The 122,681-nt window shown below is 35.5% G+C and overlaps 2 protein-coding genes, 1 long non-coding RNA gene and 4 pseudogenes across 3 annotated transcripts; 5 read left to right on the plus strand and 2 right to left on the minus strand.

The window, feature by feature from the left end:
• Positions 1-8,557: 8,557 nt before the first annotated feature.
• LOC125864861 (F-box/kelch-repeat protein At3g23880-like) lies at positions 8,558-9,744 on the plus strand (annotated as a pseudogene).
• A 9,827-nt stretch (positions 9,745-19,571) lies between these two features.
• On the plus strand, positions 19,572-20,700 carry LOC125863999 (F-box/kelch-repeat protein At3g23880-like; annotated as a pseudogene).
• A 9,372-nt stretch (positions 20,701-30,072) lies between these two features.
• Positions 30,073-31,014, plus strand: LOC125864000 (F-box/kelch-repeat protein At3g23880-like; annotated as a pseudogene).
• Positions 31,015-56,313: 25,299 nt separating this feature from the next.
• On the plus strand, positions 56,314-56,679 carry LOC125864001 (uncharacterized mitochondrial protein AtMg00810-like). Its single transcript, XM_049543955.1, has one exon. It carries the CDS (start codon positions 56,314-56,316, stop codon positions 56,677-56,679), a length of 366 nt encoding a protein of 121 aa, XP_049399912.1.
• A 1,076-nt stretch (positions 56,680-57,755) lies between these two features.
• LOC125864865 (pectinesterase-like) lies at positions 57,756-59,022 on the minus strand. Its single transcript, XM_049544960.1, has 3 exons — positions 58,998-59,022; positions 58,525-58,845; positions 57,756-58,450 (listed from the first exon to the last, which is right to left on the minus strand). Exons 1-3 carry the CDS (start codon positions 59,020-59,022, stop codon positions 57,756-57,758), a joined length of 1,041 nt encoding a protein of 346 aa, XP_049400917.1.
• An 8,499-nt stretch (positions 59,023-67,521) lies between these two features.
• On the minus strand, positions 67,522-115,897 carry LOC125864886 (uncharacterized). Its single transcript, XR_007446296.1, has 3 exons — positions 115,812-115,897; positions 68,412-68,448; positions 67,522-67,632 (listed from the first exon to the last, which is right to left on the minus strand). It is a non-coding gene; the product is annotated as an uncharacterized LOC125864886 (long non-coding RNA).
• Positions 112,051-114,195, plus strand: LOC125864863 (probable indole-3-pyruvate monooxygenase YUCCA10; annotated as a pseudogene).
• Positions 115,898-122,681: the final 6,784 nt, after the last annotated feature.

Consider the following 122,681-nt stretch of genomic DNA (forward strand, 5'->3'; position numbering starts at 1 on the left):
GCCTATCCACGAAAAAAACAACCGACCTCCAAGATTTTTTGTAAGTATGTCATAATCACTGCCAGATGATTGAACACAAACATGTGAATATGAGCCAAACGAAAAGGGATCACTTCCCCATTTTGCACATATAGATTGTATAGGATCAGACACACTTATTCTCGTTGGCTCATATATGCAATTTCATGCTAGTGGAGATTTGAAGGTGTTCGGGGAAGCAAAGAATACACGGTGGAAAGGTTTACTCCGAAAGGGCTTTAGCTGGATTTGAACCCTGGTTTCGGGGTGGTTTCCATTAGCAACCTAGTGTTCCACTCAGAAAGTATAGGAGATAGTAAAGGGGAGTTCACGGGTTGAGAAAGGGAGATCACCATCATCTGGGTGGGAAAATATGGTTTCCCACAGTCTTCTGCATTGATGCTTACAAGAAAAAAAGTGTAATACTATATATTCTGCTCTACTCATGACATGATGTATATAAAATGGATGAACAAGAGTTGATCGTGTGGATCGGAGTTGGTTGATTGTGCAAGTTCTCTTACTTAGGGTCCCCTCTCAATTTTCCAAGATTATTTCACAACAATTCCAAGTAAAAAATTTCTTGTGAAGGGGTTAGAGTAAGAAATTATACAACAGCTTCCTCCGTGCTCAAAGATCCTGACAATTTAGCTACTCTTAAGAAAACTATGCTTGATATTCTTCCCATTAATGAAGTTACATGGCCTGAAATTGCTCTGAGGTACATGCTAATTAGCATTGTTACGTTATCCATGGAATTTAGCCTTACGTCTGCAGAAATTGCTTACAAAGAAATTGGTAGAGTTTTCATTGATTACAATGTGATGGTGGGCCAATTTGTGGTTCTCTTAATATAACTAGTTTAAGTGTATGTGCTTTGCACATGCATATCAGGTCTAAATAAAATAAATGGCCCTTTATATATAGTTGGATTGTTGACTTTGAAAAATGTCCATCATAGGTACCAGGTCCCTTCAATAGGTTTGTGAATCATCAAAATTATCATTACAACATTACAACACCGACATTGTTTCATAATGATATCAGGCACAGAGCTAGAACTATTCACCTTGGTTGGTCATGATGCATTTTCCTTCTAAATTTATTCCTTACTAATGGAGTGCACTGATATTTTCCTTGCCCATTCAGGTGGATCTATTCCAGCTCTAGAGACAATGTAAAAGAGGAGAGTCTTTAGAAAATAACCTTGAGAGGTCTCTTTAAGAGTGTTCCCATATGTAATAAAGAATTCAAAATATGAAAAGGCGGCACATCCAAAATAAATATCTCAAATAAAGTTTATTTATTATACTAAGGGGTCATTTTGTGGTTGGTTAAGAAGTAGATTATTCATATATTAGATTAATATTGTGTTTGGTAACAATTTGTTCTTATATATATATATATATATATATATATATATATATATATATTAGTACTATTAATTAATGTGATAAGCAATGTAAAACACGTACACTTAACTAGTTATATCAAGCGAGCCACAAATTGGCCCACATGCCATAATCATCTTGTAATCAATGAAACATTCAGCTACCGCTTTCTTTGCAAGCAATTTCTGCAGAATCAAGGTTAAATTCCATGAATAACGTAACAATGCTAATTAGCATGTACCTCAGAGAAATTTCAGGCCATGTAAATTCATTAATGGGAAGCACTGGAGCAACGAGCAATAGCTTCCCTTGTTACAAGCAATATAGATCATTGGATGACCACAAATTTGTACAAAAAAATTCTGCAAAGATATATATACTGTGGAGACTAATATCAGAATGAAAGTAAGAAGTTCTCATTCCGTCGATGCGTTTATAGTGTCAACCCTGTTAACAATTTTTTGTGGACAACATACAATTTTCTTTGGATTGTTTTGCCTCGCTTTCATGGATTGGGAAATGTGAGAAACTTCTCTTAAGCCACTCAAATAGGCTCCATCATGGTGGCTGCATATTGTCGAATCGTTGCCTCTCCAGCAAAAAACAACTGACCTCCAAAATTTTCTGAGAGAGTGTCATAATCGCTGCCAGATGACTGAACATGAACATGTGAATATGAGCCAAAAAAAAGGGATCACTTCCCCATTTTGTACATATGGATTGTATAGGATCTGACACGCTTATTCCCTTTGGCTCACATATGCAATTTCATGCCAGTGGAGATCTGAAGGTGTTCGGGGAAGCAAAGAATATACGGTGGAAAGGTTTACCTCGAAAGGGCTTTAGCTGGATTTGAACCCTGGTTTCGGGGGTGGTTTCCATTAGCAACCTAGTGTTCTACTCAGGAAGATTTTACATAGCACAATCATAGATAGAGATATTTAGGGATTTTCTGATTTTGTTTTCCTTAGATAGATTATATGTTTTCCTTAGATAGATTATATGTACACCTACAAATAGATCTCCTTTTGGATTAATAGATGAAGTAAGATTGCTCCATTCTCTTTGTATTTTACATGGTATCAGAGCGGAGTTTCTTTCTGTTTCTTTTTTTTGGTCTTTTCGAATCACTGGAGTCGGCCAGTTCAGAAAATTATCCGTAAGTGACTTGGTTGGTCACGTTGCTACTGGGAGGTACTTGGAACTTGATATTCCAATCTCACAGCCAACCTAGGGAGGACCACCTCACCCGATCTGTAAGAACCAGAATCCGGTGGCTGGCAGGGAAGAGTGTGAAGCTCAAGCTCCGGCGAACTATTCAGGCAACTTTTGCATACGAGGCACGTGGGGCGTGTGTAAAATCTGAATCAGATCAGATTTTTTATTTCCAGTATCATCACAATATTTCCGGTCAGATTTTGTGGTCTTTTGTTCAACAGACCTAAGTTGGGTTGATTTCCTAGCATTCCAGGTTCCTTTAACTTTGTTTTCCTTGGGTAAAATCGATTGACGTGTATTTGCTGACTTTGGTGTTAAATTACTGCTAAAATTTTGGTCGAATCTTCCTCTCTCTGGCTTGATTGATTGTTTACTCTAAGTGAAGAATTAGTTTGATTGGATCAACCAAGCTCTATTGACTCTTGAACATCTGGAAATCTGTTGGGATATTTCTCCTTCGTAGCATTTTGTTGGTTTCATCTCTCAATTTATTTTTGTTATATTGAGTATTTAATTGGACCAATGACTGATCATAATTTGGTAACTCAAAGGTCTGAAGTTCTTGGTGCTTCTAGTCCATCATCTGACAAAATGAATTTGGTTTCGGTTGAGGAGTTTGCTAATTTCTCTCGAAATCAAAAATCCACTTCAGTTACTGCTTTTGCTAAGTCCGATAAAGTATGTCTTGTTACCGCTTCAAATAAATGGGTTATTGATTCAGGTGCTACAAATCACATGACAGGTAATCCTAATATCTTTTCAAGCTTTCAACCACACAAAACACCATCTCCCGTTACTGTAGCCGACGGTTCAACTTGTAACAGTGTTGGGTCTGGAGCTGTTAAACCAACCTTCTCTATTACCTTGTCATCTGTGTTAAGTCTACCAAAATTGGCTTTCAATTTGATATCTGTCAGTAAACTTACCAGAGACCTTAATTGTTATATCTCGTTCTTTCCCGATCACTGTCTATTTCGTGATCTTACAACGAATCAGGTAATTGGAAAAGGACATTTATATGATGATCTCTACATCCTCGATGAATGGGAGTCTCGATCTATTGCCTGCTCTAGTGTTGTATCTCCATTTGAAGCACATTGTCGATTAGGACATCCTTCTCTACCTCTATTGAAGAAGCTTTGTCCACAATTTCAGAATATTTCTTCCTTGGACTGTGAGTCATGTCGATTTTCAAAACACCATCGTATCTCGTTAGGTCCAAGGATTAATAATCGAGTTACATCAGCTTTTGAGTTAGTTCATTCTGATGTATGGGGACCATGTCCAGTTGTTTCTAAAACAGGGCATAAATATTTTGTCACTTTTGTAGATGATTTTTCTCGAATGACTTGGATTTACTTTATGAAGAGTCGATCTGAAGTGTTTACTCATTTTTTTGCCTTTTGTGCTGAAATCAAAACTCAATTCAATGCCTCAATTCGTATTCTAAGGAGCGATAATGCTAAAGAATATATGTCAGAAGTATTTAGATCATACATGAGACAACACGGTATTCTCCATCAGTCCTCGTGTTGATACACCCTCTCAAAATGGAGTTGCTGAGAGGAAGAATAGTCATCTACTAGAGACAGGTCAAGTGCTTTTGTTCCAAATGAAGGTTCTTAAACAATTTTGGGCTGATGCGGTCTCTACTGCTTGTTTTTTGATAAATCGCATGCCATCAACTGTGCTTGCTGGTAATGTGCCTTATAATGTTCTTTTTCCAAATAAATCACTATTTCCAGTGGAACCTAAGGTATTTGGAAGCACATGTTATGTTCGAGACGTTCGACCATCTGTTACAAAGTTGGACCCCAAGACATTGAAGTGTGTTTTCTTGGGTTATTCTCGCCTTCAAAAGGGATATCGGTGTTATTCTACTGCGCTTGGTAGATATTTGGTGTCAATTGATGTGGTATTTTCTGAGACTACACCATTCTTCTATGCACCTCCCAATTCTACAAGTCAGGGGGAGGAAGAAGAGTGGTTAGTCTACCAGGTTACTCGTGTTGTGATAGAAAAGTCAGAAGATGTTGTTCCCTATCCTAGTCCTTATGTTGAGCACCGATCCACTATTGTGCCATCAACCCCTATTGTATCTGCGCCAGCAAGACAGCCAATTGTTCAAGTTTACTCGAGGAGGCGGGAAATCGTTGATACAATTCCTTTATCATCAGATGTTACTCCACTTGATCCTCCAGAAAATCTTGCCTCTCTAGACTCTATCTCTATTCCCAAAACAGTGAAGGATGCCTTGAACCATCCTGGATGGCATGATGCAATGCTTGAGGAGATACATGCTTTAGATGAAAATCACACTTGGGATTTGGTAGATTTACCCAAAGGAAAGAAAGCAGTTGGATGCAAATGGATCTTCGCGGTCAAAGTTAATCCTGATGGCTCTGTTGCAAGACTTAAGGCCAGACTTGTGGCTAAAGGCTATGCCCAGACTTATGGTGTAGATTATTCTGACACCTTCTCCCCGGTAGCCAAGCTCACCTCTGTTCGCTTGTTTATTTCCTTGGCTGCTTCTAAGCATTGGCCCTTACATCAGTTGGATATCAAAAATGCATTTCTTCATGGTGATCTCAATGAAGAAGTGTATATGGAGCAACCACCTGGATTTGTTGCTCAGGGGGAGTATGGGAAAGTTTGTCATCTGAGAAAATCTCTATATGGTCTAAAGCAAAGTCCTCGTGCTTGGTTTGGAAAATTTAGCGATGTAGTTCAGGAATTTGGATTGAAGAAGAGCAAGTGCGATCACTCAGTTTTCTATAGACAGTCAACAGTTGGTATTATTCTTTTAGTTGTTTATGTTGTCGATATTGTTATTACAGGAGATGATTGTGCAGGAATTTCTTCTCTGAAAGAGTTTTTACATGCCAAATTTCATACCAAAGATTTGGGGCAACTGAAATACTTCTTGGGTGTCGAAATAGCAAGAAGCAAGAAAGGAATTTTCTTGTCCCAAAGAAAGTATGTACTTGATCTACTTGCAGAAACTGGAAAATTGGGAGCCAAACCATGTTGCACACCAATGGTTCCTAATGTTCATCTTACTAAGGATGATGGTGATCCTCTTGATGATCTAGAAAGATATAGGAAATTGGTTGGGAAATTGAACTACCTCACAGTGACCCGTCCAGATATTGCATATGCAGTCAGTAGTGTTAGTCAATTTATGTCTGCACCGACAATCAAACATTGGGCAGCCTTGGAACAAATCTTGTGCTACTTGAAAGGAGCACCTGGCCTTGGCATTTTGTATAGCGACCACAGACATACTCGTATTGAGTGTTTTGCAGATGCTGATTGGGCTGGATCAAGAATTGATAGAAGATCTACTACTGGCTATTGCGTTTTTATTGGTGGAAATTTGGTATCTTGGAGGAGTAAGAAACAAACTGTTGTATCTCTATCTAGTGCAGAATCTGAGTATAGAGCTATGGCTCAATCCACATGTGAAATACTATGGATTCATCACCTTTTAGTTGAGATCGGTTTGAACCCTTTGTCTCCAGCAAAACTTTGGTGTGATAATCAGGCAGCTCTACACATTGCCTCAAATCCAGTGTACCATGAATGGACGAAACACATTGAGGTTGACTGTCACTTTGTTCGTGAAAAGATTCAAGAGAACATGATTTCTACTGGATATGTAAAGACAGGAGAGCAATTGGGTGATATGGTGATAAATTTACGAAGGCTTTAATTGGAACTCGGGTGGGATATCTTTGTAACAAGTTGGGCATGATTAATATCTATGCTCCAACTTGAGGGGGAGTGTTAGAATGTACATAGACATATTTTCCTATAGAATACATAGCACAATCATAGATAGAGATATTTAGGGATTTTCTGATTTTGTTTTCCTTAGATAGATTATCTGTTTTCCTTAGATAGATTATATGTACACCTACAAATAGATCTCCTTTTGGATTAATAGATGAAGTAAGATTGCTCCATTCTCTTTGTATTTTACAATTCTGTTGAGGTGTGACCATCTCATCTAAAAGTTTGGGTCACTTATGACTCTATGGGCATCGTGTGTTATGACTAAGGGTAGTCTCGAATCATGACTTGTTCTAATAAACTTCGTAACTATGAAAATGCTCCAGATCTAATTATTGATCTACAACAGCTTCTAATACTATTGATATTCAACATGGGAACTGGCTGTCTTCTTTAATGCCAAGATTACTTTCTTTAATCTTACAGTAAACTTACCATAGTCGGGAAATTCATAAAGGGAAAACCATATATGGAAGAGTTAAGAAATCTATTTATTAGCTAATTTCAGCTATTGGGATCGGTTAAAATAGCTTAATTGATTATAGAACTGTGTACATTGATTTCTCTGATGAATAGCATATGGTATAACCAGCCACATTGTCCATGTCTCGCTGCTTTCTTACTCAACTCTGTAGCTCTCAATTTCAGAATCATCACTATTGTGTTCCATAGCTAACATTATCAATAGTCTAGGAGTGATATAGTAAATGATTTGTTAGGAGTCGACAAATAAATATGCACAGGGAGAGTTAGTAATTAAATTAAACAGTAAAATAGAGATGAAGATCCAATTGAAATAATAAAATATATATAATTGAAAGTAATTAACTAAAATACTAGAGCCCGCTGTTGATGTTGAGGGATGCAATCCTGTAGAAACCTACACAGAAAGCATTGTTATCTGGCAAGAATTCTGCTTAGTTTAGCTGGTATGCTCTTTTTGCACTTCTTTTTCTGTCAAATATTGGACGAGACATTGAATAAGTATTTCTCCTTATATTATACTAGTTTCTGGACACGTGCATTGCGCGTAATCCTCTATTATAGTGTTTATGTTCTAAAGCAATAAATCTTTAACAATATACATGTGGACTCATTTTTGGTTAGTTGAATGTAAAGCATTAAAGTACTACTGCTGAACTTCTAATTCACCCTATATGTAATTAAATTATTACCGTTTAATTTGATTTTCTTTTACTACTGAGAGATGCAACGTTTAACTTGTTTTGTACTATTGTATTTCAGGAAGTGGAAACTAATGCTGAACACTGAATACATGGATTGAAGCTAATATCTATTTTGTATAATTAGATATTTGAAGCAAATTTATATCACAGATTCATACCACTGATTCCGACTTGTGGATTGTTCCCTGCTTTTCATTTCAGGGTGAAAGAGTATTATTAGATGTATCAATTAAACTTAGCAATTATGGAAATGCTCCAGATCTAATTATTGATATTTGGAAGTTTATTTTTTGGTAAATAAAGAATTTAGGCAATACTTCTCAATCCCATTGTACTACAAATATCTACTTCTATACAAATTAGGATTTATGTTTATGTACAAACGCCAAAAACAATTTATTTAAATAAAATAAAATAATTAAAATATTTAACATAAAATCATATTTATTCTAGAAGTAGGAAGCCCCATATTTGGTGGCCAAGTTAAATGACATATTTATGTATTATGTCAATTTGGATTGATGCATAAATAGTAAATTAATAAAATCTCCTTTATTATTTATGATTTTTTAAGGAAAAACAATTAATATTCTCCCTCTATTTCATACATTCAAATTAACTAGAGATAAGATATAGAAATACATTAAAGTTATTTATGAAATTATCCATTACACATCTAAATATACGCGGATCAAGGGCGGACCCAAAGAGGGATGAACCCCTTTAATAGAAAAATACTAACACTATTTCTACATGATTAAAATTATTCTAAATATATACATAATAGATAGTGGATCATATTGAATCTCTTTAAATTCTTTCTTATCTTATTTTGTTGAAGGAATATAAATATATGAGCCAGACAAAGTCATTTTAAGAGAACACAATTTTAGACTCAAATCCTACTTCACTGTTCTGCTACTTCCTTACTTCAGAGAAAAATATTCTACCATGTTTCCGTTTCTTGCTTTTCGGGATTGGATTCATCAGACCATTCTATTCAAATTCCTTCTCTCATGGTATCATTTCATTTTCACTAAAAATCATGATTCGATACTCCCAAATGAAATCATAACAGACATTCTCTTAAGGCTGCCCACAAAGTCTCTCTTGAAATGTATGTGTGTGTCGAAATCATGGCATCAACTCATATCTAGCCCCGATTTTGTGAATACCCATCTCAAATTAAAATAACATCATAGAGTTCTATTTCCAGGCATCTTTGAAAATATAAGATTTTGTTCACTCCCTCCTCTATTTAGCAAACAACAACTCACTCACGAGCTATTTCACATGGATCCTCCCTGTTCACCACCTTTCTTTGTGGGTTCTGTCAATGGGCTGATTTGTCTTTTCAATCACAGAAGGGATACATATATATGGAACCTTACCATTAGGAAGTCTAAGAAATTGCTTAAGTCGTCGTGGGGTACCTCTCGCTATACCAAATATGGTTTTGGATAAGATGACTCACGTAACGATTATAAAGCCCTATTTATTGATCATTGTCGTAATTTTTACAATGGTGAGTTTTCCAACACGAGGGTTGTTGTCAATATTTACAATTCGAGAACTGATTCTTGGACAACACTCCATGACCAGCTTCAAGGAATCTTTCTATTAAATTATTTGAGTAAATTTATCAATGGGAAGATGTGTTGGGCTGCATCCACGGGTATTCATGATTACAATGTGTGCAACATCATTTATTTTGATGTAGTAGACGAGACATGGGAATCTTGGAGCTTCCCATTTGTGGAGAAGAAGTTTTTAATATCAAACTGGGAGTTGTGGAAAGTGGCCTTTCTGTGCTCTATACTTGTAATCCAGGTACTTCTGATGTCTTGATTTTGAAAGATTGCAGAGTTAATGTATCATGGATGAAACGGTTCACCATAGAATATCCTCAATATGTTGTGTTGTATGGGTTTGATTCACCCATTTTCATATTTTCTATATACCTTCGCCACTCAGATAAGGGTGACATTTTACACTTGATTCCCGAAAAAATCATGATATTTGATGGTTCAACTAAAAAATTCAAGCACATTGCTATTGTTAAGGAATGCAATACTGCAAAAATCTATGAAGAAAGCATTGTTGATCCCCTAACAATATCCTATAAGAGTTCTGCTTAGTTTAAAATATATATGAATTCATACATCATATTTTCTTGTATAGCTTGTAGTTCTTGTAAGCATTTGTTTGAATTATTAAGTTTTTATGGGAAATAGATTTTGATTTTGTAATAAGTTGATGTGGTCTGTTACACCTTTCACCAATTTCGTGTGAGTGTGTGTATACAACATTCTTCCATGTATGTAGCATCATTGAAGACTAAATTACTCAGACTTACTCTTACCTCGTGGAGATAGAAAGACTGTTTTTATAACTTACAAATCCACATGACAAGTTTTAGTGTAAAATAAATGTGGTATCTCCAATAGGGAAGTCTTCGACTTCGAAGCAAACTTCTCAAGGGAATGCCTGCTGATGAAACTCAGTTCTTCTATCCATTAACCGTGTATCTATGATCGCAAAGGAGCTAGATGCGAATTCACATGACTTTGTCACTCTATTATTTTCTACGCAAAATATTATTATGATTACTTTGATATTATCTGCTCATTGAGGCTTAGACGAGAAGAGATTTGACTCTTGATCTCCCATATTTTTCACTATTACCCTTTGTGAAGTCATAAATTTAGCTTTGCAAATTGTGCAATTTATCTCTTAGAAAATACAAAACTTCATTCAAGGAAAAGGGAAAAGTGGAAAAAATTTCAAACATTCATCTTGAACTTTGAATTATAAAATTATTCTAAATATATATAATAGTTATTATATCACATTTAAAATTGATCTATATATATAATAAATACTAGATCACATTTAAAATTATTCTAAATATATATAATACATATTAGATCACATTTAAAATTATTCTAAATCTATCTATATCTATATCTATCTATACTACCTTAAAAGCATGAACTCCCAAACATGAATGTTGAATTACTATAATACCCTCAATTAAAAATACTCAATTTATTTTATTTATTTAATTATATTATATTATATTAAAAGTAGATACCATTTTTACACTTAAAGATTGTGACTTTTCCCATGAATTATTACTTTTTCAAAAGGTTGTGATTTTACAAAAGAGTTGTGTCTTATCCGATGAGTTGTGACTATTTCAAAGGGTTATGACTTTTTCAATGAGCAGTGACTATTTTTGAAGGGTTGTGACTTTTCTAAGAAGACACAATAAGTACCTATTCATAGTACTATTTGTTAGCTATAAAAAGAGGGGTCTCCTCTCACTTTTAAACTTCGATTTTTTATGATTTTCTACTTTTCTACTTCTTAAAATATCCAAGTGTTATTTGCAACAGTTGATTAAGTTCAAAATTCAATGAAGATGGAGATACCACATAAGAAAGAGTTGGTGAACAAATTATAACAAATCATTCATCGATTTACAATTATATTATCCTCTTACGATTTTCATCACACACATACTTCAATATTATTTATATCATTTTAGAAACTTAATAGCCTTTTAATTAACCTACATATTTTATTTATTAAAAAAATACTAATTTCCTACAAATAGTGTCAACAATTTCTACCTTAATGTTTCTTTGGTCATAAATCACAACCATTCACTCCTTATTAATTTTTTGTGATCACTTTTCTGTGATAATTTGAGATCATTTACAGTTTTCATACATGATTCATTCACAATCCATTGATATGTTTCACCAAAGTTCTTAGTATTGAAATTTAGGTATTGTGTTTCTATTAAAGAAGAAAAGAAGAGAACAAAGAAATGTGCAATTATCTATGAACTTTGTTTCAGACAGAAAACTTCTAGATATAGTGCGCGAAATTTTTTTTTTTTTTTTTTTTTTTTTTAATTAATTTCTTTTGTATTTTCATTTGAGATAGAAGTTAATAATTAGTGTTCACATAATGAGTGAACAATGACAAATACACACATTGTAGATTATTTTTTCTAATAAAATAAATAGATCAGTTGTGGGAGAGACAATAATAATAAACAAATACGAAAAAAGGCACATGACTGGGGTAAAATATTTCTTCTTTGTTTTTTCTTTTTTTATTCTTTTAACCTCAAACAAATGAATTTCTTCCTAATTTTGGAACACTAAGGTTAATATAGCATGAACATATATTTTTGTCTTCCTTCTTCATTGACTATGAATTTTTCAATATACTTTTTGGAGAAAGTAAAGTGTTGGTGGCAAGAGATTTCAATCAAATTGAACACTAGAGTGAATATAGCATGAACATATATTTTTGTCGTCCTTCTATATTGGCTATGAATTGTTCCATATATATATTTTTTAATATTTATATTTTGTTGAGTTTTTTTATGTATGAATTTTCTGTTATTTGTGTTCATTTTGATCTAAGTAAATGTTATGTCTCAAGATACACTCCTTGTAAGCTATATAAAAATAGATAAGAAAATAGTGCTTGATCACAAAATGATCTTAAATCAAATTAAAGTTTCTATAAATAAATAAATTAAATTGTATTCATCAATTAATTTTTTTTATTGAAAAAGTTTAATATTTTATATCATAATACAACTTCTATAAGATACTAGATACTCTCATCAGACAATAACTACATGAAATGTATGTTGCATAAAAAAAGATAAGACTACAATTCCACAAAGATATGGTAGAAACTTAAAGAAATAAAATATTTTTCAACATAGGTGATGTAGTTCATATATTAATATTAAATTATGCTACTGAAAAATTGGTCAAGATAAATATTTGACATACACTCAATTCTCTATTTAACCATCATTTGATATAATAACATTTCACTCTAGCAGCCTAAAAAATTTTAGAACTAATTTTTGATGTTATAATTCCCCCCCCCNCCCCCCCCATAAATCTACTTATAACAGTGTTGAAATTTTCTATAGAAGTACACTTTAGGTAAAATTACATCTCTAAGATAGCCTTACTCAAATATTAATTGAGTACTAATATTTTGTAAAAGATATATTACGTATAAAGATAAAATATTGCACTATTTATGATAATAGTTATTATTGTCATGCACATATCAAATTTGAAGTATTAATATTTAAGAGAAAACTTGTACTTAAATGGTGTCTATCATTTATAGTCATAACCTCAAGAGGAAAGGCTATTGGTGACTTTTTTTTTATATTGATATGATTTTTCTTTTTTGCTGGTTAAGTTTGTTTCCAAAATTGAGTAAAGTAAAAAAATTGTACTAAAGAAATGTCACTTTCTCACAATATTTAAATTTTGAATGTATTTTGAAATGTTTCAATGAAATCTGGTCATTTTGGTCTTAAAAAATAATTAACTTTATGGCAATCTGTATTAATCATTCAAAAGCACTTGACCACTATTCTTTCAATTTATAATTATTTACTAAAAAACTTTAATGTAGTCATATTAATTCTATTTTACAACATCGTATACTATATAATATGATACCACTACAAGAAAAAAGGCATTTCCCAACAATTAATTTTGTTGCTATATATAGGATGTTGTTGCAAAAAGTACTTTTGGCAACAATATAAAAGTTGTTGCAATAAACGCTGATGCGAAAAGTTTTTGCAACAACAAAATATATTGATGCCAAAAACTAACTTATTGCAACCAAAATAATTGTTGCCTTACATTTATATAGTTGTGGCTAATAAAAATTTTCGCAACAAAATTTTGTGTTGCCACAAATTAACTTTTTTACCAACAATATTAGTTGTTGTTAAAAATTGACAAAAAGTTAGTTAGGAATGCTTTTAGCAACAATAATTTTTATTGCAATAAAGCTCACATATTTATTATATACCTTTAGCAACAATTTGTGAGTTGTGGCTACATACATAATACACATTTTCTTTTTAGAAATTTTATACAAATATTTTCTGCACTTTAGCAACAATTTGTGAATTGCTGCTATATACACAATACACTTTTCTTTTAGAAATTTTATACAAATATTTGCTTGTATAGCTTGTAGTTTTGTAAGCATTATTTCTCTAAATTTCGACACACTGGAAGTTCGAAAGGGACCCTGTATCTTTGCTCCTTTGTCTTTTTGGAATAGAGACCGTCAATAGACTTATAGAAGATGGTGGGATGAGAAGGGGCTTTGATATTGTCCCTGAAAGAAGAGAGTTATGGTCACATTCTATCTATTGTTCACTAATGATACTACCATTGGTTAGACAATTTCTATACCAATTACCATATTGAATAATTGTAATGGCTTAAAACTCTGTCAAGGTGGTGTTGGCCTAATTTGGTACTGACAGTAGCCAAGCCTTAAAACCAACTATGCATACTCTTGACAATGTCAGTTAAGGACTTCAGCTGAATGTATTATTCATGTAGTACTTTTCACTTATGTGTATGTATGGAAGTTGTGGTGAGTTAGATGTCAGTTAAGGACTTCAGAATGTGTCTGTTCATTTTCATTGCTAAACAGTTGACCGAACATCCGTTTACATGGAGAAATGATTCGCTCGCATTTATGCTGCCCTTTATTATTAGTCATGTGTTCAAATTTTGTCAGATGCAACCATAACTTGTTTTCTGCTATTGAATTTCAGGAAGTGGAAGCTAATGTTGGACACTCATCGATCTGTACTTGGCTGACTGCATGGATTGAAGCAATTGAAGTGTTTATGTATGTTGTTATTTGTATGAGCAGGTTTTAGCAGGGTTACTATATGGATATCGGAATGATATACTTCTTTTTTATCAAGTAATCTGTTTTGACTAGAGTTGGCGTGACTTACTGTGGAAGTACTCCAAATGTCATAACTACCAATGTTCGGTTTGTTTTTGGCTTCTTCCCTTGCTTTTCCAATAATCGCGGACACCCTCTCTCACATCCAAAACCAACGACTAGTTCTCTTCAAACCACCGGTAACACCTATGTTTCACCGGACCCCTAAAACCAAAAATCTGAACCCTCTCCTTCTGATACCATTAACAACAATATCCACAAAAAGGACTACAATCAGAATGTGCAGCAAAAAAAAAAAAAACAATGTCCCTGGTGGCATATCAAACACCATTGTTCCATCAAAGCCCACATTTGCTGCTACTGTCCAAATAACTCCGGTAGCTACGACAGCTTCTACTACTTTTAATATTCCAACCTGGGAGTTGGCTGTCTTTTTTAGTGCCGAAGATTACTTTCTTTAATCTTGCCAGTAAGCTTGCCATAGTCGGGAAATTCATAAAGGGTAAACCAACTATGGAAGAGTTAAAAAAGCTACTAATTAGCCAATTTCAACTGCAAAGATTGGTTAAAATAGCTTAATTGATTATAGAACAGTGTACATTCATTTCTCTGATGAATAACATAGGGTAATATCATTAAAAGCTTGAATAAGACCTTTTTTTGTCGGACATAGAGGTACAGCCAGCCTCATTGTCATGTATATCCAAATCATCAGCCAAAATTAAAAAAAAAAAAACAAGCCAAATAAGAGCCCAGGTGCTCAAATAAAATCTCATTCACATCGTCTTTTCCAATGTTTTTACAACTGCATAGGCTTCAAAATCTGTAGAAATCAATCGCTATCTTTTACTAGACTTTCCACAAATCTCTGCCATCTTTTTAGAGACTAATTTCTGGGAATGTGCATTGCTTGTGCGTCCAATGTACCTTCTATGTTTTTTGATAATTTACTTATTTTGATCAACCTTGTGAATAGTATGAGTCCTATACACATTTCTGTTTTTGATGTTTATCATGATACATTACTAATCTTTTTTGCTTGCCAAGTTGAACAATGATCTGTTTTGCCTTCTCTATTGTATTCAGTACCAGAATTGTAATACTATCTTGTTACCAGATTTACAATCGTGTTAAAAACTTGGTTTGGTATAAGTCTTTTGTTGTATAATTAGATATTTGAATGTCTCTAGAATGTGAAGATAACTCAGTATTGTTGAGTAACAGAATGAAACAGGTCCGCAATATATGGATATCGGAATGAACCCAACTCCTGTGTTTATGTATGTTGTAATTTGTATGAGCAGGTTTTAGCAGGGTTACTATATGGATATTGGAATGAACCCAACTGCTGTGTTTATGTATTTTTTAATTTCGTTAAAGTATGAAGAGTTCTGTTTTCATTTTCCTTTTCTGATCTGGAAGTGTTTCGTTCTTTTATAACATTGGTGTAAAAGAAGAATTTTTTTTTTATGTATGTTGTATCCCCAATTCCCTTTTTGTGCTTCTCCCCTATCGTAAAGAATTGTTTGTTCAATTCTAAAATTTTAAGGACATCCGCCCTGCGAAACAGAACAGACAGCAAAAATCTGAAGCCCCTCCTACTGATACCACTATTAACATAAGGGGAAGTAGAGGTTTGGAGGTTCAAAATGAATGTAGAAATGTTGGGAGGGAAAGAATAACAAGCTTAGACAATAATAAAACAATGTTTGTGAGATTGGCAAGATCAAGCTTGAAAACATGTGTTGCACAGGGCTAAAAAACAACATATATTTTTCAATGTTTCACAACAACAAGGGTGTTTTCTATTGTTTGGTCAGTCGCAAATATTACTCTTTCGATTACTTGGGCATCAAAGCTTATTCAAGTCCAAATATTTTCAACTTGGTTCAACCAACATCCTGCATTTGGATCGAATCAGAGAATGATTAATTGTATTGTTCCCTTTTAGTTGGTGTTTATTTTTTTCCATTAGTTAGCAATGTTGTCCTAATAAGAGCCTAATTATTTTGCCAAAAGAAAAAAAAGATACCGATAACAATAATATCTCAGAGAGGACTATAATCAGAATGGCAAATTGAAGCCCACATTTGCTGCTACTGTCCAAGCAACTCTGGCAGCTACAACAGCTTCTACTACTATTGATATTCAACATGGGACTCATCTCGGTAAGCCAGCTGTCTGCTTTAATGCCGAAGATTACTTTTTTTTTTTTCGTAAAAAAAGGTCCAACATGCCTCATGTATATCTAAATCATCAGCCAAATAAGTCAAGAAGTCCATATCTCGCTGCTTTCTTACTCAACGCTATAGTTATGATATTGACTCATATATACTCTTACCATTATACAAATGACTCACATATACCCTTACCGTTATACAAATGACTCACATATACCTTTACCGTTATTAAAAGAGCTCACATATACCCTTTATCTAACGGAAGTGAAAAAATTAGTTTCAAATTTATATTTTTTACTTTAATTTTAAAAAAAAATCATTTAAAACTATTTTTTTGCGGCTATATTGTAATTTAGTTTTTGTATTTATAAAAATAAAACAAAAAATGGGTCATCTATATTAATTTTACAAGAAAATTAATGAAAAATAAATAAATTTGACCATCAAAATAATAAATTTAAATTAGTTGTTGAAACAAAAAAGTAAAAAAAAATATGTGTGAGGAGAATCAAATATACCACATATGGATTATATTTTTTTCAAAAAAAAAAATTAAAAAATTAAATTAAAATTAATTTTTCCCTTCCGTTAGAGGAAAATGGTATATATGTGCGTCATTGTATAATAGTAGGACATATATGAGCCAATATCAGCTCTAAATGACAGAGTTGAGGGGTATATCAGACCTTTTCGCTTAGTAATTTATTCGCGCAAAAAAAAATGTTTAAAGAAGTTTCGTAAGGGATAATTAGAGAAATTATTCTTTTTATGTATGACTAGGTAATTTAGCCGCGCGAATTTTGCTAAGCTTTTGGACAATTTTTTTCAATAATCGACTGTTATAAGAAAAAAAAAGTAAATTTAGTAGGTTTTAAGAACATTTCAACAGAAATTAAATGATTTGACATTATCACATATCTCAAGAATTTTAAATATATAATGAATGATTTATGAAAAATATAGAACTAATAATTTTATGGTTAGAATAACTCCTTGTTAAAAACAAATTATATAAAAGTTTTTGATAATCAATATTAGTTATAAATAAGTTAAGACCGTTAAAAATGTACACCACAACAACATACATATTTTTTTAGAGACAATCTACTTGTCTGAGGTCAAACGTTCACCACATTTCGTTATTGTTACTTTGTTACTCTAACAAAATTTATAGAAGGAGAAAAATAAATTTGAAACAACAACAAAATAATAATGTCGATCCTTTTAGAAATTCATTCTTCATTAAACTGTTGCTTTGAAGGCCCTTCTAGATGCTTCATCAATGCAACTTTAAGACTTTTTCAGAAATATGTATGTATAATTGTTGCATTATGAAAGTACAAGTAGATCAAAATGTTGGATTCCAGACTCATGTTAAAGAAATATTCTTGAACATTAAAAAATTAAAAATGAGTCTAACCTAGATAACTCAAATGCTCAACAATGACTTGGGACATAAAGGACAACAAATCTATGTTAATAGACAAATCTTTTGTAGCTTAAGATATTACTTTTATTTAGAGCAGGTTTTGTTTCATATTCTTCAAAATTAAGCTTGCTGAAAATAGTCATAACTCACACCAAAAATATTTAGTAGAGCTGAATGAGAAGGAAAAAACGAAAAACATTAAAAGGACGAAAGCTTTGTCCAAGTGAGATCATATACATACCAAACAAAAAATAATCAATACACTTTTAAGGAGACAACAAAACAGCGAGAAAAACATACATTAAAGGGAGTAAAATATGAGATATCCAATGATGATAATAAATCATTCTAACCAGAAAAGTTCTCATGTTTTAAAATAATATACCCTAGAAAATTGACTAACACTTCAATCAACTTTCAATCCTTAAAGTACTTATAATATCCAGTGATAAAATAGATAACAACAACATAAAAACAAAAAAATATGGGCATGCAAAGTTATTCACTCTAAGAGGAATCTCTAAAGAACACAAAATCTCATCCTTGTATGTGAAGAAATGACGTTGTTGATGATCAAATTATAGATTTGTAAGGGTTTTTTTTATTGTACCTTCAACAATTCCAATAGACAAAACTTGCTTGAATACTCAATTAACGTTTGTTATTTAATATGTACTAACAAATACTTATAACAATAATATTGCAAAAACATAAACAACAAAATTTAAAGCATGTACTAAAAAATAACAATTAATAATATAAGTATAAATTAATGACTGTAGAAACATACCAGGATCTGTAACAATAGAATGAAACAAAATGGAAAAAAATCGAGCCCACTGAATGTACAGTGTCCCCTTAAGAATATTATTTCCCCCTAGTACACGAGATTTAAAGGAATAGATCCTCTTAGGAAAGAACGATTTTATTCACTAGTGTATTGATACCAAAAAATTGTGTCAGTGAGTCATTCAACATGAGCAAAGTACACATTTATTTAATTGTCTAGAAGAAGAAGAAGAAAAAGTTCAAAATTTTCTTTGTTTTAAAATGAGAGGAAATTCCTCTATTTATAGACAACAAAAGGTGGTGTGAACAAATGATTATTGTGTCTTATCGGAAAGGTCACAACCTTTCATAAAAATCACAACTTTTCATAAACGTCGCAACTTTTCATAAAAGCTGCAACTCTTCATAAAAGTCGCAACTCTTCATAAAAATCACAACTTTTCATGAAAGGGAAATGCTAGTTTTGGAAATAAAATAAATTAAAAGGAATTCCTGATTTGTGGTGGCGCCACGTAGGCGGGTCTAGGGTTTTCTTATATATATATATATATATATATATATATATATATAAAAGGTGCGTAAATGAAAAGATGAATGACTAATATGAATGGAGGGGTATAATTTTTTGCGTAGGCGTAGGTCTAAATATCACTCAGTATTAGGAAATTGTGCTACTTCACTGCCTGCTCTGCTTCTGCTGCTACTACCTCACTTCACAGAAAAACCCTTCTGGCAATTCACTTTCTGCTTTGCTCTTCTTCACTTGACTGAAAATCATCCGGCGGCGATGTTTCCGTTTGTTTCTTTTTGGGATTGGATTTATCAGGCAATTCACATCATTCTTCTCAAATTCTTCTCATGGTATGATTTCATCTTCACTCCAACTTGTACAACAACAGATTCCGAAATTCCAAATGAAATCAATACAGACATACTCTTAAGGCTCCCCCCCCCAAATCTTTCTTGATATGTATGTCCATTTCGATATCATGGCATCAACTCATATCTAGCCCTGATTTCGTGAATACACATCTCAAATTAAACAAATCATAGAGTTCTGTTTCCAGGCATCAACGGGAATTTCAACTTTAGTTCTCTCCTCCCTTACCTGTTTGACAAACAACAAGCCACTGTTCACATGGATTCTCCGGCTTTATCATCTTCCATTGTGGGTACTGCCAATGGGCTAATTTGTCTGTACGATTACAAAGGGGAGATATATATATGGAACCCCACCATTAGCAAGTCAAAGAAACTACTTAATTTGCCGTGGGATTCCTCTTTCTATATGAAATATGGTTTTGGATTTGATGAATCACGTGATGATTACAAAGCTCTGTTTATTGATAATTGTGTTGATGAATCCGACCTGAGTTATGTAGTCAACATTTATAGTTTGAGGACAGATTCTTGGAAAACACTCTATGACCAGCTTAAGGGCATCTTTCTAATAAATCTTCCGGCTAAATTTGTCAACGGGAAGATTTATTGGACTGCATCTACGAGTTTTTGTGATTTCAATGTGTGCAAGATCATTTCGTTTGATGTAGCAGACGAGACATGGGGTAGCTTGGAGCTTCCCATTTGTGGAGAAGACAATTTTAATATCAAATTGGGAGCTGTGGAAGTGAGCTTTCTCTGATTTACACTGCTAATTTAGTTGATACTACTTCAGATGTCTGGATTTTGAAGACTAGTGGCTTACATGTTTCGTGGACGAAACGGTTCACAATTGAATATCCTCAAAATGTGGGATACATATGGGTTCTCCAACCACTTACCCATTCTCTACACATCTTCACCACTCAACCAATGGCAACATTTTACTTTCCCTTCCCGGAGTTGTACTGATATTTGGGAGTTTAACAAGAAAGCTAGAGCACACTGTTGATGTTGTGGGATGCGACCCGACATAAATCTATGCAGAAAGCATTGTTAATCCCTTACGATTTCTGGTAAGAATTATGCTTAGTTTAGCTTGTATGCTCTTTTTGCACTTCTTTTTCTATTAAATATACGACGAGGCATTGAATATGTTTTTCCCCTGATAACGAGATAACATTGAATATATATGAATCCATACATCATATTTGCTTCTATAGATCGTAGTCTTGTAACCATTTCTCCTTTTTACTTTACTACTTTATGGACACGTGCAATGCACTTTGTCCTCTATTGTCAATTATGATAATGTTTGTATTTTTAAAGCAATAAATCATTTGAAATATACATGTTTCAAAAAATAAGTTGATGTGGTCTACTACACCTTTCACCAATTTTGTATGAGTGTCTGTACATAGCATCCTTAATAATAGAGGACGTATCAAATAATAGAGAAAGCATAACGTAGCATTCACAATTTTATTGATAGTTTGGCTTAAAACTATGTCTATGTGATGTACAAATAAATTCGCAACTTAGAGCCTATTTGAAGTATGAAAAGTTCTGTTTAAATTTTCTTTTTCTGTTCCGAAAGAGTACTATTCTTTTCTTTAGACAATTGGTCTAAATTGGTATTAACAGTGTTGAGTAAGAGTTTCAATATAGTGTTGCTTACAGTTTCATTGTTGACGTCCTTTTATACTAGGTGACTATTTTTGCAGTACTATGTTATTTTTAGTTTTGATGATTTGACAAACAATGGGATCTAACAAGGGGACCTGATCCCATAAAGGAATGATGTTCCTATGCGAGAAAGGGACAACTGGAAAAAGTACACTGCAACCTCTGTCACCTGTAGGGATCTGCAGGAGAAGGTGCGCATCTCTCGTTCAACGTGGCAGGGCTGTTGGCCAATAGCGTGGCTTCTGAGGTTGTGTCTATCATACATAAGGTTCTTCTCAATAGACAGAACCTCAGTTTTTGCATTCCTGAAAAGTTCAAGAACACAACAAAAACCATCCTTTCCAAAAGTATTTTCCTCAAGAACAACAGGACCTGATAGAGATGTTAGCGTCTTTAGTTGTCTTAGGGTTTATACTTCAGTGCTTATCTTTGTAGATCTATTCATAAGCTATAAATGAATTAGATCAGTGTTTCATTTCAATGTTAATATTGAGTCATTGGTAGAGTTAGCTATGGCTAGTGGATGAAGTCTAAGTCAACTAGAGTTAGTTAGGTTAGTGGGCAACAGAGTCATTGCTTAGTTTGAAAAGAAGTTTGAATCAATTAGAGTTAGTTGATTCAGTGGGCAACAAAGTTGTTGCTTAGAGGTGGAAAAGATTTAGAGACTGAATCATTGCTCCTTTTGAGATAAATGGAGTTTGGGTTGAAATCTGTGAGTACGGGTCGTGGTTTTCACCGCTCTTGAGCAAGAGGGTTTCCACATAAACTGCTTGTGTTGTTTACTTTATTGCATTTACTTATTATTGGTGTTCTTGTTGTGTCAAGGGACCTGGTCCATTGATTGATAGTGGAAGCTTACATCCTAACATACTATACACTTTTTTTACGAAATTTTTCAGAGATGCAACCTTAACTTGTTTTAGACTATTGAATTTCAGGAAGTGGAAGTTGATTCCGTACTTGTTGCTGAGTGCATGGATCAAAATGATGAAGCCTTGTCATGATCTATTTTCTTTCTCCATCTTGTCTGCTGCATTTAGGATTAGAATTGTAGTTGTATCGTGTATAATGAGGATTTATATAACTTGATTCTGCCTTGTACACCGAGAATGTTAGAGGAAACCTTGTGGATGGTTCCCCTGCTTTTCAGGGTGAAAGATTATTATTAGTCGTTCTAGTAAACTTAGCAATTATGAAAATGCTCCACATCTAATTATTGATCTACAACAGCTTTTACTATAGTTGATATTCATGAGAGTTGGCAGTCTTCTTTAGTGTCGAAGATTACTTTCTTTAATCTTGCCAGTAAGCTTACTATAGTTAGGAAATTCATAAAGGGAAAACCAAATATGGAAGAGTTAAGAAAGCTATTATTAGCCAATTTCAGCTTTTGGGATCGGTTAAAATAGATTAATTGATTATAGAACTGTATACATTGATTTCTCTGATGAATAACATATGGCAGTATCATTAAAAACATCAACATGGAAGAAACGCCCCAAGAAGTCCTCCTCAAAACAAGCCCAACTCGCAGGTGGTGCTCCCTCAACTCGGTTCTTCTTCCATTGGTCGAACCATATCCTAGCAACACCCCTTCATCTGGTATGCTGCTAGTTCCACCCTCTCAGTATCAGCAACATGCATGATTTCGAAAACCTTCTGAAGCTCTTCAACAAACTTCTCTGGATCCTCCGTAACACTTGAGCCCATGAAGTCTGGAGGATTCATCCTTAAGAACTCGCGGATCTTCGAAGTATCAGCCACTTCCTAATGATTCCCTCTCTGTTGCCCAGCTTGATTGGTCACAACTTGGCTCAACATCCATATAGCCTCACGAAACTCAGCATTGGTGACCTCTTCTTGGGGTTGCAGGTCCGGTGCATTAGGTACCCCTTGTTCTTGTGGTTCAACATTTCTCCTAGCCGGAGACCTCAGACAACTCTTTGTGGAGGCATGATCTGAAAGACATGCGCAGGCACGAGTTAGAAGAAACTTTTTAGAGATCAAACTCTAACGCACGAAATGAGTATGAAAGAAGTGAAAGAATTTCCTAAATGTTGCAGCCTCCTAATTATAGATGTGGTGCGCTTCACACCGATAACTAGGACTCTACAGACACGGCTTCATAGACTCCCTAGGACTCTAGAACCAAGTTTGTCACGCCCCGAGCCTAAACCCTGGGCGGGACTGACACTCGAGAACCATTGTTGGCCCCAAGCGAACCCTTTGCCTAGCTTACTTACTCTGCGGAAGACTTAAACATAAGAAATATAACTCATGCAATAAATTAACTGAGATGGATGTTAGGACAAGACCCACGACATCCTAATGAACTAAAGATACTAAAAGCAATAAAAGGGGTCCTCCAGAAGCAAGAAGGCTCACCAACAACTCTGGAGCGCAACGAGAATCAACAATGCACTGGATGCTGATCCTGGTTACCTGTCTTTGCATCATAAGAAGATGCAGGCCAAATGACATCAATACATTGAATGTATGAGTATGCGAGGGGAATTCTAAAACAAGACATAAGCTTGAAAGGAACTGAAGAACTTACCTGGCTCAACTCAACTCAGTTTAACTGAACTCATTTCAATATAAAGTAGTATAGAACAAGTGCAATATAATGAAAAGCTTATAAAACATGGATGTCAATTCTATGTGTATGCAAAGATACATTATAACTCTAAAATTTATGTAAAAATACAAATAAACTGTGTATATAAGAATATAATTACTTCTGTGGGAGTTTCTCTAACCGACAACCATCACGTAAGAGCTATTGTGATGATACATCGTTTTGCCTCACGCTGCCAGGACAGTCCTATACGTTGCCGAGGGTATAACACCTGAACTACTAAGTGGATCCACTAGTCTATGCTTAAAAGCACTAAGGAATCATCTAAAAAGTATGACCCTTTTCTACACATGATGGCTACTTGGTTTATGGGGGCAGGGAGTTGTCTGAACTCTCCCCTATATCGGTGCTCAATACTACTCCCAAAATATAACACTAGCTCTTATATTTAAAACATACATCTTTCGGTGATTTGAGATAATTGCTCAAAAACTTAGCTCAAAGGCTATCTTGGAAATCACAGTTCCCTCTCTTGCTTAATTGTGAAAGCGTTTACTCTTTTCTGAAAACTAACTCAAAGGCTCTTTGGAAATCAAGGTTTCCTTTTCTTGTTTGAATGTGAAAACATTTTAACTCTTTGGAAATACATAGTCCCCATATAATTTTGAAGAAATGAACTTCAATCTTCACTCTTTACTCTTTACTCAACTTGAACTTTAAGTCTTAAAACAAAGTTAAAACAGTTGGAAAGCTCTAAGAACTTTTTTTGACGTGACTCTTACTTCTCTTGACTTTGATCTTAACTTCCCTTGAATTGGATTATGGATTCAAGGTTCATGATCTCATGTTTATGGATGATTTCATTATATTTAGATGTACCTTAGAGTGTTGGAATCAACTAGAAAACATATGTACGTTGCTAAGGAACTAGTACAGAAAGATGGGGAAAAAATGGGAAGAGCTGGCGTCCCTGGAGCTCTGAGAGGGGTGGGGCGCCAGCCCTTGAAATTCAGAGAGTGACTTAGGGCACTCTGGATGGCGCGGCGCCCTAGAGGTCAAAGTTCAGAGACCCTTTCTTGGGGCTCTGAGAGGGGCGGCTCCCCAGGACCCTACCCAGGTGCTCCCTGACTTTTCTTCTTCATTTTTCATCTCTAAACCCTCTAATTTCACTTGGTTCTTTCCCCAAACACTTAAAATCGATTATATGTTCAAAGTATGAAAGATTCAACTTGAAATCACACCTAATTACATGAATTCGGATCAAACAACTCCTCAACAATTTCAACGAATCAAGAACTCAAAGGAACTTCAACAAACCTATCAAGAATTCAATTTCTAAACTTTCAAAGACTTAAATTCGCTGTAATAAATCATGATGGGCACGTGGGTGAGCTAACCCAATGCTATGTGATCTCACATACCTCGTAGGATTGAATCCTTGGCGAAATCCACAATCAAACTTGAACATTCTTGATGAATCTTGCCTTTTCTCCTCCTTTCTCCTCTTTTCTCCTTTCTCCAATCCCTAGCGTATATTTCAAATTGACTAAACTGATCTAATTCTGATTAGGCCCCAAATAAAATCCTAAAAAGGATTAAAATAATTGGGAAAGGAAAAGACTAAAATACCCTTCCAAAATTCGGTTTAGACTTTCCTTATTTGAACAACCCAACTTCGAAGGGGCATATCTCACTCATACAAACTCGGAATTGAGCAAACTTGGCGGCGTTGGAAATATTATTCCAAGATATTTCCTACGATATCTGAAATCACACCTAACATATCCTGATCTAGGAATTATGGTCGTTTGAAGTTGACCAAAAACTCAACTTAACATAACAAATTTTTCAGATTTTTATATTCTTTCCAAAAATAACTACTTCCAATTTTTAACTTCTTTCTAGTTACGGGGTGTTACAATTTCACGGTCCATACCTCATTTGAGCTTATAAATACCAATAATTATCCATTCGAACTAACACACAAAATTTATCAAATTATCACAAATACCCATAAAACAGTTTGGTCAAAAAACTGCATGCAATCAATGTGTGCCTCTCTTGAAGGCAGACAATGTATACTAACATATCTTTTAGTACGTAATTAATTAGGTGTGCCATGACATATGAAATTGTAGGTCAATGAGTTTTCTTTCAAATGCCATAAATTTTGTATCATTTAATGTTTAAAGTAAAGCAATATGACCATTTTACCAGAGACTAGTGTAGTTGTAAATAAGAGAAACTTCGAACGTTCATAATTTTTAGTTTAGATATTAATTTCGGGTATTAAAAAATTCTATTTCATGGTCCATACCTTATTTGAACTTATAAATACCTATAATTACCCATTCGAACTAACACACATGATTTATTAAATCATCACAAACACCCACTAAAAAGTTTGGTTAAAAAACTAAATGCAATCAATGTGTGCCTCTCTTGAAGGTCAATGTATACTACCATATCTTTTAGTACGTAATGAATTAGGTGAGCCATGACGCATAAAAATTGTAGGTCAATGAGTTCTCTTTTAAAAGCCACCAATTTTGTATCATTTAATGTTGAAAGTAAAGCATAATGACCATTTTACCAGAGACTAGTGTAATTGTAAATGAGAGAAACTTTGAACGTTCAAAATTTTGGCTTTTGATGTTAGTTTGGGTTATAGCAAAACTCTATTTCATGGTCCATACCTAATTTGAACTTATAAATACTTATAATTACCCATTCGAACTATAATTTATTAAATCATCACAAACACCCATAATTTATTTTTGTGAAAAAACTACATGCAATCAATGTGTGCCTCTCTTGAAGGCAAACAATGTATACAACCATATCTTTTAGTACGTAATGAATTAGGTGATCCATGACATATAAAAATTGTAGGTCAATAATTTTTCTTTCAAATTCCACCAATTGTGTATGATTTAATGTTTAAAGTAAAGCATTATGACCATTTTACCTTAGACTAGTGTAGTTATAAATAAGAGAAACTTCGAACGTTCATAATTTGGTTTTAGATATTAGTTTCGGGTGTAGAAAAATACTATTTCACAGTCCATACCTCATTTGAACTTATAAATACCTATAATTACCCATTCGAACTAACACACATAATTTATTAAATCATCACAAACACCCACAAAAAAGTCTGGTAAAAAAACTACATGCAATCAACTCTCTTGAAGGAAAACAATGTATACTACCATATCTTTTAGTACGTAATGAATTAGGTGAGCCATGACATATGAAAATTTTAGGTCAATGAGTTTTCTTTCAAATGTCACCAATATTCTACTCTGTTCGACAAAGATTAGATTTGAACCTTGATCTCCCATAGTTTTAGTTTAACGGCTAAATTGTTGGTAATTTGTAATTTCCTCTCTTCATGAGGATTCATTCGCATCTATGTTGTTGATTTTGCTTATACTAGGTGACTATTTTTGTAGTACTATACACTTTTTTTGGCGAAAATTTTTCAGAGTTGCAACATTAACTTGTTTTGGACTATTGAATTTCAGGAAGTGGCAGCTGATTCCGTACTTGCTTCTGAGTGTATGGATCGAAATGATGAAGCCTTGTCATGATCTGTTCTCTTCCTCCATCTTGTCTGCTGCATTTAATATCAGAATTGTAGTTGTATCTTGTATAATGAGGATTTTGTTGGGGTTTATTTGCCCTGATTTCTTACCATAAATAGGTTTTCCTTTTAGGAAAAAGTTTTAATATTTTACTAGTCCTTTTCTTGTAGGAAAGGTTTAGAACTCTATAAATATAGGTTTGTTCCTTCTAACTTAATTAACATTCACAATGTAGTCATAGGGCTTTGAGAGTTTTGGTTAGGGGGAAAATTTGTGGGTCATAAGCTTGATACGTTATCACTTGTGTGAACCTCCCATGTATTCCAAAGGAATTGGTTGAGGTTGTTTCTCTCTATATTTTGTACTCTCATATTTATAGTGGATTGCTCGTCTCCTTTGTGGACATAGGTCGATTGACCGAACCACGTTAAATCTTTGTGTCTTTGTGTATTTCTCATTTTTCTTCTTACTCATGGTCTTTCGAGGTTTGCTTTGCTAGCTTCCGCATTACATCTGCTTATTTTCAATCTTAACAAGTGGTATCAGAGCCATGGTTCAATGATGGAACTATGTTAGAGATGGGTGTTCATCTTGGTGGGTGTAGTTCTAGCCGCAACCTTTTTGATAGTAATGAAGATTTTGTTGGAGAAACTGTTTCAGAGAGGTTCTTTGTGTCGAGACGTAGATTTGATGGAGGAGATTATGGAGAAGAGATGCAAGATCCTAAAGATTATGTGAAGAAGGTGGACAAATTTATTTTGTCAGAAATTCAGGCCAAGGGGGAGATTTGTTGGGGTTATTTGCCCTGATTTCTTACCATAAATAAGTTTTCCTTTTAGGAAAAGGTTTTAATATTTTGACTAGTCCTTTACTTGTTGGAAAGGTTTTAGAACTCTATAAATATAGGCTTGTTCCTTCTAACTTAATCATCATTCACAATGTAGTCATAGGGCTTTGAGAGTTTTGGTTAGGGGGAGAATTTGTGGGTCACAAGCTTGATACGTTATCACTTGTGTGAACCCCCCATGTATTTCGAAGGAATTGGTTGAGGTTGTTTCTCTCTATATTTTGTACTCTCATATTTATAGTGGATTGCTCATTTCCTTTGTGGACGTAGGTCGATTGACCAAACCACGTTAAATCTTTGTGTCTTTGTATATTTCTCGTTTGTCTTCTTACTCATGGTCTTTCGAGGTTTGCTTTGCTAACTTCCGCGTTACACCTGTTTATTTCGATCCTAACAAGTGGTATCAGAGCCAGATTCAATAATGGAGTCAGGTTCAGTGGTTCGATAATCGATGATTGAACCAAGTTAGAAAGATGGGTGTTCATCTTGGCGGGCATAGTTCTAGCTGCAACCTTTTTGACAGTAATGAAGATTTTTGTTGGAGAAATTGTTTCACAGAAGTTGTCTGTGTTGATACATATATTTGATGGAGGAGATTATGGAGAAGAAATGCAAGATCCTAAAGATTATGTGAAGAAGGTGGACAAATTTATTTTGTCAGAAATTCAGGCCAAGGGGGAGATTTGTTGGGGTTATTTGCCTTAATGTCTTACCATAAATAGGTTTTCCTTTTAGGAAAAGGTTTTAATATTTTGACTAGTCCTTTTCTTGTAGGACAGGTTTTAGAACTCTATAAATATAGGCTTGTTCCTCTAACTTAATTAGCATTCACAATGTAGTCATAGGGCTTTGAGAGTTTTGGTTTGGGGGAGAATTTGTGGGTCACAAGCTTGATACGTTATCACTTGTGTGAACCTCCCATGTATTCCTAGGGAATTGGTTGAGGTTGTTTCTCTCTATATTTTGTACTCTCATATTTATAGTGGATTTCTCATCTCCTTTGTGGACGTAGGTCGATTGACCGAACCACGTTAAATCTTTGTGTCTTTGTATATTTCTCGTTTGTCTTCTTACTCATGGTCTTTCGAGGTTTGCTTTGCTAACTTCCGTGTTACACTTGCTTATTTTGGTCCTAACAGATTTATATAACTTGATTCCGCCTTGTACACCGAGAATTTTAGAGGAAATCTTGTGGATGGTTCCCTTGCTTTTTAGGGTGAAAGATTATTGATTCAGATCTAATTATTGATCTAGTAAACTTAGCAATTATAAAAATGCTCCAGATCCAATTATTGATCTACCACACCTTCTACTACTGTTGATATTCATGAGAGCTGGCTGTCTTCTTTAGTGCCGAAGATTACTTTATTTAATCTTGCTCGTAAGCTTACCTATTCGGGAAATTCATAAAGGAAACCCAAAATGGAAGAGCTAAGAAAGCTATTTATTAGACAATTTCAGCTATTGGGATCGATGAATAAAATTGTGTACATTGATTTCTCTAATGAATAACATATGGTAATATTATTAAAAGGCTTCAATAAGACCTTTTTTCTGATGATGACGATGACATGCTTAAGAAGAAAGAATGAGTAATTAATCAGCTAAGATGAAAGAGGAACAAATATATATAGCCAAAGCATTTTAACCGATACTTCTCAATATCTTTATACTTAGAATATCAAAGGGCACAAACTGAGATCCTTCTGCTATGGCAAGTGATTCCATAATCCCTTTTCTTCTTCCTGATGAACTCATAAATGAGTTCTCTTAAAGCTTCCTATCAAATCTCTGTCGAAATTCATGTGCCTTCTAAATAATGGCTTCAACTAATCTCCAGCCCTTCTTTTGTGAAGAACCATATCAAGTTAACTCCTGATGACAAAGGATGCATCTATCACAGGCTTATATTTCGAAACGCCAATGATAATTTCAAGTTTTGTTCTTTCCCTCCCTTGTTTACCAAACAACAGCACACTGAGGAGCTATTCCACATCGATTCCCCCATTGAAAGATACACTTTATCAACTCACATTGTTGGATCTGTTAATGGGTTGATTTGTGTTGTCATGGCCAAAGAGAGGCATATATATGGAACCCCACTATTACCAAGTCAAAGGAATTACCCAAGTTCACAAGTTAGATGTGCTCTGGCTCTATCAAATATGGTTTCGAATATGATGAGTCATGTGATGATTATAAAGTTGTAAATCATTCTAGTAGTTCCATTATGATGCTTGTGGTAAACATATATAGTTTGAGGACTAATTCTTGGACAACACTCCATAATCAGCTTAAGGGCATCTTTCTAGTAAATCATTAAGGTAGATTTGTCAATGGGAAGCTTTATTGGACTTCATCGACTTATATTAATAAATACAAGGTGTGCAACATCACTTCTTTTGATTTAGCAGACGGGACATGGGAAAGCTTGGAGCTTCCCAGTTGTGGCAAAGACAATTCTGATATCAATTTGGGAGTTGTGGGAAGTGATCTTTCTTTGCTTTATACTTGTCAACGAGGTGCTGCTACTTCTGATGTATTGATTATGAAGCATTCTGGAGTTAATGTATCTTGGATAAAATTATTCACCATCAAATATCCTCAACATAATATTAAGACACATAGGTGTTTTGCACCTCCTTTCACATAAGGAGCTTTTAAATAATCAAAGGGGGAACAAACTCAAGGACGACGCCCTACCCCAATCATACCGCTCCAGTCCCAAACTAAGCACAACTTGTGCCAACCTATGGCTACAATGAGCCACAAAGGTCTCAAGCACCAACAAGAGAAGAGCAATCCAAAAGAAGCCCTACCAGAGGCGAATCATAACTACATGGCCCATAAAACCCAACCTAAAGCATCTAAGGTCCAACCTAGTCTGATGCAACAATGTATCAATCCTATAACAAGTATAAGCAAGATTATCTACACTATAAGCGAAGCTACAAGCGTAAACTAAGGATCCCTACACCCATAATAAGCCCAAGGCTCCGACAGTTTCAATAAAAAATGGAATGACCAAAAGGATCTAATACTCGACAAATACAATTAAAATTACATGTAATGTATACTACGCATTATCTAAGAAGCCAAATAAAGAAAGTAGACTGAAGCCTATCTCTAAGCCAATCACGAGAGCTTCAAATCCATTGCACAAGAGCTATCCACTTTTGAAATGTCTCTGAACACCTCTACACTATTATATTATTATTCACAACTTCATTCCTAATGCTTAGACACTAAAATCGCAATAATTGTAAACGGACCAAAAATTGAGTCAAAATAAGAATGTGGGACCCATACTGGGAATTCCTAAATTGACTCGGTTAAAAGGTCCTAATTGACTAACCGAGCTTGTGTCCCAAAATGGGGCTCAATTTCATGCCCGGAACAGCTCAAACACACATGCAAAAAAATCACCATTTAAAGAGATCAAAAAGAGTTGGGCATTCCCTTCGGTGAATAAATTACCTCAACCAGAGAGTCCTCGACACTTCCCGATCACTCCAATATGTAGCCACACCAATTTCAGATGAAATGCAACTTGAATCATCCAAAATGGAGCTTGCTAGCTCGAGATATAGAAGTTTGATAATGAGTGTTGAAGCTAATTTTCAACATTTAAATGCCAAAAATTTGGTTGCTAAAAGCCATTTTTGGTCGTTAGAAGCCCCAATTCTAGTCTCTTAAGGTCCGCACCAGCAACCCCAAATTTTGCTATTTTTCAAAGTCTCCTAGCAGACCCTTGGAAATCATTAGGGACTCGATAGAAATAAACAAAATATGTTACCCCACTAAATCCGAGGTCGTATTGATGAAAATTGGGTCTTACACCCAAGTTTCATTTTTAGCCAAATTCCAAAAAAGGCTCAAAATGATACTAGAAGCCATGGAAACCACACGAAAAGTCATTCAAGACCAAACTCGACATTTTAAAGCTAACCGTGCTGACAAAATTCCCATCTAAGCATGTTTACCAAGAATATTGACCAAAGTCAAATTTTAGCTTAAGCTTCAAAGTTAAAACGCCTAACAACACAAAACTCGCATCAGGAGCCTTGGGGCCCAAACTAACCATGCCCTTATCCATAAATGACCCTCTCGATGAAACCGTCAAAATTGAATTCCAAGGCCATCTTTCTGAACTTTTGGCCGAAGTCAATCGTCCAAGTTTCAAAGGCTCCAAAACACGGGAACTTGTACAAAACTCAAACAAATGACCTGGCAACCAAATTGTCAGTCCCAACTAGTCATAAATAACTTAGGGTCACTATACAAAAAGCTCTAAATGCTAAAAGAATTGAAAATGAAGAAAATAACTTGGAGGGTCATTACAATGGACTTATGTTTTACTTTTCCTTCAAATCATATTTATGTACGTTATACTGATATTTGACATAAAAGTTGTCACGACCCAAAAACTGATGTCATGATGGAAAACACCCTCAGATCCTAATAAAATGGTGTTTAAGTCAAAAGAAAATATATACTCCCGAAGGGAAGTTAGGCCACAAATGATAGAAAACAACAAATAATTTTCCAAAACCTGGTAGCATAAGTATAAAGAGCATCTAATACATTTATAGAATCTAAAATACATCTCAAGTCTTTGTAAAGGAATTTAAAGACTTTAAATGATAAATGTAGACCAATGACGATCGGGAAAGCAGTATCTCACTACACCTCTGAAAGAGACAAATCTGTTGTATCCAATCAATCGCTACGAGGATCACCCTAACTAGGATCTGCATCAAAGGGGTAACATAAGCAGGGGTGAGTACAATCCACATTTACTTTTTAAGTTAGACCAACAGAGTATAAGCAACTAAACATACTTAAAAATAAACTATGAATGCCTATACCTGCACGCAGAAAAGTCCCATTCTGGCATCAGTGAAATAAATTCATATAGAAAGGCGTGAATAAAGTAAATACATAAATGTACAAGTAATATTTAAATCAACACATAAACATGTTAAATGACACAACAAATATGGTCAATACGATGCAATGAGATGATGATGTGATGTAATGATGTAATCGTACCAAGGTTGTCGCAAAACCTGTCGTATACACATTGCCAAGCATTTAGATTCTAGGCAAGGAACCATGGGGGATGTGGAGTCTATATACCAATCTCATAATCTCAATATCTCATCAACATGCCACCTAGCTCGTGGTCAACGATATAAGTAAGGTGTAATATTTTCTTTCTAAAAAGATAGTATTTATCCACTTTCTCATATTTTCTTGAACAATGATATGATGTCAGAGAATGAATGAATCACAATCCATATAATATAAGGTATAATCAGTCAATCAAGGGTTTTTGGATTATGGAATGCACACTAGGTACCAAATAAGGAAACTTGTGGCATTTTTAGCCTTCACATCCGCCATTGAACCCAAGAATGTGCAGGAAGCTCTAAAGAATGTTGATTGGGTGAACTCCATGAAGGAGGAATTACATCAGTTCGAAAGAAGCCAAGTATGACACATGGGCCCTAGACCAAAATACCATAATAGGGACCATGTGGGTGTTCAGAAACAAGTTAAACGAGCATGTAGTTATTACAAGAAACAAGTCAAGATTGGTTGTGCAAGGGTATAATCAACAAGAAAGGGTTTAACTATGATGAAACATTTCCTCCTATGTCCAGGTTGGAAGCCATACGAATCTTAATTGTCTTTGCTTCCTATGTGGGATTTAAACTATTTCAAGTGGATGTAAAGAGTGCCTTCTTGAACAAATACTTGATGGAAGAAGTGTATGTGAATAAACCTCTAGGTTTGAAGAACATTTATATAGCAAATCATCTATTGAAATTGGACAAGGCACTATATGGATTGAAGCAAGCTCCAAGAGTGTGGTATAAGAGATTGTCAAAATTTCTTCTTGATAATGGGTTCAAGAGAGGGGTAATTGATAATACCTTGTTTTTGAAATCAAGAGGAAAGAAGCTTCTCATTGTCCAAGTATACGCTGATGATATTATTTTTGGAGCCACTTCAGACTATGTAAGGAATTTGCTAATCTGATGGAAAGTGAGTTTGAAATGAGCATGATGGGGGAACTTAACTTTTTTTGGGCATCAAATTAAGCAGTCTACACATGGTACCTCAATCTGTCAAGAGAAATATATCAAGGAGCTTCTAAACAAATTTCATATGCTTGAAGTTAAGACAATTGATATACCTATGGAACTAATTCAAAGTGTGATATTGATGAAGCAGGTCTAGAAGTAAATGTGACCATGTATAGGGGAATAATTGGGTCTCTTCTATATCATTGCAAGCATACTAGATATTGTGTTTAGTGTGGGGATGTGTGCAAGGTTTCAGGCTTGTCCCATGGAATCTCATTTGAAGACAATAAACATATCCTAATATATCTAGAGGGAACCCTAGACGTGGTCCTATACTCCCCTTCAGGAGATTCTTTAGATCTAGTTGGATATGCTAATGCAGAATATACAGGGCACCTGGTCAACTAGAAAAACACCTCTAGAATAGCTCACTTTCTAGGATCATCATTTATCTCTTGGGGAACAGAGAAGCAAAATTCAGTGGCTCTATCCATAGTTAAAGTTGAGTATGCTGATATTGCATCATGTTGTACTTAGCTTTTATGGATAAATCAACAACCTGAAGATTTTGGTGTACTCATGATACAATTCCACTTCTTTGTGACAACACAAGTGCTCTCAATATGGTCAAACCTCGGTTCAACATAAGAGAACCAAGCATATGGATGTGAGGCACCACTTCTTAACAGAAAATGTTGAAAAAGGGAATATAATCATGAAGTTTTGCAAGACAGAGGATAAAAATTCTGACATTTTTACCAATGCCTTGAGCAGATAAATGTTCAGCAAGAATAGGTCGAAGCTGGGGATAATCAAGTTGAATTGACCTCTCAACCGTGATGCATTCAACCGTCTTATTGGCTATGATTAGGGAGCATGTATTGTTTTACTCGAAAAAGATAAAAATAAAAATGGATCTGTTTTTGAAAAATCGACTTAACTTATGATTGAAGAGAAATAAAATTTCCAAAAGAACAGGGTTGCCACTTAATTTTTTAGTAAAGATCAAGAAAAAACTTAAGATTTTCAAAAGACTTAAACAGATAAAAATCGATTGAAATAAAAAGGGTTCGAGTTCAATGTACATTCCGAGAAGGTGTTAGGCCCTCAGAATGTCCTCTAACTTGCGGTTGACCGGCGATTTGACTAAAATGACTTTATCTAATTTTTAAATTTTTTTTAACTAAGTCAAAAGAAATTATGTTTTTTTTTATAGGGGAACACTTAAAGGGAAATCTTCTAAGAGGAATAATTCAAGTGTTGACAAAACTAGTAATGAAAATAAAGATAAGTAATAAATATATATATTTTTGAACATAAAAAAAAAAAGAAAAAATGACTATCTTTTGGGGATTAATTTAGTTAAAACCAATTCACATAAAGAGTTAATCACTACAATAACAAATAAATATAAGAGGAGAAGGGAGAAAATTTGAACTTGGGCTTTCTGCCCAAATTCAGGGAAAAATGGACATTTGGGCCCAATTCTTTTTGCCTGTCCTACTTCTAAAAGGGTGTTGTGATTGAGCTTAGCCCAATTTTCCCAAAATCCCGCAGTGCCAAATTTCTGGGCTTTGGCCCATTTCAATCCAAGATTGTTTTTCCTTGGGCTTTGGCCCATTTTTTTTGCAATATGGACCTGCTGTGTTTCACATTTTTACCATGTATTTCTGCGTTTTCCGACCGTATACGGTAGGTATATCAACCTATTTTCAGCTTTTTGGAAACTGAAAATTTAATTTCCAGCCCATATTTATCGTTTTCTGCCCTGTAAACCCATAGTCTGGCTAACTCAAAGACGAAAAGAGATTTGTGCCTCTATGGCTCGATTCGGGAATGCAATGGAAAGAAATCCATTATGGACTCGGAGGTGGTTCATACAACAAAACAAAAAAAGGAAGAATTAGCATTTGAAATAAGGATATAATCAAGACATGATTTTAATTTATGAGGAGGCAAGCTAGACAATTCAAAACAACATAAAAGGTTAATGCCAATGAACTTAATAGATTTTCCAAATAAACCAAAATTCAAAAAGAAGAAGAAAGCACACACTTGACAAGAACAAACCACATTTTTTACTTAAGCGAAACAACAAAGTAGCACCACTGCCTATCATACTAGAAAGACACCTCATATCTAAACATTCTAAAGGGAATATTAGACAAATATCAACAAGGTATATCAAATAACACCCCACAATTTGGCATGTTTGAAATATAATAAAAATGTTGTTGTGCCGTAATTGTCCTATTTTTAGAAAAATCACTTTTTTGAAATATTCTAAGTATAAAACAATTGGAGAAGAATACTTAGAAAAGAGTCGCCACTTAATTTTTTAAAGAAATTAAGAAAACTTATAATTTTCAAAGATTTAAACAGAAAAAAAAATCATTTGAAAATACCAAAGAGGGTTAGGGGTTCAATTTACACTTCGAGAAGGGTTTAAGCATTCGAAGTGTCCGCTAACATGCGGTTGACTTGTGACTTGACTAAAATATATTTGACTATTTTTAGAAAAATAATGATTTAACATAAAAATAATAACTTACAATATATTCGATTAACTTTGAAAAAATAATTAAGTAAATGACGCATTATTTATTTATTTATTTATTTATATTTATTAGAGAAAAGGATCCAAAATGAAACATATGACTCGAAATACAAGTGATTGGGATATTAATAAAACTAGATTAATTAGAATTTATTTAATTCATTTTAAAGTAATAGTTTAAACCAATTTAATAACTTAAAGCATGAAAATCATTTTAAATTAATTGACTAACTTTTTTTTTTTTTGAGAAAATGACTTAAATAAGTATTTATTATTATTATTATTATTATTATTATTAATCAATTGAAAAGGTTTTGACTAACATTTTTTAAAGTTTATTAAAAAAAAAATACTTTAACTTAGAACAATTTTGAAATGAGTGAAAAAAAGTGACTTAAATGAAGAAAACCCTTAAAGAACATATCTTTAAAAAAAAATAGGAAAATGATTTAACATAAAATATATAACATTTTATGATATTCGATTAACTTTGATAAAATAGTTAAATAAAGAATATTTTTTTATTTTTTTAGAAATAAGGATCTTAATTGAAACAACTTGGTCAATTAGGATTTTAACAAAATTAGATTAATTAAAATTTATTTATGTCATTTTTTAGAAATAATAATTCGAACCAACTTGGTAGATAAATCAAGAAATTATTTTAATCTAATTAAAGATAAGTGAAAGTTTTGACTAAAAATATTTGAACAAGTATAAGGGTTGATAAGAATGAATTATTTTTAAAGAAAACTAACATAAAGAATATGGTTCATCTTTTGGGGAATTTAATTAAATTAAGTTGCAATTTAAAAATAAATATATAAATAATCACACAATTCAATAAGTTAGGTAAAGGAAAAATTGATTTTGGACCCTTCTTGGGCCTGCTGCAATTGGGTTTGGGCTTTGACCCTACTTTTGCCCCTTGAAATCTTGTATATACACCAAATGTATACAGTTGTATACGGGTCGCGTTATGGCCCATTTTCCTGTATATTGAACCGTACACCAATCGTATACGATCCACTTCAACCTGTATTTTCATTTTTAAACCTGTATATGGTATTTTAGTACGTATGCTAGTGTATACAACATGTACATCAATGTATACATGTTGTATCTCAGCCCACTTTCAGCTCTCCAGAACCTGTTAATCCAATTTCAGGCCTTATTTGATGCTTTCAACCTGTACACCTGCTCTCGACAGCCTGGCCGACTCAAATGACAAGGAAAAGAGCCTTTATGGCTCGACTCGGAGATGCAAAGAAGAGAAGTCCATCATGGACTCATGAGGGATATTTCACATGAAAAGAACACATGGATAAAAGTTAGCATCTACTCACAAGGATAAGACGAGCAAAAATAACCACACGAGATTCGATTGATCTGAACTTAACCTTAAACGAAGTTCAATTAACAATAACTAATAAGAACAATTTTTATAACACTCAAAGGTAATGAAAGTCATGTAAATTCAGATTTAACAAAGTCAAATTTCAAAGCAAAAAGAAAACCCATTTACTAGTAATTTGTGAACAAATACAACTTTTCCGGGAAAACCCATTTACTGCCTCAAAACATGTAATAATACTAAAGGATGAGCCACCACAAGTATTGAAATAATTGTTCATTCAAATTAAAATAATCAAGTGAAGGTACAGTAGTAACTTAGTTAAGGTGAAGAGCAAACAATGCCACATAGTTAGCCAATAAAACATCACGTACTTTAGTCTAATCAACTTTATTTAATGAAATCTAACAATGCAAATTTACCATGTCAAAAGGCCGAATGTTGGAGGATAAGCAAATCCAATCTTTTTAAACAAAGGAGGTGAAAACTAGTAGGGACTTTGCTGAATCATTTTAAAGGGAAATGAAATATAATTGTAAGTAAATAAAGCCAAGCTAGCCTATTTCTCAAGCCAACATGTTGCACACAAGCACAAGTATACATGAACAAATATATAATGCAAAGATAGGGGCATGGATGGGCAGAGACACCACGTAAATGACTGAAATAGGCGACAAATTAATATCGGTATAGTCATCTCCAGGTTTAGACAAAGATAAGAGAGCTACTACTATTTTAACTAGCAACAACATGCTGGAAAATCAATTACCGAACCTCGGAAGATCAAACAATTAACATATACTTTTAAGACCCGAACCAAGTTGCGATTTCTATTCTAAGGACCACAACCGACGTTTGAATGCTTTTAATTAATCACTTAAGCTGGCCGAACGTGTTCGTTGGACAGACTAAATAGAGATACGCAAAAAGGGAGACAAATATCCATTCCGAATACATTTCACATTTTTTACAAGGAGCCGATCGCAAATGACAAAATAATTTTTTAAGCAGGATCTGAACAAAACATAGACGAACCCGACTCATACAAAATTAGAACATATTCAAATAAAACAAGACCCGCGAAACTCATGCTAAATCGACCCCTAAGACTTACAATGGTCTAAGAAACAAAGAGGAGAAAACAATGCATATATGTATCAACTTACGAAAAATTGAGATCACCTATAAAAGGTGATTCTGAATTTCGAGACTGAACTACAACTCTCATAACTCATCAATCGAGATAATAGCGAAATAAGAAGACTCTAACAAGGAGAACATTAACTCGGGAAAGGGGAAAAACACCAAACTTTCAGCGAAACAGAGGAAGACAATAGCCCTGGACTCTTAAGAGAGTTTCATTGCTGATTCACAGCCAACAGGGGATCCAAAAGCATTTCGGAATAAAATGTTAACATATATATTGCTCACAAAGCTGAGAGTCAAACGAGCAACACATTGCGAGTGAAATAGGTTCAAAGCGAAATGAGTATTACCTTAAAAGGGGCAGCAAACTAGGGTCGAGACGAGCTGGAACGAAGGGGCTTCCACCACCACACGAGGTTCCGACGAGCCTTGCTAGAAGTGAGTAGAAAAAAGAATGTATTGCTTATGTTTTATAGCTAGTAACTCTTCCTGTATATATATTTTTTGCCTGAGTACATATGTTTCTCAAACTCTATTCTCTCCTAGTTTTCCTAACACATTAAGCAGAGATAAACAATTCAGCAATTAATAACAATTAGTCAAATAATCAAATATTATGCTTAGAACTTAATTAACTCCCTATCAGATTCGTCATTTCTATTTTACTTTAAAAAGATAAAAATAAAAATGGACTTGTTTTTGAAAAATCGACTTAACTTATGATTGAAGAGAAATTGGATTTCCAAAAGAACAGAGTCGCCACTTAATTTTTTAGAAAAAATCAAGAAAAAACGTAAGGCTTTCAAAAGACTTAAATAGATTAAAGTCGATTGAAATAAAAAGGGTTCAAGTTCAATGTACATTCCGAGAAGGTGTTAGGCCCTCGGAATGTCCGCTAAGTTGCGGTTGACCGGCGATTTGACTAAAATGACTTTATCTAATTTTTTAATTTTTCTTTAACTAAGTCAAAAGAAATTTAATTTTTATTTTTTGGTTTTTTATAGGGGAACACTTAAAGGGAAATCTTCTAAGGGGAATAATTCAAGTGTTGACAAGTCTAGTAATGAAAATAAAGATAAGTAATAAATATATATATTTTTGAACATAAAAAAAAAGAGATATGACTATCTTTTGGGGATTAATTTAGTTAAAAACAATTCACATAAAGAGTTAGTCAGTACAATAACAAATAAATGTAAGAGGAGAAGGGAGAAAATTTGAACTTGGGCGTTTTGCCCAAATTCAGGGAAAATGGACTTTTGGGCCCAATTCTTTTTTCCTGTCCTATTTCTAAAAGGGTGTTGTGATTGAGCTTGGCCCAATTTTCCCAAAATCCCGCAGTGCCAAATTTCTGGGCTTTGGCCCATTTCTATGCAAATGCTGCTGATTGTTTTTCCTTGGGCTTTGGCCCATTTTTTCTGCCATATGGACCTGCTGTATTTCACATTTTTACCATGTATTTCTGTATTTTCCGACCGTATACCCATGTATACAGTAGGTATATCAGCCTATTTTCAGCTTCTCGGAAAATGAAGATTTAATTTCCAGCCCATATTTATCGTCTTCTGCCTTATCAACCCACAGTCTAGCTGACTTAAAGACGAAAAGAGATTTGAGCCTCTATGGCTCGATTCGGGAATACAATGGAAAGAAATCCATTATGGACTCGGGGAGGGTTCATACCACAAAATGAAAAAAGGAAGAATTAGCATTCAAAATAAGGAAATAATCAAGACATGATTTTAATTTATGAGCAGGCAAGCTAGACAATTCAAAACAACATAAAAGGTTACTGCCAATGAACTTAATAGATTTCCAAATAAACACAAAATTCAGAAAGAAGAAGAAAGCACACACTTGACAAGAAGAAACCACATTTTTTACTTAAGCGAAACAACAAAGTAATACCACTGCCTATCATACTAGAAAGACACCTCATATCTAAACATTCTAAAGGCAATATTAGACAAATATCAACAAGGTATATCAAATAACACCTCACTATCTGGCATGTTTGAAATATAATAAAAATGTATGAAATTCAAAACCAATATGAGCTATTTGCTACCATTAATCAAATACTTAACAACCTATAGTTAGGCAGTAAGCCACTTAGACAAGATCCATATTCAAGTAGAAGGGACAATAACACTTAATAACAACACAATCTTACACAATGGTTTACGAAGTCTCACTTTTTACACATTACTAGAAAAACAATCAAACATAAAAGGGCCTTGTCTGTTTCAAAACGGAAGCCATAAATACAACACATCAAAGCCACAGGGAACACATAGGGGGCTGAATATTCAGCAAGCCATATAATGAGAAGTTAACACCAAAGAAATCACACTTCAAATGATTTTGAACACTAAACTCCAACAAAACTAAGATTTGGAAAATAAAACAAGAAACTCAGAATTTATACCAACTCGACTTGCAAATATGAGCATTTTCGACTGAGATTCGAATAGCATGAAGACAAAACTGGATTTACACAAGTCACATTAGGCAGTGAGACCACAAAGACATTTAAGGAAAAAAGATAAAACTAAGCTATTAGAATAAGAATGCTACTGCACTACTGTGTTTAGCCAAATCAATTACTCTCAAAATTTAGACAAGTCATAAATCCAAATTCATACATATAGCTAAGACCAATAGCAAATAGAAATGATCAACATGAAAACTTAAGTAGATGAGGAAATGAGTCTAAAGACTCACATTCACTAACTAGACTATCAACCCAAAGCAATAAGATTGAAATAAAGAAGAAATGAGGATGAAACAAACGAAACCCCTTATAAACAGTTTCAACACATAACATTTAGGATCCGAAATAAATGCAAGTGAAAGGGAAGTATTACCTTTTTCTGGGCAGCGACGAGACGAGACGAGCTGAAGGCGACGATCTTTCACCACCAAAGCATGAGCTTGAGTATGAATAGCAAAACAAGGAACTTAGGCAGAAATCCAAGTAGTTCCCTCGAGTTCAACGAGTTAATTTTCTCTCTTTCGGAGTATTATTAAACTACTTTCACTTAAGTTGCTCTGTGTATCTCCGCTAAAAAATTCCAACTAAAAATCTCCAACCCTTTACAATGAATAAGAGGAGAATATATATAGGGGATTATTAGGGTTCCAAACTTGAGGAGGAAACAGACGAAATCTGGATAGGAATTAGGCCCATTTGAAATTCAAACTCGAAAAATCTTTCACCATTAAAGGGAAACACCTTTTTTCCTGCAATTTCAACCCCATTCCGGAAGATAAAAGGGAGAACAAACGGCTTTGATCGATTCATTGTCCTCGGGACATGACATGGCATCATCTCATGCTGGTGAGGACGACACAACAACTGGAATCGCTGAAAAGTTGTGCAAGATCGTACTAGCCTGAGGGAGAAGATGCGTCCTCTGTCTTAAGAGACGTTGGGACTTGCTTTCCGTCTATTGACGATGCTTTCGTGTAGATGTCACTTGGCTTTTGTGAACTCGCCCTCACATGAGGGAGATGAAGCGCATACTGGGGTCGGGGTGTCGTTCACGCGTCTGCTGTTGACATCGTTGGAGTAGACGAAGATGACGTGTGCTGCTCTATTTAGTCGTTGTTTCCTTTGTGAGTTGCTGCTGAACGTCTGGGCTGGGTTTCTTTTGGAAATACAGAAGGTGGGTCGGGTCATGGAGTTGAAGATTGGGCTGGGAAATTATTTGTATTGTTAGTATATGATGTAGTTGGAAAATGGAGGAGAAAATGGGCCCAGATAATTGATCTCTTCTCTTAAAATCATCAGGCTAGAATTGAATTTGAGCTTGGGCCATAGGAATTTATGTTATAGCCAAATGGAAATTAAAAATGTGGCCAAGCTTAGTTGATTAGGATAAGCTCAGCTAGTAATTTAAATAAGACGAACTCACGGATGGCCTACCCAAGGAAGAAATCACAACCATGATGTGATTAACTAAGGAGCTTCTTAATCTTAACGAAACAAAATATTAGTTTAATAAAACTAAAACCTCAAAAATATAAACTACCAATTTAGACAAAATTAGGTTAAATAGATATTTAAGTAAAAATAAAATCTTTTTGAGACGATTTTCTGGATATTCTTAAAGTGACATAATTAATGCACACTTGTAAAAATATACATATTTAGTATTCAAAAAATTATCAAAATTATTAAAAATGACAATTAATTTTTGAAGTAACTTAAAAAATATTTGAATTCTATAAACTAATTATTCCGAATCGATTGAAATTTAAGAAGCTTGGAAATTAATTATTGTTGGGGAGGGTCAAAATTGGGTGTCAACATGTATCGTTGCTTTTTGTCTTGTAGTAATGTATGAATTCAACTAAGTAGCTTTTGTAGGTATAAACTCATGGTGATTTAGCTAGAGGGAAGAGGAAAGCAGTACTGATCAGGGCAATTGATGTTCACAATGAAATATTGAGGAAACACTCAATTCTACCACATGTCACTCTCTCTCACTCTGAATCTATATCACTTTATTTCAAATAAAATGTCAAAGGTCACCTCTGTTAAGGGACCAGACACATGTTCTGGAAAGTTATATCTAACTTCTCTTCCTCCAAACTATTCAAAAAAATCCAAAATCTACTCATCTCCTCAAAAAAATTCACTCTCAATCTTCTCCTTCTTCTTAGTTGTTCATAAAAATGTCAAAATCTCCATCCCTTCCAAAAGACTCTTACCACACGGAAGATGAGTCTCTTATTCACTTCTAGTTCATCCCTCTACTCCAACCTGAAAATCCCTCTCCATCTACCCCCATCTGTGTAGGTGGAGAAACTGGTGAATCAACTCCGACTATAGAAGTCCTAACTACTTCGGTTGATGAACTCAACCCAAACTCACTCCTTCAAAATTAAAATCTCCCCTACTCTCCCACACTCATTATCTCTCCCTTTCAGAATAATTCTCAAGATACCTCTACTTGTTTAGAGGCTCAATCAGTTGTCAAACCTCCTGCAGTTGAAAACCCTTCTGATCCAGATGTTACTTCCCAGCCAGAACCCGTATCCTCTATTATGTATAAAAGGGAACGGAATCAGCCGTCCTAGTTGTTGGTGATGAATGGGTAGTAAAGATTCTCACAAATATGAAAGGGTACATTCAACCTCCTTCTCTGAGATGGAGTCAAAATCTCCAGATGCAGTGGAATACAAGTCGGGACCTTGTTTGATCAGACACCAGTACTGATTTACCTAAGAATTTTGTTCAAAAAGAGGTGGATGAAGAATCAGACATTGCTTCTCTGGTTTGGAAAATGAAAGGAAGGAGAGGAACAAATGAACTAGATGAATCAAGAAGGGTGGAAAGTGAAATCATCGAAAAGCAAAAGAAAGAATCTGAGAAATCGAAATCGGAGCAAGAAAAATCATTGAGAAAGGGAAAGGTAAGGTTCATAAAGGGAAAGGGAAAGCTGATGAACATCCTCCTGTTAAAGTTGTAAAAAATTATCCCACTCGTGGCTCACAGAAGAAATTAATGGGTGATGCTATAATTGATAAGAAAGAATAAAAAACTCACAACTGACGAAATAGGAACACTTTTAATGAAGAAAAAGACTTCTCTCTTGAGGAACCGATCGATGTTTCAAAGTTAATGGATGAGAGTGAAACTAAGTCAAAAGATATTCTGAAGATTTTCAGCAAAATAATGAAAACAGTCAATGGGAAGCGAGTTAAATATAATGACTTGAAACCTAAAGGAGATACGAAGAAAAGGAGAAACAGTAAACATGAATCGGTGGTGGAGAGACTTGAACCAGGGTCGCAACAACTTAAGAGACCAGGTTCACCTGTTAAACGAGGAAAGGCTGAAAAAGTACTATCCAGAGAGGAAAGAATTGTCATTCTTAAAACTCAAAAGGTTTTAAATTGAAGAGTGTTTGACCCAGAGATTCTTGATAAGCCAGGAATGAGATACCTAGTTGACTATGTGACCTTTCAAGAATGGGAACACTTGTTTGAGTGGCATGTTCCTTCCTTACATCAGGCTGAAGTTCGCAAATTCTCATATAACATGGAGATTCGTGAGGATGGGAGCAATGATACAAAATTTCATGATGTGGAGATCAATTTGAGTGAGGACATTTTGGGAGTTATTTTGGAAGTACCATGCCTGGGGATCAGGTCGATGGATGAGGGATTGCCTTTAAAGACCTTCATCAGTGCGGAAGGCAAGATAGATGGACTTAAGTGTGTGGGAATCCCTAAGAAATATCTAAAAGGTGAGCAGCAATTATACTTTGAATTTGTTAATTAAGTCCTTCTGCCCCACATAGAGAAAAGAACGGTAGCTTCCTCTGCTTTCATATTCCTAATGGAAGCTCTGGAAAAGTATGATACCATAAATATTCCAGGAACTATGCTGGAGCATATGTGTAAAGTGATGACTACTAAGGATGGGCGTCATGGATTGGCCTATGTGTACCTGCTAAATTGAGTCTTCAGATACTTCAACGTACGCCTTGGGAAAAGAGTTGCAGGTACTATAAAACAAGTCATCTCACTGTCCACTCATTGAATATGAGTGCATTCAGGGGAAAATTAATTCCAAGTCCCAAGTGTCAGATTTCCTTGAGCAGCAAGACCTGCTTAAAAGAGAAATAGAGGATCTGAGAGGATCCTTGGTAGCAAAAGACCTAGAGATAACCCGACTCAAGGCCTTGCTCCAAAAGGAAAAATCGTAGGGATCAGGTCCAGTGCAGATGTGCAAGCTGAGTTGGCAGAGCTGAAAGTAAAGAATTAAAACCTGCTTGAGTCTAATGCCAAATTGAACAAAGAGGTCAAGGTCCTGACCAAGCAATTGCTTTAGGCTCATACCGATAAAAACACTTGCATGACCTTGCTCTTGCAATCTTTTGCCTTACAACCCCTTCCGTCCTAAAATCCTCTTTGTTTTCCATTGTTTCCCTTATTAGTGGCGAAGTGCTTGTGTTATGTAATAGTTCTTACTTGTATTTTGGTTGATGCTTCCTCTATCGAATGAAAATATTGCTCTGTTTTCTTGTTTTATCTCTTCTCTAATTGCTTAGCTATTCATGTTATGTGCCACCCAAATGCAATATTGATTTTGTTTTTGTTTGACATCTTGCTTGCATTTACTGTTGTTACTTTATACCATATCAAAAGGGGAAAGATGCATATTGGTGATAGGGCGGTGTACGTATTGGTGATAAGGGGAGCAAAAACAACAACAACAATGCACTAAGGTGTCACACCCCGAGCCTACACTCTAGACGTGGACGACACTCGAGAACCATTGTTGATCTCCAAGGGAACCCTTGGCCTGATTGACTACTTAGCGGAAGACTAACTCAAGAATATTCAAGCTTTAAAAGAGAATTTAAATTCAAAGGTCTCAGAACTCTAACTATCTCAAAATAGTATACTCAAAACTGTTAGAAAATACTCTGAAAATAAAAATAGTTTGTCAAAATAGTTCCAAGCTAAGAGTAACTCAACAATAACTATCTATGAAGACTTTATAGTTCAACATGGATGTTGGGACAATACCCATGATACCTCAAAACTACTACTTTGAAAGACAAGAGCAAAGTCCTACGGAATGCAAGGAAGGCTCACCAAAGCTAGCAAGAAGTGCAAAGTGATGATCCTGAACACCTACATCTGCATCATAGAAAGATGCAGGTTGAATGACATCAGTGCATTGAATGTAAGAGTATGTTATAAAGTTAAATTAATAAATAATTGAGCTGGGAAGGCTGGAAGAATATTCACCTCAACTCAACTCAACTCAATAGATATCAATGATAAGAGATTAAATATTTAAAGCTTCATAAATAAAAAATGATGTCAAAGATGTATATAAAAATATAATAACTTACTTCTTACTCTTATTTGGGAGATTCTCTAACCAATAACCATCACTATGAGCTACGTGATGATACAACGTCTCGCCCGTACTGTCAAAACTGACCTATACCTTGCTGGGGTGTAGAACACCTCAACTAAGTAGAACAACTAAAGCTCTTCTCGAAAGCAATAAGGAATCATCTAAAAAATATAATCATTTACCTATGTTGGCTACATGGTTTATGAGGACTGTAAGTTGTCTGAACTCATCCCCATATTGGGTCTCAATACTACTCTCAATAAATATATAATCATGCTCAAATGTATAAAATATATTCTTTCTCAGTTTGAGGTAATTGCTCAAAATATCCTCTTAAGAGAGGTAATTGCTCGAAATATCCTCTTAAGAGAGGTAATTGCTCAAAATATCCTCTTAAGATAGGTAACTGCTCTGAAATATCTCTGAACTCATTAACTCATTTAGAAATCAAAGTTTCTATTTTCTCAATGTAAAAATGATACATTTGGAAATACTTAGTTCCCTTATACTCTTTCTCAAATTCGGAATAAAACCCTTCTCAAAACTCTTATTTGCTTTCTCAGAAAATCACTTTATGACAATTATTTGGCTAAAATGATTCTCAATAATAACTCAATAAATTCTCAATTACAACTCAACAATAGGGTTCATGCTGAAAAATAGACATGAACAGTCTACTCAAGAATCTCAATGCAAGATATAGCAACTCAATAATCAAGAAATATAATTCAGAACTCAACAATGAAAATCATCTCAAGAATTATCAAAACTAATAATTTAACCCTAGGTTATTCTTTACTGATAGAAAGTACATGTAGGGAGTGAGAAAGAACTGAGTTCGTCACTATGATAAGCTTGCATACCTGAAAGAACAAAACTCTTGAGAGGTTTGAAGAAAAACTTTGATTGGAAGACTTGAAACCCTAGCTTCTCTTTCTTACAGTTTTCTTGGGGATGAAGGTTAGAGAGAACCTTGGATTGAAAACCTTAGAATTGTTAAAGAGAATCTTGAACTTGGAGACTTAAGATCTTGAGAAATTGGAGAAATTCCTTTGTTGGAGTTCTTGATCTTTGGAAGAAGGAGAATTAAGGAATTTGAGAGTTGTTATACGTATAATGATGTTATTAGGCTGTAATATGGACTTAGGAAAAATGATTTAGGGTAAAGGATCAAGAATAACCTACTAGGAACGTAAGAAAACCATAAAAATCAAAGAAAATGACATTTTAATGAATCTCGTCGGCCAAATCGGCAATTTGGAGATCTCCTCACCAAAAATACTCGACGGATTGCCCATTGGGACTTTAGATCACCCAAATGGACAAAATCTTAAGGGTTTCAGGATAATTCGGTGAGATAAATTGGCGAGCTTATTCGGTGATTCGTCAACCCATACGCTTGATCGCCGATTTAGAAGGTGAGTTTGCCCAATTTCTCAGCCCGTGTATGTTCTAGTAAAACAACCATAACATTTTACTCCAAAATTGGGATCAGGAAAACTCAGTTCCATTTGAAAGAAAACTCATAGAACCTTAATTGGATAGGTTATAGAACACATAATTCATTATATGCTGAGAGATATGAGTGTTTCAAATAACCTTTATGTGAACTCATGCGAGAACTTAGCCAAAGGAATGCTTTCAACTTAGCTTGGTGTTGGAGGTCCCTTATGACCCTAGATCGCTTTAGATACTCTTGATACATTTGGTAAAGGACTTTATAACACATGATCAAGTAGGAAATCACCTGGTTCAAGCTCATATACTTACGATGAATGATTCAGATTTTAAGGGTATAGTTACGAGGTGTTATAGAATGATTCAAGTCTTAGGTTAGAAATTTTTGGGGTGTTACAATATTTCTCCCTTGGGATCATTCATCCTCGATTGACAGCTAAACTGAGCATGGAAAGGAAAGGAGTTACTCTTACTATCTTTATCATTTTTAAACTTGCCTACTAATATAGGTGGAACTATTTCATACTAAGAATTTGGAACCGTCTATAACACATAATTTACAAACGATATTGGTTTGAACATGGTCACACTTTATCTGAAGTTATTTGACATAAAACAAGGGTATCTGGGCACGAAGTAAACACATGACCAGTATGCCTTAAGCAATACGACTGCTAGCTTTCAAGACTAGCAACACATCTAAACCATGCCCTCTTTTATGAATACTGCACCTCATTAGCTGCAACTCATAACTCATAAAAAGATTTATGACTACTCTTACAAAGTTCTAAGTTAAACTGTGTGCTCTTGCTCTGTTCAAACCTAACTCGAAATCACAAGGTGCTAAACATAAGAAGTTTATATTATTCTAAACCACAAGATTCAGGTTTTATACCTTTATTGGGAATCTCATCCAAAGAATATTACTCCTTACCATCGCATTCAACCAACCTTTAGTCCTAATCAAGAAACACCTAATGCATTATGCATTAGTATATACATATGCTATCAACACCCTATTAAAGCCTAGAACTATAACCACTCCATGAAATTTTACTAACCAATTCTTTTAAGAATTTCTCATTCTCTCATCATCTCTACCAACTGAAATTTCACGCATTACTACTAGAAAACCAACTAATTACTATCATCTAACTATTATTCATAGTAAAACTTCATCTCATTGTCCTTCCACATTTATAATCTTAGATGGAATAAGCAAACCATCACTACCAAAATAAGAAGCATCAACATTCTCCTTCTATCATTACTCAACCATTATCATCAATAACATTATCAAAATAAAAGGATCACTGATGGAGCTTAGAGACAAAGATCATAAGAATGATTCATTTGAGAAATCTGATATAAGAATATGAATGACGTAACATTATTTTTCTAGACGTTGAGGGTAAATCATGAGCTCGTGAGACTGAGCATACTATTAGACATGCGATGCTTATTTGAATAGGTTTCTATCATGAGGCTGATATTCATAACTTTTTGACGTAAGCTTGAGATCAATGGGCTAACTAAAGTCTTTACCCCTCATTCTAGGAACTAAGCATAAATGTTAATCTATCTGAAGTGTATGAGGATCAAGGACACAATTATGATATTAGAAACATCAACATGATGTTGTAACGACTGAACTTTGAGGAATACGCTAGAGTATGAATGGATTGATATAACACTATAACTCTTTCTGAACATATCACTATCGGATTGTAACACTTAACTTGGTTTCTCATTTTATCATATCCCTCGTAGGTATGAAGATGATAATTTAAAGTTATTGATCTATTCCATCTTGTCTAAACTAGATTATATTTGATGTACTCTGATCCTCGACAAAGGCTAATCTCATGGCTACCGAACTCTCCATATGCATGTACTAAGATTCCTTCTAAGACCTCTTTCTCTGATGCTTCTCTTAACCTCCTCTTAATGGCTTATAAAGCTACTTAGTCTAACTCTTAATTGTTTGACTTCTCCTTCTTAGTATATTAATACCGCCTTTCTAAGTTCATATCTACTCAAATAGAGGAAGCGTCAACTATATTTAAGAGGCTCATCATTAGCTATTTATGATCCTTCGACCAACCTCTAAAGGGTAATAAATAATGCTCACATCAGCCTACTGCACATTGACAACTTGAAAATACTATCTAGACACTCATGAAAAAATTATAAAATTAATTTGAACCTTGTCTAACTACATACAATCTCAGGTACACCTCTTAATGCTCTTGCTAATATAATGACTAGGCCACTCTTTATTGCTCTCATCTAAGGGTCACAATACCACTCTTGTATCACTCACATTCATTGCAAATTAACACCTTATCTTTTAACCTACTTTATGTCAAACCTTCTAGATCAGATCTTAACACTAACATCATCGCCCTCATGTGCCTTTTTTTTTATCGCGACACTCATCCCAAATTCAACCTTAGTGTCTAGTACTAAACACAAATATCAATACAATTGCTCACATACTATACTAACTTATGACCTCTAGATAAAATTAAGAAACACTCACCCTCTAAGACCTCATGAAAACTAGTTAATCTTTATATCCCAGTCTACCTATTTACAGATTACCATCACATTCCCTTTCACAACTTAGTACTATTCACTCATTTGACAGTCTCTCGTGATTTCTTCATCTTGTTTTCTTTCCTTATCCGTAAATTTCTTGGGGAAGAATTGAAATTCTATCAATTTGGACTCAGCTTTTTAATGAAAAAAAATTATATTTAGGATCCTTATGTTATGAGTAAACTGTATTAGCATAAACTTATTGATTTATCAATTATTTTCATCATATCAACCGTGTATAATTGAAATTTAGGTTTTTTTCTGGTAAAGTTAAAGTTTGATAAATTGAGGACTTCAAGATCGATTTTAGCTCTATCTTCGATGAAATTTCATATTTGAACTTTCCTAAGCATGAATAAGATATATTTCAAGAAATATTTCAAATTTGAGTCAGAGTTTCCAATCCAAATATTAAATTTTTTTCTCATGAACTTTAATATTATGTTTTGGACTTTTAAGATATTAGGATTGTTCTCTTGTTTTCCTACCAAATATAGCAGATATGAAATTTTAAATGTCCCAAAAAAAATTATTCAAATTAAGGAATATTATTTTGAGATTAGTTTCATTTAATTCCATTACTTTTCATATTTTAAAATCATTTTGTGTTTTCATACAAATAACCAAAATCAATCTCTCTCTCATAACTCTCCATTGTTTAGATTTTTAAAAATATTTAAGACTAACCCATTTAAATGGAAAATCGTAAAATTAAATCCATCAAAACATGCTAAGTTTGAGTTGTCTCACCGATCAATATGGGTTGCTTCGTTTGACAGGTTAGTTTCCCAATTCTGCCCAGTTGTTGCATACCTCTAATTCAACCCATTAAATTTCAGGCTTAACTCATATACCGTTCCTTCACATAATTTACTTATATATCTCAACTCTCAGCCTTGCACCTGTTGATCAACCTCTTTTATTTAAATATTTTTTTTTATAATCAACTAAAATATAAAATAGGTGTAATTCACTCACAACGACACACCGTAGAATCTATCATTTCACCATCACACTCTCTTCCTCAAACATTAATTCCCATTTGTTGACAAGTTTTTCCTTCTTCTTATATCGTGAGTTTTTTAAGGTTTGAATTCTTTAACAATTTCATGAAAAAATAATTTCAAATTCGTATTAATCTTACTGGAAAACCGGAGTTTCATTGGAAATTTTAACAAAAAAATTTTAAAATGTTTTTTTGATGATATTCTTTTTTACAGCCTTAAGGAATATCTTTTGTCAGTCAGTTCTCTCATTAATTTATTTGGTGCTTGTTGAATATTGATTCAAACGTAATTAGAGGTTCCTATTTAGTTAGCAGAGTAACACGTTTGTTAGGAGTCCTAGTTGAGTCAAAGCATATCTTCTGTTAGTTGCTAATATTTAGCTTAGTGGATAAGGTTGTGGTTAAGTTAGTGGGTCATGTTTCTCTTAGGTGGTTGAGTCATAATTCCTATTTAACATGTCCTATGTATTTTCTTTTATATATCAGAAATATAACATGAAAGTTCTCAGCAACTCTTGTTTTATCTTCTTATACATGTTTCTTCTTTCTTTATTCTCCAACAATTGGTATCAAGAGCCAGGTTAGGTCAAACTGAGAGCAAATCAGTAGCAAGAAGAAAGTGACAATTGAGAACAAAGAATGGCTACCAATAGAGCATCTACCACATCTCAACAACTAATTCCCATCTTTAATGGGGATAAATATGAATTTTGGAGCATAAAGATGAAGACTTTGTTCAAGTCTCAAGAATTGTGGGATTTGGTGGAGAAGGGCTATGCTGAGGAAGATGAAGCACAAAGGTTGCGGGAGAACAAAAAGAAGTACTCCAAGGCTCTGTTTTACATCCAGCAAGCGATGTATGACTCAATTTTTTCCAGAATTGCTGTTGCAGAAACCTCAAAGCAGGCATCAGATATTCTGAAAAAAAGAATTCCACGGCTCGACAAAAGGTAATGACTGTTAAACTCCAATCACTCCGACGTGATTTTGAAAATTCATCCATGAAATGTAGTGAATCTGTGCAAGGCTACTTATCTCGGGTGAGTGCAATTGTTAATCATATGAAGGCATACAGTTACAAAATTACTGATGTAACTATAGTTTCTAAAGTTTTGAGAAGGTCTTAATAAAGGATTTGATCATGTCATAGCTGCTATTGAGGAGTCCCGTGATTTATCTAATTATGGTTTTGATGAATTGATGAGCTCATTGCAAGCTCATGAGGATAGACTGAATACTTCTCAAGAGAAGGGCGAAGAGAAGGCATTTTCAGATCAAGGGGGAGTCTTCTTTCAAAGGCAAATCAGAAGTTTCAAATGCCAGAGGATATGGAGGCAGAGGTAGTTTCCGTGGACGAGGTCGTGGCAGAGGACGAGCTCAGTTTGGTGGTGAGAATCGACAATTCAAGACCAATATTCAGTGCCGTTATTGCAAAAAGTGGGGCACAAGGAAGCTGATTGCTGGACTAAACAGAAGGATGAAGAACAACATGCCAATTTCACTGAGCAACAACAAGATGAGCGTAATATGTTAATGGCTCACTCCTCAATAGATGTTGGTTCAGATTATGCATGGATCATTGATAGTGGTTGCTCCAACCACATGTCAGGCAGAAGGTCACTGTTCAAAGAACTTGATGAATCAGAGAAGTCAGAAGTTCGTCTTGGAAATGACAGTCAACAGGAAAGGCACAATCCCTCTAAAAGCTTCTCATGGTAATGTGAAACTTCTCCATGATGTGCAGTATGTTCCTTGTTTGGCCCATAACTTGTTGAGTGTTGGGCAACTAATGAATTGTGGATATTCTATTTTGTTTGATGACAATTCCTGTAGCATTCAAGATAAAAATTCAGGACACAAAATTGTTGACATTCAAATGACTCAAAATAGAATGTTTCCTCTTGAAGTTTCTGATGTTAAAAGTTTTGCATTGATTACCAAAGGCAATACCGAAGCTAATTTGTGGTATTTGCAGTATGGTCAATTGAATGTAAAGGGGTTACAATTATTAGGTCGTAGAAATATGGTTCTTGGTTTGCCTAGAATTGATGCTCTTGAATTTTGTAAAGGATAGTATGGGAAGCAAAATAGAAACTCATTTCTTGTAGATAAGTCTTGGAGAGTATCTGTTTGTCTTGAATTGGTGCATGTTGATCTATATAGTCCTATGAGTGTTGAGTCCTTAGGTGGAAGTCGATATTTTCTGCTTTTTACGGATGATTATAATCGAATGAGTTGGGTATATTTCTTGAAATTCAAATCAGAATCATTTGAGAATTTCAAGAAATATAAGTCTTTTGTTTAGAGACAAAGTGGTTGTAGAATTAAGACTATTCAAACAGATAGAGGTGGTGAATTTATATCAAAAGATTTCAACACCTATTGCGAGGAAAATGATATTCATAGAGAGCTCACAGCACCATATACTCTGGAGCAGAGTGGTGTTGCCGAACGAAATAATCGGACAGTCGTTGAAATGGGTAGAAGCATGATGCAAGCTAGAGGTGTACCAAAATATATTTGGGCTGAAGTTGCTGCTACTGCTGGCTACATGCTGAACATTTCACCCACCAAGGTTGTTCTTAATCAAAGACCATATGAAGCATGGAGAGGTAAAAGCCCAAGGTAAGCCACTTATGTGTCTTTGGATGTATATTCTTTGGTGAATTCCCAAGCTAGATATAAGCTTGATGAAAAATCAAAGAAATGTATCTTTGTTGGATATAGCACACAATCCAAAGCTTATAAGCTATATAATCCATTGAGTGGAAAAATTGTGAACAGTAGAAATGTTATGTTTAATGAAGATGCTAGTTGGAACTTTGATTCTGAGAATGTTATTTCAAATATTAAATTGCTGCCTATTGATGAAGCTTTTGAGCAAGAACCTGCAGCAGTTTCTGTTCCAGGGAACGCATCCAGCTCTTCTCTAACAAGTAGCAGCCGTGCTACTCATCAATCAAGAACCTCTGCTCCAGCAGGTGATCACAGCTTAACCCCCCAAGGAAGTGGCAGCAGTTCTTCTTCAAGTGATTCTTTCAGTGATACTCCACCACTGAAATTCAGATCGTTAAGGGAGATTTATGAAAATTGTTCTTTTGCTATGTATGTTACTGAACCCAGTTGTTTCAAGGAAGCTATAGAAAGTCAAGCATGGAAAAATGCAATGATAAAAGAGATGCAAGCAATTGAGCAGAATCAAACATGGGAATAGGTGAATCTACCGTAAGCATACAACGATACAAAGCAAGACTTGTAGCTATATGATATGCACAACATCAATGTATTGATTACGATGAGACGTTTTCACCTGTCGCTCGCTTTGAAACGGTGAGAATACTCTTATCTTTGGCTGCTAAACTGAGCTGGCCCATTTATCAATTTGATGTTAAATCTGCATTCTTAAATGGGGATTTGAAAGAGGAAGTTTATGTTTCCCAACCTGAGGGTTTTGGTGTTAGTGGCAATGAGAGCAAAGTATACAAGCTCAAGAAGGCTCTTTATGGGCTAAAACAAGCGCCACGGGCATGGTACAACAAAATTGACTCGTACTTCCTGAGGAATGGATTTGAAAGGAGCGAGAATGAGCCACGTTGTATGTAAAGAAACAAGGTACAAGTGATTTTTTGGTAGTTTGTCTCAATGTGGATGACATGATCTATATGGGGTCATGTGAAACCATAGTTGCTGAATTTAAATCTTGCATGATGAAGGAGTTTGAAATATCAGATTTAGGTATTTTGCAATACTTTCTTGGTCTTCAAGTTAAACATGTAGAAGATGGTATTTTTGTTTCTCAAACAACCTCCTGTTCAAGTTCGGTATGCATAATTGTAAAGCGGCTGCCACACCCATGAATGCAAATGAAAAATTTCAGCTTAAAAATAGCACAGATCTCGCTGATCCTAGTCACTACAGAAGCTTGATCGGAGGTTTGAACTACCTAACACATACTCGTCCTGATATTATGTTTTCTGTTAGTATGTTGTCTAGGTATATGCATAGTCCTACCAAGCAGCATCTTGGTGCTGCCAAAAGAGTTTTGCGTTATATTGCTGCGACAGTTGACTTCGGGATTTGGTACTCCAAAGATGCAGATTTCAGCTTGACAGGATACAGTGATAGTGATTGGGAAGGAAGTATAGATAACAGAAAGAGTACTTCTGGAAATGTGTTCAATTTAGGATCTGGAGCGATTTGTTGGAGCTCAAAGAAGTAGGACGTGGTTGCATTATCATCATCAGAAGCAGAATAAGTTGCTGTAACTTCAACAGCTTGTCATGCCTTATGGTTACGAAGAATGTTAGTTGATGTTTTCTATCGACAAGAGGGTGCGATAAATATATTCTGCGATAACTAGGCAACAATTGCAATGACAAAGAATCCGGTTTTTCACAGCAGAACAAAGCACATAGACATCTGTTATCATTTCATTCGTGACCACACAGCAAGAGGTGATATAGACTTGAAGTTTTGCGGTACGAGGGATCAAATTGCAGATGTTCTCACCAAGGCACTCCCACAAGCCTAGCATGATCAGTTCCGGCAGAAACTTGGAGTCTGTAATTTTGAATCAAGGGGGAGTGTTGAATATTGATTCAAACATAATTAGAGGTTCCTATTTAGTTGGCAGAGTAACACGTTTATTAGGAGTCCTAGTTGAGTCAAAACATATCTTCTGTTAGTTGCTAATATTTAGCTTAGTGGATAAGGTTGTGGTTAAGTTAGTGAGTCTTAATTCCTATTAAAAGTGTCCTATGTATTTTCTTTAATATACCAGAAATATAACGTGAAAGTTCTCTGCAACTCTTCTTTTATCTTCTTATACGCTGTTTCTTCTTTCTTTATTTTCCAACAGTGCTTTTACAGCAAAGATAACTACTACGACGATATTGGTAATGGGGGAACGATATATGTTACGTTACTCTCCATTAATTTGAACACTAACAAGATTATCCAAAAAATAATAGAATGTGAGACATGAGTTCTGGTTAATTATACTTTCCTCGGCTTAGCTCCGCCACTAGGGTTCTTTCCATTATTAACCAAAGGTCTCGAGCCATGTGAATGAAGAACCCTCAAGGCTCAATGAAGATGTATAGTTATGCTAGTTCTGAATCCAAATTAGTTAGTACTATCAGAATTGCAGATCGTTAATAAACAGGGAAAAAGCACATAGCTATTTCTTGTTTATCTGAAACATTTGTACCAAGAAAATTTGATGCAACAAGATAAGAACATATGCCGACTATTTTTGTAATGTGATAATTATAAGGAGCACAACCCTAATATTGTTTAAGAAAAGTCTAAATAATATGGGATATTGGCGGGAATCCACTTGTCACCATGTAAAAAGTTCCTAACGGTAAAAGTTGATGCAATGCTTGGATCCGTAGTAAGGGATGCCCATGTCACACGTCCCTGGGTAACAGCCCCTGGTCCTCTATTCTTGTACTCTAGAAAATATGGATGGCGACGAACAATGGGTTTCTTTGCAGATGCAGTCCATTTAATCCATCCTCTAGGACTTATGAAGTGGTCAATGTAACTTTCCATGACCACTGCCCTAGAGTATTTACCCCATGGTCGACCTAAATAGGTGGTGACGTTATCCATATTCTCCAAATCTCGGGTTGCCTTTATAGTGCAATTTTGAAGCACTATTCCGGTTTTATCTTTCTTAAACTCTCTCTTTTGTGCTATGATTGTGTTATACTGCCTGGCCAATGGAATGTATGCTTCAATTAAGCAGTTTTGGAATAAGGCCTTTGCGTTACCGCAAATAAAGTCTACCGTGCCATAGATTTCACAATCACGGTAAAATTGATGGTTCCTTTTGACATATAGAGTGTCTTGATACCCATCAAAGCGACATCTATAGAAAGAAGCCAAATCTGCTTCTACTCTTAATGCCACTGCTTGATACTCTGCCGGTCCAGCGTCATTCCTAAAGGTGATGTCTTGGGCAGTGAAGCCACTCCCACGAACCGCTACAAACAAAATAAGAACAAAGAATTATAATTTATCAAAATCAATGAATCCATATATATAGAGGGAGACTTACCCACTGTTGCAGTGTCATAGGTTTTATTGCCGGCGTAGAGGCTTCTATTACCCGTTATTATTGTAATACCCATTCCTTCTCCGATCAATACTATATTCGTCTTTTTTTTATCAATTAGAACGTATTCCCGATATGTGCCTTGTTTAATCTTGATATAGTATGGTTGGACACTCTTATTCGGGGCTGCATGTATTGCTCCAGTTATAGTCTTGAAATCCCCGGTCCCATCTTGAGAAACAACAACGTGAGGTGTTTCAGGGATCAACTGACTGTGACAACATAAAACAATAGCTGCAGCAGCAAACAACGCCATTATATTCCCTGCATTGAAAAATTAAAAGAATCTGATCAATTCAGAAGGCTTAATGAAAACAAATAAGTAGTAACCAGTACCTATTGCATAGAGATAGAATTATTTTTTTTATAGTATGAATGAATTACAACTACAATCCAGAGATATAGAGGAATGATACCGCAAGAAGTATTTGAGATAACCATCGCGAAGGTGAAGAACAGTTTGGTGCTAACTCAAAAGAACGAAAACTTTGAGTCACTGGAAGGAGCAAGCAGCAAACTTCTTGGCAGTTGAAGCTTATTGTGAATAAATGGAAATTTTTAGTCAATGTCTACTTTTATACTACATAAAACAATAATAATATTAATAACAATACCAACAACAACAACAACAATAATAATAATAATAACAATAACAATAATAATAATAATATGTAACATTAGAATAGTAAGTATATTAATCAAGTTCAATGCGAGTACCAGACATCGAATGCGAAATAAATAAAAAAACTAATTAACTGGATAACCTTTTGTTGTATTATTAGTTTCAACTTTCAACTTCTATAGTCATATTTGAGAGGGAAACTCTAATTAATTATTACAATGTTGCTAAGGAATTCAAAGTTCAAATTTGCTACTTCTTGTTTTCAATTACCTTAATTGACCCTGTTTCTAGTAAAGTATCTAAATAATACTCAATCTCAACACCCAATAGAATAATAATAACATTCATATCCATGTATAATTACGTAATATGTATTTGTTTTTAGCCATGAAGAAATATTCTATTATTGATCACATGAAAGTAAAATAGAAAACTATTGATCACGTGAAAGTAAAATGTAAAACTATGAAAATAAATAATAAAATGGCATCTTTTCTTTATTACTACTAGGTTTAAAATAGTCCTTTTAAGTATCACCAGTGCAATTTTGATCATTTAAGGAGTTGATATAGATAATATATATAAAGACAAGGAGATTGCTTCTATTAAATCTTCAACTCAAGTTGAGAATACCAAAGTCAATTAAAAAAAAAAATGGAGTGGAGGGCCATATAGAATAAATAGGACAAAGGAGAAAATTACAATTGCAATAACCAATAATATGATAATCAAAACAAATTAGATAACAATAATAATAGAATACTATGAGAATAATAGTAAGTAAATATATATTCCTCCATATCATATCCTCCTCCCCTCCCCCCCCCCCGAAACAGACTCCAATAGCATTTCCTTTTTGAAGATACCACATTTGTTATATGACGTTTCAGTAAAGTATGTTCCTAACTATCATAAATCATATGAATTAATCAGATAAACATAACTATCAACATTTTCATCTATCACTTAAAAATATTAAGTACAAACAAAATCAAACTCATTATCACAGAAATGTTGTAATTTTTATTAACGCCTTATCAAACTCAAATAAAACCCTCATTCAATCTTTTTTCACAATTTCACAAAAATCAACTTGCACAAATATTAATATCAATTAACCACCTCAGACAAAACCAATATTTTCATATGTGAGTATAATAAAAAGTGCTTTTTCATTTTAGGAATTGATGAGTTGTTCTAGAATCATCAAAGCATATAATTATTTTTCTTCTCCAATTTGGGAGTAGAACACAAAATAATCTTGGTACCACCAAACTCTAACACCCAATCTTTCACATTTCTGCCATAAAATTCACTTGAAAAATGACCACATAAATATATCATCCACTTAGTCAAATTTATATTTACCAAGCGAGATTAACAATTTGCCACACACAAATAAATATTAGATTGTAGAGATATAGTATCATCACATACCTTATTAATATGAAAGCAAAAGTCCAACTATAAAATAAACTCCTCTGCAGTACTGACTTCCACAATAAAAAAATAAAAAAATCCCTTTTGATTGCTATGGCTTCATCTCGCATTGACCCTTTTTTAATATTTGATTCTCACAATAAATTACACAACTCTCCTTCCCACATCCAAGTGTGAATAAATTTAATTCTTTGATTACTCCTTAGTCAATAAAGCCAACAAAACTTTGAATTATCACAACTCGACTGCAACAGACCCTTTAAGATCGTTGGAAATCTTATGGAAAACACATTACCATAAATATTTGTATGGAATTCACCAAAACTTGAGACATGTCATACGCTGTCCTTAAGAATATCCTCGTGATTCAACAAATTCTTCTAGTATAAAACTAGGAGTTATAATCTAATAGAGGTCCAATAAGAATGAAAACCCAACACAATAGAGTAGGTGTTCTTGATATCTTTTCTCTCTCCAAAAAGAATAGACCTTTTATTAGTATTTATAGATTGAAAGATTATCACATAATTTGGCTAAAGAGCTCAACCCAGTCAAAAGAAGAACAAAAGATTGTCAATATATAATATTAATGGCTAATTAAGAGGGATAATCTCCAAGTAACAAATCTGTTAAAATTAGAAAGTAACGCTATAGACATTATGTTAGGAGAAAAGTCAACAAGACTATTAAGGACATTTAATAGTCATTAGCATATTAAATATTGCCATGATAAAAAAATAGATGTAATTTCACTTGTCTATCCCCACCAAGACAATCTCAACATAACGAAATGAAATAAATACATAAAGTAAAGGAAGAATAAGATAAGAGCAGAAAACTTATTCATTTTACCATAACCCCAAAACCTACTGTCACGTGTACGAGCCACTAATATTAAAATACAGAATTCACAAGTCTCAATAATTTTATTTCTCGATTAGAACAAAACATAAGTAAAAGAACAAGAGGGCCCATCAGGATGACAAACAACTACCTCTCAAAGTCCCTTGACACTCCTCGAAAATAAAAGAAGAAGATCACATGGGTCTGGGATCGAAACCTACACAGTGTAGAAGAAAAGAGTGAGTACTTAACAACACGGTACTCAACAAGCAACCTACTAAACAACGTAAAACTATATAGAAATCGAGTACTCCTTTCATCTCAACCTAACCTCCTCAAACTACAACCTGCATAGAAGTTAGACCAACCTAATAGTTCTACAATACACAGTTCACAAGGCTCAATGATCACAATCCAATAGTCACATTTCAACAACCAATAAGTATCAAGTATGTCAATCACAAGTGTCAAACAGATCAATCACAAGTATCAAGTGCATCAAGCACAAGTAACAAGTAGATCAATCAAAAGTATCAAACTGCAACAAATCACAATAGTCAATTCTTTCCAGATCCATTTTTCTTTGGCACAATATCACTAACCGGAATCATTTCCCCTTGGCTTTTATCAATTCCCAGTCGAAACCATTTCCCTTTGGCATTACATCACATTACTTGTCGGAACCGTTTCCTTCAACATATTATCACTAGCCGAAACTATTTCCCTTCAACTTTATAATATGTAACTGGCCGAAATCATTTCCCTTCAGCTTTATATCATGTAGCTTGCCGAAATTATTTCTCTTTTCAACATAATATCACATGTCTCATCACGGTGCACATTAATATCAATGCATATAAGTAATTTATCACCATAAGGAAGAGACAACAATTCAACCAATTCAAGTCCACATTAATGTCATCAAAGCATTTCACCAATCAATCAAATAGGGTTCACCACAAGAAAATTCAAAAAACATTATGATCAATATGTTACCTTTTCTTTAATCCCATTTTTATTCATTAAGATTAATCAAGTGGAGCAATGAACCAATCACCTCATTCTCATTACTCCTTAACACACACAATGAAGGGAAATACACGAATCAACTATATTTACATGATTTAGGAAATTAATTGCCTTAATTCAATCAACATCAATCCAAGATTTGAGTCTTCCCCTTTCGAATAATTTCCAACACCCCACACTCTAGTTCAATCAAGTAATCATAATAAGATTCTGGAATAACAACTCTTTAACACTACAACAAAAATAACTTTTAGCAACAATAAATATAGACATTAATAAAGAGTTCTAAAGTCTTTACCGACATTAGTTAAGTGTCATTAGAACCAATGTCTCTAAAGGCTTTAGGGACATATACAAAAAGTGCTAATTACCGCTAAAAATACATATTTAGCGACAATTAAGCTATTGATGTTAATTAATTACCGTTGATGATCATTTTTGATGTAGTGCAATTCATATATTTATAAAAATGGGTCAATCAACTCAAAAATTATAACAACTCCAATTTTACAATAGAAACATTCAAATATTATAATCACTAAACTTGAAGTTATAACGGAAAGTGAAACTAACAAAGAAAACTAATGTAGAAGATAACTAAAAGGGAGATGAGAGCCATAGACTCAAAGAAAGGGGATGAGAGGACTAGACATTTTTCTCAAGAATTTGCATAAAATCCGCATATTAGTAGGGAATGTTCCTAACTCCTAACCTCTAGACTGAAACTTAGACTGAAACTTCACCTAAAAGCAAGGCTGGAGAGCAAAGGAACCCACACATAACACTACTAATCCTTGGGCTTGAGCTTTACTTATTCTTATTTACAACAAAGGAAAAGCCCATCCAAGTTCTTCTAAAGTCATTCTTTCTAGCAGCTATCTAATACCGGTCAAGAGCTGCCATTGGACGAACTTTCATCAATTCTCTTTCCGGTTTGGTTTCCAAGAGGTGTCATTCTTTCTCATCTATCGTCCTTTTAACTAGTTGTTAATTGGGTATAGGTCCCACTCAATCTTTATGAAGGCCTTCTAATTTTTCTGCTTCATTTTGGCTCAATAATTAGTTGTGTTGCATCACATCCGTATATGTATCGATATTAGGCCGAATTTGGTTCATAACAAAATCTAATTTCAAAAATGAAATTTGAATCCAAAAATCTTTACTTGTAAATGTTATCCAAGATATTTGGAACTCATTGGTGAAAACATTTCGAAAAAGGAGTTAAAAATCAGTTCACAATCACCATTTTAGTTTAGAACTCAAGTTCTTGAAAATTCTTGTCATTTGTCAATCAAAATTCCAAGTTTTGATGTTAAAATCCATACATGATTAATGAGAAATGAAGTTTTAAAGTTACAAAGGTTTACCTAAATGATTTAGCCCAAAAAATCTCTTCAAAATTGCTTTCAAGGATTTTGGGCATAATGCCCAAAATTGATAGGCTTAAACCCTTCTTTAATGTCGCAAAAGCGAACCCCGAGAAAAATTTGGCCTTCGCGATTGCAAACCGGCCTTCACTAAAGCAAATATTGTGCTCACTACAAACCCCATCGCGATCACAAAGGTCAAAGAGACTGACCTGTAACATCCCAAAAATTTCTAAGCTAAGGCTTGAACCATTTTTTATTTTTACTTAAAGTCGTATTGGGTGATTCTTAAATTGCTCATATGTGTAAAGCTCAATTCTTTAGTGTTGGAATGAATTTTTATTTAAAATTAAGGTCACAAGAACCCCTAGCACAAAGTTGAGATGAAAGTTTCCTCAACGATTAAGTTTGGACATAAGATTCTACTTAGGTCAACTTCAAAAGATCATATCTCCTGGCATATATTGAATCGTGTGATCCATGACCTATCAAATTAAAGGTATTTGAGTCATCTTTCCAACGCCAATGCATTTTCCTCATTTTTATTTTGGAATAAAAGGTTATGGTCGTTATATCAGAGACTATCATATTAGAAAAAAGTTTACGGCTGCCCGACAGGGCAGTCAAATACTTGACGGTTTGTCAATTTTGTAGAAATTTCAGTGTTTCTAGTGTTTTTGATGATGACAGGTGACGAATAGTCATCCTGGTGACGGGCCGTCAGGACCTCCGTCAGGTGCGATTGGTTTTGCATTTTCTGATTAATAAAGGGTATTTTAAACTTTCCAATCCACTCTAAGCCTAAACACCGACCCTTTTACACCTAATTAAAGGTCTTAGCAGTGTTAATTCATTAGAACAAGGTTCCAAGAGGCGAAAAGGCTAGGGTTTCGAGCTTTCTTCAAGTTTCCATCAATTTCGCCAAGAACTTTATTCTTTCAAGGTATGTAAGACTCTCATAGTGTTAGACCAATTCGTCCTCATGCCGTATATCTTCTTTTAAACCAGTAAAAGAGCAGTCTAGGATTTTCGTCCTTGATTTCAAATATTTTTTAGATGAGTAGTATTGTTGAATTCTGAATTTCTATTCCAAATTGTTAAGTTGATGTATATCATATATTGAGATTTTTTAAATGATTGTTCATGTCTATTTTCCAGCATGAACCTTATTATTGAGTTATTTATTAAGAAATCCTTCTAACCAATCATTGTATTAAATTGATTTCTGAGAAAAGTAAAGAAGAGTTTTCAGTAGAATCTGAAGAGACGTTTTGAGAAAAAGTATAAGGGAACTAAGTATATCCCCAAAGATATCATTTTTAAAGTTATAAAAGAGAAACTTTGATTTCTAAATGAGTTTATGAGTTTAGTGAATTTCATAGCAATTACCTCTTTTAAGAGGATAGTTTGAGCAATTATCTCACACTAGAGAAAAAGTGTGTTTTACACATTTGAGCATAAGTATATATCTTATTGGGAGTAATATTGAGCACCGATATGGGGATGAGTTTAGACAACTCAAAATCCTCATAAATCATGTCTTGCCCATATGAGTATATGATCATACTTTCTAGATGAATCCTTATAGCTTAGTGGATCCACTTAGTTGAGAAGTTCTATCCCCCAGCATGGTATAGGATAATTTTGGCAGCGTGGCCAAGACACTGTATCATCACGTAGCTCATAGTGATGGTTGTGGGTTAGAGAATCTCCTAACAGAGTTAAAGTGTATTTTAATATATATATCTTATTATGTTTAGTTCAACGATGAGTAAGTTTTGTAAAGATTTAAATAATTTAACTCCTTTATTTCTTTACATTTAGCTTGAGTTATATTTATCTATTGCAGTCCTTTCTTTTAATTGTTTCGCTTCGGGTATATTACATACTAGTACATTCTGTATTGATGTCATTGGACCTGCATCCTTTTTTTTATGAAGATACACGTGTTCAGGATCATCAACAAGCGTTTCATTTAGATCAGTTTGTGCTCCAGATAGCTTTGGTGAGCCTTTTGCATTCCATAGGATTTCACATTTATTTTGTAGTTATTGTTGAGTTGTCGTGGGCCTTGTCTCAACATCTATCCTAGTATTAGAGGCTTCATAGATAGTTAGAGTTGAGGAGTCTCTCAGTATTTCCTTTTTATTTTGAGATGTTTCGCAAACTATTATATTTATAATATTTAGTAATTTCAGACATTTGACTTGAGTCTATTTGAGATATACAAGTTAAACTCTGCATTTAAAGCTCCTTATAATTTCTTGAGGTAAGTCTTCCGCTAAGTAATCAATTAGGCCAAGGGTTCACGTGGGGATAAGAAATGGTTCTCGAGTGCTGACCACTTCAAGGGTGTAGGCTTGGGGCATGCTAAACTTAGTATCAGAGCCAGATTCTTAAAAGTCCTAGGGTGTCTATGAAGCTGGGTCTAGCAGAGTTCTTCTTATCGGTGTGAAGCGAGTCACATATATAATGAGGACGACATTTAGGAACTTTTCACTTTCTTTTTACTCCTTTTCGTGAGATAGAGTTTAACTCTATAAAAGTTTCTTCTAATTTATGCTTACATGTGTCTTTACAGATCACGCCTCCACGAAGAGCTGTTCGAAGACATCCTTCCAGGAGGAATGTTAATCCTCAAGGTCGAGAAGCTCCCAATTCACCAGAAGTGCAACCCCCTCATGAAGATGTTACCAATGCTATGTTCAGAAATGCAATTCAGATGTTGACTAAGGTTGTGGCGAATCAGGTTGGTCAACAAAGAGTGGATTGTCAGGATATGACTGATACATCTAGAATTCGTAAGTTTTTGAGGATGAATCCTCAAAGTTCACAGGGTCAAAGATCATTGATGATCCAGAGAACTTTGTGCAAGAAGTTTAGGACGTTTTTGAGGCCATGTATGTTGTTAATACTGAGCGTGTGGAGTCACTATTAAAAAAATGTTAAAAAAAGACGGCCAAAAGCGCTGGACTGTGTCGATTTTTTGGTCAAAATCGATGGAAAAGCAATGTAGTCACCTCTGTCGCTTTTTAGCCCAATGCTTTTCAAAAAGTGACGGACTGCGTTGCTTTTTGACAATTTGTTTTTACAAAAGCTACGGAGTCTGTTGCTCTATTTTAATTGTCATTTTTTTAATTTCTAAAAGGCGACGCAATCCGTCGCTTTTCTAGAAATTTTATTTTTGAAAATCCTAGAAAAGCGACGGACAAAAGGACCTTGTCCGGCGTTTTTCTGGAAATTTTATTTTTGAAAATCACTGAAAAGCGACGGACAAAACCACGTTGTCCGTCGCTTTTCTGGGATTTAAAAAAAATAAAACTCAGAAAAGCGACCGACAAAACCACGCTGTCCGTCGCTTTTCCTGCAATATTTTTTACAGCAGAAAGTACCAGTTTCTGGTGCCCACCTGCAAATGCAATTCAATTAAATTATACACTATTCAGCCCAATCAAACACACACAATTATAAACAATCTAAACAAAACATAAAACACTAAAATTAAAATAACATTAAAAAGTATCTAAATCACAAATTAAGGACTTATAAAGTCTTTCAAAATTCGTTTTAAAATTATAAAAAGTTCATAAATGTCTAGAGATCAAAATTAGAGACTGGGTTCTATATAATCATAATCATCACTCTCGTCGTCGGTGTCATCGGGAGTTGAAGTAGTAGGTCGACGAGCGAGGTTCATCACTTGTTCTTTGATTTGCTGAACGGTCTCACTCATGCTTTGTTGTTCAGCTACTCTTCTCCGCTCCAACTCTCCCAGTGCTGTTGTAAGTTTTTGAGCCGACATAGTAGCAATCTAAACACCGTCAAGTGCCTCGGCTTGACGTGATGATCCAATTCCTTCTAAGCCTGACTAGAGTCGTCTTACATCGTTTTGAGAGCCTAGACCATAGACTCTACCCTTGTGTGTCCCCTTACCACTTTTTCTTTCCAAATCTGGGTGGAAAGTTCAAGTGTCAATTGGACCGAACTATCTAGATTCTCAACGACGTACTGATGAAAGTCATTCTGCATATTAAATATAAAAATTGGCATAAATATATCTACATATCATAAATATATTCACTATTAATAAATATTATTCATATTAAATAACTTACAAAAGTTCGTTCGGCCCTTTCCTCCACCCATACATCCGGATCCGAATCATTTTCTTTCTTCCTAACACAAGTCTTCTTGAAAACCTCCGGTTCAATGGGAGTGCGTCCCAATTCTTTTACAAGAAAATCAAATTGATGGACACAAATCGATCTTGCAAGAAAATCAATTTTGTCATCAATAGGATCAACTAGTGTTGGTACTTATGCTAAACAAACACATTATTCCTAAATTAAAGCTTAATATCAACATTAGATGGACACAAATCGATCTGGCAAGAAAATCAATTTTGTCATCAATAGGATCAACTAGTGTTGGTACTTATGCTTAACAAAAACTCGATGTACACAAAAAAATTATCACAAAATTAAAGCTATGTATCAATACTAGATGGACACAAACACACTATTGAAAACAATTGTACTTGAACTTTAGAAATTTAGAAGCACCAACCTTATCTCCTACTTTGATGAAAGAAGCAATATAGTCTTGTATCAACATTTTTAGATGTTGAGCTTCCTCAGTTGCCTAGCACGAAAAATTCTAAAATTAGTTAAATATAAACTTCAAATCCAAGAATATTAGTGTTATATATATATTAAAGTTTTAATAAGTTCAAGTTTTCAATTCAAGTTCATATCTAACTTCTAAACTTAATTAGTTATATATTCAAGCTAATTAGTTCCAAGTTCAAGTTCTAATTTCAAGTTCAAGTCTAAGTTCAACTTCAAATTCTAAGTTCAAGTTCTAAGTTCAAGTTCAAGTTCTAATTTCAAGTTCAAGTTCTAAGTTCAAGTTCAAATTCTAAGTTCAAGTTCAAGCTCAAGTTCTAATTTTAAGTTCAAGTTATAATTTCAAGTTCATGACATTCAAACATTCATCATCTATATTCATAACACTTCATGAATTACTAATTTCTAACTTCAAATTAACGCTTTACTAACTAACAATCAATCAAATAAAAAAAAATGTCAATTCAACCTCAAATAATATATTCTCAAGTTTAAACTAGTCCTAAAATAAATAAATAAAATACAATTCTTCACTAACTAACAATGCCCAATTTAAAAATGCCCAACTTTTTAAAAAAAAACCCCAAAAATAAAAATCTTCAATTCTCTATACCCAACTAACAATAATCAAATCAAATTAACAATTGAATAACACAACCCAACATACAAAAACAATAATATACTAACAAACAATCAATTATAATAACTAGAATTGAAAAAAAATTAACACTTACCTTAACAAATTAGGAGAGGCAGCAGCACTCACGAGCAGCGACAACGACCGACGACGAAGAAGGGCAGCACTGCAGTGACACGACGACCGGTGAGGGCGACGACGACGGGGAAGGGCGGCGATGTGCAGGGAGATCGATAGAGAGAAGGGAGAGAATAAGGGTGGAGAGAGAGGAAAATAAGAAAAAACCAGATCTGTCTTTCATATATTTCATAAAAAACGACGGACAACATCTCTAAGTCTGTCGCTTTTTGTAAATATTGTTGACCAATATTTTGAACAAAAAGCTACGGACTAAGAGACACTGTCCGTCGCTTTCTTAAAATAGTTGACCATATATTTTGACCAAGAAGCGACAGACATAAAGATGTCGTCCGTTGCTATGATAAAAAAATAATTAATAAAATTAAATAAATTAAAGGGATGGACTGCGTTGTTAATTTTTAATTTATCTATAATTATTTTTACTAAAAGCGGCGGACGGCGTCACCATTTATATTACATAAATAATTAGTAATTATTTATATATTTAGCGCTAAAATCCACGAAAAAAAGCGACACACTAAGAGATGCCATCCATCGCTTTTTATAAAATACTTTTAAAATTAATTATTTTTATTAAAAAGCGACGAACAGTGTGGCAAATGACGTCACTTTTTTGTCTGTCTTTTTGTAGGTGCTTTTTAGTAGTGAGTTAGTTATCCTCATATCAGCTCAAAGGTGCTGTTAAGATTTGGTATCAGTGGAAGAAGAATGGGATAGATGGGGCCCCACTTTTGAGCTGAATTGTGTTTGAGAATGCTCTTTTGGGGAGCTTCTTTCACCGAGAGCTAAGGGAAGCTAAGGTAAGAGAGTTCCTCAAAATGAAACAGGATGCTATCAGTGTGAAGGAGTACAACCTCAAGTATTCTCAGCTATCCCACTACGGTCCAGAGATGGTAGTAGATATGAGGAGCAGGATGAGTTAGTTCTGTCCGGGCTATCGTGCTTATCAAGTAAGGAAGGTAAGACGACTATGTTAATAGGAAACATGCACATAAAAAGGCGCATGATTCATCTGCAGCAGAAGATGATAAGTTAAATGAAAGAAAAAGAGTTTCGCACCAGAGGACTAAGACAACAAGTAATGTGATTGGTTAAAAAAAAATGAGAATGGGAATCGGTCATCTTTTCAGTAAAGGTCATCCTGACCTGCTCGATTTTCAGCTAGTGCACCTACACCCTAAAACAAGAATAATCACCAAAACTAGAGTTCTAAAAATTTTCGAGCTAAAAGTTCTCAATCTCAGGGAAGTGTGGCACAGGGTTTTCGGAGCCCACCTTGTGCTAAATGTGGTAGTACCCATATGGAAGAGTGTCATGATGGATCCAATGGCTGCTTCAATTGTGGTCAAACAGGTCAATTTATGAGAGACTATCCTAAGAATAGGTAAGGTAATAGGTAAAACAAAGTTCAATTTTCTTTGGCAGCTCTTGTAGATATGACTGCCTAGAGAGTAGCTACTTCAGGGACAAGTGGAGGAGCAAATCGTCTGTATGCTATGGCTAGTCGCTAGGGTCAGGAGAACTTGTCATATGTTGTCACTGGTATGCTTAAAGTCTTTTCAACCGATGTTTATGTCTTACTTGATCCAGGTCCGACTTTGTCGATCTTTTGTGACTCCTTATAAAGCCATGAGGTTCAAAATCCCTCCCCTACCCCAATTAACTTCTAGATCCCTTCAGTGTTTTCACACTTGTTGGTGAGTCTATTCTAGCAAAAAGAGTCTATCGTGATTGTACCATCTCTGTCTATCACAAAGATACCGTGGCTGACTTAGTTGAGGTCAATATGGTGGATTTTGATGTTATTTTAGGTATGGAGTGACTTCATGCTTGTTATGCCTCAGTCAATTGTAGAACTCAAGTAGTCAAGTTTCAATTTCCTAATGAGCCAGTTTTACAATAGAGGAGTAGTTCAGCAGTTCCTAAGGGTCGATTTATATCATACCTTAACGCTAGAAATTTAGTGTCTAAGGGGTGCATCTATCACTTAGTCCAAGTTAATGACTCTGGTGTTGAGACACTGCCTATTCAGTCAGTTCTAGTTGTAAGTGAGTTATCAGAGGTCTTCCAGACGATCTCCCCAGAATCCCTCCCAAAATGGAGATGGATTTTGGAATAGATGTTCTTCCAGATACTCAATCCATATCCATTTCGCCATATAAAATGACTCCAACTGAGTTAAAAGATTTGAAAAAGCAGTTGAGAGATCTTCTTGATAAGGGTTCCATCCAGCCAAGTGTCTTACTTGGGGCACTCTGGTCTTATTCGTGAGAAAGAAAGATGGTTCCCTTAGGATGCGTATCAATTACTACCATTTGAAAAAGGTCATCATAAAGAATAAGTGTCTTACTTGGGGCACTGATCTGGTCTTATTCGTGAGAAAGAAAGATGGTTCCCTTAGGATGTGTATCGATTACTACTATTTGAAAAAGGTCATCATAAAGAATAAGTATCCCCTCCCGAGAATTGATGATTTGTTCGACCAACTTCAAGATGCCACTTATTCCTCTAAGATAGACCTCATATTTGGCTATCATCAGTTGAAACTAATAGAAAGTGACATCCTGAAGACAACAGTCAAGACCTGTTATGGTCACTGTCCAATAGTCACATCTCAACAACCAACAAATATCAAGTATGTCAAACACAAGTGTCAAATAGATGAATCACAAGTATCAAGTGCATCAATCACAAGTATCAAAATGCATTGAATCACAATAATCAACTCTTGATGGAACCATTTCTCTTCGGCACAATATATCTAGCAAGAACCATTTCCCTTCTTATTTATACCATGTCACTAGTCGGAACAATCTCCCTTCTACTTTATATCACATTACTTGCAAGAACCATTTCCCTTCAACATATTTTTACTAGTCGAAACTATTTTTCTTTGGCTTTATATCATGTCACTAGCCGAAACGATTTTCCTTCGGCTTTATATGATGTCACTTACTTGAACCATTTCTCTTCGACATTACATCACATGTCTAATCAAGGTGCTCAATAATATCGTTGAAAATAAGCAATTTCACACCATAAGAAAGAGACAACTATTCAAGCGATTCAAATCCACATTAAAACCATAAAAAAAAATCACCAATCAATCAAATAGGATTCACATAAAGAAAATTCACAAAGCATTATGATCAATATGTTACCTTTTCTTTAGCCCCCTTTTTATTCATTAAGATTAATCAAGTGGAACAATAAACCCATCCCGTCATTCCCATTATGTCCCAACACACATAATGAAGGAAAATACACGAATCAACTAGATTTACAAGGTTTAGAAAATCATTTGCCTTAACTCAATCAACGTCAATCCAAGACTTGAGTCTTCTCCTTTTGAATAATATCCAATGCCCCCACAATCTAATTCAATCAAGTAATGACAATAAGAATTCGGAAATAACAGATCCCAATTCAGATTTAGAAAAAGGGGCAATCAACTCAAAAATCCAATTCCAAAAGTTAGGTTTGAATTCGAAAATCTTTACTTGAAAATGCTATCCAAGGCATTTGGAACTCATTGGTGAAACCCATATCGAAAAAAGAGTTAAAATCAGTTCACAATCACCATTTTAGTTTAGAACTCAAGTTCTTGAAAAACCTTGTCATTTGCCAATCAAAATCTCAAGTTTTGATGTTAAAATCCATAAATGATTAATGGGAAATGACGTTTTTGAGTTACAAAAGCTTACCCAAATGATTGAGCACAAGAAATCTCTTCAAAATTGCCTCCTAGGATTTTACAAAGCTAAAAAATATAAAATGAGGCTTAAACCCATCTCTGATGTCGCACCTATTCGCAAAAGCAAACCTCGAAAAAAGTTGGTTTTCGCTAAAGAGAAGGTCGCAATATTGACATACCCCATCGTGATCGCGAAGGTCATGGGGACTGACCTATCGTGAACGCAACCAATGCTTTGCTGAAGCAATGCTCCCTAAAGCGGGACATCCATCGCTATAGTGAAACACACAAACACCAGAAAATATCAGCCAACTCTCAAAACATCAAATGGACCCTCGAGTTTCGTTTAAAACTCTATACACATGAATCATATATGCAATTTGACTATACTCGATAATCTGGACTCAATGGAACCATCAAAACACCAATCATGAGGTCTCTTTGACTGGAAACTCATGAAAGTCACAAGAAACTAATCATAACACCTAAAAGGTCAAGTCAAGCTCAGGACCTCTTAAAATTCAACCAAGACCTCACTTAGGTCTTCAATAAAACTCTTTGAATTCCGATCCGAGCACCCAAACCTCGAATGTTGACCAAAGTCAATCCAAAGGCTAAAATTCCACGATTTTCCAACTTAGAACCTCAAATCCTCAAAAGGACTCCGAATATGAAACTGACAATTATTTTAGGATATTTCCACATTCCGAGACTGATGGGAATTGACAGAATTTTATTTCGACACTCGAAACTTCAAAAGACACAAAAAATCACTTTTTAACAACTTTAGCCTTTCAAATTCTAAAATTCTCAAAATTCACAATTTATAAGTCAAAACTTGAAACAAAATTCAAAACTCATTAAAAATGACTCAGAATCGGTATCGGAAGGGGTAAAACAATAATTTTTATGAAAATTTCTGAAATTTTTGATGAAAATCTCCGTGAATGACCTTCCGGATCATTACAAGTATTCATTAACACGATATAATGAAGTGAACCTAGACAATGATATGTATACTTCTTTTTGAGATACTAGAATCAGTTTTGCAATAAAGTAACCATAACTCATTTGAAAAAAAGAGAAAAAAAACAGTGGTCTCTTGATTTATATATATATATATATATATATGGAATTGAACCCAAATACTTATTGTTACATTGAACAATTCTACTACTAGATCTTACAAACTTTTTGATGAAATTCTTTCATTTAATTTATACTCTTTCTATTTTTGCAAATAAATAATCAATGGGGAATCTGTTGGTATTCACTAAAAAAAAGAATTTTTATTCCATCCATTTTCTTCAAAAATAAAAATCATTGATAGACCGATGGACTCGTGGGTTCTTAATCTTCTTTTTTTTTAGAACTTACGGACTGCCCAATTGGGTATTACATTATATTATACATAATTAAAATATTTGCTTTGTTACATTAATAATTTCATGGTCTTATATTGGATTCAACTTTTTCTTTTATATATAGGATTCAACCTTAATGAAAACATATAGCTAGTTACATACAGACGTTTGTTTTGCAACTTAAAGTAGATATGTTTGTAACTTAAATTAAATAGAGAAAAGATATTTAATTAGTATAGGAGATTGGTGAAAATGTCATTTTTTACGGCTCCTTTCCTTCTAAATGTCATTTTCATTTTATTGAATTTTTCTATGATTTGAATTTTGCACAATTACTTAGTGGGAACATTTTATTCATATTTTAATTACAGAATTGCTTCGTAACTATTTATATTTTCTTAGTTAGAGGGAATCAACTCGTGTGCTGTATGAATTTTCATTTTGTAAAGATGTAATCTTGTACTTTCTTCATTTCTTTTTAAATCATATTTTAACTTTTTAAATGTTCTCCAAAAGAAGTGGCTTTTTTCAGATATTAAAAAGATATTATTTTTGTTTTTCTTCAAAGTTAATCTTACCTAAAATGGACAAGAAAATTTTAAAAATGAAAAAAATAATTAACAAAATAAGAAGACCGTAGAATCATGAGACATATTATGAAAGTTTGATTGAGTATTAATATAATACTTGGAAATATGGGCCTGAGTGTAAAGACAGTTGTATCATGTGAAAAAAAATAAAGAAAGGGAGAGAATGGTAATCATGCCGGAGGAAGATTACGTCCAAAGGTACACACAAGTGTACGTGGTCGTTGATTAAGTTATCTACCCTAGTTATTGATACACGGAGTTGATAATATGATTATGATCTCCCGAGCCTCTAACCTTTTATCAAAATTGGAGACCTAACTACACCTTTGAGTTGGGATAGGCCAACCAATTCCAGTGCATTAAGCTATCTTCCAGTATTTAAACCAAATAAGGCAATCTAGGATGTATATCACTATCCTAGAAGCGAATCAATCTCTAATTCTAGTTAGAAATTAGAACTCATTCCTTATGCTCTTTGTTTCAACCTATGGTTCCGTCTCCCGAGTTCACAAAAGTTTATAGATTAACTTTAATGGTAGTTAAGCATTAAAGTAGTAGGAGCAAGAAGATAAAAACAATTACATAATAATTATAAACCAAAATAACCAACTCAAAACAATGTTATACAATCATATTTTGTAACCTCAACTCTAGAATGAGGGTTTAGCCGCTAATGATTCGAATAACAATTGTATGGATCGAAGAATTCATGCAAGAATTAAAGTAATGAAAAGAGGAAAGAAAAACCCATAAAAAGTGTCTCCAAAGAATTAAAGCACAACTCCGTGGAACAAACTTGTCACGCTGCTGTGTAGTTTCTACTTCAACTTCTATTCTATTGGTTTTTCATCAGTTTCCCGTTTTTCCATTCACTATAGCTTCAACTCCTATCCATTCCATCTTCATGATTTCCTTTATCTCCAATTTTAGCTTAATTCATACCAAAAGCCATCTTATTACACAAGAGTTAATCACATATTTTAGTTTATGGATAGAATCACTAATAAAACACGAGAATACCATAGAATTTATTGTGGAACTGAGCTATAAAATGACATTTGGTCATATAACCACCCTACACTTAAAGCCTTGCTCGTCTTTGGACAACTCTTTGCATCCACACCAAGGGTCCACTCAAACTTTAAGCTTCAACTACAACTACGTACATAGATAGCACATGTCGCACCAAGCATGTTCACATAATCAACATAAATCATGCAGATGACCCCTCAAAACCTCCTGGCCTCAAGAATTGACTTTAATAACTTAGCAAAATCATACATAGTACTAATTCAAGAAATCATATAAATTACCTATCCTTCATTTAACGTGCGCCCTCATCACAAGAGAGTCACCCATAATCACTCACAAGTATACAAGTTATTACAAGCATGAGTGTAAAAATAGAATTTCTCTCTTTCTCCCAAAAGAATTCCCATGCAACACAAGATGAACCATATGCTTACCCTTAGTGTAATGCTCCAATAATATTAGAATATGAACATTCAAGATAAAATTAAACTTTGCGTGTTGTAATGTAGGATAAGAGACGCATAGGAACTTTCTTTAAAAAAATTAAAATCATTTGGTATTTTTCAATTTCTTTTTTTAATTATCACGAATATTAACAAACCTAAAGCACACTCCACTCTAAATCATATATTCAGAAGAATCTCCACCCCACACTTGAAAATATGTTATGTCCCCAAAGCATCAATCAAAATTTAAAATAAGGGTTAGGAAAACTCCCTGATGCCTCTAGGCCTAGCTAACTACATGTAAATATCTTTTTTTTTTCAATAGAATTGTGTGGCCCCACAGTCATTCTTCGCTTTGCTCATCTCTGAATTTCGGGTACTCAAGCTGCCCAAAACTTGTTAAAAAATACAAATAAAATAAAGAACGGTCATATTCAAAAACAAAACCAAAATAACTTGGATTGCCTCCCAATTAGCAGCGCCTAATTTAATGCTGCGACACGATAAAAGTCAAAAACCAGTTTCCTACCACTTTGAGGATATGAATTGCACCTTAGTTTTACATCAAATTTTCTTTCATGCTCAAGAGGCAGTAGTATAAAGAGAAAAGGTCCAAGAAATCAATGTACTATCTTGCATTCTTTGGTCCTTAGGTGAGGAATGTCATTGTGTGTATGTGGACCGGAAAACTTTAGGATGTAGGGCCTTGATCCTGATTTATACAGTTCTTTACTAGTTCAACTTACTTGAATTTCATGCCGTCATCCAAGAATAATGTAGAAAAATATTTTAAATGAGATCCAAGATACCTCAACAATAAAGAAACATAATTTAAAACACTCCTCAACATCGACACTAAGGAATAAAGTATAGTTGAATGATTGTGATTGCTCTTTCTAATCCACTAGTAGGTCATAAACCACGATATACATTTATTGGGCATTCGACACCTCAATCTTTTTGTTCAAGTGAGCCTTCAAGTCGTGAATATTTGAGCCAAATTGGTCTATCTCTTGTCAGAATTCAACTCCTCCTTCTCTCACTTGGGTTGCCATGTTAGCATGACCATCACAGAGATACTCCTGAAACTTTAGAAGTTGACCTTGTTCCCATAATCAAGATTGACTCATTATCTCTACTTTTACAGAGCTTTTTCCTTGTAGGGATTCACCATCTTCTTCTAATTGAGTATTAGCTAGGCTTGTAATTATAGATTATAAGTGCCAACCATAGTCTACATTTCTATGAGTTTGGAGTGACTTATTTGTACCACCTCGCTAATTGAAGAGCTAGAATTACAAAGAACCACTTTTGGAAAGTATGAAAATCTAAAATTTGGCAAAGTTATGTTAAGTATGAGTTTTGGGTCAACTTCAATCGACCATTAATCTAAGTACATGATGAGTTAGGTAGCAAATAAGATATCAAATGAAAAGTCTTGAAATTATCTTTCCAACGCCATCGAGTTTGCTAATTTTTGAGCTCGTATGAGGGAGATATTCTAGTTTGAAGTTGGGGCTGTCTAGAAAAGGAAAGCTAACCGGATTTTAAAGGGGTAATTTGGTCTTTTCTATACCCAATTAATTTAATTTGTTTTTAGTAATTAAATTCGGGTCAAAACTGAATTGGTTCAGCTTACACAATTGCAAAATCACGCTAGTGTTTTCAGAGAAAGAACTCAAGAGGAGAAATGAGAAGCAAAGGTCTAGATTCGTCGATTTTTTAAGAAATTGATTGTGGATTTCGCCAAAGATTTGATCCTACGAGGTATGTGAGTTCACACAACATTGGGTTCATTCACCCACGTGCCAAACATGTTTATTTCAGCGTGAATTCGTCCTAAAAAGTTGAATGTTTGAATGTTCTTGATGCATGTTCTTGAATTTCTTTCGTTCTTGAATTTGGGATGAGATTGAGGAGTTTCTTAAGATTATAGTGTCGATTATTAGAGTTGTTTGAGTTAAATTCTTGTGTATATGTTTTGGGTATCTGAATCTAAAGAGAAATTGGGAAAAAAAATATCGAAATTAATCAAATTAAGATTAGAAAATGAGTTGGAAAATTCGTCAGATTTGACTGGGGGAAGCTGGCGCTACGCGCCTCTGATGCGCCAGGGAGGCTGGGTTGGCACGCCAGTAGTGCGCCATAAATGGCTCTTTGAACTTTGGGAATGGCGCGGTGTGCCAGCAGTGCGCCCGGGTCGTCCGCCCCAACCTATTTTTCATCGTTTAGTCCGTAGGAGTCCTTCTAAAGTGTACTAACACTTCCTATCGATTCTAATTACTCCAAATGACTTCTAAACATATAGAAATCATCCATAAATATGAATTATAACCTTGGATCCATAAGTTCAAATTCAAGGAAAGTTAAGAGCCAAGTCTGGAGAGTTCTTAGATTCTTTCGAGAAGTCTTTTACAAATGTTCTTTAAACTTGTTTTAAGACTTGAGTTTGAGTTGGGTAATCAAATGAAGTTCATTTCTTCAAAAAGAGTATATGGAAACTAATTATTCTAAAAGAGTAAATGTCTTCACATTTAAACAAGAGAGGAAACACCAATTTCCAAGAGAGCCTTTGATCTATTTTTTTTTGGAGTAATTATCTCAAACCTTAGAAAGAGTTTTGTTTTTAAAACATATGAGCTGAGTATATTTTGGGAGTAGTATTGTGCACATATATTGGGACGAGTTCATAATAACTCAAGTCTCCATAAACCATGTAGCCAACGTGGGTAGAAAGGGTCATACTTTTTAGATGATTCTTTAATGTTATTTAGCATAGACTATTAGATCCACTTAGTTGAGGCGTTCTATATCCCGGCAAGTTATAGGATAGTTTTGACAGCGTGGATGAGACGATGTATCATCACATAGCTCATAGTGATGGTTCTCGGTTAGAGAAACTTCCACAGAATTATATTACTTTATTATATGAAATGAGTTGTTATTGTATTTCTTCAAATACATTGAGTTACTACCTACTGTTTAAATGTTTTATATAAACTGCATCTTTACTGCTATTTATTTCTGCATTGAGTTGAGTATCCATGAGTTGAGTGAAACTGAGGTAAGTGTTTTTTCAGAATTCAGTTCAAGCTTATGTCATGTTTATTTTTCCCCTCGCATGCTCATACATTCAATGTACTAATGCCATCTGGGGTAACCAGGATCAGCATCCAGTGCTTCGTTGATCTAGTTGAGCATTTCAGAGTCATTTAGTGAGCCTCCTTGCTTTCCGGAGGATTCCTTTTTACATTGTTTTAGTATTTTCAGTTGTTAGGATGATTGGGGGTTTTGTCCCGATATCCCTCATAGTTTTAGAGGCTTCATAGGTAGTTAGCTATAGTTCTTTAGTCCTTGCATTTCAGTTCTGTTGTTTAAAGACTTGAGTTGCTGTTTTGGCTAGATGAATGTTTACTTCTAAAACATTGAGATATTAATTGGGTTTCAATTTACTTTTTAAAGTATTTTATCATAAGTAAGTCTTCGCTAAGAGGTAAGTCAGGCCAATGGTTCGCTTGGAGCCAACAATGTTCTCAAGTGCTAGTCCTACCCAAGGTGTAGGTTCGGGGAATGACAAACTTGGTATCAGAGCACATCGTTCAAGAGTCCTAGGGAGTCTATGAAGTCGTGTCTGTAGAGTCCTAGTTATCAGTGTGAAGCGCACTACATCTATAATTAGGAGGCTGTAAAATTTAGGAACTATCTCACTTCTTTCATACTCATTTCATGCGTTAGAGTTTATCTCTAAAATGTCTCTTCTAACTCGTGCTTGCACGTGTCTTTTAGTTGATCATGCCTCCACGAAGAGTTGTCAGAGGTCGTACTGCTAAGAGAAATGTCGAGGAACAAGGGGTACCTAATGCACCTGAAGTGCAACCCCAAAGAGAAGTCACCAATGCTGAATTCAGAGAATCTATCAGAATGTTAAGTCAAGTTGTGACCAATCAAGATGGACAGAGAGAGAACTGACCAAAAGTGAGTGATACTTCAAGGATCCGTGAGTTACTAAGGATGAATCTTCCAAGCTTCACTGGTTCAAGTGTCCCTGAGGATTTGGAAAATTTTGTAAAGGAACTACAAAAAATGTTTGAGGTTATGTACGTTGTTGACGCTGAACGAGTAGAACTAGCTGCCTATCAACTGAAGAGTGTTGCCAGGACTTGGTTTGACCAGTGGAAGAAGGGTAGAGCTGAGGGTGCACTAATTTTGAGTTGGGCAATGTTTGAGATGGCCTTCTTGGGGCTTTCTTTCCCTGTGAACTGAGAGAAGCCAAGGTATTAGAATTCCTTACCCTTAAGTAGAAACCTATGAGTGTTCATGATTATAGGTTGAAGTTCACCCAACTTTCTTGTTATGCTCCGAAGATGGTTGCAGATATGATGAGTAGAATGAGTTTGTTTGTTGCTGGGTTGTCTTGTCTATTAAGCAAGGAGGGCAAGACAACTATGCTAATATAGGACATGTACATAGCAAGGTTGATGATCCATGTGCAACAGGTTGAGAAAGATAAGTTGAGGGATAGAGAAGAGCTTAGAAATAAGAAGGCTAAGACATCAGGGAATGAGTCCGGGCATCAAAAGAATAATGTGAACCTGCCTTCTTTTCAATAGAAACATAAGAGACCTGCTTCATCATCTGCTAGTGCACCTGCACGAAGGAACAAAGGTGAGTACAAATGTCAAAATTCACAGAATTTCAGAGCTAGACCTGCACAGTCTCAAAGTAGTGTGGCACAAAGAGGTAACTAGGCTCCTGCATGTGCTAAGTGTCGTAGAGATCACCCCGAAACGTGTCGCAATGGCTCCACTATTTGTTTCAAGTGCGGTCAAGAGGGCCACTTCATGAAATAGTGTCCTAAGAACAGGCAGGGCAATCGAAACAGGGGCAATAGAGCCCAATCTTTTGCAGTTGCTCCACCAAACAAAGTTGCAACTAGAGGAGCTACTTTGGGGACTGGCAGAGAAGAAAACCGCCTATATGCTATCACTAGTCTCCAAAAGCAAGAGAATTCTCCAGATGTTGTCACTGCTATTATCAAAGTCTTTAATTTTGATGTTTCTGCTTTGCTAGATCCAGGAGCGAGTCTATCTTTTGTGACTCCTTATGTTGCGATGAATTTTGATGTTCTTCCTGAGAAACTTATTGAGCCCTTCAGTGTTTCTACATTTGTTGGTGAGTCTATTCTAGCAGAGAGAGTCTATTGTGATTGTACTATTTCCATCAATCACAAGAGAACCATGGCTGATTTAGTTGAGTTAGACATGGTAGATTTGGAAGTTATTCTAGGTATGGACTAGCTTCATGCCTTTTATGCCTCAGTTGATTGTAGAACTCGAGTTGTTGAGTTCCAGTTTCCTAATGAGCCAGTCTTTGAGTGGAGGAGTAGTTCAGTAGTGCCTAAGGGTCGTTTTATTTCATACCTTAAGGCGAGAAAGTTAGTTTCCAAGGGGTGTGTCTATCACTTGGTCCAAGTTAATGATTCTAGTGTTGAGACACCTCCTATTCAGTTAGTTCCAATCGTGAGTGAGTTTCCAGAGGTCTTTCAAGACGATCTTCCCAGAGTCCCTCCTAAGAAAGAAATAGATTTCGATATAGATCTTCTTCCCGACACTCGTCTTATATCTATTCAGCCATATAGGATGGCACTAGGAGAATTAAAAGAGCTAAAAAAATAGTTGAAAGATCCCCTTGATAAGGGCTTTATTAGACCAAGTGTCTCATCTTGGGGCGCTCTGGTCTAATTTGTGAGAAAGAATGATGGTTCTCTTAGAATATGTATGTATTACCGTTAGTTGAATAGGGTTACTATCAAGAATAAGTATCCTCTTTCGAGAATTGATGATCTCTTCGATCAACTTTAGGGTGCCACTTGTTTTTCTAAGATAGACCTCAGATCAGGCTACCATCAGTTGAAAGTAAGGAAATGTGATATTCCAAAGACAACATTCAGGACTCATTATGATCATTATGAGTTTATAGTTGTCACGACCCAAGCCTAGGGCCTAGACGTGACATGGCGAATGAGGAACCCGAAGGAACCCCAAACAAGCCTCTCAAACTTGTCATCACACTTCATCGGTCGCGGAAGTACAATCAACATTAATTAACGGGAAATAGGGACTAAGGGCAAACCATTTCAAAATGACATCATAGAACAAGAGTCAAGCTCATTTACAAAATACTTGTCCAACGCACACCTCTACATACATAGATAGGACGGGGGCCATGACATACTACCGGCTCCCCTCATAGTCAAAATACAATTGCAAGCTAAAGTCTCAAAACATAGGAGTAGGAAACATAACATAGCCCTCGAATCATTGAGGACTCACCAACAAACTCGGATAAGCACCGTACTAGCCACGTGAATGGAGAGAAGGATCAAGAGTAGCTCCGGTCCCTACATGGTGACATCATGTAGGCAAAATATGCGTTAGTACTTGGAATGTACTAAGTATGCGGGGTGCAACACAACAATAGACAAGGACACAATCGAAATACAAGAAATAGTTTCATAGGCATTATGAATAACAATATGAGGATGCATGATCAAAGTGAAGTCAAAACATGTTTAAGTAAATCTATACTAATAGTAGATATCATATGTGTATGCATGATCCAACCAATCTATAACCCCAACTTAGGATGGGGGATGCCGTTCACACCCGGACACCCTGGTGGCAAGGTATAAACCCCTCACATGGTTGATGTTGGTCACACCCCAAGCATCCTAGGTGGTGAGATATAAACCTCTCACATGGTTGATGTTGGTCACACCCCAAGCATCCTAGGTGGTGAGATATAAACCTCTCACATGGTTGATGTTGGTCACACCCCAAGCATCCTAGGTGGTGAGATATAAACCTCTCACATGGTTGTTGTTGGTCACACCCCAAGCATCCTAGGTGGTGAGATATAAACCTCTCACATGGTTGTCCGGTTCTTTTCCCCCGGACCGGGCATGGTCATGCAACACTTTATATAGGAAATTCCCATTAGGCTCTAATGCAATCTCACGTATGGAATGAACATATACACAAGCTTAGTTTGTCATCAACACATCTCTGGATTGCCATACATCTCATAACTCAAGCTTTAAAGCATCGATTCATCAATTCTCCATAGTTGGACATTTTGTCAAACACCTTGAAGGCATGTAATGGAATCAAAGAGCATGGAAAATAGGGTAGTAATTATGCAGCCAAACCAGTGAACAACCTACAACAACACCTTTTAACACCCACAATACCACATGAAAATCTCCACATCCATTCCAAATTTAGATTCAAGTTCTAGAGTCACAACATGCTCAAAACAATCACTTTTCATGTTTAAAATTCAATGTGCAGGAAATTATTACAAAGAACAAGACTAATTTATGAATCTTAACTTAAACCATGAATTAGTGAGTAGAATAGAGTCTAGGCACTATGGGTGGAAGGACCCATGAGTTCAACACCACATACCTTGAGTTCTTATGAAGGTCTTGAGAGTGTCTTCAATGGAAGCTTGGAACTTGGAGCAAGAGTCTCTTCAATCTTGAGGAAGGTTTTGGATTAGGGTTCTTGAGAGAACTTGAGAGAAAATGTGTCTAAGTATGGGAGAGGTGTTTTGGGAAATGTTTTAGAGATGGGAATTGAACTAATGGTATATAGGAAATAACATATGCCCTTTGGAAAAATGGTCCAACACTTAGAAAAAAAAATGAGGCGGGTGAACAGTAAAAACGCTCACTGGAAATTGCATTTCCTGCCGGACAGATTTTACGAAAATGGGCATAACTTCTTCGTCCGAACTCCGAATGAGGTGAAACGAAGTGCGTTAGGTAGCTAACTCAAAGGGCTTTCCATGGATATGTTATGGGCCACCCAATTATTTGTGTGCTAGGAGATATGACCCTCCAAAGTAGACCCTCGAAAAAGGCTTCACTTGGAAATTTCGGATTTTGATACGGTTGCTCTAAAATTTGGGTTAGACCCATTTCCCACTCAATTTGACCCCCTAAACAAGAATATGAAGTCGGATTTTCGAAAAACGAAACGGATTTTTTTTTGATATAGCTAAACAAGTTTCCGGTAACTTCCGAAGCACATTTTTAAGAACTTTTTGGGTCATTTCAATATCTCCCCCTTGGGAACATTCGTCCCCGAATGTGGAAGAGACGTACAAGGCAAGACTTAGTAAGAACATATCAGCCCCAACATGAATGCAAAAATTTTATTTAAACATCACTTCAAGATTTCAAAACTTAGTGTAAAGCATCCATAACTCATCAATTTAAACATATATGCACATTAATGATTCAGGGGCTGAAATGTAAGACTCAATGGAGTACAAAGGACTTGATTTAATACCTTAGGCTTGAGTGGAGTTGAATAGATAAGGATAACGTCTTTGCATGTCCGCTTCGGCCTCCCAAGTAGCACTCTCCACTTGTTGATTTCTCCAAAGCACCTTAACGGACGCCACTTCTTTGTTCCTCAACCTTTTAACTTGTCTATCTAAGATCTGAACCGGGACTTCTTCATACGTCAAATTATCTTCTACAACACCCACAACCTCAAGAGGTACAATAGCGTTAGGATCACCAACACATTTCCTCAACATCGATACATGGAATACCGGATGAACTAATTCCATCTCCTTGGGCAACCCCAACTCATAGGCTACTTTACCAACCCTTCTTATTATCTCATAAGGACCGACATACCTAGGACTTAATTTCCCCTTCTTACCAAAACGAACCACACCTTTCATTGGAGAAACTTTCAAATAAACCCAATCACCCACTTTGAATTCAAGATCCCGTCTCCTCACATCGGCATAAGACTTTTGACGACTTTGGGCTGTTTTCAACCTCTCCCTAATCATCCTTACCTTCTCAAGAGCATCCATGACCAGATCCGGACCCAACAAGGCCACCTCTCCAACTTCAAACCACCCAACCGGTGACCTACACCGTCTACCATAAAGTGCCTCAAAAGGAGCCATACCGATACTAGAATGATAACTATTGTTGTATGCAAATTCAATCAAAGGAAGATGATCATCCCAACTACCTTTCAACTCCAATACACAAGCTCTAAGCATATCCTCCAAGGTTTGAATTGTTCTTTCGGCTTGGCCATCCGTTTGAGGGTGGAAGGCCGTGCTAAGCTTTACCTTTGTACCAAGACCCCTTTGGAATGACTTCCAAAAGTGAGAAGTGAATTGGGCACCACGATCCGAGATGATAGACAAAGGAATCCCATGCAACCTTACCAATTCATGAATGTACAACTTGGCATACTCTTCAGCCCCGTAAGTAGTTTTAACCGGTAGGAAATGAGCCGACTTTGTCATCCGATCAACCACCACCCAAACCGAATCAAAGCCTCTTCTAGCCTTGGGTAAGCCCACTACAAAATCCATGTTGATTTCTTCCCACTTCCAAGTAGGTATCTCAATGTCTTGAGTTAGGCCACCCGGCCTTTGATGTTCGGCCTTGACTTGTTGACAACTATGGCAACCCGAAACAAATTTTGCAATGTCCTTCTTCATACCGCCCCACCAATACACATCCCTCAAGTCTCTATACATCTTTGTTGACCCCGGATGAATAGAATAAAAAGAATTATGAGCCTCATCAAGGATTCTTTCCCTCACACCATCCACACAAGGAACACATAATCTACCTTGGTACCTAAGGGCACCATCTCCCCCTTGGGAGAAAACCTCCACCTTACCACTACTCACCGAAGCCTTTAATTCTACCAAAGAAGGATCAAGATCTTGCTTGACTATCACCTCATCAACCAAGGAAGACCTTGAACCATCAACAACAACTACTCCTCCACTATCCACCCCTTCTAACCTAACTCCCAATTTGGCCAACCGATGGACCTCCTTAGCCAACTCTTTACTACCTTCCTCCACATGAGCCAAGCTACCCATGGACACTCTACTCAATGCATCCGCCACCACATTAGCTTTCCCCGGATGATAGTGAACACTCATATCATAATCCTTAAGGAATTCTAACCACCTCCTTTGTCTCAAGTTAAGATCTTTTTGCGTGAACACATATTGGAGATTCTTATGGTCGGTGAAGATATCAACATGCACCCCATACAAATAATGACGCCAAATCTTTAAAGCAAAAACCACGGCGGCCAATTCAAGATCATGGGTTGGGTAATTTTTTTCATGAACCTTAAGTTGCCTAGAAGCATAGGCTATAACCTTACCACTTTGCATCAACACACAACCCAAACCAATACGGGAAGCATCACAATAAACAACAAAACCTTCTAACCCATCCGGAAGTGACAAAATAGGAGCGGACACAAGCCTTTCTTTCAAAGTTTGGAAGCTTTCCTCACACTCATCCGACCACACAAATTTAGCCTTCTTTTGAGTCAACTTAGTCATAGGAGAAGCAAGAGAAGAAAACCCTTCCACAAATCTCCTATAATAACCCGCTAAACCCAAGAAACTCCTTATATCCGACGGGGTCAAAGGTCTAGGCCAATTCCTAATAACATCGGTCTTCTTAGGATCCACCTTAATACCATCCCCCGACACCACATGGCCTAGGAAAGCAACTTCCTTCAACCAAAACTCACACTTTTCATATTTAGCGTACAACTTCTCTTCCCTCAATCTTTGGAGTACAACCCTCAAGTGACCCTTGTGCTCTTCCTCACCCCGAGAATAGATCAAGATGTCATCTATAAACACCACCACAAAAGAATCAAGGTAGGGTTTGAAAACCCTATTCATCAAATCCATAAAGAGAGCCGGAGCATTAGTCAACCCGAAAGACATCACCACAAACTCATAGTGCCCATACCTAGTACGAAAGGCCGTCTTGAGAATATCACACTCCCTCACCTTCACTTGATGATACCCTGACCGAAGATCAATCTTAGAGAAGTGACTAGCCCCATGCAATTGGTCAAATAAATCGTCAATCCTTGGAAGAGGATACCTATTCTTGACGGTGACCCTATTAAGTTGTCGATAATCAATACACATTCTAAGAGACCCATCTTTCTTCTTCACAAACAAAACCGGAGCACCCCAGGGAGAATGACTAGGTCTAATAAACCCCTTCTCTAACAAATCTTTTAATTGCTCTTTCAACTCTTTCAACTCCGCCGGGGCCATACGGTAAGGGGGGATAGAAATAGGTTGAGTATCGGGAAGGAGGTCTATACCAAGATCTATCTCCCTTTCGGGAGGGACACCGGGAAGGTCTTCTGGGAAGACATCTAGAAACTCATTAACAACCGGAATAGACTCAATAGGAGGGACTTTAGACTCCACATCATTGACTCTCACAATATGGTACAAGCACCCTTTGGAAATCAACCTATGGGCTTTAATGCAAGAAATGAATTTCCCCTTCACCACAACATCCCGGCTCTCCCACTCAAGGACGGGTTCATTAGGAAATCGGAACTTGACTTTACGAGTCCTACAATCAATAGAAGCATAATATGCATGCAACCAATCCATCCCAAGAATAACATCAAAATCCACCATGTTCAACTCAACAAGATCACAAGGCAACAACTTATTTAATATGCAAACCGGACAATTTCTATACACTTTTCTAGCAACAATAGAGACACCAATGGGAGTGGATACTTCATATGACTCATGCAACAATTCCGACTCGACATGAAATTTTCTAGCAACTAAGGGGGTAACAAAGGAAAGGGTGGCACCCGGATCAATCAAAGTATAAACATCAAGATCAAAGATTTGCAACATACCGGTCACCACATCCGGAGTCTCATTAACACCTTGTCTACCATGCAAAGCATAAAATCGATTGTCCCTTGGGGCACCACTTTGAGAAGCACCTCTACCCAAAGGAGTAGTGTTAGCACTTCGGACCTTGTTGCGGATCTTGGGACATTCAAACCTCTTATGACCCACTTCTCCACATTCAAAGCAAGCACCCGAACCCTTCATGCAAGGACCACCATGCTTCCTCCCACACTTAGGGCATACATCCATAGAACCCACTTCACCTCCCCCTTGAGGTCTAGGAACATTGATAGCAAATCCCCGGTTGACATGAGGGTTTCCTCGGCCTTGATGAAATCTAGCACCCTTAGGGAACCTATTCTCCAATCGGGCCCTCTTGGCCTCGTGCCCCCTTCTCTTCCTCAATTTCTCCTCCTCCATTTGCTCGGCATAAGTCATCAACCGAGACAAATCCATATCTCCAATGAGCATAGCGGACCGACACTCCTCACTAACCAAGTCGGATACACCCATCACAAATTTGTTCATCCTCGACCTAGAGTCGGCCACCAAGTGAGGTGCATACTTGGAGAGTTGGACAAATTTGAGGGCATACTCCCTCACACTCATAGCTCCTTGCTTCAAGTTCATGAACTCCACCAACTTTGCCTCCCTAAGCTCAAGAGGGAAGAACCTATTAAGGAAAGCAAGTTTAAACTCCTCCCACAACACCACATAGCCATTACCTTTCTCACCCTTCCATTGATCAAACCAAATTTGAGCAACCCCCTTGAGTTGGTAGGCCGCCAATTCCGCCTTCTCACAAGCACCAACATCCATAATGGTCAAGATTTTGCATACCTCATCGATGAACTCTTGCGGGTCCTCATCCACCTTTGAACCATGGAAGACCGGAGGGTTCATCCTCATGAAATCTCTCACCCTTTCCCCCGGGGTGGTAGTTCGAGGAGCTTGGGCTCCTTGTTGCACTTGGTTAGCTACCACTTGTGCAAGCATGGTGAGTGCATCACGGAGCTCACCATTGGTGGGTGGCTCTTCCGGTGATCGGGCCCGTCTTCCCCTCATGTTTGGCATGATGATCTAGCAATCCAAAGAACAAGCGTTAGGGAGGAATCACCTTATCGCACTCTAAGCACGACATAGAACATGAAGAAGGGAAACCTTTCCTAAAACGTTTTGTAGCCTCCCATTCATAGTCGTGGCGCGCTTCACAACCATGATTAGGACTCTACTCAACGCGGTGTGTTGGACTCCGAGGATTTAACAACCTAGTGCTCTGATACCAAGCTTGTCACGACCCAAGCCTAGGGCCTAGACGTGACATGGCGAATGAGGAACCCGAAGGAACCCCAAACAAGCCTCTCAAACTTGTCATCACACTTCATCGGTCGCGGAAGTACAATCAACATTAATTAACGGGAAATAGGGACTAAGGGCAAACCATTTCAAAATGACATCATAGAACAAGAGTCAAGCTCATTTACAAAATACTTGTCCAACGCACACCTCTACATACATAGATAGGACGGGGGCCATGACATACTACCGGCTCCCCTCATAGTCAAAATACAATTGCAAGCTAAAGTCTCAAAACATAGGAGTAGGAAACATAACATAGCCCTCGAATCATTGAGGACTCACCAACAAACTCGGATAAGCACCGTACTAGCCACGTGAATGGAGAGAAGGATCAAGAGTAGCTCCGGTCCCTACATGGTGACATCATGTAGGCAAAATATGCGTTAGTACTTGGAATGTACTAAGTATGCGGGGTGCAACACAACAATAGACAAGGACACAATCGAAATACAAGAAATAGTTTCATAGGCATTATGAATAACAATATGAGGATGCATGATCAAAGTGAAGTCAAAACATGTTTAAGTAAATCTATACTAATAGTAGATATCATATGTGTATGCATGATCCAACCAATCTATAACCCCAACTTAGGATGGGGGATGCCGTTCACACCCGGACACCCTGGTGGCAAGGTATAAACCCCTCACATGGTTGATGTTGGTCACACCCCAAGCATCCTAGGTGGTGAGATATAAACCTCTCACATGGTTGATGTTGGTCACACCCCAAGCATCCTAGGTGGTGAGATATAAACCTCTCACATGGTTGATGTTGGTCACACCCCAAGCATCCTAGGTGGTGAGATATAAACCTCTCACATGGTTGTCCGGTTCTTTTCCCCCGGACCGGGCATGGTCATGCAACACTTTATATAGGAAATTCCCATTAGGCTCTAATGCAATCTCACGTATGGAATGAACATATACACAAGCTTAGTTTGTCATCAACACATCTCTGGATTGCCATACATCTCATAACTCAAGCTTTAAAGCATCGATTCATCAATTCTCCATAGTTGGACATTTTGTCAAACACCTTGAAGGCATGTAATGGAATCAAAGAGCATGGAAAATAGGGTAGTAATTATGCAGCCAAACCAGTGAACAACCTACAACAACACCTTTTAACACCCACAATACCACATGAAAATCTCCACATCCATTCCAAATTTAGATTCAAGTTCTAGAGTCACAACATGCTCAAAACAATCACTTTTCATGTTTAAAATTCAATGTGCAGGAAATTATTACAAAGAACAAGACTAATTTATGAATCTTAACTTAAACCATGAATTAGTGAGTAGAATAGAGTCTAGGCACTATGGGTGGAAGGACCCATGAGTTCAACACCACATACCTTGAGTTCTTATGAAGGTCTTGAGAGTGTCTTCAATGGAAGCTTGGAACTTGGAGCAAGAGTCTCTTCAATCTTGAGGAAGGTTTTGGATTAGGGTTCTTGAGAGAACTTGAGAGAAAATGTGTCTAAGTATGGGAGAGGTGTTTTGGGAAATGTTTTAGAGATGGGAATTGAACTAATGGTATATAGGAAATAACATATTCCCTTTGGAAAAATGGTCCAACACTTGGAGAAAAAAAATGAGGCGGGTGAACAGTAAAAACGCTCACTGAAAATTGCATTTCCTGCCGGACAGATTTTACTAAAATGGGCATAACTTCTATGTCCGAACTCCGAATGAGGTGAAACGAAGTGCGTTAGGTAGCTAACTCAAAGGGATTTCCATGGATATGTTATGGGCCACCCAATTATTTGTGTGCTAGGAGATATGACCCTCCAAAGTAGACCCTGAAAAAAGGCTTCACTTGGAAATTTCGGATTTTGATACGGTTGCTCTAAAATTTGGGTTAGACCCATTCCCACTCAAATTGACCCCCTAAACAAGAATATGAAGTCATATTTTCAAAAAACGAAACAGATTTTTTTTTGATATAGCTAAACAAGTTTCCGGTAATTTCCGAAACACATTTTTAAGAACCTTTTGAGTCATTTCAGTAGTTATGTCCTTTGGTTTGACCAATGCTCTTGCAACATTCATGGACCTTATGAATAGAGTATTCAAGCCTTATTTAGATATGTTTGTTATCGTATTCATTGATGACAGACTAATCTATTCGAGGAATGAGGAAGATCATGCTAGTCATCTTAGAGTAGTTCTCCAAAATCTAAAAATATAGAGAGTTGTACGCTAAATTCTCTAAGTGCGAGTTTTAGCTTGAGTCTATGGCATTCTTAGGCCACATTGTTTCTGGTGATGAAATTAGAGTTGATACTCAGAAAATAGAGGCAGTGTAGAACTGGCCTAGACCCACATCTCCAACTGACATTGGGAGTTTCTTGGGTTTGGCTGGATATTATAAAAGGTTTGTCGAGGGGTTCTCATCCATTTTGTCCCCTTTGACTAAGTTGACTCAGAAAACAGTTAAGTTTCAATGATTTGAAGCTTGTGAGAAAAGCTTTCAGGAATTGAAAACTAGGTTGACTACTGCCCCAATATTGACCTTACCAGAGGGTACGCAAGGCTTTGTTGTATATTGCGACACATCCAGAGTTGGTTTGCGTTGTGTGTTAATGCAGAATGGTAAAGTATAGCTTATGCCTCCAGACAGCTGAAAGTTCATGAGAAGAATTATCCAACCCATGATCTAGAGTTGGCTACCATAGTATTTTCTTTAAAAATATGGCATCATTATATTTATGGCGTTCGTGTGGATATGTTCACTGACCATAAGAGTCTTCAGTATGTATTCAGTCAGAAAGAGTTTAATCTAAGACAGAGAAGGTGGTTAGAGTTACTCAATGATTATGACATGGGTATTCTCTATCACCCAGGTAAGGCTACTGTTTTTGTTGATGCCTTGAGCAGGTTGTCTATGGGTAGTACTGCCCATGTTGAGGAAGAAAAGAGAGAGTTAGCAAAAGATGTGCACAAACTTACACGATTAAGAGTTCAAATAATGGATTCCATAAAATGAGGAGTGGTTGTGATGAATGGGGCTAAATCATCATTAGTATCAAAAGTAAAAGAGAAACAAGACCACAATCCTATTTTGCTTGAATTGAAGGCAAATGTTCATAAGCAAAGAGTGATGGATTTTGAACATGGGGGAGATGGTGTATTGAGGTATCAAGGTAGGTTGTGTGTACCAAGGGTGGATGAACTCCAAGAGAGGATCATGAAGGAAGCTCATAGCTCCAGATATTCCATTCATCCAGGTTCCACAGAGATTTATCGTGACTTGAGAGAAGTATATTGGTGGAATAGTATAAAGAAAGGTATTGTTGAGTTTGTTGCTAAATTCCCGAATTGTCAACAAGTTAAAGTAGAGCACCAAAGGCCCGGTGGTATGGCTCAGAATATAGAACTTCTGGAATTGAAGTGGGAGATGAGTAATATGGATTTCATTACTGGCTTGCCACGGTCTCGCAGGCAACATGATTCTATTTGGGTGATTGTTGATAGAATGACTAAATCAACCCACTTTTTTAGGTAAAGACTACCCATTCATCCGAGGATTACGCCAAGTTATACATTCAAGAGGTGGTAAGAGTTCATGGAGTCCCAATTTTGATTATATCAGATAGAGGTGCATAATTTATAGCACAGTTCTGAAAATCTTTTTAAAAAAGTCTTGGATTCAAAGGTGAACTTGAGTACTGCTTTTCATCCTCAGACAGATGGTCAATCGGAGTGTACTATTCAGACTTTAGAAGATATGTTGAGGGCCTGTGTGATTGATTTCAAAGGTAACTAGGATGATCACCTATCTCTCATTGAGTTTGCTTATAACAATAGTTACCATTCTAGCATCCAGATGGCTCCATATGAAGCTCTTTATGGGAGAAGATGAAGATCTCTAATTGGATGGTTTGAAGTTGGTGAAGCTGGATAGGACCAGACTTAGTTCATCAAGCTATGGAGAAAGTGAGAGCTATTCAAGAAAGGTTGAAAACAGCGCAGAGTCGACAAAAATCCTACACTGATGTTAGGATAAGGGACTTAGAGTTTGAAGTAGATGATTGAGTATACTTAAAGGTTTCAACAATGAAGGGTGTTATGAGGTTTGGTAAAAAAGGAAATCCGAGTCCCCGATATATTGGTCCTTATCGAATATCCAAAAGGATTGGTAATGTAGGTTATGAGTTGGAGCTACTACAAGAGTTAGCAGCCATTCATCCAGTGTTTCACATCTCTATGTTGAAAAAATGTATGGGCAATCCTTCACTGATTGTACCAACTGAAGATATTGGTATTAAGGATGGCTTATCTTATGAGGAGATTCATGTTCAGATTTTAGATCATCATGTTCACAAGTTAAGGACCAAGGAAATCGCATCTGTCAAAATTCTTTGGAGGAATCAATTTAATGAGGAAGCTACATGGGAGGCTGAGGAGGACATGAAGAAGATATATCCACATCTCTTTCAGTCCGGAGAAATTCCAAATTAAGGTACTAATCCTTTTCTTGGCATTTATTTTAAGTTGGCATGTTATGTTATATGTTGCTTGTTTGGTGTTTGAGCGTTAGATATTACACCCTTAGTCTGCTCAGAGAAAGCTCATTCGAGGACGAATGTTCCCAAGGGGGAGATATTGTAACACCTTGCTAATTGAAGAGCTAGAATTAGAAAGAAACATTTTGGGGAAGTATGAAAATCTGAAATTTGGCAAAGTTATGTTAAGTATGAGTTTTGGGTCAAATTCAATCGACCATAAATCATAGTACAAGATGATTTAGGTGGCAAGTAAGATATCAAATGAAAGGCCTTGGAATTATCTTTTCAACGCCACCGAGTTTGCTAATTTTTGGGCTCGTATGAGGGAGATATGTCCATTCGAAGTTAGAGCTGTCTAGAAAAGGAAAGCTAATCGGATTTTAAAGGGGTAATTTAGTCTTTTTCATACCCAATTAATTTAATTCATTTTTAGTAATTAAATTGGGGTCAAAACTGAATTAGACAATTTACACTATTGCAAAATCACGCTAGGGTTCTTAGAGAAAGAACTCAAGAAGAGAAAGGAGAAGAAAAGGTATACATTCGTCAATTTCTTGAGGAATTGATTGCGGATTTCGCCAAAGATTTGATCCTACGAGGTATGTGAGTTCACACAGCATTGGCTTCGTTCACCCATGCGCCAAACATTTTTATTTCAGTGTGAATTCGTCCTAAAAGGTTAAATGCTGGATTGTTCTTGATGTATGTTCTTGAATTGCTTTCGTTCTTGAATTTGGGATGAGATTGAGGAGTTTCTTGAGATTACAGTGTCGATTATTAGAGTTATTTGCGTTAGATTCTTGTGTATATGTTTTAGGTATCTGCATCTAAAGAGAAATTGAGAAAAAAGATCAAAATTAATCGAATTAAGATCAAAAAATGAATTGGAAAATTCTGACTGGGGAAAGCTGGCATGGCCCGGCCTTGATGCGCCAAGGAGGCTAGGGCGGCACACCAATAGTGCACCAGAAATGGCTCTATGAACTTTGGTGCTTACACGCCCGCCTGAGTCGTCCGCCCCAACCCATTTTTCATCGTTTAGCCCGTTTGAGTCCTTCTAAAGTGTACTAACACTTCCTATCGATTCTAACTACTCTAAATGACTTCTAAACATCTAGAAATTATCCGTAACCATGAATCATAACCTTGAATCCATATGTTCAAATTCAAGGAAATTTAAGAGCCAAGTCTAGAGAGTTCTTTCAATAAGTCTTTTTACAAATGTTTTTTAAACTTGTTTTAAGACTTGAGTTTGAGTTGAAAAAGAGTATCAAATGAAGTTCATTTCTTCAAAAAGAGTATATGGGAACTAAGTATTCCCAAAGAGTAAATGTCTTCACATTTAAAAAAGAGAGAAAACACTAATTTCAAGAGAGCCTTTGAGCTAGTTTTTCTTGAGTAATTATGTCAAACCACAGAAAGAATCTTGCTTTTAAAACATNNAAAAGAGTATATGGGAACTAAGTATTCCCAAAGAGTAAATGTCTTCACATTTAAAAAAGAGAGAAAACACTAATTTCAAGAGAGCCTTTGAGCTAGTTTTTCTTGAGTAATTATGTCAAACCACAGAAAGAATCTTGCTTTTAAAACATATGTGCTGAATATATTTTGGGAGTAGTATTGAGCACCGATATGGGGACGAGTTCATAATAACTCAAGTCTCCATAAACCATGTAGCCAACGTGGGTAGAAAGAGTCATACTTTTTAGATGATTCTTTAATGCTATTTATCATAGTCTAGTAGGTCCACTTAGTTGAGGCGTTCTATATCCCGGCAATTTCTAGGACAATTCTGGCAGCGTGGGCAAGACGTTGTATCATCACATAACTTATAATGATGGTTGTCGGTTAGAGACACTCCCACAGAATAATATTACTTTATTATACAAATTGAGTTGTTATTGTATTTCTTCAAATACTTTTGAGTTATTACCTACTGTTTAAATGCTTTATATAAACTGCATTTTTACTGTTGTTTATTTTTGCATTGAGTTGAATATCCATGTTTTGAGTAAAGCTGAGGTAAGTGTTTCTTTCAGAATTTAGTTCAAGCTTATGTCATTTTTAGTTTTCCCCTCGCATGCTCGTACATTCAATGTATTGATGCCATTTGGCCTGTATCTTTTATGATGCAGATACAGGTAACTAGGATCAGCATCCAGCGGTTCATTGATCCAGTTGAGCATTTCAGAGTCATTTGGTGAGCCTCATTGGTTTCGGAGGATCCTTTTTTACATTGGTTTGGTATTTTCAGTTGTTAGGATGATCGGGGGTCTTGTCCTGACATCCCTCATAGTTTTAGAGGCTTCATAGACAATTATCTATAGTTCTTTAGTCCTTGCATTTTAGTTGTGTTGTTTAAAGACTTGAGTTGCTGCTTTGGCTAGATGAATGTTTAATTCTAAAACATTCTAAGATATTAATTGGGTTTTAGTTTACCTTTCAAAGTATTTTATCATGAGTAATTCTTCCGCTAAGAGTTAAGTCAGGCCAAGGGTTCGCTTGGGGCTAGCAATGGTTCTGGAGTACCAGTCCCGCCCAGGGCGTAGGCTCGTTATGTGACATTATTTCCATGACTTCCCTTATTATTTTTTGTTGCTCCATTAGATGTTTCAATAACTTAATAATGTGATTCTCTTATTCGTCATCCTTCACATCATTACTCTTGCCAGCATCACATTTAAAAGAGTCACAATAGGGCTCAGGGGAGGGCGATAACCATTAGGAAAACCATTCCAATGGTCATCCTGAACATCATATATATGACAAGGATATCCATCATCCATTCAATACCTATCCCAAGCTATCATATCAATAGGAGTAACAAAATGTTGGAAGAAAAAGAAATATTTGTACAAAAATTAAAATATATACAAGAAATAATCAACTAAAAATTAAAACTTTAAAATTAGGAATTTGCTATTTTTTCAAGTCTCTAGCAATGACGCCAAAAATGTATTGCATCCAAATGCACAACCAAGTACCGTACAAGTAATATAGTGGCTCTTTTTAAGACCTAGATTTCAACTCACATGGACAAGATTTCTTAGCGAATAACTAACTCAAGTTTAACTATATAGATGAACAAAGTGCAATTTTAACAAAAATAAAGTTAATGTTGTTCTTCGTTTATTAAGTTACCTATTGTCATGACCCAACCCACTTGCCGTGCGGGCACCCACTCTAACGCCTAAGTAGAAGAACTCTCATATCCCAATAGTTAAAATATGCGGAAAATTAACGAAAAATGGAGATAAACGAAAACATAGGGCTTTCATAAATAAAACTTTTAAATAATTTAGAGTTAAAACTTGTAAAGTAACTAACACCCCCAAGAATCTAGTCTAGACAGGTACAAGAGCTACTAAGAGTACAAACTGGACATAATTTAATAAAAGACACAGCTCCCACCATGCGGAAGGAAAAGTAGAAGCTGCTAGAGAATTCTACATCTTCATCTAATGAAACATCACCAACTTGCATCTAGACTATGTCAAAAGACATAGCAAAAGTAGTATCAGTACAACCACACATACTGGTAGGCAACATCGGTCAATCCGACGCCCACCACATAACATAAGAAAACAACTAGTAAGAGCATGCAATAAACCGCTCGCTTCTCCACTTTTACCCTCTCTTGAAAACCTCAAAATGACACTGGTACTCTAACTAATAAACACCCTCTCGGACAACCTACTTACTAGGTTCTTGATCATCGCCTAAACATTACAACAGATAGAATAATTCCCAACACACTTACAATAATTCTGACTAACCGCTCCCGTCATACCCTTACTTCCTCTTCCTATTATTCTGCCAAGGCCACATAGTACATTACGTCAAACTTTCTAGCTACTACCTACAAATCCCTTTCTCCAAAGTGAAATACACCTAAGCACTCACCTCACATACACTACCCCCACTTCTCTCCATTACAACACACGACACCTTTTACTCGGACATTAACAATTCTTGAAACGTTGACTCCCTACCTACCGTATCACATCCTGGTTGAGTGTCCCCCTTCTGGTTCACTCAACATCAAGGTACATATCAATTTTACTCAACATAGAAGAACAATCAAACATAAGTCCTCATAACCATAAAACAACTCCGGTAAATACAACATCAATTATCATTACGAACAAGGTACAGTTTCACAATCCTTAAGGCATACAATTATGTCAAATCATTGGTCCTCTCAAGGAACCCAAACCAAACTGTTAGTTTACCGGAACGTGGTACCCAATCCAAAGATTATGCCGGGACGTAGCTACTGATACCATAACTATGCCGAAACGTGGCAACCGATCCAGGTTAGTGTGTCGGAACGCAACACCCGATCCACAATCACAATCACAATGTATATCATCACAACCATATAACAAGAGTGATTCACAACATATAATTCTTCGTTCATACTTATTTTCATTAGGGTTGTCACCAAGCTTCGTTCACATTCATGTACGTATTATAATGAAGCAAGGAACAACCCACAACACACAACCATAAAATCACAACCATCACCTAATGAACTACTCATCGACCTGTATCACATAAGCATTAATTCCACCATACCTAGCCCTAGTTCATCATCTAAGGCTTCTCCCTAGGGTTTTAATCATATTTCGTTCGATGCAAGAAGGCTTACGCATAATTCCTACCATTGATTTACATACATTACACATTGAGCACATATTTATAACTACTCAATTCATAAAACCTAGCCTACCTGTGAGCCAAGTAGGTGCACAGAGTTTTGGTCTTTGATTCTTGTTTCCAGAATTTATGACGGTGATCTTGACTAGAAATTCGCAATCCATTGATATCTTCACACTAGAAATCGCTCCATCCCTCTTTCCCAAGCGTGGAGTAGCTTTTTAGGGGGTTTCTAGGGTGTTTTACGACTAATTTAGGTATTTTAGGAAGAAGGAGGAAATAAGATTTTACGTTATTTACATTTTGTCTCGCTTATCCCGCTCTAGTGCCAACTTACCCCGTCCTAGCGCTGCCGCCCTGGCGGGACAGAGGGCCAAAATTTCCTGAATTTTGGTTTTCCCTAAATAACGACGGTTCGGGTCGTTACAATAGATACCAATTTACCCCTCGTTCATCCCCGAATGATTAATACACGAATAATCACACGCCCCATTTTCGGAGTACTTCTAAACGGCCATCACGAAACCATGAAGAATGGTGACTTTTCAACGTGTTGACACGAGAAAGGTACTATACCCAAGTAATAGAAGAAAATTAAGGCAACACACAAAGAAACAAACGCATTTAAATAACACAACCTGGACTGCTAGGGCGGAAGCCCTCCCACTGAGGTGGGACCGCTGTGGCGAGGGTCTTCCGCTAAGGCGGGAGATCAGGTAATGGTAAAAGGGGTAAAGGGAAACAATTTTCCCATTTCTCCCTAAAATTCCAAAAACTCTCCCAAAACTCCTCTCAATCACTATCCTCTGAACGTCAAAACTCAAGAAAAAAACTTGTTTCTTACGCTCTTTACTTATGTACTTGATTAACAACGATTGGATGCCGACTTACTGATCGAATTGGAATAGTTTTTGGGTAGTTATTCGAAAATGAAAGTAGGTTGCTAGTTTTGATAGATAAACATAGCATGGACACTTCCCTTACGTCCCCAACGTCTACACAACGTCCTGGGGGTAAGGATTTTGTAGAAGTATGGTTAAATCGATACCAAAATGGGTGAGGGAAGTTGAAGGGTCTCTTGATATCAATCTCAGATTTAGGCACTATTTAGGCGTTATTTTTCTGAAATAATTGTATATTTAGGTTCTAAGGTAGTTAATATACTTTGATCTGCAGGAATTCTATCGAAAATGGGGATTTTGGGACGAAGAGGCGACATGATCGTGCATGTTGTTCATCCCAGATGAAGACTGCTCTGGCGACCTTCATCCCGCTCTGGCAGCCTTCATAATCCCGCCCTGGCGGGATTTTAGCCGCTATGGCGGGATACAGCAGACCAATGCCCTGCATCCCTTAACTCAGAAATTTCTCTCTTCCCATTTTAGCCTTAACCTATATATTCCTATCGTGTTCTAAATTATATTTAACTTATTGCAGGCTCTCTAAATGGCAGGTGTAAATGAAGAAAACTTACCTTTCATTCAGTTCCCCGATGTTGTGAGTCGAGAAAGGTATCACAGCAATAGAAAGACACGATTCTACTGTGAGATAGAACTCTTGCCTTTTATGCTCGCCTGATGGAGTTCGGATGGGCTCCACTGACTGAGGCTCCCCCGGATGCACGTTCCACTTGGGTGATGGAGTTATACGTTATCCTGTCTACTGTGCGATGGGACGAACCTCACCCCTTTATCCATATCTGGGATTTGATATTCCCTTGAATGTCACCGCCATTAATGAGGATCTAGAGGTGCCGGAGGTCTCGAATGCTGAGTACGAGGCCAAGCTGAGGGAGATAGATCTAGAATGGCTAGAAAGACACCTTGGTGGAGCCTGCCCGTCGAGATTGAGTCTAGTGGGCCACTGCGGAGGGTATTACTAGCATGGATTAGTCATTTGATGCTAAGAGGTGGCTACACTTGGTGACTAAGAGGATGGGCCTGTCAGAAAATCGCACCAACGTGACCTTTCCTCGGGACTTGGTGGTGGCTTGTGCTATACAGGGCATTAAGTTGAATGTGGGGGTGCACATCATTTCGGAGTGGAAGATGTTCTTCTTGGGTAACAAGAAGGCTTTCTTTCTACTTGGACTTATTACTGTGTTGTGCAAGCGGACAGGAGTGCCACTTTTTGACGTCGATGAGGTACTTCCTATGGATCCCCCCTTCACCCTCTTTTTGTTAGAGCAGGTTCTACTTCCAGGAGAAAGAGGAGGAGAACGGGCATGGCTAGCAGCAATAAGGTGGCCGTGGATTCGGATGACGAGGCCCCAATCTCAAGTGCACGGTTCGATGAGGACTTCACTCTGGTTCCACCCAGCACTACCCTAGAGGTCGAGATGCTCCGCCGTGAGCTGCGCCAGGAGATGCCGAAGGGTCTGGAGAAGGATCGTCTGATGGTTCGGATATGGAAGACCGTGAGGACCATATTCACTTGTGTTACCCCTGGTTATGAGCTTTCTCGGGTCGAGAAGGGAGATTTCCAGCACTTTACTTTCCTGGACGAGGCTGTGATAGGCCTTATGCCTCCGGAGGAGCTAGACTCCGATGTGGACACCTCCTAGTCCCAGAGTCCCTATTTGGTTTTTTCGCCCGTTTTGGCTTGTAATTTAGAACCAGACTTCCTTATGTTTTGTAAGCACTTGGATGCTATATTTCTTGCTTTTTCCGTAGCAAAATGTTAATCACTAACTTTTATAAACTATTCTCGATTGCTGAACAGTGATAGAATTGCAAGGCTCGGATACCATTCGGGATCATTATCAAGAAACATGGAAAACTAGAGAGGGCAAGCTGAGGTTCTGCCTTGCCTCATCCCTCTCTGGCGGTGTCGCCTTGGCAGAAATAATCCCGCCTCAGCGACTCCGATGGAATCAAAACCCAGGCCAAAATTTTTCTGGGGTTTTTCTCTTATCTAATTTTCCCCATAGGCTCCCAGCCTCACCAAACAGTCTTAGGGTAATTCTTCAAGCTAGGAAAAATCATTGTCTACCCCAAATTCATCCCACGATACACGAACCAATAAATTCTCACTATTTAAGCACCACAACCCACATATCCCCAGGATACACCCAGACACTCACGTGGTCATTACCCAAGCGCAAGACACGTTCAGATCTTCATCACAAATCGCCTCGTAGTTTTTATCTAAACCCTCTCATCGAATCTAGTCAAACCTTCTTTTTGCAACGGGCTTCACATTACTCAAGTCATTACAACCTGCATAATTTCAATCAACTAAGCCAACACATTGCACATATCAAAGTTTAGACACACATTTATAGTGCACAGCACCACATAATCATATTCAAGCAATTACAACTTTCACATTCAAAGTTAATTCAGAAAACAAGAAGCACTCATTCTTAGACTTCAAGTTACAACTCACAGACAAGTCCAAATTCTTAATTAGCTACTTCTTTCAATGGATGACCATTACCGATCATCCATGTATTTACATCGCACCTAGGGCCAAATACCAATTGGAACCTTCTCAGTTCCAATTTACCTTGCTTGTGTTCCTTCAGTAGTGACCACGACGTCCAGTCCACTTTGTTGAGATACGAATTGGAATCGGGAGATACTAATTGGACTCAATCCATACCACAAGCGACACTTTGCATAAAAGGAGAGAATGAGTGGAACTATTTCCTAGAATGCTTCCTAGCTTTCTAAAGAATAGATGTGGACCTCAACACACCAATCCGCAATAGTCTAGTCCATATTTTGCTCTTGTTCTAGGAGACCGGTAACCTGGGCTCTGATATAAATTTGTTACGACCCAACCCATAAGGTCGTGTGGGCACCCACTCTAATGCCTAAGTAGGAGAACCCTCATAGCCCAATAGTTAAAACATCCAGAAAATTAATGAAAAACGGAGATAAACGAAATCATAGGGCTTTCATAAATAAAAATTTTAACCAATTTAAAGTTAAAACTTGTAAAGTAACTAACACCTCTAAGAATCGAGTCTAAACAGGTATAAAAGCTAATAAGAGTACAAACTGAACATAATTTAATAAAAGACACAGCTCTCACCATGTGGATGGAAAAGTAGAAGCTGCTGGAGAATTCTACATCTTCATCTAATGAAACATCACCAACCTGCATCTAGACTATGTCAAAAGACATAGCAAGAGTAGTGTCAGTACAACCACACATACTGGTAGGCATCATCGGTCAACCCGACGCTCACCACATAACATAAGAAAATAAGTAGTAAGAGCATGTAATAAACCACTTGCTTCTCCACCTTTACCCTCTCTTGAAAACCTCAAAATTACACTGGTACTCTAACTAATAAACACCCTTTCGGTCAACCTACTTACTAGGTTCTTGATCATAGCCTAAACATTCTAACACATAGAATAATCCTCAACACACTAACAAGCATTCTGACTAACGCTCCTGTCATACCCTTACTTCCTCTTCATATTACCCTGCCAAGGCCACATAGTATATTACGTCAAGCTTTCTAGCTACTACCCACAAATCCCTTTCTCCAAAGTGAAATCCACCTAAGCACTTACATCACGTACACTACCCCCACTCCTCGCCATTAGAACACACGACACCTTATTCTCGGACATTAACAATTCTTGAAACATTGACTATCCACCTACCGTATCACATCCCGGTTGAGTGTCCCCCTTTCGGTTCACTCAACATCAAGGTACATATCAAGTTTAATCAACATAGAAGAATAATCAAACATAAGTCCTCATAACCATAAAACAACTCCGGTAAATACAACATCAATTATCATTACAAACAAGGTACACTTTCACAATCCTCAAGGCATACAATTATGTCAAATCATTGGTCCTCTTAGGGAACCCAAACCCAAACTGTTAGCACATGGAACGTGGTACCCGATCCAAAGATTATGCTTGAATGTGGCAACCGATCCCATATTTATGTCGGAACGTGGCAACCGATCCAAGTTAGTGTGTCAGAACGCAACACCTGATCCACAATCACAATCACAATCACAATCACAATGTATATCATCACAACCATACAACAAGAGTGACTTGCAACATATAATTCTTCGTTCATAGTTATTTTCATTAGGGTGGTCACCAAGCTTCGTTCACATTCATGTACGTATTATAACGAAGCAAGAACAACCCACGACACACAACCATAAAATTACAACCATTACCTAATGAACTACTCATCGATCTATATCACGTAAGCATTAATTCCACCATACCTAGCCCTAGTTCATCATCTAATGCTTTTCTCTAGGTTTTTAATCATACTTCATTCGGTGCACGAAGGGTTACACATAATTCCTACCATTCATTTACATATATTACACAGATTTGTAACTACTCAATTCATACAACCTAGCCTACCTGAGCGCCAAGCAGTTGTACGGAGTTTTGGTCTTTGATTTTTGTTTCTGGGATTTGTGATGGTGATCTTGACCGGAAATCCGCAATCCATCGCCCTGGCGGGAGAGTGGCCCAAAATTTCCTGAATTATTGTTTTCCCTAAATGACGATGATTCGGGTCATTACACCTATCCTAGTGAAAGATGAAGGGGGAGCCTTCGACAAGGGTTCCAAACTAGGCTTAGTTGATTCACGGGGTTTATAATATGATTATGATCTCCTGAGCCCCTAAACAATCTTATACAATTATGTTTTGTAGCCTTAACCCTAGAATAAAGGTTTCTAATTATTGATTTAAATAACAATTTTATGGATTGAAGAACTCATACAAGAATTAAATTAATGAAAAGATTAAAGAAGAAACATTAAAAAGTACAAGAATTAAATTAATGAAAAATTAAATTATGTAGGGTAGGTTCATGCAGAGCGGGTCTATGCGGGGCGGATTGAAAATGAAAATAAATGTTATGTGGGGTGGATTAAAACATTTGCGGGTTATCCGCTCCGCCCCGCACTGCCTCATTGGTTCCTGGTTCGTGGCACAGACTTATCGCAGAGCAGCCTGCTTGCTAAAATCTAGGTTGTGTGCCTAAGTCTGTGGCACTGACTTATCGTGGACCTTGTTCCTTCGCAGAGTCAAAAAACACTACCCAACTCCATGACATGGACTGATCACACTGTTGTGTAATTTTTGCATCAAATTCTTTTTTCTTGTTTTTTCATCACTTCCCGTTCATCAATTCACTATAGCTTCAACTTCTATGCATTCCATCTTCAAGATTAACTCCTTTATCTCCAATTTTAGCTCAATTCATATGTCAGTTTATGGTCACAATCACTAACAATACATGAGAATAGCAATCACTACTAATAAAACATTAGAATACCATAAAATTTATTCTAGAACTAAGTTATAATATGGACATAAAATGGCATTTCGACGTATAAATATGCCCAAGATCACCTCCTACGGAAGAGTTTCATAGGAAACATGTCACTCTCCGAGCCTACACCCTGGACGTGGCATGCACTCGAAAACCATTTCTGGCCCCAAGCGAACCCTTGGCCAGGCTGAACTCTCAGCGGAAGACTTACTCAACAACATAAGAACTCAAAATAAACTCTACTCAACTATCTCAAAAGGTAATTTCAGAATATTTTAGAAATAAAGCATTCACTAGCCAAAAGAGGAAACTAAGTCTAGAACATTAACAACTGAAAATGAAAAGGACTCATGAACTACTACTGTTTATCTATCTATGAAGCCTCTAATATTATGAGGGATGTCGGGACAAGATCCCCAATCATCCTAACAAAATTGAAATAAATAAGGGATCCTCTGAAAGCAAGGAGGCTCACCAAACATCTCTGGAACTGCAAATGGTATCAACGAATTGCTCGTTAATGACCCTGATCTCCTGTATCTGATGCAGGCCAAATGACATCAGTACATTGAATGTACGAGAATGTAAGGGAAATAATAAACATAACATAACAACTTGAACTTGGAAAGAAGGAAACATACTCACCTCGACTCTACTCAACTCAACTTCAACTCATGGATACTCAACTAAAAACAGTATAAACACAACAATAAAGATGCAGTTTATATAAAGCATTTAAAACAGTAGATACCAACTAAATGTATTCAAAAATACAATAATACTCCATTTGTATGTAAAAATACAAAATAACTTTGTTTGGGAGATTTTCTAATCGACAACCATCACTATGAGCTATGTGATGATACAACGTCTCGCCCATACTGCCAGAACTGTCCTATACTTTGCTGGCGTATATAGAACTCCTCAACTAAGTGGATCCACTAAGCTATGCGTAAAAAGAAATAAGGAATCATCTAAAAAGTTTGACCCTTTCTACCCACGTTGGCTACATGGTTTATGAGGACTTTGAGTTATCAGAACTCGTCCCCATATCAGTGCTCAATGCTACTCCGAAAATATAACTTAGCTCATATGTTTAAAAATATTTCCTCATCCTCAACCTTGAGATTATTACTCAAAAGATTTCTCTTAAAAGAGATAGTACTCGAAACTCCTCGTGAACTCCTTTGGAAATTAGTGTTTCCTCTCATTTTAAATGTAAAAACATTTGGGAATACTTAAATCCCATATATTCATTTTTTTTTAAATGGAACTCAACTTTGCTCATCCTCATACTTCAAGTACTTAAGTCTTAAAACAAGTTTTAAAAGTTTGTAAAAGACTTCTCAAAATGACTCGAAAGAACTCTCAAGACTTGACTCTTAACTCTACCTTGAATTTGAATTATGAATTCAAGGGTTATGATTAATGTTATGAATGATCTCTTGATGTTTAGATGTAGTTTAGAGTAGTTAGAATCAATAGGGAGTAAAGGTACACTTTAAAAGGACTCTGACGGAGCAAACAATGGAAAAAGGGTGGGGAAGGCGACCCTGGCGCACTGCTGGCGCGGGGCACCAACCCCTGAACTTCAGAGGCTCCTTTTTGGGGCACTGCTGGGGCGCGCCGCCCCAGCCCTCCCTCAGAACATTCAAACGAATGTTTCTTCTCGTTTTCAAACCCTAATTCTTCTAGAATCGATTGTTTTCCTAAAAAAAAAATTAGATTCAATTACCCAATACAAGTACACGAGAATCTACTCAAAAACAACCCTCAAATCATAACATTCATCTCAAGAACTCATCAAACCCATCCTAATTCAAGAACGAAAACAACACTTCAAGAACACTCATCAAGAACTTAAATCTTTCAATATTTATGGTTGAATTTGAATATGTAAATCATGATTGTCGTGTGGGTGAACGAATCCAACACTATGAAAACTTCCATACCTCAATTTGGCGAAACAAATCCTTGATTCGCAAAAAATCTTGTTCGTTCTTCCTTTTCTCCTCTTTTCCTATTCTTGAACTCCTCTCAAAACCCCAAGCGTAAATTTGGATTGTGAAAACTGACCCAAATCAGTTTTGACCCCTAAAATATCACTAAAATCGTTTTAAGCTGATGGGGTAAGGAAAAAACGAAAATACCCCTCATTAATTTGGGTAACTTTCCTTAACTAGACAGACTATCTTCAAACGGGCATATCAACCTCATCGGAACTCGAAATTTAGCAAACTCGGTGGCATTAGAAAGAAGATTCCAAGACCTTTCATGTAATATCTTATGATCCACCTAATTAATCATGTACTAAAAGTTATGGTCGTTTGAAGTTGACCCAAAACTCACAACTTAAGCATAACTTGCAAAATTCTCAATTTAGCTATTTCCAATTTAGCGCTTTCTAAATTTAGCTCTTTCTAAGGCGGGATGTTACAAAACAACTACCTAAGAAATGAATCAAATTGAAATGTATGAATATCCTCAAAATAAAATTAGAAAGGTGTTAGGCTCTTTGGTGTCATTCTTTCAACTTTATCTCACGTGACAGTACTTAGATTGGACTTGGAGGGCCATACAAGAATGGGAAGAGATATAGGGTGTGTTTGTTATGAAGGAAAATGTTTTCCATGGAAAATGTTTTCCTAGAAAATGTTTTCCTGGAAAACAAGTTGATTTTTGACTTATTTTCTCATGTTTGGTTGGTGAGTAGAAAAGATTTTCCGAAAAAGATTTTTAGTGTTTGATTTATGAATGATTTTTTTTTTTGAGAAATATCTTTTATTTTTACTAGGATAGAAAATAATTTTTGAAATTGAAAATATTTTTTTAAAACAAACTTAATTTTTTTGGGGTGGGGTGGGGGGTCGTAGGGGGTGGGTTGAGGGTAGGGGTGAAAAATTGAATTTTTGAAGTTAAAAATATTTTTTAAAAACAAACTTAAATTTTTTTTTGGGGGTGGTGGGGGGAGGGTGCTGGTAGGGGGTGGGTGGGGTGGGGTGAAAAAAATGAAATTTTGAAATTGAAAATATTTTTGAAAAACAAACTTAAAGTTATTTTTGGGGTGGTGGTGGTGGGGGGGCTGGTAGGGGGTGGGGGGGTCGAGGGTAGGGTTGAAAAAATGAAATTTTGAAATTGAAAATATTTTTTAAAAACAAACTTAAATTTTTTTTTTGGGGGGGTGGTAGGGGTGGGGTGGGTGGGGGGCTGGGTAGGAGGTGTGTGAGCGTGGGTAAAAAAATTGAATTTAAAAACAAGCTTTAAATTATTTTTTGGGGGGGGCTGGTTTGAGGGTAGGGACAAAATAAATTGATTTTTTCAACAATTTTTCTTTTTAATTGGAAGTTAGAAGAGAGTTTTGGAAAATGTTTTCCTTAAGTTTTGAAGGGAAGTCATTTTCCTTAAATTTGAGGAAAATGAGTTGATTTGGAAAACATTTTCCAAAACATTTAACCCAACCAAACACGAGAAAATTGGAAAATTCCTTCATACCAAACACACCCATAATGTCAAACAAGAGCTGATCAAACACAAAAATATTACAAAATAAGCTTCTAATGCACTTTACTCTTTCAAGAATGAAGAATGAGTATTTAACCAAAACTGTATTAAAAAGAAGATAGATTTTAGGGTGTGGTTGGTACGAAGGAAAATGTTTTCCATGAAAAATGTTTTTCAAGAAAATGTTTTCCTGGAAAACAAGTAGATTTTGGACTTATTTTCTCATTTTTGGTAGGTGAGTAGAAAAAAAATTTCCGGAAAAGATTTTTTGGTGTTTGATTTATGAATGATTTTTTTTTTGAGAAAATATCTTTTATTTTTACTAGAGAGTAGAAAATAATTTTTGAATAGAAATTGAAAATATTTTTTAAAAATAAACATAAATTTGATTTTGGGAGAGGGGGGGGGTAGGGGTGAGATGGGGTAAAAAAAAATAATATTTAAAATTGAAAATATTTTTAAAAACAAACTTAAATTTTTTTTGGAGGGGGATGGGGGTTCGCGGGTAGGGGGTGGGTGAAAATATAAAAATTTGAAATTGTAAATATTTTTTAAAAACAAAATTAAATTTTTTTGGGGGGTAGGGAGGGGGGGAGGGGTTAGGGGGCTAGCGGGAGGGGGGGAGTGAGTTAAAAAAATTTGATATTGGAAATACTTTTTAAAAACAAACTTTAATTTTTTATTTTTTTTGGGGGGGGAGGGGAGGGGGGGCTGGCCCGGGAGGATGAAAAATAAGAATTTGAATTTGAAAATACTTTTTTAGAAACAAACTTTAATTTTTAAATTTTTTTTGGAGGAGTAGGTGGCTGGCAGGGGAGGGGTGGGGTGCAAAATAAAAATTAGAAATTAGAAATTTTTTTTTTAAAACAAACTTAAATTTTTATGGGGGGCTGGGGGTATAGCGGGGGTGGGGGTGAGGGTGGGGTAAAAAAAAATTAAATTTGAAAATATTTTTTTTAAAATAAGCTTTAGATTTATTTTTCAAAAAAAAAATTGTAATTTGAAGTTGGAGGATAGATTTGGAAAATGTTTTCCTTAATTTTTGAAGAGAAGTCATTTTCCTTAAATTCGAGGAAAATAAGTTGATTTGGAAAACATTTTTGAAAACATTTGAGTCAACCAAACATGACAAAATTGAAAAATATTTTCCGAAAAATAATTTCCTTCATACCAAACACACCCTTAATCTTTCTTTGGATTTTCTTTTCAAGAGAAATTTTCCATAGTTGCCTAAGTGTAATCAATTCTTCTATCCTTGAATCACCACTCTCCCTTTAGTCTCCGGTGTACGGATCAATGGTTTGTATTTAAAAATCACGTGAGAATCATATCTTGGCTCCAGTAGTCTTTAAATTTAACTTTCTCTAAATGAAGTAAAGTAAAATCAGTTGATGTAGAAAATGGTACAAAATATACAACAAGGGCTCGAAAGTGACCAAGAAAGACGAGCATACACAAGGGCCTAAGCCTGTAACTGGTATCACCAGTACAAGAGCGTCTAAAGTATATAATAAAGTTATATACAATTAGCTTGTCTAATCAAATTAAAGTGAAACTATTTCATAAGAGAACACAACTCTTTTGAACAAGTATATATTTAATTTGGTTGTTTTATACTAGTCGTATCATATACTAGTAAAAGAGAAATTCAACAACAACAATATCAAATAAAAAATACTTTCAAGTATTTAAAAATAATTTTCGACATATTTTTTCCATGCTTTCAACTTGTGAACTATCAAAATACACATTGGCAGCATGAAGCCTCTTTTGGAGATAATATTCTACAATTAAAAGAAGTGTTAGTGCTTCAATTCCCATTGATAATCTTTACAAAATATCAAAGTTCAATCTATAGAGGCACCCATTGCAACCACAAAATCACTGACTTTATGTCGCCATTGCTTTTGTCACAATAAACTAGAGAATTTAGTATTTAGAATACTAACAATGAAGATGGAATCTTTATACAATTTGTTTCTAGTTAGCGATAAAGTTTTTATATTCTTAAAATAGTCGACCAAATGGACTTTCAATGTCTATGAAGTTTTTATAACTTCAAATCGGTTTTAAATTCAGGAGGAGTAGAATAAAAAATACAACAATGTTTTTAGTTAATGATAAACTTTTTATATTCTTCAAATCGTTTGGCCTTAATATTTCTGACGAAGTTTTTATACTCTTCAAATTCAAATATTCATGCTAACAGAGTGTTAAATAAATTGAAGAAGTCTTATATTCTTTCAAACTAAATGCACAATTTGATTTATGCGGTGAAGTTTTTATATTCTTCAATCCAAAGGAGTAGAAAATTAGAAACTGTTAGTCTTTTAAAATTAAATACTATCAAATTTCACACGGAGTAGAAAACTACACAAGTTTTAGTCTCCAAACTTCACCATAAAATAATATTAAAAATGTCCTTAAGCATCTTTAAAATGGAAATTCACACTTCCCAAAATATGAACCATTTGTTACGCTGCCAATTTGCATAAGTGGAATCTCATTATTGATGACAACCTATTTATTTGAATTTGCACCAGACTTATTTGTTCTTTTCTTCCTCGGCCACACTCAATAAGTTAAAGCATTAGCGATTGCAAATAATCAGACCAGTAGCATATTAAAATAGTAATGTTCATCCTAAAGTTCTTTTATGATAGGATAAATTGATTCTCTTTCTCATTTTTTCTCCAACAAAGTAGAACACTACCAACCGTAAAATAATTTCCTAAGATTGTTGTTAATCGTATTACTAAAATATTTAGAATAACAACTTTCGAGAAATTGATAAGAAACAACAAATTATAATTAAAATTTTCAAACCATAACCTCAAAACCAGTAAACAGAAAAGAACCTAAAAAAATATTTTTCTCTAGAAAGAAAATCGAACCCGCTGAACCCACTTGTTTTCTTAAGGAAATTATTCCCCTTAAATACCCTGAAGCTAATGAAATATTTCTTCCATAATAGAATGATTTTCCACACCGGTGTACTGGTACATAAAACCACGGTATCAGCGAACTACTCGACAACAGTAATGTACACAAGAATTTATTTGTGGAGAAGAAGAAGAAGTTGTGAAGTTCAGAATCCTCTTCCGGGAAAATTAGAGGAAGCTCCTCTATTATTATTAATAAAAAAAAAACAAAGGATAATGTGAATAGGTGCTTATTGTTCCTTATCGGAAATCACAACCCTTAGGGAAAACTCAAAAGTCAGAACACTTTGTAAAAGTTACAACCTTATGAAAAAGTCACAACTTTTCCTAAAAGTCAAAACTCTTCATAAAAGTCATAACCTTACGGAAAATTCGCAACTCTTCATAAAAGTTACAACTCATCAAAAAGTCATAACTCTTCATAAAAATTGCAACTTTTCACAAAAGTCACAACTTTTCGTAAAAGTTATAACTCTTCACAACAATAAATATCATTTTTATTCTTTTTGAAGACCATATGTACACATACCTCATTGTCTAAATTCCCCTTTCTTGAAATCTTGTTGCAATTTATTTTTCAACAATCCTAAAGAAAACTTGTTTAATTTTCTAAAAATTTGAAAATGGCTAATTTTTCAAAGGAAGAACTTGAAGTTGTTGTGGTTGGAGCTGGTCCATCAGGTATCGCCATTTATGCTTGTTTGAACAAATATGGCATAAAAAATATTGTGTTAGAAAAAGAAGATTATTGTGCCTATTTGTGGAAGAAAAAAACTTATGATAGACTTCACTTGCATTTATCTAAAAAGATTTGTTCATTGCCTTTTATGCCACTTGCAACTTCATCACCTAAGTATTTGTCAAAAAATGAATTTATTCAATACTTAGATGAGTATGTTGAGCATTTCAACATCAAACCAAAATTTCAAACTTGTGTTGAATTAGCCTTTTACAACAATGAGGAGAAGCAATGGAATGTCAAATCAAGAAATGTGGCTAGCGGAGAAATGGAATTGTATGCTTGTGATTTCTTGATTTTGGCTACTGGAGAAAACAATGAAGGTTATATTCCAAATGTGGTAGGAATAGAAAATTTCAAAGGCAACATAATTCATTCAAGTGACTATAAATCAGGCGAACAATATAAAGATAAAAAAGTATTGGTCATTGGATCTGGAAATTCTGGGATGGAAATAGCTTTTGATCTTTCAAATTATGGAAGTTACACGTCAATTGTTGTTAGGAGCCCAGTAAGTCTCTCTGTCTCTCTATACCTAATCTTTACTTTATTTTTTTTTTTTGTTTGCATGCATGTATATTTGATTTTGTTTTGTTTGCATCCATGTTCTCCGAAAGTACTATAATTTTTCTATAGTTAGATGATGCAAGTTTTGCATATGCACAATCAATTATATTTTTTATACATATAATTGTTAATTGTAAATTATTTCATTTATATTGTCCTAATATGTTTGCAGATTCATGTTGTAACAAGGGAAATGGTGCATATTGGAATGGTGTTGCTAAAATATCTACCAATATCTTTGGTTGATACTATGATTGCAAAGTTTGCGAAGTTTAAATTTGGAAATTTGGAAAAATTTGGAATACCACAGCCAGAAGAAGGTCCATTTTCAATTAAAATCTCAAAAGGTACATCCCCAGTAATTGATGTTGTGCCATTGGCAAGATTAAACTTGAAGAGATTAAGGTACGATACTATATTTATTTATTTTCATTCTATTTTGAGAAATATCATGTTAAAAACTGATGTGGTTGGTCCGAGGACTTTGGTATTATGTTAAGAGCACAACCTATGATGTGTAGTTAGGGGCACATCACGAGTTCAAATTCGATTACAACCAAAACCCTAAAAGTATTTAATGAGGAAGAGTTGAAATGCATGTTCATTATCTTTAGTGTTACAAATTTTACATCACTAGTTTTAGGGAATTTCTCGATTATAAAAGGAAAATATATATATAGCTTGTTCACCTTTTAAAAACATCAAGGTTACCATTCAATATGCATAACTAGTAAAGATTTTGGGATATAAATTAACAAATAGTGTATAGTTTTTGTATTGTGGGTAAAATATAACCTGTTGTAGTAGGAGTTGTCTACCTTATTTTTTAAGCAACTAATTTCTACTATCATGGGCAGAAATGGGCATATCCACCATTATATTTATGGAATCGATAAAATTAAGTAATTTTCGCTCAAATATATAGAATTTAAATCCGTGTGGTTTATGGATTTGGTGAATTATTAATTAGGTACTTCCTGGAATATCATAAATAAAGGAACATACAGTAATGTTTGAGAATGGGGAAGAACGTCAATTTGATGCAATCATATTTGCTACAGGATACAAGAATGTTGCTACCAAATGGCTAAAGGTAAGTTTTTCAAATTATCACTATAATCTTTTCTTTTTTTAATTCTAATTTTAAGTCTTGAAATTGTTCCATTTGTCTGTAAATATCACGTTCAGATATGTTTTTCTCCAACCTGGTTACTAATTTTACTTAGTATAAGTTCACTATCATTATCTAAAATATGTACAACTTTATTACTTTTTATGTACTCAGGATTATAGCTCTATATTTCTCGATGATGGAACACTGATGAATGAATGTCCAAATCATTGGAAAGGAGAGAATGGGCTCTACTGTGCTGGATTTTCAAAAAGAGGGCTTGCTGGTATTTCAATGGATGCTATAACTATTGTTGATGATATTAAGACTGTTAGAGGAGACAAAATCTAGACATCCATTAATATACAGACTATGTTGTTAAATATATTTGCCTGACTCGGCGGGATGCTTGTGCACCATGATTTACTTTTTACTATGTTGTTAGATTCACTGGCCTTGTGCGAATCCAAGATATTTAGTGCATTGGCCTTGTTTGTTTTAGTCTGTTTTTGTTGGAATTTAATTACTATCGTCATAAAAATTTGATGGATCTTTTCTGATTTTTTTTCTTTGCTAATTTTTTTTTAATTTTTATTACGATTGTGTGGGGATCAATTGGCTGGCACACACTATAACTCTAGTCTCTACTCTCTACCCACCAAATTGGGCAACTTATATTTAAGACATTATATAACCATGTAGGAATAAGTATGGGATTTAGAGAATCCCGAATGTTAGAAATTTGCCTTAAAGACAAATGATTTTGTTACTGGTAAATCCAATTGACATATACTCTTGAACCAAAGGTACTAGAAACCTTATATTTCCTATTTTTAAAGTTTTAATAGTTAGAATAAATTTCAGTGCTCATTTATTATGAGCTCATTCAGTAAAGTAAATCGAGAAAGAGAGATTTGTAACATTCCATCTCGTGAGATCATTGCTAAGTCAATTTGTACAAAATGTCCTAACAAACCAGTACAATAAGGGTACATTACCTAGCTCATATGACATACTCCATAAGTTCAAGCAAGAATGTTCAACTATATATGATCAACTTACTTCATTCGGAATGAAATGGTTCATTTAGCTTCCTCCCCAATCTCCTATCTGCATTTTGACCATTTAGCATTAGGTGCATATATATTGTGATGCTTTCTTTTGGACAAACTTTTTGTGTCTGATTTTCCTAGCCATTGAGCAGAAGAATATGTTCCTCCCGTCAAGTGCCTCGGCTTGACGTGATGATCCAATTCCTTCTAAGCTTGACTGGAGTCGTCTTACATCGTTTTGAGAGCCTAGACCATATACTCTACCCTTGTGTGTCCCCCTACCACTTTTTCTTTCCAAATCTGGGTGGAAAGTTCAAGTGTCAATTGGACCGAACTATCTAGATTCTCAGCGACATACTAATGAAAGTCATTCTGCATATTAAATATAAAAATTGACATCAATATATATACATATCATAAATATATTCACTATTAATATATATTATTCATATTAAATAACTTACAAAAGTTCGTTCTACCCTTTCCTCCACCCATACATCCGGATCCGACTCATTTTCTTTCTTCCTGACATGAGTCTTCTTGAAAACCTCCGGTTCAATGGGAGTGTGTCCCAATTCTTTTACAAGAAAATCAAATTGATGGACACAAATCGATCTTGCGAGAAAATCAATTTTGTCATCAATAGGATCAACTAGTGTTGGTACTTATGCTAAACAAACACATTATGCCTAAATTAAAGCTTAATATCAACACTAGATAGACACAAATCGATATTCCAAGAAAATCAATTTTGTCATCAATAGGATCAACTAGTGTTGGTACTTATGCTTAACAAACGCTCGATGGACACAAAAAAATTATCACAAAATTAAAGCTAAGTATCAATACTAGATGGACACAAACACATTATTGAAAAAAATTGTACTTGAACTTTAGAAATTTAGAAGCAACAACCTTATCTCCTACTTTGATGAAAGAAGCAATATAGTCTTGTATCAACTTTTTTAGATGTTGAGCTTCCTCAGTTGCCTAGCACGAAAAGTTCTAAAATTAGTTAAATATAAACTTCAAATCCAAGAATATTAGTTATATATATATATATATATATATTCATGTTTTAATAAGTTCAAGTTTTTAATTCAAGTTCATATCTAATTTCTAAACTTAATTAGTTATATATTCAAGCTAATTAGCTTTAATTTAGGAATAATATGTTTGTTTAGCATAAGTACCAACACTAGATGGACACAAATAGATCTTCCAAGAAAATCAATTTTTTCATCAATAGAATCAACTAGTGTTGGTACTTATGCTAAACAAACACATTATTCCTAAATTAAAGCTTAATATCAACACTAGATGGACACAAATCGATCTGGCAAGAAAATCAATTTTGTCATCAATAGGATCAACTAGTGTTGGTACTTATGCTTAACAAAAACTCGATGTACACAAAAAAATTATAACAAAATTAAAGCTATGTATCAATACTAGATGGACACAAACACATTATTGAAAACAATTGTACTTGAACTTTAGAAATTTAGAAGCACCAACCTTATCTCCTACTTTGATGAAAGAAGCAATATAGTCTTGTATCAACACTTTTAGATGTTGAGCTTCCTCAGTTGCGTAGCAGGAAAAGTTCTAAAATTAGTTAAATATAAACTTCAAATCCAAGAATATTAGTTATATATATATATTCAAGTTTTAATAAGTTCAAGTTTTCTATTCAAGTTCATATCTAATTTCTAAACTTAATTAGTTATATATTCAAGCTAATTAGTTCCAAGTTCCAAGTTCAAGTTCTAATTTCAAGTTCAAGTCTAAGTTCAACTTCAAATTCTAAGTTCAAGTTCAAGTTCAAGTTCTAATTTCAAGTTCTAATTCTAAGTTCAAGTTCAAGCTCAAGTTCTAATTTTAACTTCAAGTTGTAATTTCAAGTTCATGACATTCAAACATTCATCATCTATACTCATAACACTTCATGAATTACTAATTTCTAACTTCAAATTAACACTTTACTAACTAACAATCAATCAAATAAAAAAAAATGTCAATTCAACCTCAAATAACATATTCTCAAGTTTAAACTAGTCCTAAAATAAATAAAAAATCCAATTCTTCACTAACTAACAATGCCCAATTTAAAAATGCCCAACTTTTTTTTAAAAACCCCAAAAATAAAAATCTTCAATTCTCTATACCTAACTAACAATAATCAAATCAAATTAACAATTGAATAACACAACCCAACAAACAAAAACAATAATATACTAACAAACAATCAATTATAATAACTAGAATTGAAAAAAAAAATTAACACTTACCTTAACAAATTAGGAGAGGCAGCAGCACTCACGAGCAGCGACAGCGACCGGCGACGGAGAAGGGTAGCACTGCAGTGACACGACGACCGGTGAGGGCGACGGCGACGTGGAAGGGCGGCGATGTGCAGGGAGATCGATAGAGAGAAGGGAGAGAATAAGGGTGGAGAGAGAGGAAAATAAGAAAAAACTAGATCTGTCTTTCAGATATTTCATAAAAAGTGACGGACAGCGTCTCTAAGTCCGTTGCTTTTTTTAAATATAGTTGACCAATATTTTGAACAAAAAGCAACGGACTAGGAGACACTGTCCGTCGCTTTCTTAAAATAGTTGACCATATATTTTGACCAAGAAGCGACAGACATAAAGATGTCGTCCGTTGCTATGATAAAAAAATAATTAATAAAATTAAATAAATTAAAGGGACGGACTGCGTCGTTAATTTTTTATTTATCTATCATTATTTTTAATAAAAGCGGCGGACGGCGTCACCATTTATATTACATAAATAATTAGTAATTATTTATATATTTGGCGCTAAAATCCATGAAAAAAGCGACGCACTAAGAGATGCCATCCGTCGCTTTTTATAAAATAATTTTAAAATTAATTATTTTTATTAAAAAGCGATGGAGAGTGTGGCAAATGGCGTCGCTATTTTGTCTGTCTTTTTGTAGGTGCTTTTTAGTAGTGAGTTAGTTATGCTCATATTAGCTCAAAGGTGTTGTTAGGATCTGGTATCAGTGGAAGAAGAATGGGATATATGGGGCACCACTTTTGAGCTGAATTGTGTTTGAGAATGCTCTTTTGGGGAGCTTCTTTCGCCGAGAGCTAAGGGAAGCTAAGGTAAGAGAGTTCCTCAAAATGAAACAGGAAGCTATCAGTGTGAAGGAGTACAACCTCAAGTATTCTCAGCTATCCCACTACGGTCCAGAGATGGTAGTAGATATGAGGAGCAGGATGAGTTAGTTCTGTCCGGGCTATATTGCTTATCAAGTAAGGAAGGTAAGACGACTATGTTAATAGAGGACATGCACATAGAAAGGTGCATGATTCATCTACAGCAGAAGATGATAAGTTAAATAAAAGAAAAAGAGTTTCGCAATAGAGGGCTAAGACAACAAGTAATGTGATTGGTTGAAAAAAAAATGAGAATGGGAATCGGTCATCTTTTCAGTAAAGGTCATCCGAACCTGCTCGATCTTCAGCTAGTGCACCTACACCCTGAAACAAGAATAATCACCAAAACTAGAGTTCTCAGAATTTCCGAGCTCAAAGTTCTCAATCTCAGGGAAGTGTGGCACAAGGTTTTCGGAGCCCACCTTGTGCTAAATGTGGTAGTACCCATATGGAAGAGTGTCATGATGGATCCAATGGCTGCTTCAATTGTGGTCAAACAGGTCACTTTATGAGAGACTATCCTAAGAATAGGTAGGGTAATAGGTGAAACAAAGCTCAATTTTCTTTGGCAGCTCTTGTAGATATGATTGCCTAGAGAGTAGCTACTTCAGGGACAAGTGGAGGAGCAAATCGTCTGTATGCTATGGCTAGTCGCTAGGGTTAAGAGAACTTGTCATATGTTGTCACTGGTATGCTTAAAGTCTTTTCAACCGATGTTTATGTCTTACTTGATCCAGTTCCGACTTTGTCTTTTGTGACTTCTTATATAGCCATGAGGTTCAAAATCCCCTCCCCCCCCCCCAAATAACTTATAGAGCCCTTCAGTGTTTTCACACTTGTTGGTGAGTCTATTCTAGCAGAAAGAGTCTATCGTGATTGTACCATCTCTGTCTATCACAAAGATACCATGGCTGACTTAGTTGAGGTCAATATGGTGGATTTTGATGTTATTTTAGGTATGGAGTGACTTCATGCTTGTTATGCCTCAGTCAATTGTAGAACTCAAGTAGTCAAGTTTCAATTTTCTAATGAGCCAGTTTTACAATAGAGGAGTAGTTCAGCAGTTCCTAAGGATCGATTTATTTCACACCTTAATGCTAGAAATTTAGTGTCTAAGGGGTGCATCTATCACGTAGTCCGAGTTAATGACTCTGGTGTTGAGACACTGTCTATTCAGTCAGTTCTAGTTGTAAGTGAGTTATCAGAGGTCTTCCAAACAATCTCCCCAGAATCCCTCCCAAAAGGGAGATGAATTTTGGAATAGATGTTCTTCCAGATACTCAATCCATATCCATTTCGCCATATAAAATGGCTCCAACTGATTTAAAAGATTTGAAAAAGCAGTTGAGAGATCTTCTTGATAAAGGTTCCATCCAGCCAAGTGTCTTACTTGGGGCACTCTGGTCTTATTCGTGAGAAAGAAAGAAGGTTCCCTTAGGATGTGTATCGATTACTACCATTTGAAAAAGGTCATCATAAAGAATAAGTGTCTTACTTGGGGCACTCTGGTCTTATTCGTGAGAAAGAAAGATGGTTCCCTTGTGTATTGATTACTACCATTTGAAAAAGGTCATCATAAAGAATAAGTATCCCCTCCCGAGAATTGATGATTTGTTCAACCAACTTCAGAATGCCACTTATTCCTCTAAGATAGACCTTATATTTGGCAATCATCAGTTGAAACAAACAGAAAGTGACATCCTGAAGACAACAGTCAAGACCTGTTATGGTCACTGTCCGATAGTCACATCTTAACAACCAACAAATATCAAGTATGTCAAACACAAGTGTCAAATAGATGAATCACAAGTATCAAGTGCATCAATCACAAGTAAGAAGTAGATCAATCACAAGTATCAAAATGCATTGAATCACAATAATCAACTCTTGCCGGAACCATTTCTCTTCGGCACAATATATCTAGCAAGAACCATTTCCCTTCTTATTTATACCATGTCACTAGTCGGAACAATCTCCCTTCTACTTTATATCACATTACTTGCAAGAACCATTTCCCTTCGACATATTTTTACTAGTCGAAACTATTTTTCTTTGGCTTTATATCATGTCACTAGCCGAAACGATTTTCCTTCGGCTTTATATGATGTCACTTACTTGAACCATTTCTCTTCGACATTACATCACATGTCCAATCAAGGTGCTCAATAATATCGTTGAAAATAAGCAATTTCACACCATAAGAAAGAGACAACTATTCAAGCGATTCAAATCCACATTAAAACCATAAAAAAAAAATCACTAATCAATCAAATAGGATTCACATAAAGAAAATTCACAAAGCATTATGATCAATATGTTACATTTTCTTTAGCCCCCATTTTATTCATTAAGATTAATCAAGTGGAACAATAAACCCATCCCGTCATTCCCATTATGTCCCAACACACATAATGAAGGAAAATACACAAATCAACTAGATTTATAAGGTTTAGAAAATCACTTGCCTTAACTCAATCAACGTCAATCCAAGACTTGAGTCTTCTCCTTTCGAATAATATCCAATGCCCTCACAATCTAATTCAATCAAGTAATCACAATAAGAATCTGGAAATAACAAATCCCAATTCATATTTTGAAAAATGGGTCAATCAACTCAAAAATCCAATTCCAAAAATTAGGTTTGAATTTGAAAATCTTTACTTGAAAATGCTACCCAAGGCATTTGGAACTCATTGGTGAAATCCATTTTGAAAAAAGAGTTAAAATCAGTTCACAATCACTATTTTAGTTTAGAACTCAAGTTCTTGAAAAACCTTGTCATTTGCCAATCAAAATCTCAAGTTTTGATGTTAAAATCCATAAATGATTAATGGGAAATGACGTTTTTGAGTTACAAAAGCTTACCCAAATGATTGAGCACAAAAAATCTCTTCAAAATTGCCTCCTAGGATTTTACAAAGTTAAAAAATAGAAACTGAGGCTTAAACCCATCTCTGATGTCGCACCTATTCGCAAAAGCAAACCCCGAAAAAAGCCGGCCTTCGCTAAAGAGAAGGTCACAATATTGACATACCCCATCGTGATCGCGAAGGTCATGGGGACTGACCTATCGTGAACGCGACCAATGCTTTGCTGAAGCGATTCTCCCTAAAGCGGGACATCCATCGCTATAGTGAAACACACAAACACCAGAAAATATCAGCCAACTCTCAAAACATCAAATGGACCCTCGAGATTCGTTTAAAACTCTATACACATGAATCATATATGCAATTTGACTATACTCAATAATCTGGACTCAATGGAACCATCAAAACACCAATCATGAGGTCTCTTTGACCGAAAACTCGTGAAAGTCACAAGAAACTAATCATAACACCTAAAAGGTCAAGTCAAGCAGGACTTCTTAAAATTCAACCAAGACCTCACTTAGGTCTTCAATAAAACTCTTTGAATTCCGATCCGAGCACCCAAACCTCGAATGTTGACCAAAGTCAATCCAAAGGCTAAAATTCCACAATTTTCCAACTTAGAACCTCAAATCCTTAAAAGGACTCCGAATATGAAACTGACAATTAGTTTAGGATATTTCCACATTCCGAGACTGATGGGAATTGATAGAATTTCATTTCGACACTCGAAACTTCAAAAGACACCAAAAATCACTTTTTAACAACTTTAGCATTTCAAATTCCAAAATTCTCAAAATTCACAACTTATAACTCAAAACTTGAAACAAAATTCAAAACTCATTAAAAATGACTCAGAATCGGTATCGGAAGGGGTAAAACAATAATTTTTATGAAAATTTCTGAAATTTTTGATGAAAATTTCCGAGAATGACCTTCCAGATCATTACAAGTATTCATTAACAAGATATAATGAACTGAACCTAGACAATGATATTTATACTTCTTTTTGAGATACTAGAATCAGTTTTGCAATAAAGTAACCATAACTCATTTGAAAAAAAAGAGAAATAAAACAGTGGTCTCCGTTGATATATATATATATATATATATATATATATGGAATTGAACCCAAATACTTATTGTTACATTGAACAATTCTACTACTAGATCTTACAAACTTTTTGATGAAATTCTTTCATTATTATTGTTTAATTTATACTCTTTCTATTTTTGCAAATAAATAATCAATGGGGAATCTGTTGGTTTTCACTAAAAAAAAAGAATTTTTATTCCATCCATTTTCTTCAAAAATAAAAATCATTGATAGACCGATGGACTCGTGGGTTCTTAATCTTCTTTTTTTTTTAGAACTTACGGACTGCCCAATTGGGTATGACATTACATTATACATAATTAAAATATTTGCTTTGTTACATTAATAATTTCATGGTCTTATATTGGATTCAACCTTTTCTTTTATATATAGGATTCAACCCTAATGAAAACATATAGCTAGTTACATACAGATGTTTGTTTTGCTACTTAAAGTAGATATGTTTGTAACTTAAATTAAATAGAGAAAAGATATTTAATTAGTATAGGAGATTGGTGAAAATGTCATTTTTTACGGCTCCTTTCCTACTAAATGTCATTTTCATTTTATTGAATTTTTCTATGATCTGAATTTTGAACAATAACTTAGTGGGAACATTTTATTCATATTT

Source organism: Solanum stenotomum, chromosome 5 (assembly GCF_019186545.1).
Source record: "Solanum stenotomum isolate F172 chromosome 5, ASM1918654v1, whole genome shotgun sequence".
Classification (NCBI taxonomy): Eukaryota; Viridiplantae; Streptophyta; class Magnoliopsida; order Solanales; family Solanaceae; genus Solanum; species Solanum stenotomum.

Excerpts from the sequence above, each read along its gene's own strand:
- LOC125864001 (XM_049543955.1), top strand. The coding sequence starts at position 56,314 with ATGAATGCAAATGAAAAATTTCAGCTTAAAAATAGCACAGATCTCGCT.
- LOC125864865 (XM_049544960.1), bottom strand. The coding sequence starts at position 59,022 with ATGGTTATCTCAAATACTTCTTGCG. Across the intron at positions 58,846-58,997 it reads TATCTCAAATACTTCTTGCG|GGAATATAATGGCGTTGTTT; the intron begins GTATCATTCCTC and ends TTTTCAATGCAG. Across the intron at positions 58,451-58,524 it reads CTATGACACTGCAACAGTGG|CGGTTCGTGGGAGTGGCTTC; the intron begins GTAAGTCTCCCT and ends TTTTGTTTGTAG.